We start from the raw sequence: 111,187 nt of genomic DNA on the forward strand, positions 1-111,187 counted from the left end.
TTTAGAATGTTCTCAGTCAGTTTGGGGACAGGAAGGGGATATATTAAAACCCAGATCCTTAGAAGCCTGTGTTAGAAAATGCCTCCAGGAATCATAGCACTGACTTTGTTGCACAAGGACAGAAATGTAACAGCAAGAGCTCAAATGGTGGTGGGATTACACAAGCTCAGTTAAATACATACAGGAAAAGATACAAGTCAAGATACAAGCTGCTTGCAAGTCACACTGTTATGTTGTGATACGTCTTTGCTGTTACCAAGACCTTGGGAGCTTAACAATTCAGCTGTTCACTCAGCTGTGATCTATTTATGGCTTCATAATTCTCATGTGTTACCTTGGTCAAGAGTTATTTTCCACAAACACATGTGCTGGGGCATCATTTTTTTGTCCTCCTCTGACTGACACTATCAACCCTGCCTAAGCTTTGCGTTGAATTTCCTGGAATTGATTTTTTTTTTCCTCCTTAACTGTCCAGGGACACAGATGCACAGAGGTCGATTTGGAGTGAATTACCTTGTGAGACAATTAACAAGATTTGCAGTTGCTGTTGAACAAAACGAGCATCTACATCTTGTACTGGTTTTATGATACATCATTAGAAGGGTGAGGAACCCTAGGCTGGAGCTAGAAGCACAAATTCCATACCCCAATTATTTAATAGATGGAAATAGGGACACTTTTGCGTACTTAAAAATATTCGCACACCAATTACTATGTGAGCATTGCCTCCTTGCCCTCCACCCACTGTGCACTAATAAAGCCTCTTTTTGAATTTCTGCCCAATGGCAGGCCAATCCTATGCTTCCCAGTTCCCAGGGCTGCAGCAAAACTGACATGGCTATGGCTGTATCCAGCTGGGCTAGGAAGCAGTGCTGGGGCTACTCAGGGTAAGGAACCTTGAGCTTCCTTACACCATGTAAGCCTCAGGCAGCCCAGATGGGTCTCCTCAGATCTGCACCTGCTATTGAGCATGCGCAGATTCGAGGAGTCCTTTGTCAAGTCTCCCAGGTCAGGAGGGGGGTTAGGATATGGCAGCAGGGCCTGCCAGAATCTCCACCCCCACCCGCCACGCCCCCCTCCCCACCACACCTTCCACCTGCCCTCCCCCCACCCAGGAACGTCTCCCTCCTGCCCAGGCTTACCTCTCTGCCGCCTAGTGCTCACCCGGAGCTCTGGGCGGCAGTCCGCCATTCTCCACCTGGTGCTGGCTCAGTACAGGGTCACACTTAGCCTGCTCCAGCACCGGACTGGTGTAGACTGTTGCAGGTGTGCCTTACGGCACTTTTGTGACAGTGCGCGCTGGCATGGGCCAGCACAGCCCACAATGGATCGAGCCCTAAGTCCTGCATTAATGTACTCTGGAATAACTTATCCTGCAGTTGCTTTTCAAGCAGGTGGCTGAATAAACTGTTCCTAATAGTTTCCTTTTCCAAAAAAAGAAAAATGCTTAAATGGCTACTTAGAATAGATCTGGATGAACTTATAAAACAGCTGTAACTCCACACATTACTACTGGAGAGGCAGTTATGGGGGCAAGGATGCAAAACTTGTGTATTCTACTGCACATGTGCACTCAGTAGTGCTTCTTTTTTAAACCAACACCCAAAAACGTCATCGAAAACCACAATAAGGACTGGGATTTACCAGAGGCAGGGCAATAGCAAAGTAATACGTAGGCAAATAAGGGCCCAATACTATCCAATTTTCTAGTGCTGGTGCCTTTGTGCCAGTGGGGTGTGCACTGCATCTTGTGGTGGAGGGGCAGTCACTGGGGCCTTACCATGGGTCTACATTGTGGCTACACCGGAGCTGGAAAGTTGGATAGGATCGGGCCCTAAGTTAACTAAAAAATAAAATGTATAAACCAGTGTTTCTCACACTGTGGGTTGGGACCCACTAGGTAGGTCATGAGCTAATTCCTGATGGGTCCCCATTCATTTCAATACAGTGATGCCTCACAAGACGAATGCCTCGCACAATGAAAAACTCGCAAGACGAAAGCGTTTTGTGATTTTTTTTGGTTACTCGCAAGATGAATTTTTCTATGGCCGTGCTTCGCAAGATGAATTTTTTTCCTTTTTTTTTTGGTTTGTTTTAAATCACACTTCGCAAGACGAAAATTTCGCAAAACGAAATGACTCACGGAACGAATTAATTTAGTCTTGCAAGGCACCGCTATATTTTATTTTGAATATATTAGACTGGATGGAATGTGACTAGGGAAATGTTACACATCTGTACTGTTAACAGGCTACTATGTATATGCTTTTAACAATGATAGTAAATAGAACTTATTCCTGGGCATGGGTAGGATTATAGCCTAGGATTTTAAAAAAATTTCCTGCTTGATGATGTCACTTTTGGTCATAACATCACATCCAGTGGGTCCTGACAGATTCTCATTCTAAAAAGTGGGTCCTGGTGCTAAAAGTTTGAGAACCACTGGTCTCAACAGCTCACTTTAGCAAGTTCTACAATAAATATGTTCAGATCTTTTTTGTGACTTCTGTGTTACCATCACTTCTGCTGTTGTTTCTACGTGAGTACTTTTCTTATGTAGAAACATGTTTTTCTCACATTTAAAAAAAATCTTTTAATAGAGCATTCACGTGAACATCACTGTCGAATTTTAGTGATCTGCCTGTCCTCCAGTGTTCTTGCAGGTCTGTTTTGTTACAATTTTTTTTGGCAAAAAACCAATTGTGGCACCAGACTCTCTAATGTGGACTGGCAAAGCACTAATAAACTGTTCCTTAGTTTGAAAAGCTTCCTGTTTGTAAGTTCTAGTCATTTTACTGTTGCATAGGTCAGTGCAGCAGGAGGACTTGCTGATCTTGCTTTTAGGTAAACATTATAAAAAGGATCTTGGCTATGGGGAAGGGCAGGGATGGGAACTTGAGTCCGGTGGCTCAAGTCCGAGTTACAAAAATATGTGTTTCTTGCTAACTTGTGTACACTTGAGTCACCTGTGTTGATGACTCCAGCACTGACTCAAGTCTGAGGCCACTGACTTGGCACTCAGTCCCCATGCACACAGACTTGAGTCTGTCTGTGCCTGGGTGTGCTTGCTTACTTTTTTGCAGCGTGAAAGATCACATGGGGCCATCATTCAGACCAGGTGAGCAAAATGGAAGTTCCAGTCAGGAGGCAGGAAAGGGTTAATGTTTTGCTTTCATAAGCAAAAGGGGGGAGACAGGAGCAGGCTTTCTTGTCCATCCCTGAAGGAACCAATGATCACTGAATGAGGGATGGGCAATTTGATTTTTTTCTTTGGATGAGGTAGGGCAGAAGGAGGAACCCAAGGGTGTCCTTGCTTTAGAATTGGCTGCTTGATGATGTCACTTTTGGTCATAACATCACATCCAGTGGGTCCTGACAGATTCTCATTCTAAAAAGTGGGTCCTGGTACTAAAAGTTTGAGAATGGAGGGGGAGAAAGAAGGCGGGAAAGCAGCAGAAGCTCTGGAGGGCCTCATAATGCCTTCGAAAGGCATGAAAAGCTCAGCTATCCATGCCTCCAGAGGGCAGGGGGTGTCCCCCGTATCCATGGATTCAGGTATCTGCAGCAGTTCCAGAACAGAACCCCTGTGGATACAGGGGCACACCTGTATTCTCAGACTGCAGGTGCAGTTCATGGGTTGAGAGTGCTTGTGCACCTCACATGATGGTGGCACTTCTTTAAGGAATATGGTGTGGAGGCTGTGCCTCACCTGCCTCCTCATCCACTGCATGTCCCTGGTGTGAAACTGGCAGGCAGATAAGTAATACGAGTATTTAAAGTAATAAATGAGAGAAGGTGGGAAGGAGGGAGGGAGGGAGCTATTGAGAGAGAGATGAATGCTAGCTGGAGGAAATCTTTGAAATGCCACCAGTGTCAATCTTGACTAAAGTTTCTTTTTCTTTTACTCAATTGCAAACTTTGCTATTTGTGGTTGGTTGAAGAAGAGCCTTATAACTTCACTTTGATGTCACATTCCTGGCTCAGTTTTTTGTCAGCTATGCAAGCAAAGAATGTATATCTTAGGAATGCAGACTGGCTGGAAAACATTTGCAAAAGCCCAAGTATTCTCACCACATGGCAAATCGGAACCCACTAATAATAATTAGTCAACAGTTGTGGAATGTTTTACACCAGGACAGTGTCAAATGTGAAACAGTGAAAATGTCCATACTATACCACAAATGTAAACCATTTTCAAAACAGCTGGCATTGCTGTTTCCCTTAAACTCTGTGAAATGTAGTTTTTCGTGGTTTGGGGGTTATTTGTTGTTTGAAACTCCGAGTCTGAGCCCCTTCCTGGAACAACAGTTCCCGGGTCACTTTGGCTAGACACGATGACGGTTTAACAAGCTTGAAACTGGTTTCAGTGTGTAATGTGGATATACCTGAGACAATGGAATGCGTGTTGAGTAATATGCATTTGTTGTGTTTTTAACTGTTTAGTTGGATTCTATTTGAGTTATTCATATTTGGGAGAGGATCATGCAAAACTGTCTTGGCAGCAAACAAAATTCAAGCCCAATAAACCCCGCCCCCATCATTATGGGCTGCCTTTTGTTCTTTATCATCTTACTCAATATTTAACATTGTAGAGATATTTTTGAGTTTTTAACATGTTTTGGTATAACCCTGTACCAAGTATACTGCACAAATTGAACTTTTAGTAGAAATAAATACCTAAACTGCAGACGACAGGTAGAGGGTTAGCCGAAAACCTCCTGGTGCCAGAGGTTGCATACAGAACACTGCCATTTGCGCCCCCCACAAGTGATATGCCAGCCTCTGCTCCTCTCTCTCTATCCAAGTCACTTCCATCCCACCTCAGAATGCCTGTTTGCCTTGACCCTGTGAGTCTTCTTTGCATCAGGGATTAAGCCACATGGTGAGTCCATCCATGTCACTCAGTAAAGCAATGGGGACCTCCTACATTCCATTCCTTGCAGTGACAGTCAATACTTGGCAGCTCTTATTCTTTCCCTCAGTAGAATGAAAAGATTGGCTTTTCCTCACTTCCCTGATATGAGTGTGGGGTTCATTCATTAATAGGCACAAATTATTTGTAGCTGCAGCAACTGTTACCCTGCACATGCCTGATCTCATCTGATCTCAGAAGCTAAGCAGGGCCAGGCCTGGTTAGTACTTGGATGGGAGACTACCTGAGAATACCGGGTGCTGTAGGCTTATACCATAGTCTTTCGAGACTGAAGGTTGCCAACCATTTGTAGCTGCAATATATTACATCAAAAGCACATGTCCTAATGTTGTTAAGCACAGTCTGTGAATAGTGTATCTGCAAGGAGGCGTTCACAACATAGTTAGCTCTGAAGTCTACACTCAAAGATGTTAGAATAATTTTCACTATCAGAGCATCGTAAGGATGTCCTGCAGTTAGCACAATTTCATGGGGGCTGGTGGAATTTGATTGTCTGATTGAGTAAGATGAAGGAAAATCCAGACAAGGCTTAGCTCCCTAAATATTGACTTAATAGGAAGGCTAGAGAGATTGGATCTCTTTAAAAACAAACAAACTTGCACCTCCCTTGCAAGAGGGAGGGGAGGAAGGGGCACCTTTTCTAATGAGCACAAAGGCACTGTATGGGCTAGTGACAGCCTTGCCTCCCTCTCCTTTAAACCATACAACAACCCTATGAGGGTAGATTAGGTTGAGCGAGTTGATGACCCAGGATCACCCAATGAGCATGATGGTTGAGCAGGAATTTGAACTCATAACTTTCTGGGCCAAGGCCAACATACTAGCCTTGTAACAACACCACACCAGTTCTTGCTAATGTTTGGGCACAATCCTAACCAACTTTTCAGCACTGAGGTAAGGACAATGGAACTCTGAGGTAAGGGAACAAACATTGCGTTACCTTGAGGAAGCCTCCGAGGCTGCCTCCCAACTGCAAGATGCAGCACCTGCCCCCACTGGCACAGTTATGCCAGTGCTGGAAAGTTGGTTAGGATTGCACCCTTTGTGCCTTAGCCTATAGACTAGAGAGATGAGATGATGGATCCCAGCCATTTATCTATGGTGACACCCCATCCAGCGCCAGCTGTAACTCCTTTCCTTGGAAAGGAAAGAGGAAGTCCTTTCTGTGGGAGCACAACCACTATTTTTCTTGGCATGGTCTACTAGATAGGTCAAGCCATTTCTTCACCTGCAGATAACTCAATGTGTCTCATCGTGTGTGCCCCCCCCCATCTTAATCCATCCTTAGGGCTGTGGTGCTTCAACATGCAACTGTACACTGTACATTTTGATGTTGTGCAGGTTTGCCTACATACCTTGAGGCTGGTGTCATGATGATTGCATAACTCTGCAAGCACCTGGATGTGAAGGTGATGGTAAACTCATCCTACTGCCAAGCTGTTTTGAGGAGCTGGGTGTTGGTTGTTGGCAGAGATTCATTGTAAATGAATGTCAGCAGGTGATATAGTTATCTAAGAATGTGGCTACGCTGATACAATAGTGGCAGCTTACTTCTGAGTAACTTCTGAGTGTCTCCACATATGCAAATGTCACCATTGCCACATACAAGAGGAGAAGATGGGGAAGAGAGCAATGCATTTCCTGTGTCTTCTTATGTCATTTTTGCCAGTGTAGCTAAAGTACGGATCCAGGAAACTCAGGTTCAACTTTCTATTGGAAGATGAAGCTTGCTGACTGACCTCAGGCAAACCACTATCTCAAAGCCTAAACAGTATCACACTGTTGGGGAGCTGGACACTGATGTTATTGTCTAACATACCCAAACATGAGATGACAATCAGTGACATTTTTACTCCACCAGTTATCTATCTGGATTTTACATGAGTAATAGACAGATTAATCTATTATGAAATTTAAATCTGCTCACAAGTGGCAAAATCTCAGTGCTGTGTGTTGATCTGTTCAACCACGTCCATCGTGAGATTAAATATTAACTTTTTTAAAAGGAAGTTGTTATATTCAACTCACTAACATATCTGAGCCCAATCCTGTGCCTGTCTACTCAGAAGTATTATAGTCAATGGGGCTTACTCTAAGTTAAGTATGGATGGAATTGCAGCCTCTGTTGCTTCAGAAGCTGCTGCAAGACAGGTTAGTTCAAAATAACGGAGTCTGCATGAAGCTGCCTTGTAAAACATTGGCCTGTACAATGTTCTAAAAGCACTGTCTACAGCAGGGATTTTCAGCCAACTCCGCTGGCAGAGGAAGAGGGACAGACAATTTGTTACTACAGGCAGTAGCCCTAAAAACAGAGCCACAGAACCTGGAAGAGTCTCCCGGATGCCAGAAGTGACATCACAAAGATGCAAAGACCATAGAAGTCAGTGTGCCATGAGAAGAAAAATGTTGAATATCACTGATCTACAGGCTGGTAGTGACTCCTAAAGATCTCAGGGAGGGGGTGTTTCTCATTACATACTAACTGGTCATTTTAAGTTGAGATTCCACTGTTTGAAGGTGGAACATTGGACATTTAGAGCATGTGTTCTATCATAGCTATGTAACTTTACTAACAGCAGGCAAAGAGCTTTCAGGAGAGCAGAGGCATAACTAGGGGGCAGGGGGATATGAACTAATGTACAAACTAAGGCTTCTGTAATCAGAATTGTCACTGAGAGAGAAATTCCTTTGTGGATTCTCAGGCCACATTCAAGAAGTCTAAAAACATCAGGAAACTTTTTAAAACTTCTTGAATGTGGTCTGAGAACCCACAAAGGAATTTATCTTTTAGTGACTCCTACTAGCGTCAGTTCTGTGGCGTCATAATTACTACATAGAATTGCTATGGAATGGCAGACCACTTAATCTATGTCTTCCATATTTCTGTCCCAACTCCTCCAGTTCAAGGTGACTGACAACAGTTTAAGAGAAAATAAATACACCACAAAAACAATATATAGGTGGGGCCTCTTTAGCCATGGGTTCAGCACCTGTGGATTTGACACAGCGCAGGTGCAAGACCCACACCGGAGAACCTGACCTGACCTCCCAGATGTGACTGGAAGCGCCTTCTGATCACATTCAGAGGTCCTCTTCACCTGCAGATTCCATTATGGGTTTTGGTACTTGCAGGTGGTCCAGGAATGGATCTCCCACGGATAACAAGGACCAACCTTTACTGAGTTAAATATAGATAAATATAAAACACATGAAAATTACTCTACATGTCCTGTTGTAGTCTGTTGGGAAGGGGCTATAGCTCAATGGCAGAATACCTGCCTTGCATGCAGAAAGTCCCCAGTGTCTCCAGGTGGGGCTGGAAAATTCGTGCCTGAAACCCTGAGGAGCTGCTGCCAGCCAGCGATTACAATACTGAGCTAGGTGGACTAGTTGTCTGACACAGTATATGGCAGCTTCCTATGTAGCCCTAGGAACTGCAAGTCAGGCCAAACAAGAAAAATCTGGGCAACACAGATGTGGAGAGATGTAGCTCACACAAGTCAACAGATGTTATCTGGAAAACAGGGATAGGCAAGTCAGGCATGGCTTGATTTGAGTCAAGTCATGAGTCTCCGATCCCTGTGACTTGACTTGAAAACGAGTCATAACGAGGGCACTTTCCAAGTCTCCCGGAGCGTTTTCGTGACTTGAAAAGACTCAAGTCGTTCCCTTTAAAAAGCCAGCCATGGAAAAAAAACCAGGCTGCTGCTGTGTGAGTCTGAGGTCTCTTTAAACACTCCCCTGACGTACCCGTCCCATCTGTAAACGAGGCGAGAGGGGGTGGGACAGACTGCAAGAGAGCAGGGACAGAAGTGGCAAAAGGGAAGAAGGTCATGTGCAGCAGCTGCAAGGCTTACCAGAACAACCCAATCCTTTGCAGCTCTACCTAGAAGTAGTCCCATTTTCACCGATTGTTCAGTGAGGCTTCCTCCCCCCAGTAACAATGGAGCCATGAGGAGCCAAGCATTGGAAAGTGTTCTTGCTATGAACTGCCTGCTCCCTGGCTTCTCTGCCTCCTCCCCGTCCGAGGACATTAAGGAGACACCACAGGCCAAAACAAGGCGGATAGGATTTGGCACATATACCTGCTGCCAAGATCCACATCCTGAGACCCAGTCCTTGCCTCCTGCCCTCCCCTGATTCTCCCAGAAACTCCCTCTGCCCTTCCCATCCACAAAAGGCCCCCCACAGCAGATTTGAGCTTAACTGTGAATTAAGAGCCCAATCCTGTGGTCCACGGCATGACTCTGTGCCACGGAACACAGTCACAAACGTGCCATAAGGCACGTTTGCAGGGCTCACCACTGGGCTCCCGCTGGTGCTGGCTGGTGCTAGCCGGTGCTGGGCTAGCGCCGGGCAGTGGCCCAGGTTCTGCGGCTTGGTGGTCTCCTGGACCACCGGGCTGCAGAATGGGACAGGGGTGTGGGGGAGGCGTTCCGGGGAGGAGGGAGGCCGGTGGAGGCAGGCGGGAGGCGTGCCAGGGGGGAGGGAGAGAGGCGGATCCGTGGAGCTGAGCTCCACAGGATCCAGGGCGCTCGTGGAGTAGCCCCATTGCGGGGCTGTTTACATTACTTGGGGGAAGGGGACGAACGTCCCCTTCTCCTGAGGAGCCTCCTGCAGTAGCACAGGAGGCGCAGGATTCGGTGGCAGCCCTTTTCTTTTCTTTTCTTTTCTTTTTTTTGGAATACTTTATTTATAGCGGCAGCCCTTTTCGATGCTGCCAACCCTGGGCGCTCCAGACAGCTCAAGATTGGGCTGCCCGGCAGTTGTTCTCAAACTGTGGATCTGGGACACACACACACCCCCAGTGGTTTGTGACCCAATTTTTGGTGGTTTGTGAAACTGACAGGGCAGATTATTCTATGAGCATCAAGACTTAAAGAAGCTGCTGGTGGGGGTGGGAGGTGGGGAAATCATTGCTACCCAACCATTATAGCCACACTCCTTGGCATCAGGCAGCAGCCTCTAGGGCCTTTAAAAGGTTTGAGAACCACTGAGTTAAGGAATGCTGAGAACTCCCACTGAAATAAAAAGCTTAAGACTTTGACTGGATCATGTGCCCCAAATGCACAATCACAAAATACTGGGTGGTGTTTTCCATCTGTCCTGGAGTGCAGACAGGCTGTTCATTTTCAGCAGTGCCAAATTTTCCTCACTGGAAAACGTCAACCAGTTTGTCAGTGAAAAGAATCAGCTTTGCTTACCTTGAAGCTCAGGCAGCGAACAGCCTTCTTCCGAAAATGTAGTTGGTAGCAATTATTCAAATGCATCCAGGAAATGAAGGCCCGTGACAAGGAGGCAAAACCTTGGAATGGGGGGGGGGAAGTATAGCAAAGACACAGGAGGATTAATCAGAACCTTGCTTAGTAACCCATAAAGGTCCAACGTGCTTCTTTGCCTGGCTTGCATCATCAACAGAAATCTGCAGGTGAAGCATGTCACAAAGCCTGCACAGCAAAAGGCCAGTTTACACTTCCGTTCACTAAGTGAGGAGCAGAGGCTGGTAAAATGGGGGGGGGTCCCTAATGCTCTGATTAGAGAGGATTATCTTCCTTGAGCTATGAAAAGTTAATCCTCTCCTTATTTTTATAAGAGTAATTATAAACCTGCATGATTACAAAATGTACTTAATGACTAAAGGAGCCCGGAAAAGATGTTTCGTGTGTGGATGAAGGTGACACAAAAGGAGTCATAACTCCTGTAGCTTTAATAGTTAACAGTCAGCCTTGTGGACCTGGTACAAATTTAGAACACCCCCACCCCCCAAAAAAGACCATGACTCTCTGCTTTGAAAAACTGCAAGATTGATTGGCATCCTCTGGCTTCTTTCTGTTTCCTTTCAGCTGCTTATATTTTGGGCTACCTAGTATATATGTGCAGTCAGACATGGCAGTATGGCTTGTATTTATATTAGTTATAAATAAATGACAAATATTCATTGAATAGCACTTTCTGTCCCTGGAATCTAGTGATAGTTCATCTGTGCACAATGGAGACCAAAGGCCAACTCATGTACTCACACCATATTCTGGGGCCTATAAATCCTGTCAGCACCCCTGGCTCTCTCTGTCCCCCGAGGTCACAACACCTCTTATTATTTAGATGCTTGTCCCCTCCTGCCTGCACACAGGAAATATCAACAGGAACTAAGAAACTCTGGGATTTGTAGGTCTTGAAAAGGCATGTCACACATAGGTTGGCACACTTTTCTCTCTTCTCCAAGACCTAGAATTCCCTAAACAAGCTCTCTCTTTGGACTGGTTTGGATGATACTTTAAGTCCAGGGCTGGTCCCGTACAAGATCAGATTGTGCACTCATGTTGTGTGCACATCCGGTCCCTTCTCCTCACTTCCTGGTAATTTCTGTCAGCATGTGAAGGAAGTTAATCCAAACCTAGTTAGGTTTAGATGCCCTTGTAGAGGGTAGGGAAACTGACAAAAAAAGGGGAAGGGTCAGAGCAGGTGTGCACTGTGAGCTTGAACATCCACAATCACATGGGACCAACTCCAGACCAGTGGCGGGCCTAGGGGGGGCAGGGGCGCAAATGCCCCGAGTGTAGTGTCTGTGCGGCATTGCAGACCAGTCAGAAAGCCTTTGAGGCTTCTGACACGGTCTTAAACAGTACTTCTGGAAAACCACACTAGACCGTGTGGGAAGGTTCACAAGGCTTTCCAACCGGTCTGCAACATTGTGCAAGGCTTCATTATGCTGTGTAAGTATGGGGGGGGGGGGCATGGTGCGGGGGGCAGTGTAGACCTTTGCCCTGGAACGCTTAGAGGGGCAGGTCTGTTACTATTCCAGAATTAAAGTATGGTATTGTCCAAAATGGCTCTTACTCTGTTCTAGAGGAGGGTCATGGCCAGCTGCTCACCCAGACTGTTGCTTATTCTGTTCTAGCACTGCTTCTGACTGGTTTCAACAAATCTCACAGTATCTTACAAGATACGAACACCATGTATAGATACAGGGAAACAAAGCTGGCAGGAACATCAAGTACAACCTACAACTGAAACTTTTCCTCCTGCCAATAGGCTTACAGTCCACACTGCTGTCCACCTGCGGTCTCGAAGGCCTGGTAAACGGTCTCTTGGCTCGTACTTGGACCCTGTCTGCACCTGACAAAACTAAACAATTCTGTGCTCACAAAATACAGTAATCATGTATGTCAATAACAGAAATTGTAATTTGGATAGAAATGCACAAATAAACACGGTAACTGAGAATGCTTTATTTAGAATCAGATATTTGATCATTTGCAGAATCTGGAATATTTTGCAAGCTGAAGAATGGTGGCAGGAAGTAAGATAGGGATTGGGTGAGCAGTATGAGTGTCTGGGTAAAGGAAGCTACGTTGGATGAATAGGCAATCAAGCAAACTACAGACGCTACATCTCTGCCTCCAGCTTTTCTAATGTCTTTCTGCACTCCCAGAGGCTAGAAACTAGCTCTTTTCTGTTCCTCTTTAATGAAAACCGAGATTCCATGCCTGCGCATTCAGAAGACCAGTTAAACAGCCTTTTTCTCATCAAGAAAGATCAGCCTCTTGTAAATAAAAAGTAATGATAAGGTGCTGCCTTTGTTTGGCAACAATAGTGGCCCTATGTGACCTTTAGGGCCATTTTGAAAGACAAGCCATTCAAGATCCAAACATGATAGACACAAACTTGGATAGCTGTCTTGCTCACTGGGTGCAACTGTTTTGCTGAATACGCAATGAATGAAAATGGAAGCATCCAGTTTATGGGGGAAAGGGAAAATGAAGAACTCACCTGAGTTCCCTGTTTAAACTAAAAAGGGCTAAAGGAAAAGAACTGGTCTCCTTCCATCAGGACCATGATCCCAATTTAGTGGGGGGGGGGGATGGGGATAGGGATGACAATCATATTTTTTTTAATCTATTACAGATCTCTATGAACTTGTCTAGTTAGGCCTGTCTCAAAATACTGTGTAACAACGGTGACCTTGATCTTTGCCTCTTGTTATCTCCCCTTTGCGGTTACCAGTTACAGATAGCTCCATGAGGAGGCAGGTGGATTCAAACTTCACGGAGGGGTTTGTCACATGACAGCCAAGTTGTCTGCAGCTTGCATCACACTGATTGCAAGAGAGTTTTTTTTTTACTCTCCTAAGAGTAGTCATCAAAGGGGAAGAAAGCTATCATGTGATGAGATCATTACCTTGGGGATAGGCTGTTGGGAAGGTTGTCTGAAATTGAACACTAGGAGGGAATAACCCAGGTGACTCAACAGAGGGTGACCGATAGCATCAGGCTTTAGGTTATCTAGTGACAGCTGAAATGAAATTAATCAACACTGGAGGAGCTTAGCTGAAAGTTGCTTCTGGTGCTATTTTCCCACTGACATAGATTTTAACACCTCTTCAGACATTTCTGATTTTGTTCCTCTGCATTTTCACCTGTTTCTACTTTTTTTGTCTATTTATATGAACATTTCTACCTCACTTTCTCGTCCCAATATGAGATGTTCAAATGGACCGACAAGCATAAATGTTAAAAATAGTAATCACAGGAAGACTTGTTTTCTTATTCTGAGATCCTACATCAGGGAGAAGCTTTTGGTGAGAGTCTAGTTAGCAACTTTTAACTAAAACTAAAAGGGGAAATCAAGTAATTTATCTATTAATTAGCCACATGACAAAGGGGGTAACAAGCAACATAATGACTAGAACCCTTCACAGTGTTCTGTTGGAATGGGAGTGCCCACACATAGAATGCCACAAGTGTGCCAGGGAGCCCCCTCCAGCCACAGACCATAGCCCCACCCTCCACTCTCTCTGTGGAGAGCTTACATCTGTGTAGACAAATCCTATCTGTGGGAGAGTGGGGGCAGGACTACAGAACAGAAGCAGGCTTGCTGATGCACTCATGCGACTTCCTTCCATGTGCTTCCTCTCCATGGAAAGAGAACTTACTGCAGGGTGTAGTTGGTCAACAGATGTGGGCAACAGTCCACAAAAATGAGTTGAAGAGAATGATATGTGCCATCTTCCTCATTATCTGATTGGTTTCCCCAACTTGTCACTCAATAAATGCAGACCCTGGAGATTCCTGTTCCAGGATCTCTTGACAGTTAGGCTCAGGCTCCAGATGAGGTCTGGGTCAAAAACCAACCCTTCTGATCTGGCTGGTCCTTGTTCACCAGGATCAGAACTACTGTTCAGAGCAGGGTCAGCCCATCCCTGAGGTCAACTGAAGCAATTGCCTCCACCAGGAGTTTGGTGGGAGTGACCATCTCTGTTCTCCTACTTGCCTCCAGTGCTCCACCTTCTACTCCCTGGATTAGAAAAGAAAGAGGAGGGCAGAAAGGAGGAGGGGAGGAGCTTGCTGAGCTAGGACAATGGTGTGTGGGAGAAGCAGATATGGGCACATCTGGATAAGGAGGAGTTGGATTTGGCATGTCAGCCCAGGCATCGAGGCTGGCCCTGAGAGTAGTCAGGATGGTTTCACATGACAATCAGAAAATGAGGATAAGGCCAAACCAAAATTCATAAGGTTATGGGCTGGACACATACACAAACACACAAACACACCATAGTCGAAAGTGGTCTGAGTGAGGTTTCAATTCCTATGGTGTATTCACTGCCATCTGTGATCAGGCAGGTCTTTGAAACAATACAGAGATCAAAAAACCTTTTCACCAGTACAAAGGTGGGCAGAGTGTGCGTGCCATAAACAACTCTCTTTCAAACTACCCCTGCCTCTTGGAAGAAACTATCCTCTGTCTGCAGCCTACACTATGCCTAAGACATTGTAAAAGGCCACACAGGACTGAATCCAAGGCATTGACAAAAATGATCATGGTCATCAGTCCCCAGACTACTCCTGTCATTCTTCACTACTGGGTGCTAGTTGCACTAGTCGACCCCACTTTAAGAAGGAGTCATAAAATTCAAAGATTTACATTTATAACCTTTAGCACTTGGCTTCTGAGACTTTGTTTTGAGTCACACATAACACCTTGTACAGCAGGGGCCAGCTGTTGCAACTCCGCAAGTCAGCAGATCCATCAGCGCCCCGGGAGAAAGGGTGACAGCATGACTGGATTGTGGCAGTCAGACTTCTGTGGGAGTGTTGATCTCCCCACGCTCTTATATAAAGCAAATCAAGGCCACCCTCTTCTCCTCTCCTCATACAGAGCAAAAAGAAGACCTGCATGTTCAAATCACGTATATCTTTAACAAGGGAAACACGATGGTAACAAGCAATGCAACAAGGCATGAAGACAAATATAAAAAGAGCTCACGCTGTATCCCTTAGTTGTGGGGCAAGCAATCCTGGTTTCACAACTAAAATGATGGGTGTGCACACCAATAATCAAATCCTGGCTCAGCTGTCAGCCTTGCATTTCCTTCATGTTTCAGGTGGACTTGCTGTCCTTGGCCAAATTGGGCCACATTCAAATTATTGCACTCCTCCATTTCTCCACTCCTCAAGTTCCTGCACTCCTCCTGCACTCCTCCATTTCTTTGTTGCCCTATTATTGCCCTATTATTAACTGTAGTTATTTTGAAAGGAAACTGAAAGAAACGCTTGTTCTAAAGCAGGGACGTGTGGTGGGTGGGGAGGCAGGTGAGCCAGAGCCTCCCCACTGGAGTCCTTCAAAAAGTGCAGCTGCTGCCATGTGAGGTGCTCAAGCACACTCAACGCATGCGCAAAAGCGCATGGGTTGAGTGTACTTGAGTACCTCACACAGTGGCGGCAGTGGAGAGTGGAACTTTTCCAATGGAGAGTGGAACAGTGGAGAGTGGAGTGCGGCCACATTATTCTGGAGAGTGGAACTTTTCTTGGGGACAACACAGAAGGGCAGCCAGTGATCACTGTGCAAGCTGGCTTCTGCTTCAAACTTGCACAATGTCTTTGGGTTTTCCCCACTGCTTGACCCTGGAGAAGAAAGTTACCTTTGGCCTGGATGCAGCGAGGGTGCCTCTAGAGAAACACCACTGCTCTGAAAATTCAACATATGTTTTCCCCTAGCAATTATTTCCTGCCTTTTCTACTTACTGGCTCTAGAGTCTTATACAGACTGAATTTCAAAATGTAGACACCAGGTTTCTCACTGGTCCCTCATCTGAATAGCATTTGAGTTTAACGTATTATTTTATACACATCACTTGTAGCAAAAGCCTCAAATCTATTTTTCTGATGGAAAACCTTCAGGAGGGGGCAACTTACAGCGGAGAAGCTGCAAGGCGGTGGGCTGGAGTTTCTTTAACCATTTCTCCTGCCCCACTGCTTCTCAGTAACTTTTCCCCTGCTATATTCTAAATGCCTATTGGGATTTTGTTAAAGATACATGCATGTAATTTGTGATTCTGCTCTGTGTTAAGTAAGAGTTAGCTCCAGTAGTGCCCTGCTATGCACATACCTGGGCACAAAAAAATAAAAATAAAGTATGAGTTGATGAACCTCTGAATCAGAACAGGAATGAGCCAAAAGAGTCAACAACCTCTGGCAAGATCAGGGCTCTTGATTCATCCCAGGATGAATTACAACAGGGTTGTCATCCCTGATGGATAGAGTTTAAGATTCCATAGAGAACTACAGCAGCCTATGATTTACCCAGGACCACCAGCAACAGGATATGACTACGGCCTGCTCTACAGATTCATTAGAAGTAGGTGGTGGAGTCCTGTGGGGGTCAAATGAACTGCCCACCAGCAGAGACTGCTGGTGGGGGAGAATTTTGCTCAGAGTCCTCCCCAGATAAGAGATTCTGCAGGGCTGGAAGAACACCTAGAGGGCAATTGAAACATCTCTATGCAAATTTATACTGTGATAACACACACTTCTGGAAAACAACATCTGATTGGGAGTTGTGTAAGGCAGTTGCTCATGAAATGCCTGAAGGTGAACTTCACCTTGATCAGAAATCTGGATGGGCTGGTCCAAGACTCAGCACTCCAGGACAACCCACTCAGGGACTACAAAACCTCTTAGGGTCAGCAGCAAGGGACTCTCACCCCAACCATTCTTGATTTTTGTGGCAAGTCCTTTCTCATGGTGTGAGTGTGTTTTGCTTTGCTCCAATTGCTGCTGCTGCTGCTGCCTGGCCAGCTGAGCAAGAAGACCCCAGTGCTGCCAGGGCAAAAGTTTCCATTTCCAGGGATTGTGCAACAAGGGAGCCAGGCTGATCAGCAGCAACAACAACAAGCCTCCCTCCCTCCCTGGCTCAAGAAGACACCCAAGAGCTGCAATAAACAAAGCCACGTGTCCCCTCCCTGATCGGAGGGAGGAGCCACCGCTGGCTCTTCCGGCAACAAAGAGCAGCAGCAGCCCGCAGATAAATACAGCCACAGCCAGTGCCAGGGCAGAGAAACTGACCGGGAGGGAGGGAGAGCTTGCCAAGGCGATCAGCGGGGAGCCTTCGGTTCTGGGCGCAGGGACAAGGGATCTTCCTGGAGAGCACCCAGCCCTTGGCTTTGGAGACTGCAAAGGCTGCACCCCTCGACTGGCAAGGATGCCTTTCCTAGGGCAGGACTGGCGATCCCCGGGGCAGAACTGGGTGAAGACGGCGGACGGCTGGACCAGGTTTCTGGGCGAGAAGGACAAGGACGGCAGCCTCGGGGGCGATCGGAGGAGGTGAGGATGCTCCAGTGGTGCGCTGCGCCTGGCCACGATTGCGCTCGTCTAGGGAGCCTGGGGCGGGGGCGGGGGCGATCGCAGAAGGGGTGCCCCCCCGCCCTGTCTACATACTTACAGTCCTTGCCCATGATGCTGCTGCTGCTGCTGATGATGATGATGAGGGCTGAGGTTGCTTCCCAAGCTCCCACCTGTTTGTGCGCCTTTGTTTATGCGCCCGGGGTTGTAGAGTCACTGGGATGAGACCTGGAGAAGGAAAGCCTCTCACCTGGAGGAGAAGGGAGTCGAGAGGGAGGGAGCAGTGATTTCCCCCCTCCCTGCCATGCAACAATAGGTGTGTTGCTTGCTCCAGGTGTGACCCCCCCCTCCCCGGCTCATTTCCACTTCCAAGTTCTGTTTTTGACTCCAGATGATGGGAACCTCTTTCTCTAGCTATGGTGGAGAGAAAAAAAAAATCTCTCTGGTAGTTGAACCAGAGCAGCAGTTCTGTTTATTTAAGTGTGCTGTAGGCAGAGATGGCGATGATGTTTTTACAGCACTTCAGTGTGCACGGCATAGGCAGGCTTCTCTGTGATGATCAAGCAGCTGTAGTAGGGATGGTCACAATTCCCAGGCTTAAGAGCTGCCTCCTAAAACCTTCAGATGTCTGAAGAGAGAGACCAGGGAATACCACCCCTGCTGCCACTCTTCCCTATACAGCTATACCCGCTTTGAAGTTTGCCCCTCCCTTTTCCCTGGGGCTGCCACCCAGACCAAACTTTACCAGGCAAACTTGAACGTTGTCCTTTTGGGACAGTGGCCAGAACTGATACTCAGACCAGGGGAAAAAAATCCCCTCCTGACTCATATGTGCTGTTAGTGCTCATGCATGCGCAAGCACAGTGCATGCCTAGGCACGAAGAAGCCACACGGGCAACTTTGTAGCTAGAGGGGGTGCAAAGCACTAAGTTTTGCAGGCATCTGGATGTGCTGTGCAAGAGGCCCCTCGCCCTGCCCTTTGGAGCCAGGTGTACCACCTCTGTTTTGCTCCCACTGCCTGGAATGACTCTGAAAGGAAGGGGGAGTGGCCACTTGCACAGCGCATTCAGGAACCTGCAGAATTAGTGCTCTGCACCAGCTCTAGCTATGCCACTGCCCGTGGGGCTGGCACAGCATTTGTACCAAAGCTCACTTGTGGGTACTATAAAAACAGTGATGTATGAATGCAAGTGCTTGCACACTGTGCTGCTGTGTTGAGCTCTGCCCCTTCAGAAGAGGATGGTGGAGGCATTATGGCCGCTATCATTTTGTGGGGTAAATTTGGTAAGACCCTGAGTGTCTCCCAGCTTCTGTGTAGGCAAAGCAGCTGGCTTGGAGTCCAAACTTCTCCCCAGTCAAGTGGCTGCCTGCAGGCCTGCTCTAGGCCATCTAGGTAGTTCAGGGGCATTTGTGGGGCGACTACCAACACAGGCAGGCCTGGACACAGAACACCAGGTTCTACAGGCCCCTCTTCATATACTACAGAGCATATGCCCTTGGTTCCCTTTTTTCTTTTAGGCTTATTTTCCTGTGGAAAATTCTGCACGTGCTCAGAGGCCAGAATTGGGGGGACAGAAAAAATTGCCTTATCCTGTTGCCACCACCCATTTCTCATTCTCTCACACCCACTCAATTTCTTCTTCTCCCAAAACCAAACTTCTCCAAACCAAAACAAATTTGGTTTGACTACTATTCTTTTCTTCCTTCAGAAAAAACATGCATATGATTGCGCTGTTACTTGGAAGTGAGTTCACTAGCGTAGTGAGCTGCTGCTCACTTGGGCTGCCACCGCCATCTCCTTCTCCTCTTCCTGAGTTCCCTTGATGACGGCACATAGCTGGGAAAGATGTTCCAGACTTTAATGAGCCAGAACTTGGGCAACCTCAGTTCAGAGAATGGAACATCCCTGTTGCATTTTAACTCATCCTTTAAAGCTCTGAAGAGTTAGTGTGTGGGCTGAGGTCAAGTGTGTGGGAGTTTTTGTGTGGGATGAGGTCAGGAAAGTAACACCAAAAAAAGAATTGTTTTATTTTCTTAAAACCAAATTAGCAATGGGGGATTAATTTGGTGAGGCATGTGCAGTAAAAGCTAAGCAGTGTGAATTTTGCCTAGGAGAAAAATATTTTCCTCGGTGTCTGGCTAAAAGTTGCAGTAAACTGGGAGATAGTTTAAAATGGATGGTTTTTGTATGAGAGCCAGCCCTTCTACTTTTTGGATTCTTGAAGCTTCTTGGTTTTTCTCACTAAGTAAGCAAGAAAATGAGGAGAAACAGAACCTGGTCCACGGCCTTGTTAAGGCAAAATATTTGGATTTAATCTGCTGTGCGTCTCATTGTGGGACTCAAGATTGCAGTACGAGGCACCCTGACTTCAGAATAAACATGCATATGATTGTGCTGTTACTTGGAAGTGAGGTCTGTTGAAATTAGTGGGTCTTAATTCTGAATAAGTATGTTTAAAATCAGCCTGTTAATGTTCTTAAAAGGAAATACTTCATCTGTAATGGGGTGGCAGATTGAAACTTCTATGTTATTATTTTTTGAAGGTTTAGATTCTGCATCTCCTTCTGTTTATGCTTTCTAGGAGAAGACTAGTTTAAATAATCTAAGGGTTAGTCTTGCATAATAGTTGGTTTTTTGGTAAAGTATACACTTGGTGGCAACAGGAACACAATGTCCCCATTAATGAAGACAAGCATTTTTAGCATTAATGAATGCTAAAAAATCTTCTTTGCGCAATCCACTGACTGTTCAATTACAAGTGATTGATATTGACAGTTCAAGTCATTTCAGAGTGTCTAATAGTTAAGAGATGTGAAAGGAAACAAAATGGGCTGTCTATTTTTAAACACTGAGAGCTCTGCTGGTTTAGTATGTTTAGCTAACAATGAAAGCCCTGGATATGGCAGGCCGTTCTGTTGGATGCCAAAGAAAATAAACCAGAATGTTAGGCTGTTGCGCTGAAATCTGGTTTTGCTTATTAAAGGCTTCCATGCAAAAGAACAGAAGATTATTAAGCAGTGGCCAGTCCCCAGTATGCTGTCCCCAGCAGGGACTGGTACTAAATATTGCAGATCATCTTAACATTAGCTGGTTTTTGAATCTACGTTGAGAGGCAACCTGGAACAAGTGAGGCAGCCTAGAACAAGTGAAATGATATCTTTGGCTGGGCAAACGAGTTGTTTCATAGTCTTTTAGGCTGCGTTTATCAGTGCAAAAAAGAAAGTGAAATGAAATAAATTATCCTGGGTCTACACTGTAGGCAACCTAGCCCAAAAACTTTTGGTGTGAGCTATTTCTTTGTCACTCACTCAGAATCTCCCACACCAAAAACATGCAGTTGGTCAAAGCATGCCATAACAGCCTTTCAGTCCTATGTGATACTGTTGCCATTCCTGTTTCAACCAGTGGCGGAGCTAGAGGGGGTGCAAAGCGCTAGGTTTTGCAGGGAGCCTGGCCACAGCATCCGCCTCCATTTTACCCCGCCTGCCCAGAATGGCTCCAAAGGGGGGGGGCTGCTTGCACACCACGGTGAGAGCTCCCTGCAAAACTTAGTGCTTTGCACCCCCTCGAGCCACTGGTTTCAACAATGGTAGACCATATACTTGCAATAGTTGGACAGGCTGTTAGCACTAATTTATTTATTTTTAAAATCTGCCTGTACACTCCAGTGCAGGAAAGCGGGTGCACAGCTGCACCAGTGTTAAGAGAGCTGAAGAATAAATGAACAAAATGGTAGGGCTTTGCATGCAAACATATACATAACTTGAGGTAGCCTCTTCCCAAAGGTTTTCATTTGCGGCTTAAACTTGCCACTGACGTCCTAGGATGGTATTCCTAACAAGTTCCAGAGCACATGGACAAGGAAGCACTGTTGAATCATCTGATCCAGTGACATTTCTATGGCCTAGTAACTTAGCCCTGTAAACAAAGATACAGTTTCTATTGAGGAGATGAAGCAATCTGACTTTGGCTTGGGGTAAACACAGGGCAATGAGAGGGGATGGGTGGCGATGCCTCCTTAGATAACACAGAACAGTTTTAAAGATCCTTTGTGCTTTGAGTATTATGGTGGTTGTTCCACTCAGCAGTTCTCTAATGCTGCAAATCTTACAAGCCAGATGAAACTTGTGGATGTGTCAGAACATGGCTAGACATTCCAAAAATATCTGCATCTCTCCAGGGACTCGGGGAGGGTGGCCTTTCCCAGCCACCTAAGATACTCCAACTGGAGATACCAGGGGTTGAACCAGTGACCTTGAATGTGCAAAACGTGCATTTGCACAGAGCTGTGGCCTTTTGTATTACCAGTTTGGGGGGGCAGGGGAAGGGAATTTGAGAGTTATGATACCTGGTTCCATTTTCCTGAATGAAAACAATCCTTCCTATGTTGCTTGTTGCACTTAAAAACAAGATTCCGGGTACTGGACCATTCACCTCTGTTGTGCTGCACAGATTAGAGGTGATTATTGAATGGCCACCTGCCAGGTTATTTCTTTCTTTCTGTTTTTGATAGTCAAGAATAATAGATTAAATAAAACCATGACCTGGCCAGGAGATTCAGTGATAGAGTCAGCTGTCTAAAGATGACTCTGAGCAAACAGGATCTTATTACAAATGAAAGAGGGAATGTGATATCTTTCTGTAGCAAAGGGTTTTATGGTGCTTTTCTGTTCTTTCTTTTAAAGAAGCTTTTAAAATAGCTTGACCCAAGCATTACACTGGGAATGACAAAGCAGAGCACAGAGTCAATAAGAGCCACTGCACATGTCGCAATAAAATTATATGCTATAATTTGAGTGCAGTGCAGTGTAATGAGTTTGACACAATTCTACAGCTCCTTCTCAAATGTCCTTTCTACTTCTATGTGTGCATTTTGGAGGTTACTGTTACTGAAACCCTCAGAAGCAACACTGCAGTCCAGGCTGTGGTAGGTGTTAACACTCTCACAGCTGAGTGCAACCTCTGTATCGGGAACAGGAGTGCAAAGCCAATAGACAGTTCCATATAATTGAAAAGTAGTACAAACATAGTGGGCAGGGCCACCCCATCCAGGAGGCTGACTTGAGGGCCCAATCCTGACCTGGGCCAGTGCTAGCGCTGACCTGCAGTGCTGGCACTGGGTGTCAAAAATGTACCGTAAGGCACATCCATGACAAGTGCACCAAGTCCTTGTCGGCATTGGCCCAGTGCCAGTTGGCACTGAGCCCAGTACTGCCTGGATGCTGCCCGGAGCTGGGTAAGAGCTCCAGGCAATGTTGAGGATCTTGGGGGGGGGAGTGCTACATGTCAATGAGACCTCTTAGAAAGATGCTTTTGTTACCCTGCACGTGTCCGATCTCATCTGATCTTGGAAGCTAAGCAGGGTCAGGCCTGGTTAGTACTTGGATGGGAGACCACTTGGGAATACCAGGTGCTGTAGTCTTTCGAGACTGAAGGTTGCCAACCATTTTTGGATCGAGGGCTTGGAGCTGTTCTGCACGTGCAGATAATGGCATGGTACAGAATTCTTGAGCCCATACCTATTGAATAGAAGATGGAGAGTACACAAATACGTACTTCCCAGAGGGGTGAAAAATTCCCTGCATTTAGAATGTTAGCATACCAGGGAAAAGGTTTTGTGGGACCATTTTTCCTTACTTTTTGTGCAAGCAGGGAGATCATTTCCCTAGTGGCGATATTTAGTCATGTGATTATTGTGTTTTTCCCTTCCCTGCCCAATCCAGACAGTCTGAAATGATATGGTCCCTGCTGGAACTTTATACTGCTGCTCTTATTGACATGTGTGGAATAGCTCTTTGTTCCATATTGTTCTCCACAGCCACCCTTGTAAACTGAGCTGTTCCAGCTCTGCTCCTAGCATTGTATTATTTATAGGCTTTCCAAAGTGTGAATAGCAATTTACAGATGCATGAAACCTGAGTGTGCTACTGCCTGAAGATGTCTGTGGTCATAACCCAGACATGACATAAGCAGGAAGCTATGATGACCTCAGGTGAGCAGGAGGAGGTTAAAGGAAGGGCAAAGGGCTGTGCAAAAGTGATTGTGCAAATGCTCTTTAATTATGGCTGCGGCTGCATTAATGGGCACCAGGTTTGCTTACTCATCTCCTTTTTGTCTGGAGAATCTAGAAAACATGACAGTGAAACTTGAACCAATAATTCTCCCTTTGAAGGCAAGAGAAAATAATAATTCTAAATTATTCTGGAGCAAAAATTAATATTATACAGATTGCAGAAGAAATTAATATTTCTTTCCCCCCTTCTCTCACCCCCCCCCACTTTCTTTTTCTGGTGTCATCCCCAGTTACTGCAGAAAAGAGGACTACAATAAGGAGAACCTTTTCAACAGCCTGAACTGTGACATAGCTGCAAAGAAGAGAAAGAAAGACCAGATGAATAGCAAGACAAGGATTCAGTGTAAGGCATTGGCCGGGGAGGGTTCTCAAGATTGAAACAACAATAAACAACTGTGTTTGGAAAGGGGGAAGACCCCACACTTCTCACACAAGGCAATGATCCCTGTAGCTCATCCAGAAATCTCTGGAGAGACTTTGCACCCTGGTTTTGACCTTAGTCAGAGAACTTGGATCCATTTCATTGTGAAGACTTGTGCCTGGATTATTAATCTTTGCTCCATGCCTTTGTGCTTGTTTTGTTCACATCTTTGTCATTTGTGCTTGGCAGAGGAGAGTAATTTTTTCCAATGGTACAGTCACATGAGAGGATTCCAACTTCTTTTATTCCCCCTTGCATGTACATATCCCTACATGCTAGAACTTGGAATTGGCTCTCTTGCCTGTGGTTGTTTCTTTAAGCGTGTCTGCCAAAAGCTCAAGATTGCTGATGTCTAAAAGCAGATAGAAAAATAAAGCAGTTAAAAAAAAAAACCCTTAATGGTTTGTCCATGGCCTCCAAATGTCAGCCTAGACAGGAAAGTGGATGGTAGGAGAAAAGAGGGAACAGACTGAAAATGCAGGAAAAGTAGTAAATGCTCTAATCAAGGTTTAATTGTACCAAGGCTCAAAAGAGAGTGCATGGGAAGTGTTTTGATCACTCATAGTGCTTATTAGGATTATTACTGTAACATGAGCAGTAATAAAAATATAATCCATTAAGCCAGAGGTGGGTCATTGTTAAATTCTCACAGGTCCGATTGCTTCGCTCTGATCCAAAACTATTTTGTGCAATTAAAATCCATTCAGTATCATTATAGTTAAGATGTAGCAATTAGTGATGATTAAACCTATCTGAAATAACACATTCAGAAATAAGATCTAAAATTATCTTTAAAAAAGGCTTTGACTCCAATTAAAATCAAGCAGGAGACTCCAGTCAAGTGGAGAAATGCCTTGGTCCATCATGCTAGTTCAAATTTACAGAATTCAAATCCTCTACACAAGAGGCTCAAATTAATTTTTTTTTCAAAGCTAAACGATGACAAAATTAGCTAGGAATACCATATATCTGATTCACGCTGTTCAAATTTTCTTGAGCATTGTGGCATTGAAGGGTTGTTGGTAGTTTGAATCTGCCTCAAATAATTTAACCAAAATTAATTAAATCAATGAACAGAAAACCCAGCTATTTCCTATCTCTGGTAATATCTGACATGCCTTAGCTGTCGGTGATCAGAGGAAGAAAAGGCAATGAAAAATTAACTCATTTTAATTGAGTTAATCAAGCTGTATCCTGTGGGGCCAGGGAAGCTGCTGGAGATCTCCTCAAGGTAAGGAAACATTGGTTCCTTTACCCTATGTAGAGCCCCAGCAGCTCCGATGGGTCTACTCTGATCCGTGCCAGCTCTTTAGCTGGTATAGCTTCTGCTGCCATCCCTGCCCCCCTCCTGGGCCCAATCTACTCTGCAGCCATCCCTCTGCCCAGATCTTCCCCTCCCCGCCCTCCGCCCCCACTCTAAGAAGCCTCCCCACCAAGTAGCGAGGATACTTACTGCTAGGCGCTCATCTTCTGTGTCATGCCTGCATGGAGGCCCAGTGATGACTGGTGCTGGCATCTCCATTGGTGCCACGCACTTCCCGCTGGTGGTGAAGTGCACTTTCATGACAGCTGTTGCTGGGGCAGTGCATAGCCAGCACTGCCCCAGCATAGGATTGGGCTGTAATGCAGCTGCCCCTCTGGCAACTACAGGTTGAGACTAATTATTCCCGTGAGTTCTGTTCCAAGCACTCACATGGATGGTAAAAAATGCACTAGAGCAAATCAATTTAAAAAACAAAGTTTCTTTGCTCCAGTGATTTAAAAACAGCCTTGCTGACCTTTTGACTCTTAAGAGTCATTAAGAAGACAATCCATCAACCAGTCCTTCTCCAAGAGCTTAGAAAGCTTCACTCAGTCCCTCTCTTCACCAATGCAAAGTGATCACCTTTCTTTCACATGCTCAGTGGGAAGGGAGGGGTCCACTGGAGAAAGAAGGATTGGTGGATTGTCAGCCAGCTGCCCCCCCCTCTCAGGAGGCTATTGTTAAAGGACTGTTCAGTTTTTTAAACTGATTTTAAAGGGGTGCATTTTCCCCTTCTGCAGGGATCAGCACATTCCTTCTCATTTGCAGGGGCCATTTGTGTTGAGTCAAATCTATGTATAAAAAATCCGTGTATAAATAGTTTTTAAGAATTTAGAAACAATGAAAATCCATTTCATATTGGCTTCGGCTTTCATTAACTTTGATGAAATACAGGATGCTGCAGAATGGAGTGAGATTAACAACTGCATGTTTTTAAAAGGAGATCTTGTTTGTTTTTAACAGATTTTCACCAAGAAAAGTGGATTTATGTGCATAAAGGAAGCACAAAAGAAGTGAGTATCAAACAGTGCTGCTTTGCCTAAAAAAGTACACTCTGCTTCTGCTTGCTGCTACCAGCATGGTTTATAATTGGCAACAGTTTGGTGATGGCTAAAGACTAGTGCGGCAGTACCCAAACTTTCTCGGAGTTCGGGAGCCGCAGTAAGTCCTTGTGGGGAGTGGGAATGTAGCGATGCAATCCCCAGGATTGCGACATTGCCAGGGGCTTTGATTTATTTTCAGGAAGGAGCAGCAGCCTCCTGGGGATGTGGGGAGCCCTGTGGAAGTCTCTGCTTCCACAGGAATGGCAAAAGGGAATGGCAGAATAACTATCGTGACCCACTTCCAGTTTGCAATTGGGAAACTGGAAGTGGGTCACCTTCCCAGCCCTCAGAAGGGGAAGGCTTCCTGGGAAAGCCTCGCTGGCCTTCAGAAGGCCTTCTAAGTTTTCCTCGTGAAATAGGAAGTGATTTTTTGGGCGGCCCTTCAAGGCCTTTACAAGGCCTTTGGAAGCTAGGGAGGCAGCAAACTGCTTCCCCTGCCCTCAGAACACCTCTGGGGGTAAGGCCCTGGGTGGCACGAGGGGGGGTCACCGTGGGGAGTGGATGGTGACGCAGTGTCACCCCCCCCAGCCTGGCACCCAGAGCGTTTGTCCCCCTTGCCTTCCCCTCAGGTACACCACTGTTTGACAGTTGCTCTGCATTCCCCATAACATAGTGTTCTGGTTTGCTCAGATCGTGAGCCATACATACATACAGGATGGCCATACAGCAGAGACTGAAAGTTTTCTAGCAACTCCTTATTCCACTTTCTGGCTTGGTTGGGCGAGTGGAATCCTGGAGATAAACATCATTTCCTTTCATATGCAGCTCTGAAGATGTTCCTCACCCCATACAGGAAGGCAGAGGCCTCTCCTGCTGTTATTACCCATCAGTTGGATTTCAGTAGCATACTTTCTCTGGAGTTAGGATACAGTCATTGTGACTTTGCTATTGATAGATGAATGAATACAAATAGATCACATCTTGTTTCTTTCCCCTGTTCTCAGCGTCATGGATACTGTACCCTTGGAGAAGCTTTTAACAGGCTTGATTTCTCAAGTGCTATTCTGGACTCCAGGCGATTCAACTATGTTGTGCGGGTAAGTATAAGGGACAGCCATGCTCCACTGATGCATTAAAACCAGATGCAGTTCTTGGGAGAGGAAAGTAAAGCTGAACATGCAAATGTTTCTACCCAGTCTATTCCTTCAACCATTTATTCCAAAGTAGCTTCACTGACTTCTGTGAACGCACCTGGCAGAATGACAATCAGGTGATCACAGCTTTAACAAAATAGCAGGTCTTCTGATGCATGGAAGTAGATGTATGGATGTCAGTGAAAAAGCATTATTGTCAGGATCCCATGGTTCATTGCAAGTGCCAGTAGCTCTAATTAATTTTACTTGCTTGTGAGCAACAGCCCAATCCTATTCTTCACCCCTCCCCCACTGATGCAGCAGAGCCGAAATGGCTACCACTGCATCTTGCGGGGGGGGGGGCAGTTGTAGAGGTCTTGGGTAAGGGAATAATTGTTCCCTTACCCTGGGGTAAACCACTGTGGTGCGGGGGGGGGGGGGGGGAGTCAACTTGGACCTGTACTAGCAAAATTGTTGATGCAAGTCCATGTGGATCCATGCCACAGGATCAAGTCTGGGATGAGGGATGTGGCAACCATTGCTGCCACCAAATCCACCCGCTTCCTGGATCTGATTTGACCATCCACCTCCCCCATTGCTATCTAGTTCCACTGAAGTAGCCTCAAATCTGAAGGAAACAGGGTGTTCCTGAAATCTCTGCAGATGGACCCTGCATTCAGACACCCCACATCTTATGCAGAATAGACTTCCATGAATTCAAGACTTCCCCCCCTCCAAAAAAAAAGACAGAGAAAAGCAACAGGTGAGCAGGTGACTCCACCCACTGTTCCACCTACTCTTGTTTATGCCCTGGAGTGAGCCTGAAGTGGGAGAATGAATGTCTTGGTCCCTGCATGTCTCTCATAATGCGCTTTTAGTTCTTAAAGAGATGGAATGTATTTATTGACTTTAAGGGAGTTTTGATGATATATAATTTTGGCTTTCCACCCTGACTTTGGCACATAACCCTCATGTAAGATGCAGGGCAACTGTACTTCCAAACATTTATCCAGAACCATTAAGAACTAGAGACCTTTTTAAAAAAAACAGGTTGATAACTGTGATGAAATTTGAGGGTGTCTTGCAATGTTGCCCCAGTATGTTACGTGGCTAGGCCTGAATCTCTAGTTCCTTATGAGAAACGGTGACAGCCCCAGTGACTCTTGGGTGTGAACTGCCCTTATTAGAAGGTTTTGAGTGAGATTATGTTTTCCATTGCCATACTGTTAGAAGAACTGGTGAAATTACTATAGTTCATTGAACTGGGGAAGGGGTAGGAGGGGGCTTTTGGTAATCATTGATAGTGTCCTCTAATGTTGTTGTTTATGAATGTCTGTGCATATGGTTTCTTGGGAGGGAAATGCAAGATAGGCCTTCTCCTCAAGTCAAAAAGAAGGGGAAGGTAAAGAGTTGGACACAAGGGTGCTATGTATTCTCAGTGTCTTGATGTGTCCTTTTTCCACATTGTCAAGGCTGTGTAAATGTTTTCAACCTTGTCAAGGCTTTATGTGTAAGTGAACATCACGAAGTCATTCTGAGCTGAGAGCCGTACAGTATCGCAGGGAGGAAATTTGGTTTTTCCCCCAGCCTGAGTCACTTCCTGGAAACTTGCCATATGTCTTGCGCTGTCAGTTTGGTTTCTAAATTCTCAATTAGAACGTTCTTGTCTCTGAAATTGGTTGGAGAGGCTACAGCTATCTTTTACTGGTTTATTATTGCTTTTTCAGTTGACAGACAGAGCATGGGACTTGGGAAACCTGCTTCTCATGCTGTGGGTTTCCAAATCCAGAGTAGTTCACTACAGCTTTTTATGTGAAGGGAAGACATGTAGAAGAGGGAAGGCTATAAATGCCATTTGCCTTCTCTTTTCTCGCTGACTTATTTTTTTTAAAGTTTGTTTTTATATTTCATTTTTAATTTTACTGATTTTTGTAAACTGCCTTGAGCACTTGCATAAATGGAAAGGTGGGGTATGAGTTATCCTATAAATAAGTATGGAGAGCAGGATCCTTAATGGCAACCGTGAATAAAAGAAAATAGGGGCTCAACCAGCCTGAAACCCCCACTAGGAAGGCAGCTTTGCTTCCAGTTCAACAAGAACAAACTTTGGTTCTGACGGAGGTCCAACGTTTTATTAGACAAATGTTCCCAATGCCTTTCGATCACATGATCTTTCTGGGGGAAGCACACATGCTTCCCTGAGACAGCCTCACCACAGTGCTGTGAGGCTGAGAGCAAGTGTCTTGCCCCAGAGCACCATCCTATGCTTGTCTACCCAGAAATGTCCCATTGTGTTCAGTGGGGCTTGATCCTATTAAGATGTGTATAAGATTGTAGCCCCAGTGAGCTTCATGGCTGAGTGGAAATTTGAACCTGGGACTCCCCAATTATAGATTGTACACACCAACCACTATGCCTATGCCTCATTGGTTATCGTATATGCAAGTGGGCACAAATCACAGAATGACACTTCCTTTTGTGCTTATGTTTGTTTTTTCAAAAACACAATATGCACAGACCTGTTCCAAGCTTGAGAGTTTTACCTGGAAACCAATAAGCAAGAGCCATTGTTAACTGAAGTGGTATAGCTTGGGCGTGTACCACTGCAGGGGTGTGTGGGGTCTTCATTTTGAATGGTCCCACACATAAAAGCATCTTGCACATGTAAATGAGTACAGAAATCCCTGATGTGCTAGCTTACCACATACAGGGAGCATTTTATGCAAGGGAGCTTTTTTTAAAAAAAAAACAAATCTTAGCCTGCAGTCTGAAATGTTACAGACTAACACATCTTCATAACATGTGGAACAAGTCTTTAGACCATTTTCAAACTCTTTCTCTCCCTACCCTGCTAACATTTAAGTGGGCAGAAGTTGCAGCTTTTAAGAACTAATAACCGTGGTTTTCTCCAACCAGTTCTCTGTGCTCTGGAGCCTCCGAAAATGGAGTCAGTTATAAGTCCTAAACTCTCTAATTCAAACTGGCTGGTGGTTTGGCAAAGGGAGGGGAACTCTTCCATCTAACCACTGTAGCTCAAATAAGAACCTGATGTTTTAAATAAATTGATCATATCAGCCAAGTCTCTAGTGAATCGTAGCTTGTCTCATAAAATACCACATGTACACTTGAGTAAGATTTTTTTCCTGGAAGACTTCCAACTATACATGGAATTATCTTGTTGGAGTCAGTCACTCCTGACACAACAGGAGGAGAACCTGAGAGACAAACGAGGATTTGTTAGTGGCCAAAACCATGTTGGCTTATGCCACGTCCACGAAACTACTGTGCTGGCTTCAGCAATTGTGTAAGAGCTACAGCAAAGTTCTGGCACTTCACAAATACTGTACTTTAGTGCCATTTGGAGAAGGGCTGTATGTCGCCAGTGAAAGAATGATGGGAATTAACAGGAATCTCAATCTCCATGGCTTTGATTATGGTGGCAGAATCCACTAGCATTCCTTTCCCAGTGAAGGCAGGGAGCTGGCCAGCAGCGTCAGCGGGATTCATGCAACAAGGGGAAGCTGACCTGTGGACACCTCTTGCTAGGAGCTGATGTGGTTGCACCAGCAACTTCCAGGCATGAACTTATCACTGCCCTATTTTCCTGGTATACCAAAGGTCAAGATTTCTCCTTCCAAGTAGGGTCCTGAAATAGGATGCCCTGATGCTACCAGGAGTATTCTGTGCCATCTGTCCAAGATTTGGGTCTATCTATCCAAGAATGGGTTCATTCTTGAGATTGCAGGGTGATTGTGGGTGATCCAGAGTTGGGGAGTGAGTCTGATCGGGGCACGTTGCCCCTCCCTCATTATGTTAGTAGCCTGGGTTTCAGGGTGCCCTGTCTCCCCCCCCAAATCTGGTTCATGCAGAACCCATAGCAGGGTTCCCTCTCATGAGGAGGTCTCATCTGATTCCGGTTCTGGGAGCCAGAAGATCCTGACAGTAGTTTGGGCAGAATTCTGAGAAATTTGGTTTTGAGTTATATAAAAACAAATCTAGACGTCATGTTTTGGGAACAGAGAGAAATACCTTGAAAACCAAATGGTTTCTTCTAAAGGCTTATGGCCAGTTCCATAACACCATAAGCAGAATCACATGGACATATTGCCTTGAAAGTGGTTAGCCAAGTAACTTTTCTGGAGCCAAATCCAATAATAGAACAGGTGGCTGATCAGGGCAGGGGACAAAGAAGAGTGCAAGATTATAGCCGTGCTTTCAGAGCTGCCTGAACCTTCTGCCTCTTTTCTTGGCTGCTGTGGGAAAGAGATGGCTGGCAGTCCCCATGTCCATGCTTTATGGGGTGTGAGAGAAGGGGTCAATGGGGAGAGGGGAAAAGAGAACAGTAGTGAACAAACACTTCTGGGTGGTATCAAGATGCTTGATTACTCTGAAACCTTATGACTTGATGCCATTGCACTTCAATTGTTGTTAAACTGTAGTCAGTATTATGTTTAGAGCCTTGAATTTGGGTTCAAATTCTTATTCAGCTCTAAAGCTCATTGAATGATTTTGGGCCAGTACCCCTTATTTCTCTCTCAACCTAACATATCCCAACTGGTTGCAAGAATGACATGCACTTGCCCTGAGCTTCTTGGGGGAAGGGTGGGATACAACAAGAAGACATGCATACTCTGTCTGTCTCATTCACGACCTTAAGGGCTAGAAGTAGAGTAGTTTCAAATGCTGAGTAAACAATGTGTTGCAGTCCTTGCAGATTGTACCACTTGGGGTAAACACAGGTGGGATTGCATGTTGAATGTATGAAACTGCCTTGTGCCAAGTCAGACCATCCGCCAATCTAGCTATACTGTGAGGCAGTAGCTCTCCAAACTTCCAGACAAGTATCTTTTGCAGACCTACCTGGAGATGCCAGGAAAGATGCTCCAGCATTTATGGTCCTGTCCATCATTCCACTATCACTGTTCATGTGTATCTAGCTCATCAAGAAAACTAAACTTAGGCATCCAGGCTAAACTAGATGCCTAAATCCTATCTGAAAAATCCTATATACACATATGTGTGTGCACATATGCTTATGTGGAGTTCTATGTGTTTTTAAGTCCCAAAATGGTGAGTCATAAAAGTAAAGCCGATTACTTTATGTTGGGCCACTTTTTGAGTGCAGGCCAAAACAGATCCTGTCCTTCCCTCTCCTTGCTCAGTTGTTCACATTGCAGGCAGCCTTGCTCACTTGCTGAAGTGTTCTATATCAGCAGATGACAGTGACACATTCCTACTTCTGCAAGAATCTGTCATGTGATGCCCTCTTGGCAATGTTTTGCAAGTGATGACTCGCTCCCACCACAAACACATGAGGCAGAATGTTGTTTATTGACATGGGGGAGAATCCAAAGGAAACTGAGTCCAGAGGAATTGCATTGTGGGGCATATGACTTGACCAGCTGGACTGGTCAGTCATTTTAATCCAAAATCCACTCCCTCAACCTATCTCGATTTCAGCAATGTAACCTGGGGAAGCAAATGGTTCTAAGATAACCTGTGTTAATCATTTCCATAGTTTGCAGTGAAATGAAATTTGACTAGAAGCCCTTGAAATTACCCTTGAATACCCATTTTTTTTTCATGGGTAACCTTCAGCCAGTCATTCTTTTACTACGTAACTTGTCTCACAAGGTTATTGTGAGGAGGACATGGAATAATATCCATTTATACTGCCCCATTCTTCTTGGAGTAAAGGTGGGATACAATTGGAATAAGCAAATACTTTTTTTTTCCCCTCCACAAACTTAAAGGCTAGAAGCTTAATTAAAGAAATATGCTTAGAGCAGTTTCAAATGTTGAGCAGGCCAAGTGGCACAGGCCTTGCAGACCCTACCACTTGCATGTGGGATTGTATGTTTGAAGGCATCCGTGCATCATAATTTCCCTGAGCATATTTTGGCAGCACATCAAACAAAAGACTGTTTGGAGAAAACACACACACACACACACCTGTGCATGCATTCTCCAGTATGGTGAATCAGAAATAAAGCTGATTAGCTGGTGTTAGTTGGCTTAGCAAATTAGCATTGAGTCTTGTTCCATCTCCCTTCATTTATATCAGTCATGTGGTGGGCAAGGTATTAATAGAAAGCCCATGCAGAAGAGCCATCTGTTGACGTTCAGAGTTGGCCAGAAAGATAAGCCAAAGAGTCGTTCAGTCACCCTCGGCCACTTGACTGCCTGGAGCTGACAGTCACATGGTGGTGACAGCCTGAATAAAATTGGGCAAGTGGTTGAAACCATATATCTTTCCAGCTTCCTCCTTGCTCAGCGTGCTTAAAGTTTATGAAATGATGCTGATAACTGCAGATAAATGCCTGTCATTATTCTAACTGGGCAAAGCGGTTCAATTCATGACTTGAACAAAAGATGTTGTCATTTTAACATATTGAGTTCTGACTTCAGCATTGTTGCTAGATTGCGGGGGGGGGGGCATAGTGCCCCAACCCACCAGCACATGGCACTTTGGGCACTACTGATGGCACTGAGGGTTCAGGGTCAGCCCAGCCAGGTGGGCTATCTGAGAGGCATGGGCCCTTGGCCAGCACCCAGCCTGGCTGGCCCCTGAAGCCAGCCCTCTCTGACTTCATGAGAACTGTGATTAGTCCAAAAATGAAAGTGGGAAGTGTTCAGTCTCCTCACACGTGCAGTGGAAGAGAAGAGGAAAGGAATGCACATGCAGGCTTGTTCTCAAAATGACATAGTTTGTGGCTGCATCTGAACCTGAGCCATGAAAGTCAGTAACACACACATATGCACCATGATGGTATGTCATTACCAGTCTGCCAGGGGGCTTGTGACTTCACTTCACTTGCTCCAGCAAAGCAGCTTAGATGACCATAATCTATTTTTCTCTGTTGTGGGGTTTAATGACTTGGCTTTGTAATTAAACCAACTAGGGAAGGCAAGAGATTGCTATCACTTAAGCTCCTGCATCTGTCTTTCCTTTCTTCCTGCCCTTTTTTTTTTTTTTTAAAGAAGTTCAGCAACAAACAAGCATCTGAACTGTGTTTCTGTGGGTCATGTGACTCAAAAGCCAAGATTAGCAAAGTGTCTTTGTACTCTTAAGGCTGAACATCTTATTTTTATCCACAGCTGTTGGAGCTGATAGCAAAGTCCCAGCTAACGTCGCTGAGTGGAATTGCTCAGAAAAACTACATGAACATCTTGGAAAAAGTGGTGCAGAAAGGTAAAAATAATAATAATAATAAAAGTGTAAGACCAGGTTACCAATCCCACAAGAAATAGCTGAATCTTATGCATGTTTACTCAGAAGCAAGTCCTGTTGAAATTAAGGGAACACAATAATCACAACTAACTTCAGCCCCATTTATTAAATGTGACAAGAGTTGTTTACTTTCTTGGATCAGGGCCCATCCCTGAACCTAAAGCCTCCCCAACAAGTGTCTGTCTAAACTTTGACCTTAAAAACTTTAACAGAGATTATCTAGTTTACCAGATGGAGAGTCAGTGTGGTATAGTGGTTAGAGTGACCCACGAGGACTGGGGAGACCTGGGTTCAAACCCCAATGAAGCTCACTAGGTGACTTTGGGCCAGTCTGTTCCTTTCTCTTTAGGCCTGACTTATCTCAGAGTTGTTGTGAAGATAAAACTGGGATGAAACCATGTACAGTGCCTGACTGTACAATCTTAGGCATATCTACACATCCCATTGTATTCCCAGGAAATAAGTTTGCAGCCCTAAGCTCCTTGAAGGAAGAGTAGAAATGTAATGCATATATACTGGTGATGATCATTTGGACAAAGAAACAACTTTATAGTTGCTGCTCGTAGAATTTGGATTTTTTGCCCCTAATTTTACTTTCCGATTTCTCTTATTCAAAAAAGTCTTGGAGGATCAACAGAGCATCCGGCTAATAAGGGAATTGCTGCAAACTCTTTATACATCCCTGTGTACCCTGGTCCAGAGTGTTGGCAAGTCTGTTCTGGTTGGAAATATCAACATGTGGGTCCACAGAATGGAGACAATTCTCCACTGGCAGCAGCAGCTGAACAACATTCAAATCACCAGGGTAAGAAGTGTGCCCTTGCCATTGTATCCAATTAACTTTAACAAGACTATGCTGGGACAAAACGGTTGCAGACTGTACTTGCTGTTAGTGACTTTTATGGGGGAAGGCTTCATTTGGCATCATACATAGCCACCCCTTTTAGGATTGTCAAACCCACTTCAGAAAATGGCAGTGTATTTTTAATCGCCTTTCCTTCTGACCCTCGGTATCGCCTGATTTCTTGAACAGTTACATGTAAATGACATTTGCTCCCATACTTATTCTTCCAGATGGTAAATTGGAGAGAACTAATACTCCAATCACGTTTCCCAACTATATTATCTCAGTTGCATTTATTGTATAGCATTGTGGGATATCAACTAGGAATTCAATTTTGAACATAAGTGTCTTATGTGGAGAACTCACACGATTTTAGCACCTGATTTAAAAGAGCAGTTGTAAGCACCTGTCAATAATAAATGGAAGGGTACAAGAAGCCTGGGTGCTGCTTGGCCTTGAAGTAAACAGGATGTCTGAGCGCACCCTCGACTGTCACCATTAAACAAGGATTCTTGCCGGAGCTTGGCTAAAGCCGTAGATGAGGAGGGGGGAGAGGAGGAGAGAAACAAATTCTGTTGCAGGCTGTTGGCCATTTGCAGTAAACAGACTGGAGAGCTTCAGCCATATAGGCGAATCATGCCTGGGAGCAGCCAAGAAATGTACGACTAGAACAGACAAGTTTGAAAAAATATTTACCGAGTAATGTACTTCAGTGACTCTTTCTGTAAAAATTCAAAAATCCTGTCAGGGAAATCAAAACTAACGCTTTCTTCCAATCCATCTGGGCTTATTTCTCCTAAAAAAGCAATGTTTGAAAAGCCCTGGAAAGAACTAAAGTTTGATACCAGAGAGAGCAGGCTTTGGACCCATTTTGAGCAAAGCTCTGGAATCACATTCCACCAAGTAAAATTAAACCCCTTTTTAAAAATATTAAGCATATGATTAAAGATTTGACCCGTCAGGTGTGCTAAGGGCTGTGGGGTGTTAGTAGGGTCACAACAGACCTAGAGTGATCAGTTGCATATGTACGGTATGGGTTTCGACACTGACTTCTCTCAAGCATTCTCAGTCTCAACTACCTCATAAGATTGCTGTGGGGATAAAATAAGGATAAAGCATAACTGATTTATTTAAACTCAAAATTATTTCTGTCCTGCATTCCAAACAGCTAGACTGAGTTTAGATCTGGGAAGCAGTTTAAAGGCATAACCCACTTGTGCAAGCCCCATTAAAATGTATTGGTCTATTTGCAGGCTGCATTTCTGCTTAAAAGTAGCCATGTACATTGCTTGTTCACAGCTTTCCTTCACTTCAGGGAGGTTTGCACCAGAGGAAATTCCCGGTGGACTGTGTCCTAAATAAATATATAGCCTCCATGCTGTGTCAGCTATGTGCACAACAGGCCTTGCAAATAAGTCCGTAAAACTTCCTAGCCCACAAAAATTTTTACTCTTGTCTGTGCAATCCTGTGTTAGTCTTTTGCAGTGTGTAGGTGACCTAAAATGAGAACATGTACATATGCACGGAACCAACTCTCTTCCCATCTTTCCTTGTCTGGTCACTGGGAAACAATTGTTATAGGCGACCAGATGAGTGGATATGCAAACTCTTGCATTAGTACAGTGCTTCTTTAAAACCCTATGTGGTTTGGGACCTTAAATACAGTCTTCTCCTCCACATGTCATCACTGACAGAAATTCAGGGCCCAGTCCTATCCAGCTTTCCAGTGCCAGTGAAGCTGCAAAGCAGCCTTGAGAAAAGGGAAACTAACATTCCCTTATCTGGAGGAGGCCTCCATGATTGCAACCTCCCTGAAGGATGCAGCACATGCCCCATTGGCATGGCTGTACTGGTACTGGAAAATTGGATTGAATTTTTCCCTCAATTGGCATGCAGGCTGGACCCAACCTTCTCTGTGATAGCTTCCCATATGTGGAATTCCCTACTTCAGAAAGGTATAAGATGCCCTTAATATTTAAGAAGGCCTTAAGATGCTCTTGTTTTGCCAGGCCTTGGCAGTGGAGGGTGGGATGATGTCGTCAAATGGTTATGTTAATTAGCATTTAAGCTGTTAGTTGCCTTGGGAATCTTAAGTGAAAGTTAGGAGTAAATGGAAAAATAAAATAACTTCTATTCTCAGATGGAACAGAGGCTTATATCTCAATCTTTCCCAAGGACTTCTGGAAAAATTCTTTGATGGGTTATAATCTGAGCCAAGACTTTAGTGCCAGGTTCAACCATGGCACTTGTGAATGGGTGATGAAAATGAGATTCCTCTGAACATGCATCATGTGCTTTTCTGTAGTGGCTGACTTAACTGCAGCCTCCTCATACACATGTATGTAGTGGCTGGGCACAGTGTTCAGAACAGAGGCAACAGCTGCAGGCAGGTTCAAGCTCCAGCAGCTTTTACATGAGAACTTAGTCTGTTCCTTGAGGGAGGAAATGCCACCAGCTGGCCAATGTCCTTTACACATTGGATAGAATCACTTTGTTTTGCATCATTGTCATGCCTCATTGTTTGCTCTCTTTTTATTTATTTATTTCCAGCCTGCCTTTAAAGGGCTCACCTTCACAGACCTACCCTTATGCTTACAATTAAACATCATGCAACGACTAACGGATGGGAGAGACCTTGTGAGCATTGGGCAAGTAGCACCCAGTCTTCAGGTGCTGAGTGAGGACCGACTGCTGTGGAAGAAACTTTGCCACTACCACTTCACCGACAGACAGGTAACAGCAGAAGTGAAATGGTGAAACTGTTAACCAAGGAGGTCAAAGAGTTACTGAAAGGGAGGCCCGGTTCTTGCTTACTTTCACCACAGACCAGCTTTGGGCTCTGAAGATACTCCACAAATGCTCTGAACGCATGGGCACCAGTTATCTGGCAAGCTCACAAGAATAAGCTTGTGACGTCTTTATGCCCTGTGGCAGGGATCTAAGTACATGCAGTTCAGCAGTGGAACAGATTGCTGAGGGAAGTGGTGGATTTTTCCTCACTGGAGATCTTCAAGCAGAGGCTCTTAAGGCTCCTGCTGGAGATGCGCTAGGACAGTTGTTTCCAAACTTTTTAGCATCAAGACCCACTTTTAAAATGACACTCTGTTGGGACCCACCTCAGTTTACAAGACTTAAAAAAAAAAAGGAGATCTAGAAAGAAATAATATTTTTATTGACCAGTAATAATAACCAGAAAAAAGATGCTCAAAAATTTTATCTCCCCTATATTTACACAAGCTTCTAAACTTCAGGAGCTGAGTTCCTTGCAAACTGGGAGCACTCAGTTATTTGCAAGGCGTTTAGCAGCTATCTGATTTTTGAATAGCTTCAGGGCTTGAGGCACTTCGTTATCTGATCTTTCCGTAACCTGTTTTTTCATTGGAGGCTCTGCTCAGGGCTTTGCGACCCACCAAAAATCGGTTCACGACTCACCAGTGGGTCTCAACCCACAGTCTGAAAACCACTGCTCTAGGAGGATTTCCTGATACAGGCAGGGGATTGGACTAGATGACCTTGGAGGTCCCTTCCAACTCTTATTGTTCTACGCCAGGGGTCTCTAAACCCTGGCCCGGGGGCCAGATGCGACCTGCAGCGAGCCTCTATCCGGCCTGTGGCCAGTCAATTGTCCCCTGAAAGAGGACTGAACATGACCAGAGCTGTGCTCTGATTGCATCTGGAGGGTGTTCTGAGGGCCAGAGAGGCTGAGTGAATGAGTACACTCATTCATTTATTCATTCATCTAAGTTCCATCTTTAATTTATTTATTTAAATGTTATATTTAAATTTTTTCCCGGCCCTCAGCACTGCGCCAGATATTTCATGTGGCCCTCTGGCCAAAATGTTTGGCGACCGCTGTTCTACGCCACCATTCAGTATTAAAAGTATCTTGCCCCTTTAGTAGCCAGATGTACTGCAAAAAAAATACTAAGCTCCTCCCCCAAATGCTCAGCACGGAAAGCTTCATCTCAGTTTGTTTTTTCCACATTTTTATATCCTCCTTTGGATCTCAGTTTATGGGGTGTACAATCCAGTTTGTCATGTTTAACAGGCAGTGGTTCCAGTTTATTTGTCTAAAAGTTGCTCCATGTTCCAAGTATCTAAAGATGGTCCACATTACTGTCTACTATTTGTGTCACATTTTCTTTTCTTTTAATCTGACCCAATTTGGGCATGTATTTTCTCAGAGAGGTTTCACTGTAGTGTGGATTATACTAGCCATGCCTTGGAGTATGTTCTAGGTCTTCAGTTATGACATCTTCATATTTCAGATTCGCAAACGGCTCATCTTGTCTGATAAAGGCCATTTGGATTGGAAGAAGATGTATTTCAAGCTTGTGAAATGCTATCCAAGAAAGGAGCAGTATGGAGATACTTTGCAGCTCTGCAGACACTGTCATATCCTGTCCTGGAAGGTAGGTGATTGGTCCTGATTTGAATGATGTCTATCCTAATGGCTGAAGGTTGAAACTTGAGACAGAAGACATGTCACTTGAGGCTAGAGGTATGCTACTACCTCTCATATGATTGAGCTTTGTGCCAAAGCACCAGTTACATTTTATATAATGGTTTGCATTCTCTGAGCAGAATGTGGAGAGAAGAGAAAAATAAGCAAAATTCAGGTCCCAACTCTTTCATATTATTACATAATGATGACAGGGTGGGGTGGACACTAAATGAGACAGGAAGGAGCCAAATAGCAGTTGGTCCCAGCAAAATCTACAAAGCAGGCCTTGCTTTCTCACATCTCCTTGTGAGACAATCAGGTTGAACAGCGACCAGTGGATGTAGTTCTCATTGGGGAAGACCCAAAGTGTCAGTTGGTCCTTGCTGTGACAATGGAGAGGAACTCTGCTGATTCATACCTCCCTTAGAGCAAGTCATAAAACATCCCTTAATACTGTAGTAGAATTTCTGAAAGGTGGGATTGTATTGTTTGGAGATATGGCTAGAGTAATAACCTCAAAGCTGGTTAGATCAATGCATGATGGTGTGGTGTAGCACACAGAGGACTGATGTTTGACCAGAGAGACTTGGATGTTAGTCCCTCTGCAGCCATTCAAGTTACTGCTTGACTTCTGCAGTCCATTACCTCTCAATCTGATATAATTCCCAAGCAGCTGTTGTAAGAATGACTGGGGTGGGGGGCATAATCCTCATGTCTGCAGCTGTGAACTTCTTAGAAAATGGGTGGGATAGGAAAGCAATGGCAAAGATTACCAAAAAAAAAGCTAGCACTAGTCAGTGACAAAGCTAGAGGGTGTGCAAAGCACTAAGTTTTGCAGGGAGCCTCACTGCAACATGCAAGCAGCCCCTTCCCTTCAAAGCCATTCAGGGTCGTGAGAGCAAAATGGAGGCATTGCCTCCATTTTGCTCTCGTGGCCCTGAATGGCTCCGAAGGGGAAGGGCTACTTGCATGCCACAGTGAGGCTCCCTGCTAAGTGCTTTGCTACAGTGAGGCTCCCTGCTAAGTGCCTGCTAAGGCTCCCTGCTAAGTGTTCCCTCTAGCTATGCCACTGGCTCTAGTCATTTCCCAAAGGACTTTGGAAGGGGAACAGAATCCCTATGCCTTGAGGTCATTTGCACATGTAGCAATTATCTTTTTCAGTAGTCACACTTCCCTGATACTTTCCTGGTCATTAAATAGAAGTGTGAAGTCTGCTTCTTTTTCTCTGAATGATGTCCCCATACAGATTAGGGGACTGAGTTTCTATAGGTGTCAAATCACACATCACATTTTTAGGTGTATATACAAAATGGCTGAAAAGTTGTGCATGAAACAAATACAGAATTGCAAATGGGTATCAGACACACTAATTAGGGAGCTGGAATCAGTGGTGTAGCTAGAGGGGGTGCAAAGTACTAAGTTTTGCAAGCAGCCTCTCCGCCTCCCCTTCAGAGCCATCCACCTCTGTTTTGCTCCCCTGATCCGGAATGACTTTGAAGGGGAAGGGAGGGGCCACTCGCACGGAACATTCAGGTGCCTGCAAAACATAGTGCTTTGCACCCCCTCCAGCTACGCCACTGACTGGAATTGAGAGTGTACACCTCATAAGTGTACACCTTATAAGTGTACACCTGGTAGTGTATACCCAGGTTTGTTGCTGTGTAATGTCTGAAATGACCCATTTGTGTCAAGGTCAGTGTGACAAGTGTCTACGTACATTCCCCAAACAGCTCAGATTTATAACAAGTCTTAGGCATTATCTAATGCAGTGGTTCTCCAACTTTTAGCATCAGGACCCACTTTTTAGAATGAGAATCTTTCAGGACCCACAGGAAGTGATGTCATGACCAGAAGTGACATCAAACAGTAAAATTTTTAACAATCCTAGGCTGCAATCCTACCCACACTTACTTAGGAATAAGTCCCATTTATGATCATTGTTAAAAGCATATACATAGTAAACTGCTAAAAGTACAGCCTAGTGGTCCTGACCCACAGTTTGAGAAACACTGATCTAATGTATGTGAACCAAGAGCCAACATTAAAATGCTGATAACATGAGCAAATTGCTTTTTTCTTTCAACAATGCAAAAGATTTAACTTTTATCTCTATTCTTGAGACATTTGTCCATTTGGCAGAACTAAACTGTCTGAACATAAGAATATAAGAACAGCCCCACTGGATCAGGCCATAGGCCCAAGTAGTCCAGCTTCCTGTATCTCACAGCGGCCCACCAAATGTCCCAGGGAGCACACCAGATAACAAGAGACCTGCATCCTGGTGCGCTCCCTTGCATCTGGCATTCTGACATAGCCCATTTCTAAAATCAGGAGGTTGCACATAATGGATTTTTCCTCCAGAAACTTGTCCAATCCCCTTTTAAAGGCATCCAGGCCAGATGCCGTCACCACATCCTGTGGCAAGAAGTTCCACACACCAACCACATGCTGAATAAAGAAATATTTTCTTTTGTTTGTCCTATCTCTCCCAACACTCAATTTTAGTGGATGCCCCCTGGTTCTGGTGTTATGTGAGAGTGTAAAGAGCATCTCTCTATCCACTCTGTCCATCCCCTGCATAATTTTGTATGTCTCAATCATGTCCCCCCTCAGGCACCTCTTTTCTAGGCTGAAGAGGCCCAAACGCCTTAGCCTTTCGTCATAAGGAAGGTGCCCCAGCCCCGTAATCATCTTAGTCGCTCACTTTTGCACCTTTTCCGTTTCCACTATATCCTTTTTGAGGTGTGGTGACCAGAACTGGACACAATACTGCAGGTGTGTCCTTACCATCGATTTGTACAACGGCATTATAATTTAGCCGTTTTGTTCTCAATACCTTTTCTAATGATCCCAAGCATAGAATTGGCCTTCTTCACTGCAGCCGCACTTTGGGTCAACATTTCCATCGACTTGTCCACCACTACCCCAAGATCTCTCTCCTGATCTGTCACAGATAGCTCAGAACCCATCAGCCTATATGTGAAGTTTTGATTTTTTGCCCCAGTGTGCATGACTTTACACTTACTTACATTGAAACGCATCTGAAAATATGCTACCAATCATGCAACCTTTGTAAATCCAAATGTATTTTCTTTTTAGGGCACTGATCATCCCTGTACAGCCAACAACCCAGAAAGCTGCTCCACTTCTCTTTCACCCCAGGACTTCATCAACTTGTTCCGATTTTGAACTTCAGAGTAATTTCACTGTATATTTCAGTACTCTGATGGGACGCTTTATACCGCTGAGGAGACTTGCTCAACCTGTATATAGTGTGTAAATATTACTGTGTGGAGCTGCTGAGACAAGAGGACACCAGGATTTTAGGAGGCAAAGGGTGTCATTCAGTGGCATTGAACTCTACAAGACTAATGGCCGTCTAATCGGACTGATGTTATGTGTAAAGGCAGCACACTGTAAATACAACATTTTTTAAGAATTGAAGTGCAAGCTACGGGGGAGGGGGGAGCGAGCCCTAGTTCCGCTTAGGAAATTTGCTCTTAGAAATTTGCTTAGGAATTTGCTCTTTGTCCATTTAAAATGTCTCTTGGGCTTCAAAGCATGGAGAATTAAACCATATGATTAGGCTAAAGCTGTTGAACTACTTCCCAGTCTGGGTTTTGTTTACAGTAGATATTTATACCTAAGACATTTTTAGAAATTCTTCTTATGAGGATAAGTCCCTTTTTCCTGTTAAAAACAGAAACACACAACATGTACACACCACACCATCTTCTACCTCTGAAAAGCTTTCCAACCAACCCAGTATGCAATGTGAAGTGTTTGTACTTTATATTCAAAGATTTAAAGGGGAAATGTTGTTCATGCTTGATTTCTATATTAGTTGGCTTGCTTCTTGTGGTATTTGAATATCTGGGCTCTAGAAAAGGTAGAAATGATCTAGCACAATTCTTGGCCTTTGGTTGATGGGGTCAATGAAAGATCAAATTTTGATCTAAAAGAAAAGCTGCCAGTGGTGTAGCTAGAGGGGGTGCCTCCATTTTGCTGTAGCGTCCTACAGTGGCTCCAAAGGGGAGGGGAAGAGGCCGCTCACACGGCGTGTTGAGGTGCCTGCAAAACTTAGTGCTTTGCACCCCCTCTAGCTATGCCACTGAAACTGATGATAAAGCTCAGTCCTTTTTGCATGTTGCTCACTGTCCCCGTTCTCAGATGTAGTAGTAGCAGGTTAATTATAGGAAAATATAAATGTGCTGTAGTTCATGTGGCAAAAGCCATATCACGACTTCGTAAAAAGATGTATGCCTTCTGTTCTAAGGTTAGCTCTTATGCACTCGGACACAGCACATACAATGAGTTATGTAAGAGCCCACCTCTCCTTCCCCCATTAATCCCCAGATCAAGTTTTAAAAATATTTGTCTTTTAAAAAAAAAATAGAGAATGACAAACATAGAAGAAAATAGAGAATGACAAACATATAAAGACATAAAAGTTGGTTTTCCATGCTCCCAACATGAGCAGCATCAGTGTTTATAACTCTAGAATTTGGCTGCTATGCGTATGGAAGAAATTCCTGTTTGCCCTTACTCTTGTTCTGCTAACTGTTTATATAAAGCTCAGGTGCCTTGCAAAGGCCAAATTTAGAAAGTGGTCTGGCAGGAAGGATGATTTATTATTGCAGTACAAAACATTTTCTTCATGGGTTAGCTTTAATTTTCAGATATTTGGATTTGTTGAAAGCAAAGTTAATTTGCATCGTCTTGGAGTGTGTGATGTATCTATCAAAGACTCTGTTCAGGCAACCTCATAGGAAGCTGCTTTGTACTGAATCAGACCAATGGCCCATCTAAGACTAGTTCCATATTGTCCACCTAACCTGGCAGCAGCTTTCCAGGTTTTCAATAGGTTTTTTTTTTTTAATCTTCTGCCCTACCTGTGTCAAGGAATGACAGCCCAGGATCGTCGGTGGCCCCTGATTAAATGCAACAATTTTGCCTTTACCACCCTCTTAAATGTTAACAGCAGATACTATTGCAGAGAAATGTATTTGACAAGTACCTTTTGTTTTGGTGCATTCACAGGATGCTTTCTTTAGGAACTGCATGTGCCCACTGAGATTTGATTCCTCCTCCCCTCACATAAGCCTCACAGTTCCATAAACCGGTGTGGTCCCTCACATGACTTTCCAGTAAATGGGGACTAAAGACAAGACAAAATTGATTAAAACCCACTTCTGCCCAGCTAACAAGTGTACACATTTGATCCCTGTTGCATATATGCAACATTGGGCAGAAATGGCTTAAATTATCCAAAGAACAAAAAGGCCAGGTAGTCCTATGTCTCATTATATCTTATATTGCTTTTGGTGCTAATTTGCCTAAATGGAAGAAATATCCCACATAGGCATGGCCTGTATAACACAAGTGAACATATGCAGCTGACTTCCACTAGTCTGAGCATTGGTCCATCTTGCTTATTATTGTCTGTGTTGACTAATGGTGGTTCTCAAGGGTTTCAGACGGAAACCAGATCTGTCCTGATCCTATCTGGAGATGCCAGCGACTGACAGCCCAATCCTAAGCATGTCTACTCAGAAGTAAGTCCCATTAGAGTCAATGGAGCTTACTCCCAGGAAAGTGTGGATAGGATTGGGCTGTGAATTTGCACAGGGACTTTCTGCACATAAAGCAGGTGTTCTACCACTTACACAGAGCCCGTCCCCAAAATGAAAGTTGTGCTGCAGCCAGGTGGATTGTGAAGGTTTGAGTAAGGTTGGTGTATGGCCAAGTGAGAAATAGGATTTTTAGAAAGTGGACAGAAGAGATAGTATTTCACTGTGATAACCTGGTGGAAGTCTTGTTACGGTGAATTAAAGTTGTTTTCAATGCAGTGAAACAAGTCTGTTCCCTGGGTTTGTCCACACAGGAATTGTATAGAAAATCCATAGAGTTGTTTTACCCCTAGGATCGCTCATAGTGTGCTTTTGATCAACGCTTGAAAAGATTATGGAGAGAAAGAAAGAAAGAAGAATGTTTTGTTTCTGAAGGCAACAAGGCAGGGCTTTGACATAACTGCAATTCAGACCTATGGCCAAATTCTACCGGGCATTTATGACAGTGGAACATGCATTCTGCCATCGTAAATGACTCTGGGGTGCCATAAAAGGTGTGTTGCAGTCGTGCAGATCCACCAGTACAAACTGCCAGCGGCTCCATGTGCCTGTCACAGACTGATCTAGCCCATGTCGAAGCGGGTAAGGTGCCAGCGAGGGTAAGTCATGGGAGGTTCAGGGTGGGAAGAGTGCAGCAAGTTCAGAGGCAGGAGTGGATTTCAGTGGTGGCATATACAGTAACCAATACCCCTTTCCCAGCCTGGACCCACCGTCTGCCTCTCCTGACTCATGCCAGCAAAATAGCTGGCATAGGTCCAAGGACACCCCTGATGGCCAGGCAGCTTACAGAGAGGTAAGTAAAACTATTTTTACTTACCTCTCCCAAGCTGTCTGGTGGCCCTCCCCCCATCTTTGCATACAGTCGGCATGGCTGCATGGGGGACAGGATTGGGCTCATAGACTGGTTTTAGCCTTCTTTCTAGGAAACGGGGAATTGTCGTAAAGGGGAGGTGTTCAGGATCCTTAACACAACTCTCCCCATCCTTACCAAACTACAATTTCCAGTATTACTTGAAGGAAGCTGCAACAGTTACACTGCTATACCTGTAGTGCAGATTCGAGGTACTTTAGGAACTGCCCAGAAATAGAAGACAGTATTGTTTGGGAAGTTATAAGAAGAGTCTGGACATAAGGGAAGATATTTTTGGATGGTTGGGTTTTGTGTGTGCAACAGTGAGAGTCTGTGTGAAGCCATTTTTGTTCACTCTAAGAAGCTAATTTCAAAAACTAGTCACACTACCCTTGTGTAGTCACACTACTCTTTGTTACTCTTGTGGCCCTGTTAAACATTTCTTGTATTCAAACCAGCTCTTGGAAACAAATTCCTAGTGAGTACCGCTGGTTTACTCTGCCATATTACTTTATAATGTTTTCATTTTATACAATGTGTGAGCTTATGACTATAGAAATGCTTTCACTGTTCCAGCCGTCGTTTCAATGCAAAAAATAAAGTTTTGTCGGCACTTTGTACATAGAAAGATTATGAACTTTCTTTAAGCTTTGGAATCTGGATCTTGTTCACTAATAGTCCAGCTTGCAACACGCTTCTACCTGAGTACAAGGTCCAACAGTTGTAATACATTTTCTATCACATATCTGCATCTAATATGTGGTTAAAATCTTCCTTGCTTGGAGAGATAATGAAGACAACTATGTTAGCCAGGGTGAAAGAGCTCCCTTTGGGGTAGTTTGGCTATCTGCAGTGGCGTAGCTAGAGGGGGTGCAAAGCACTAAGTTTTGCAGTGAGCCTCACTGGTGCATGCAAGGGGTCCCTACCCCTCCCTTTCGGAGCCATTCCAGGCAATGGGAGCAAAACATAGGCATACACCTGGCTCTGACTGGGAGGGAGAGAGTCTGTTTGCATGCCGCAGGGAAGCTCATTGCAAAACGTAGTGCTTTACATCCCTAGAGCTACACCACTGACTATCTGTAGGACTCCTTGCCTGCCTAAAATGGAATTGGTTGCTAAGGAAAGTGTTTTGGGGATTGCAGCCTGTCTGTTCTTGTATTTACATAACTGTGGGTGCAATTCTAACCAACTTTAGCACTGAGGTATGGGCAATGCAACTCCAAGGTAAGGGAACAAACATTGCCTTACCTTGAGGAGGCCTCCGTGACTGCCCCCCAACTGCAGGATGTAGCACATGCCCCATTGGCACAGCTATGTCAGAGCTGGAAAGTTGGTTCAGATTTGGGTCTGTAATGCCTTTAGCACAATGAACTCTCTTCTTGAATGTACCTAGATAGTTAACTAAGGTTTTCTACATGCCAAATTCTTGACCCCAGATAGACCAGAAACCTTCCAAGCGCACCAGTGTCTCTAATAAATCTGTCAGGATGTTCTTGGGCTTGAAATCATCCATTCACTATATAGGGGAGGGCTATGCAGAGCAAGTCTCTGAAGAACCTGTTTCATGGCTCATTTTTTAAGAGTCCAGCACGTTGCCAAAAGAAAGACGAGAAATGTATTTAATTAAATCTACTCCTCGTGCTAGCTGATTTGTTGGCAAAAACAATGGTGTGCTTAAATGTGATGCCTTTATGACTTCTCGTGTCATTCGCTGTTGGCAGAGAAGTTTGGCTCTTTTTGAGACTTAACATTCTGGAATGTTGCCGCTGACATATGCAGTGCAAAGGTACTGACAGGCTCGTTTTTATTCTTTGACCCCTTTTACGTGTACAATTGTAAAGCCCCTTTCTAATAAGAAGTAACAAGAAGAACTTGCTTGACTCTGATTCTGCAGTACAAGTCCTTTGTACTCTGTAATTAGGACCTAACTTGACTTCCAACAAGCTTAGCAAAATTCTCCTGTTCCTGGATTTTCTCCACTTCCATAGCTTCATACGCTAGGGGTATTCAGTATTCCTCAGAGGCGCATCTCTGCAAGCCATAAAATAATGTGGTATGAGGAAAGGCTATTGGGGTAATTCACCTTTAGATGATGGCAGAGAAACCCAAATACTTCTCCTGGGTGTGGAGGATGCAGCAAGTAAAATGGCAGCTTTGGTGACTACTTCCCAAATTTCTCTCTGGGGACCCATCAACAATGTTTCTGTTAGGCATACCTGTTAGCTTCCCCTCTCTAACCTGGAAGTCCCATAATGTTTTGCCTGCAGTGTCATTTCCATTCATTTTTATCACTGCTCAACTCCTGGGTCCAGATGCCAGGTTTGCAGAGCTGCAACGTCTGTCAAGCAAGAATGACAGAGGCCCTCTCAGTACCTTGCCTTAAAGGAATGAAAATCACTCCGTTCAAAATTGTGATGTATGCGTTGTCCAGGAACTGTGGTGGAAGGGAGAGGCATCCGTTTTGCCCTAGAGCTAGCTCTGTCCTTTTCCTCTCATGTTCCCTCTGACAGAAAAAATGTCATGTTTTGTTCTACATGATGCTAGCAGACCAGCTCCAGAATGAATATTTCATTTCTGTTCTTCCCTCAAAGTCACAAACGCTTCTTCTTTAAAAAAGCAGTAATAATATATACCTGCCCTTTATATGTATAAAGAGAAAGCTTATTTGTCTGAGAGATTTTTTTTAAGTTGACATAGTTCAGTGGGATTGTTCTAAGGTGATAAGCATACCTTGGTATGTATTAACACCTCTTATGTGTAATATGTAATACTGTGTGATGAAAAATCCTTCCATATATTTTTTGTACATTCTTTTTTCTGCATGTTTAACCCTCTGACATTTACAGCTGTTTGGTACAAGAGGCGATATAATTTTATTTTGTAAACTGTTTTTGACACTGAATTACAAATAAAATGTTCAGAAACTATTCGGTACTGCTACTTCCATTGCTTCAGTTGGCTCCAGCGTTCCTGGCTTAACACTGTCCCTTAAAGGTTGTCCCTCCATCCTGCTGTCCCAGATTCCGGGACAACACAGATTTTTTTCTGTCCAGTTCTGGCAAGGCTGAGTTGGGAGGATGAAGCTCTGGCAAGTACTCTGGGCAGACAGAGAAGATAGAGTCCAGTTCCAGATCTGGAAACAAGGGTGTTCCGAAAGAGCCCTAGCTCATAAGAACATAAGGACAGCCCCATTGGATCAGGCCATAGGCCCATCTAGTCCAGCTTCCTGTATCTCACAGTGGCCCACCAAATGCCCCAGGGAGCACACCAGATAACAAGAGACCTGCAAGGCCTCCTGGGAATTGTAGTTAAGAACATAAGAACAGCCCCACTGGATCAGGCCATAGGCCCATCTAGTCCAGCTTCCTGTATCTCACAGCGGCCCACCAAATGCCCCAGGGAGCACACCAGATAACAAGAGACCTGCAAGGCCTCCTGGGAATTGTAGTTAAGAACATAAGAACAGCCCCACTGGATCAGGCCATAGGCCCATCTAGTCCAGCTTCCTGTATCTCACAGCGGCCCACCAAATGCCCCAGGGAGCACACCAGATAACAAGAGATCTGCAAGGCCTCCTGGGAATTGTAGTTAAGAACATAAGAACAGCCCCACTGGATCAGGCCATAGGCCCATCTAGTCCAGCTTCCTGTATCTCACAGCGGCCCACCAAATGCCCCAGGGAGCACACCAGAGACCTGCAAGGCCTCCTGGGAATTGTAGTTAAGAACATAAGAACAGCCCCACTGGATCAGGCCATAGGCCCATCTAGTCCAGCTTCCTGTATCTCACAGCGGCCCACCAAATGCCCCAGGGAGCATACCAGATAACAAGAGACCTGCATCCTGGTGCCCTCCCAGCTCCCTCCAAGGCTCCATCAGTTGAGAAGTGGAGAGCCTTAAAGAGACAACCTTTGGTCCTGGAGCCAATCACCCCACTGACTCTCTGTCAGTTCCTGCCTGATATGCTGCCTGCATTTGGTGTGGGCACCAGGGAGTGCAAGGCCCCTGGCATGAAAGCTCTACTGGAAGAATCTGACTCTGGTGACACTGTTTCTGAGGGGTCACAGCAGAGCCAGCCCAAAATCTCCTGATGCTCAAGTTGTCATGCCAAATGCTGCCCCCTTACCCAATTATGTACCAGCTTCTACACCCCCCGCCCCACTCACCAATGTCCTAGCTCAGAACTCTCCTCCCCTCCCTCTCCGTCCCATTCTTCCTTTTCCAAACCAGGGAGTGGAAGGAGAAGGAGTAGTAGCAGAGCAGATAGGTGTACAGAGATGGGTGCACCCCACCAATCAGCTACCTGAGGCAACCGCTTCACTTGGCACCATGGATGGGCCAGCCCTGGGTTACAGCCCTTAAGCTCCAAAGGTCCTAGCTGCCACCTGCTCCCTTACTCTGTTTGGCTCTTCCTCTGAGCTAGAGCCAAATCCTATGCATGTCTACTCAGAAGTAAATCCCATTGTGTTTAGTGGGGTTTACTCTCAGGAAAGTGTGTATAGGATTACAGCCTCAGAGTCCCTGAAGTCACACAAGGTGAGAGTTATAGCATATTACATTAAACACATGGCAGGGCCCAGCTTGTGTATGTTTTTCCAATTTAACTATCCAGAAAGCGAAGCAAGGATGGGGAGGGGGGTGATCTAACCCATTGCTCTCTTATGATCTTGGTTCAGGTCAGAGTGTCCCACCGCTTCTACTTGCCCAAACAGGGAAATTCCCCTTGGTACAAATTGTTACTTTCTTCCCAAGGCAAATAGCTGCAGGGTGTGATAAGTTAGTTTCACTCCACATGTATTTTTTCTATGTGTTTAATGAGATGTGCAGCTTGGGCCCGAGTCATTGTTCTATACCCCCTCTCTCATCTTTATCCACTTTTCAGGTGTGCCATTTCTATAGAAAGAGAACTTTAAAAATTAAAAAAATAAAAACAGTCAAATGAGTGCAAAGTATCAGCAATCCAAATCATCATTATCCATTTTAAATCAAATCAAAGCCAGGGCTTCACATGTCATGTTTTCTTTTGACATTGTGCTATTTCAGTAATTAGGAAATTGACACTGCTGAAGCCAGGAATTTCTCAATTAATTATTTTTTTTCCATGGGTGAAAAAAAATGCAATGTGTTCATTTACATGGTATTCCAGGATTTAGATAGCCAACGTTCTTGAAGTGGTAGCTGAATCTGTTTCCAATACTTTGTTGTCAAGATCTGTGCAATTGTCAACAGGTTTGCCACCAAGACTCTATATACAACACAAAGGGACCAGTCACTTATATCTATTTCTACCCTCATTCCTTAGCAATAATTCTCTCCTCAAGGGAATATGGGATGTGTAGATCCATGCGGGAAACCACCCCTATGAAAATTCTCAGTACTCCACATACTGTGAGTCTGTGAGACTCACAAAGAGAGTCTGGTCCAACAAGAAGCTGACGGAACTGTGAGTCTCACAAAGAGAGTCTGGTCCAACAAGAAGCTGATGGAAGATCCAGGTCTACAGAGCTTGCGTCCTGAGTACACTTCTGTACTGCAGCGAGTCATGGACTCTTCACTCACAACAGGAAACTGAACGCTTTCCACATGCACTGCCTCCAACGCATTCTCGGCATCACCTGGCAAGACAAAGTTCCAAACAACACAGTCCTGGAACATGCTGGAATCCCTAGCATGTACGCACTGCTGAAACAGAGACGCCTGCGTTGGCTCGGTCATGTCGTGAGAATGGATGATGGCCGGATCCCAAAGGATCTCCTCTATGGAGAACTCGTGCAAGGAAAGCGCCCTACAGGTAGACCACAGTTGCGATACGGCCTAAGGAGTGGACCTCAACAGGTGGGAAACTCTGGCCTCTGAGCGGCCCGCTTGGAGGCAGGCTGTGCAGCATGGCCTTTCCCAGTTAGAAGAGACACTTGGCCAACAGTCTGAGGCAAAGAGGCAAAGAAGGAAAGCCCATAGCCAGGGAGACAGACCAGGGACAGACTGCACTTGCTCCCAGTGTGGAAGGGATTGTCACTCCCGAATTGGCCTTTTCAACCACACTAGACGCTGTTCCAGAACCACCTTTCAGAGCGCGATACCATAGTCTTTCGAGACTGAAGGTTGCCAACATTCATTCCACATACTAAAATCCTCATGATTCTTTCAGGGACACCATGACTGCTAAAGTGGTATAAAACTGATGTTTGTAGTGTAGGTGTGATGTGTGAAGATTATATGTCTGACCATGCAACATAGAATGGTAACACATATCCCAGTCCTACTCAGCGTGCCTTTCTGCTTTCCTGATTTGAAGCACACCTTCACATGCAATTCAAATAATATAGGTAGATTACCTTTATCTGACCATCCAAAATCTGTCCCAAAATCTGGATATTTTTGTCCAAGACTTGTTTTCTGTAGTGTGAACACTAAAAGGTCTTGTGCTTATTCCCACACACAGTGCAGACACAGACTGCAAGTTCTATTCTCTGCCCTGTGGTGTGTCCTCATACAGACTGTTGAAAAATGTCAAAGAGGCCAGCAGACACCAAATGGGTAGCAGTGAAAAGAGCACCAGTGAGGGAGCACTTCAGCTTAACCATCCTTTGCCATGTGATTACACGATTACAGGCCAGGAAGAGAATACGTGTGGGCATGTTGCTTATTGCTGGGGGGCAGACATATTGTCCAAACTGACCCCTGATCATTCCATGATCCTGAGTGCTCTGCTGTTGGGTCTTTGGGTCCTCACTTTAAATTAGATACATTTTGCTGCCTGTTGCCTCAAGCCAATTTTCTTGCAAATTAAATGGTTCTTCCGCCCAAACAGGCAGCTGAATGGGGATGAATGACAACCTACAATCTTTCTTTCACCGCAAACCTCATATTTATAATCTCTCTATTTTTAACCCAGTGGTGGAATTCAGGGTTAATACTAGTTTAGAGAAGAGTCTAGACAGTTGTGACAGGGGAGGGGGGGAGAGAGAGAGAGAGCAGGAAATGTCCTACTTGGTAGAACAAGCACAGGTGGTACTCTTCTCTTCTAGGCAACCACTTGGGAAAAGCACGGTTGACTTCAGATATTGGCAGCACACCAAAAGAATGTATCCAGAACCTTTGTACTAAAGAGAAGTCTTTTGAGCAAGGGGCATTACTCTAGAGTTGTTGCCAAAACGTGGTGTTTCCACAAAGCACAGCGGGATTTCTCATGCTCTCTCACATGCAGAAAAAAACACATACACTTCTCTTTTTTTGTTTTGCCCACAAGTTAAATTCCCTTACTTTGGACCCAGTGGGAAAGTTCTATTTTTATTATTTTCTGGTAACTGAAGCATCCAAAGATAATTTTCATGTAGCCAAAATGAGTCTGTGGGCCCAATCCGACCCAATTTTCCAGATCTGTGCCATTGGAGTGTGTGCTGCATCCTGTGGTGGTGGGGGCAGTCATGGAGGCCTCAATAAGGTAAGGGAATGTTTGTTCCCTTACTTCAGGTTTGCAGTGAGGTTGCATCGATGCTGGAAAGTTGGATAGGATTGGGCCCCCAAACAGCCCAATGTTAGTGACTGATCTGGGATAGGTCTGTTCCAAAAATAAATGAAAGATCAAGATTGATTGGTGGCATTATTCATTAGCCGTAATGGTGCTCCCTATAGCTGGCTGTTAACCTAAATTTGCATACAGTTTTCTTTGTTGACTGAGTACATTTCTCTCATTACCCTATTGAATATCATTATATGTGAATTTCAAGTGTATTTCCTTGTGGGGTTACCAATTGCCAACACTCTGCTTAAACTAGCCACCTATTACACGTTTTTATTATAATCAGGGCAACCGCTTTGTCCCCGTGGCAACAAGGATATTTAACGTTATGTTCGTCTCTCAACTATTGTTTGGTGTTCCTATTTGGATTGGAGCTGTCAATCATTCATTGGAGAGAATACAAGCTAAATTTTTCAGGAAAATACTGGGTCTTCCCAACTGTGTGCCGTATGCTGCAATTTGTCTGGAAACTGGTCAAATGTTAATTGAAACAAGAGCGTGGCTTAGGACAGTTAAATATTGGCTCCAAATACATTATCATTTAGATCCATGGAGCCTTCTCCACCAATTGCTCCTAGAAACCAGTGCCTCAAAGTTGCTAACTATTGTGGAACAAAAGATTAGAGCCATGGGTCTAGATCTGGATTCCTTGTGCTTACCCCCCAAGCGGAAGCATGTTGGCAAATTAAGCAAAGATTTTTGGATGTAGAGCGTTAAAATCTATATTTTATGGCAAATAGGGTCATCTCCCCCTTAAACCTGATGGTGGTTGTAAAACACAGGAAGATGGCTGCATTCTTATTTCTAACTAGCCCCGAGGAATGTCGTGTTTTCTCAGTTGCTAGATGGGCAGCGCAATCTTAACCTGTGCTGGAACAGGGAGGCCAGCAGGCATGCCCCGTATTCAACAAGAGTTTTGGACTGCAAGCGACTCAGCCCAGGGCAAGGAAAAACGCTTCCCCTTACCCCGGGGAGAGCCGCTGCAGCCCCAATGGGTCTACTCAGATCTGCGCCATCTCAAGAGATGTCCACCTTTGGGCCAAGCAACACATTATGATTACTTCACCATTATGCAGGCAGGCTTAACAATTGTTTTAAAAGCAGCAGCACTGGACCTCAACCTCTGTAAATTGGGCTTGCAATGAGGGATTGGTTGGGATGCAACCCTAGCACCTTGCCATAGACCCATCCAGACTGGAGGGCCCTGAAACTGCTATTTGGGGGCGGGGGGCGGAGAGGAAAGCTTCCATTGGAATTCATACCCTCCTTCAACTCTCTGAGAAGTTGGTTATCCCTCTGGCCCAGTGGTTTCCAAACTTTTTAACACCAGGACCCACTTTTCAAAACGACACCCTATAGGGAAATGACACTCACTCACCTAGGTTTACGAGACTTTTAAAAAAGGAGATCTAGAAAGAAATCATTTATTTATTTACAAGCAATAATTCCAAAAAAGATGCTCCCTATTTTTGCACATGCTTGCAAACCATAGGAGCTCAGTTTGCAAGGAGCTGAGCTCTTTGCAGGGCAATCAGCAGCTATGTGATTTTTGAATAGGCTGCTATGAGACCCACCAAAAGTCAGTTTGCAACCTCCTGGTAGGTCCCAACCCACAGTTTGAGAACCACTGCTCTAGCCCTTAACATGAACAAGCAGTAGGTTCTGCCCCCCATCCCAGTTCAAAAGCTAATAGCTCTCTCTGCTGGTCAAAATTAAAACTGCATTCTAGGAGACAAAACTCTTATTCACTCTCATGCAAAACAAACAAGGTATATTGCAACTTTAAATTAAAATATTCTAATATTCATGAATCATCCAGTTCATGATGTAGTTTTGATATGACTTTCAATACTCCATGAATTGCTTCTATTCTGGTCTTGCTCAACAGGAACGGAAATGTCCACAGCCAATAAATGTGTTACAGCGACCTTGCTATCAATCTGTCTGAGAACATTTGACTATTAATGAAAATGCCATTTGGCCTTTGCACTGACTGTTGCCTGTTTTTAGATGCTACAGTGACAGCCAATTTACCCATTCCAATAAAGGCAGGCTGATCATCTGGGTTATCCCAGTCTACCCCACAGAGCCAAACACCTGTTTAGAACTCAATTGGAATCATATTCAGTATTATGATTTTATCAAGTATATTTTTAGTATCAAATCAAGATACCTCTCCTTTCTTTCCAGACTATAAAAAGACAAGTTTTCTAAAAGGCCAGCCCAAGACAGCCTGGCCAAATGCTTTCCACCCCTGCCCTCTTACCTGGTGATGTACCATCCTCTGTTCCTCCTACTTCCTGGACTAGAAAAGGAATAAGGGATAGAGCGGAAGAGGAAGTGTGAAGGAGAGTAGAGTGATGGATTACAATGTCTGATGCTCTAGCCCAGGGATGTCAAACTTGTTTCATACAGCAGACATTCATGATAACTGCTGAGGGCCAGAAGTGATGTCATTAAGTAGGTCATGACCAGAAATAAGTGAGAAAAAAGTACTTTGGAACTCAATAGCAGCAAATGACAAGATATGGGAGAACCCAATTATCATGCAGGTTGTCCTTTTAGCAATGTCACCTTAGCACAGCTCAGCAGCTTAGAGTGGCTGAGGGAGGTGCTGGGAAAGCCTGAAGGCCAGGTAAGAAGCCTTAATGGGCTGCATCCGGCCTTATGTTTGACACCTCTGCTCTAGCCACCACTCTCCTCTCTTCCACATTTCCTCTTCCATCCTGTCTCCTTCTTCCTTTTCCAGTCCAGGACGTGGGAGGAGAGAGATGACTGGGTGATGGAGGTAATCACAGCCTATTCACTACCTGAGGTGACTGCCTCAGCTGGCACTGGACTTTGACATAGTTAGGAAAACAGGGAAGGGGAGAGAGCAAGGCCAGGGACAGAAAAAGGCAAATGAAGATCATATAGAAGCAGGAAATAGAACTGGACATGGATCTCAAAACTGGTTCATGGAGTTATTTTTTGAGAACTGTAACAGAACCTGACCCAGATATTTCTTGGTTACTTTGAACCTGACCCAAACCCTTAAACACAAAATGTGGTAAACCATTTAAAATGAGCAGTTTGATAATTGGCACTCAGCTTTCAGTGGTATGAGTCATGTACAAGCCTGTTGTGTACAATTTGTTTGTAAAAACCTTCAAGAACTCCCCCAACCCCCCCCACACGTTTTATAAATGCATCCCCCCCCCCGTTATTAAACAGATATTGTATTCATTTTACAGAGTTCCATTGCAAACAGATTGGCAGATTTTGAACCTACAAAAGGAAGTACTGTACTTCTTCACAAAGCACATCATTTATCTATGGAATTTGCTAGCACAAGGTGCGGTGATGGCCATTAACCTGGATGGATTTCAAAGGGGATTGGACAAATTGATGGAAGGCGGGTCTATCAATGGCTACTCACCAGGACAGTTATATGTACTACTTCCAGGTTAAACTGCAGTATACCTCTGAATACCAGTTACAGGGGAGCCATGGCAGAGGCAGCTAGTGGGCCACTCTGTGAAACAGGATGCTGGACTAAAAGGTGTTTGGTCTGATCCAGCAAAGCTTTTCTTATGCAAGAGCATTTGGTACAATGATGGAGGCCTTTGCTGAGACTGGGCTTCTGATACACCTCAGACACCTTAGACATTTGGTCTGATCCTCATGACAACTTTTTAACAACTTGCAACATTTTTTTAAAAAAAGTTTTATTTAGCTCAGTACATCTTTCTGTTTTGCAATACACATCAAATTATAAGACACGCATTGCAAAGAAACATGTGATGAATATAATGGCAAGTGTTTTCAAACTGACACCTCAGCCTTAATTACTTCACTGTCCTTCATTGTAAGATGAAATCAGCTCTGATTGCCAAACCTCTGCACAAATTCAGGCAGCGAGAGCACAAACCCCCATCCTACATCCGGATTCATACTGATGAAGTCATCCAAGTTCATCTTGGAGTCTAAATAAAGGGAAAACAAAAGAAAAGCATTGATGTTCTTTAAAACATGGATCCGAAATAGTCTCAAGATCTTTAGAGATCAAGTTGTCTGCAAATAGCTTCTGCCCTGTTCTTCTACAAGGGGAACTATAAGGGAGAGGTGGGAGAGGCACTGCTGGGCTATGGAAAAGTGGAGATGAGTTAAGAGCGGAATGAACTCAAGATGACTGAACCTGCCCTCTCCACATGCATAAGCCCCAATGCACAGGCAGTAGCACAGAGAGAGTAAAGACTGTAGGTGAAGAAGTGCATTTACAGCAGCAGTGATGGGTTTACAATTGTATTTGTATCCTTCCTTTCATCCAAGAAGCTCAGAATGGCACACATACTTCTCTCCCAGCCTATAAGTGAGTCTCCCCTCTCCTCATTTTATCATAACAACCTGGTGTAGGGGGTTAGGTTGGGAGAGCAATTGGGCCAATGCCATGCAGACAGCTTCAGGGCTGAGGGGGCATTTGGAACTAGCTCTCCCTATTCTTAGTCCAACTGTACACCACACTGAACAGAACACTCTGCAGTGTAAGTTGGAATTGCATTGGGTGTGGTACATCTGGATGCACACCACAATGCAAACCTCATCTGCAGCCTCACTGGCCAAGAAATTTCTGATCCCACAACAAAATACACCTGTGGGCAATGTACCCTGAAATTTCTGCAGGGATTTCACAGAGCTCTAACAGAGCTGCACAGGGCATTCTGGAGTACTTGGCAATGACATTGCCAAGATATGGAGTGCCATGGTAGGCGCTGGGCTCTAATTTGAGCTGTGCAGTCACACAGTTGCACTGCTCACAGCAGTGGTTCCCATCCTTTAGGAGCCCGTGGACCACTGAGGCAAAAACTGGAAATGTCATGGATCACATGCAACTCCCCCACCTACCTGTATACACAAAAAACCATGAAATTTGGTATTCCATGGGGGAGTGCTTGGCAAGTGAGTGCTCCCTCATGGACTACCAGAGAGGGTGGAGAATGGACCACCCACAACAGACACTTCAGTGCTCAGTGCAGCTGCAGATGTCCATTCTCCACTCTCTGGTGGTACATGGTGAGCACATACTCGGCAAGATACTGAAAGTGATAGGTGATCTTTTTTTTCCCTAAATTCTCATGGACTGCTTCTCAGTCTCACAGACCATCTGTGGACCACAGACCACAAGCTGGGAACCACTGGCTTAGAGGGAACACTGTATGTAGGCATTCTTTCCTGGGTCAGGGTGACAAACACTAGAACAAGTCATCTGATCTGTGGATCTAACCTAATAGATTTCCAAGTCCTCTAAGAAAAGACCACACTGACTATATTTGTATAAGTTGTTTCTACATTCCACAGCACATATTGATAAACTTTAAACAACAAAAACCCTGCACATTATTTCTCCACAGGGCTGACCCATCTGGCATGAAGCTGACTAAAGTGGTCATCTCAGGAAGAGGTGGAGGGCACACACCAACTCTTTCATTGCCTCCCACACTCTGGTTCATCACTCCCCTGTCCTCACTTCCACTCCATCCCCACTTCCTGTTCCAGTCTTGGCAGTGGGAGGAGCAGAGGCTGGCATATTGCCAGGTATGGGGGGCAGCATTTGGCAGATTGCCTCAAGCACCAGGAGCTCTTGGTCTGGCCCTGCTTCTCTAGCCTAATATAGTTTTTAACACAATACAAAACAAACAAATGTTGGGCAGCTGAACCTCTTAGGTCAATGTCAAACAGCAGTGGTATAATTGGACTGAGCTTGGATGAGATAGGAAAGCAAGCATTTACCTGCAGTTTCAATGCATGGGTACAGGGGAGGAGGCTTCAACCAGTTTCCACTGGCATCTTTCATATGGGACCGGTCAGAAGCAAATGTCTTCAGGTACGCATCCCCTCGAACCACTCTGACTTTTCTAAATAAGCCAAGTCAAACACTTATGTGATGGGAGCTACACAGTCCACAGACAGCAACAGTGGCCTGATTCTGCCCCTGGTATTTTCCACGACAGCTAAACCAAACGTTAACTGCAAGCATCAAACTTCACATGTATAGCTGCAAGCATCAAACTTCACAAGCGTAATTAATCTGAATGGTAACAATCCACTTTAAACAGGAAAACTGTACAAATGACACTGGTGTGACAGTTTAAAGGCCCAATCCTCTCTGCTGGTAGCGCCAGGATACCACAAGGTATGCCGACACCATGAAGGCTCTGCTGTCCCAGCAGGTCCTTCACTGGCTGGGGGTGGATTGGGGTGGGTTACTTCAGAGCAGGTGATCACCATGTTCTGAACCCCTGTCCCAGGCCCGACACACCCCCAGCAAGCTCCTCAGAGTTTAGCCAGCAACAGAGCTGGAGTAAGTTTGAGGGGTCCCATAGGGGACCATGTGGTTTTTATTTGCATTCACAGGACAAGTAAATAAAAAACAAATAGAGAAAAACAAAACAATGTATTTTATTTAAACTATCACTAAATGCTAATTGTATTGGAATTGCGGAAGATCTGGCGAGGAGGTAGATGTGGTGTCAGCAGTGGCCCCTTTAAGGGTAAGGCCTGGGCATCCAGCAGAGTGTGCTGCACAGCTGCAGCCACTTGAAGGCAATAGGTTCCTCAGGGATATAAGGAGCACTTGCGGCAGAAAGGGTTGTAGAAAGAGTGCAGGTTGGAGAGGAGACTGGCTGGGCTTATTGACTTTGGAATCTGACCGTGGACTGTGATTTGGCTTATTGACTTTGGACTTTGCCCTGGATATTCTGACTGACTTTGTGACTAACGGACTGACTAATGGACTGCTGGAACAGACTGCTGGAGACACTGGAGTTTGGTGTGTGGCTGCTGTGCCCAAGACCTGCTGAGGACCAAGGGTCTGCTGTAGTGGTGGGAGGCTGCTGGCAGGAGAGAGGACCTCTGCAGGTTGAACAAGCGAGCTATCCTGGAGGTGGGGTCCAGCAGGACTGCAGGGCAGAACCAGGGTCATTTGTTGGGGGAAAGAAGGGGAGCTAATTTGCTTAAAGTGGGCATAATTCTCCAGGCAGAGCTTGGCCTTGGAATCTGGCAAAACACTAATGTGAATTACAATCCAAATCTTGGCTCTTATTTAAGTCATGCAGGCAACATTTGAGGTTTAGAACCTCACCTTCGAAATTCTGGATTAAGATTGTTGTCCGATTTGAAGGTTTCTTCAACAAAGGTATCAAAAGGGCATGGGAAAGGAAGCACAGTGTCAAGATCATAAATGAAGTTCTGGTCCCCACTTGACACATGGAGTAAAATGACATGGTAATCCTATAACAAAAAGATAATGATTCCTATAAGTATCTGGAGGAATTATGAAAGCGAGACAAAGTGTCAATCTATGTGTAAAGCACAACACAAAAGCACAATTTTGCTTCTATACAGTCCTAAATTACTATGGTTGTAAGAAAGGAAGTCCATGGTTCATATTTTAACTGAGTCACAAACTCTTCAGTGCTTAAAATATCTAAGAAAGCTGATGTCAAAGCTTGGCACTGTCTGGAAACACAGCCTGCAAATCTGTAAACCGCCTCCCTCAAACTGCAGCTGTGGGGAGACTATCAGCCCAATCCTAAACCCCTTCCCTGCTGGCATAACTAGCATTGCACCAGTGGAGGCTGCTTTGTGGCTCTCACAAAGCAACCTCTGCTGAAGTGCGCTGCAGGCCCACTGGTGGGAGGCTAGAGCGACCTCCCATCTGATCTGAAATTCCTCTTTTTCTTATTCCTTCATGGAATAATGTGGACTTGTGCCAGCAATTGAGCTGGTACAGGTCCAAGTTGCCCCACAGCGGCTGCTGGGGCTTACTCTGGGACAAGGAACAAATGCATCCTTACCCTAAGAAGATATCCAACAGCCAAAAATCCCTTGTAGGATGCAGCAGAAACTACGCCAGCACCACTGCATCGCTGCACAGGGACTTAGGTAGGATTGAGCTGCCTGGCTGCAATCCTATGTGAACGTAACTAAAAATAAATCCCACTGGAACTTCCTTCTAGTAAAATACATATAGGGTTGCACTGCCAGATTCTCACCAGTTGAAGAAACCTTGCCATGCCATCTTCCACATGTTCACTTGAAAATAGGTCCCACTGTCTTCAGTGGGGCTTATGCCCAGGAAAGCATTCATAGGACTGCAGCCTAACAACTATGCATGCTCACTTGGAAGTAACGCAAAGTGTGTGGAAAGGGCTACACTTAGCAATTTGGTTAAGCCTTTGGCGATTAGCTGTATGAATTTTAATTGATTACGTTTGTATACGAGTAAAACCAGCAGATGAGAAGAAAAAGTATACCTATTTTTAGATTATCCTCACTACATCACATACCTGCATTACCTTGGAAGAGGCATTCCCTCCTGCTTGAGCCAGAAGAGGGAATGCCATGTCAAAAAGGGTGCATTGCCATCAGTTGTTTTTAGAAGCCCTTGTATTAAATACATGGTTGAAAAATGTTGCCTGACTAATCACAGCACCTTTTAAACCCATCAGAAGTTTTATTTTCTTAATCTTTCATAATTAATATTTGTACAGCACTTTCTGAATGCACAAAAAGTTTCACATGTGTTATCCCGATGTAGCCCTTACAATAACTCTGTAGGAAATATGCACCCATATTGCAGCCTCTGAGGCCGAGAGGGATGGCTTGCCTAAGGCCACCGAGTGAGTTCACAGCAGAGGCAAGATTCAGACTGGGAAAGTTTGTGATTTGTAGCTCAGTCTCTTCACCAGCACGCTATACCAGCATTAACAAAGCAATCCAACAAATTAATTGATCAAGTATTGCAGTCCTAGCAGGGGCTCACGGTAGTGACGGAAATGGACTCTGCCTCTGCTTTGAGATACTTTATTTTTACTTCACAAGTCCATGTTGTGTCCATGTTGTAACCTGGCAGTATTAAGGCTTGAAAGTTTCTCTCTACCTCAGCCCCCAGCCCATTCCCATCTGCAACATAATTCTGGTCTATTTTACAAGGGTGACAGAAGGTTGAATCCACACTCACATGAGCAGAAGGAAGCTTGCAAAAGAGGATTTTTTCAAACCCCCCCCCTTTCCCCATTACAGTCCCCTGTTCCCCCTTCAAAGGCCATTCCTCTGGGTCATTGCTGCTGAGAAACTGGAAGAATGTTTACAGGAGGAGGCAACAATCCAGAGACAAGCACCTTGTGTGAGCAGTGGTAATAGTAAAAGAAAACAGAGAGGAAGATATGAATTTCCTTACCCAAATCACAGGTTGATCTCCACATCCTGCCTGCTGCTTCCAAAGTGGAACCTGAGGGTTACAATCAACAGGCAACTACAGTTAAATCAGATAAATCAATGGGACTTGCATGTTTATATTTTTAGGCTGCTTTTCCACCCTAAAGTCTCTGAAGCTACAACATTCAAAACATTGCAATAAATCAGTATTTTTTTAAAAAGAACTCATCAAAACAAGAAAAAAACAAGCAAAAATGAACAGTAAAAAACAGTCAGTAGCACTATGAAGAGTTCAGCGTGATGAATACCCAATAGCTTTTTATTATTTATTTATTTTGAGCACTTTCCAGAGCCTCCAGGAGGCTTATAGTACACAATAAAATTACAACATATACGAAATATAAATTTGAACTATACAATTTCAAAGAAGAAATTTAAAATCTGAAACAAAAACCAGAACAGGCAAATTACAGCGGCACTTCAATAAAAACCCAGATAGTGACAGGTGAAAACACACATCCATCTAAAAAAATACCGAAACAACAAGAGCATATGAGTACACAATAAAAGCAGATGAAGCTTCTCCAGGCATGGGGATAAAATTATGGGAAAAGAGGCCCACCAAACTATTGTTAAAGGGCCAATTAGAAAAGCAACTCTTATCCTGAAGTACAGTATATTAGGACATTAAACTGCATAAATCATTTATGAAAAACAAAACAATTATCAATGCTTATTATTATTATTATTATTATTATTAATTGGTAATAATTAAGAACACTTTACGTCACATGCATGCCAGGATCCATGCATGCCTTTTGATCCTCACACCACAAAATCTCTGATGTGCATTTCAGGCTCCTACATCACAACTCACCATCCTTCTATCATTGGAAATGAAAACAGCATAAAATTCTTCTAAAGGGTGTTGATTCTGGTTTTGGATGTATTCACAAAGCTTCCATACATTTTCCTCACTGTAAAACAACAACCCACAGAATATCAGTTACACATTCTTTACCCATAAGAATATTTGAAGATTGAATATATACATGGCCCAATCCTATTCAATTTTCCAGTGCTGTTGCAGCTATGCCATCAGGGCATGTGCAGCATCCTATAGTGGGGGTCTGTCACAGAGTCTCCTCAAGGTAACATTTGTTCCCTTACCTCGGACTGCATTGCAGTTGCATTGGTGCTGGAAAGTTGGATAGAATTGGACCCTAAGTAATATTAAGTTGTAGGGCTTTTTTAAAGCTTCTCTCCCATTCTCACTTTGGTTCAGTTTCTTTTTCAAGTGCTTTGTGTACGTTTATTAAGGGCGCTAGGACAAAACACTATAAATGCCTGCCTCATAACAGACCATTGGCTACTACCATATCCACCAGCACTCAGAATTTGGTTGTTGCAAAGCCAGGAGGGCCCATTGATATGTGCTGGCCAATAGCCAGTACTTGACCCAGCCAACCCCTAAAGCCATCCCTGTATCTAGCTCAATTCAGTACAATGATTGGCAGAGACTCTCCACAAACTCCAAACAGAAACCTGCTGACTGAGATCACTGTAACTGGGTACTAAACATGGCCTCTCTTGGGTACTCTTAAAACCTCTCAGGGCCTGAACCTGGCATCCGATACTGGAAGGAGGGGTTGGCATTATGATTTAGAGAGAACTGATGCTCTGGGAATTTCTATTAAGGCTCTTGAAACAGGATGACCAGATACAATAGAGGCCTATACCGTGAACCATTGTATAGAAGAGGAAATTTTGGCAGGTGTAGCTTAACATGGAAGGGTTTAAAAAGCTGCATCTACCAAAACTCCCTCTTCTATACAATGGTTAAAGGTACAGATACTGTTCCCCTTCGTATCTGTTAACCCTATGTTTCATCTATCTATGCATACCAACTAAAGTGGACTCTATGGAAGTTTATGCCTCAATAAAGTTGCTAATTTAAGGCACCCCAATGCTTTAAAAAAAATTACTGTGCACTCACACAACAGCACCTCTGAAAGTAGATTGCATCTGATCATATACAGAATGCTCAGGTGAGAAGCAGATAACTCCTGTTCCTGTACATAAAATCAGAAGCCCTGCGCATTCAGGTTTGACAACATTGCATGAGTAGTGTGACCAGATCCAAGTGGGACATAATGCCTCTACCTTTAACCCTTGTATAGTAGAGGGAATATATCCTCTTCCATGTTGAGTTGCACCTGCCCCAACTCCCTCTTTCATACAAGTACAGGCACTCTATCCCACTGTGGATCTGGCTACCCTAAGTATTATTACATTCTCCCTGCCTCTGTTTCAGGTTTCAAAATTTGGCTATTCAGAAATAAGAAGCCCTTTTCTACAGTGGAATCCGGGGGTTTGCTTGCTTGCAGGTGATCCAAATGGGAAGAGGGTGCCTCTACCTTTAACCCTTTTATGGAAGAGGGAATGTGGGCAGGTGTAGCTCAACATGGAAGGGTTGAAAAAGCTGCACCTGCCCACATTCCCTTTTCCATACAAAGGCTAAAGGCAGAGGCATTCTGTCCCCTTTTGGATTTGGTCACCCTATACCTGCAAGCAAGCAAAAATCCTGCAAGCAAAATCCTTGATTCTTCTGTAGAAAAGGACTTCTTCTGAATACCCAGGGTAAACTCCGCAACCTCTTTGAGGAAACAGAGGCAGTACTGCAGAACTAAGAGGACAGATAAAGGGAGACTGTAATAATACTTAAGGTGGTCAGATCCAAATGGGGAGAGGGTGCCTCCACCTTTAACCCTTGCATGGAAAAGGTAGCTCCAAGGTTGAAAAAGCTGCACTTGCCCCTTTTCCCCTTTTCCATACAAGACTTAAAGGCAGCAGCATTCTGTCCCCCTTTGAGTTTGGTCACCCTGTGCCTGCAAGCACGCAAAATCCTTGATTCCTCTGTAGAAAAGGACTTCTTCTGAATACCCACCACCTCTTTGGGGAAACAGAGGCAGTGCTGCAGAGCTAAAATGCAGGGAGACTGTAATATTATATAAAATGGCCAGATCCAAAGGGGGACTGAGTGCCTCCGCCTTTAACCCTTGCACGGAAGAGGGCAGGGACAGCTCCAGGGTTGAACAAGCCGGGGAAAGGTGCAGGCGCTCAGCCCCTCTGGACCTGGCCACCCTCTGGTGGAATGGCTCCTGTTCTGGAACAGGCAGTGCCCATTGTGATGCCCTGGAACGGAAGGGCTGTGGAGCTGGCAGGGCAGCGACAGCCCAGCAGCCCTTCTGCCCAGCCAGGGCTGGCTGCGGTGCCCTCCTACCAGTAGCAGCTGGTGTAGGCGCAGGCGAGCCGGGCAGGGACTACGGGGGCTGCAGCAGGCGCGGGCTGCTCCATGCGGACCCTCGCTCGGCTGCCGTTGGGGCCGGCGTGAGGGGCTCATCTCCCAAGCAAAGGCGGCAGGAGGCTTCCAGGGGAGACCAGGAAGCGGGCACATGGGGGGGTGAGTCACAGGGAACTCCTTCCCCGGGAAACACTGCTGATGCCCAGCAGCCTCTGCAGGGAGTTGCAGGCTGCAGCCCTTCTGCTTTGCCACTTACCCTCGCAGGCAATCCTATTCATGCTTGCAGGGGCTGCAGTGGGGAGTAAGTCCCACTGCACTCGGTGCAGCTTACTTCTGAGTATGCATGCATAGGAAAGCCTTTCTTTACCCAGCATGTGGTTAGTCTGTGGAACTCCTTGCCACAGTATGTAGTGATGGCATCTGGCCTAGATGCCTTGAAAACTGGAATAGGCAAATTTGTAGAGGAAAAGTCCATCACTGGTTACATGCCATGATGGACATGTGCAGTCTGCCGGTTTTAGAGGTAGGCTACCTCAGAATACCAGATGCACGGGAGGGCAACAAGATGTAGGATTCCTTTTGTCTTGTGTGCTCCCTGAAGCATCTGGTGGGGCCACTGTGAGATACAGGAAGCTGGACCAAATGGACCTTTGGCCTGATGCAGCCAATGTTAGGCTCTTCCTATGTTCTTATAGGACTGTGCTCTCACTCCCCCTGCCTTGCAGCACCAACTCTAAGAATGCAGGTCTCCTCAGAACAAATTCCACCATTCAGAGGAGCTGACTCCCAACTAAGGACCCAATCCTATCCAGTTTTCCTGTGCTGGTGCAGCTGTACCAATGGGGCAGCAGTCACAGAGGCCTCCTTAAGGTATGGGAACATTTGTTCCCTTACCTTGGGGCTGCATTGCGGCTGCACCAGTACTGGAAAATTGGATAGGATTGAGCCCTGAGGGCTCAGTCCTATCCACCTTTTCAGCACTGATGCAGCCATGCCAACAGGTATGTGCTGCATCCTATGGTGCAGGTGCAGTCACAGAAGCCTCCTCCAGGTAATGGAACATTTGTTCTCATACCTCAGAGTTGCATTGTGGCTGCATCAGTGCTGGAAAGCTGAAGAGGATTGGGCCCTAAGTGCAGTCCTATCAATGCAATCATAAAAAATATACTTGCAGAATACCATTGGGTGGGAGCCATGCAAGCCTTGTTCTGCCACAAAACCAACCAAGTGTCTTGGGCTGCAATCCTGTATACACCTAATTGGGAATAAGCCCCACTGAACACAGTGGGACTTAACTTCTGAATAAACATAAGCAGGACTGCACTGCTATGATACAGTAACTAACAAATGCATGGTTAAATCCAAGTTTCATTGGATCAGAAATCCTTTTCGTCAGTTGCAGTGACCAAAGTCATGCCCTGTGTGGAAAACAGGAGAGGGGAGTTTATTTATTTTAAGAGCTTGAGATGAAAAGATCAAGCAGTCTACTGACCTAGAAAAGTACAGTGGTGGGTGTGTACTTTGCAAATCAAAAAATGAATCCAATTCCATTAGTGTAGGCAGGGCATGGCCACATGTTTCAATGGCCAATCTCTGTCATCTGTTTTAGTACATACCCAAAGAAGGGCTATTATCTTCTGCAGTGAGTTAGCAAGTCAGGCTGCAATCCCAAACTCACTTATGGGGAGTAAAATCCCATTGATTTTAGTGGAATTTACTTGTGAGTAATCGTGATTAGGATTAGTCTGTAAAGCCCAGTGAATGTGGCAGGACTTGCTTGTGAATTAACTTGGGTGTAATCAGCCAGGTGGTGAAATAAAGGCAGAAATCCAACTGGTGAAGCTTTCCAGTCTAGAAATAAATGATGGGGCAGACCAGAAAAACAAAAAGTCCAATTCCAAATGTATACTCAGAAGGAAGCCCCACTTACTTTTAGGGGGTTTTGCTGATCCTCGGAAGGATGTATATACCAACTGAAGCTGAAAAGGATTTTACAGTGCAAGCTATGCATGTTTACTTGGAAGTAAGTCTTATTATGTTCAGTGAGACTTACTCCCAAGGAAGTGTGCATTGGATTGCAGAGTTAGTTTACACAGGAATGCACTACTAAAAGCATTGAGTTAAACACTCAAAAACCAAGTCATTGATCAAATCCCAGCTCTCAAACACATTATTTCTGACTGTTGTGTCTAAGATTGAAAAATTTTTATTCAGCTCCTGTAGCATGGCATGCAGCAATTACATAGGTGAAGTGAAAGTCCCACCCCTTTCCTTAAGGAAGGAAGGTTTGCCACAGCTGAAATGAGACATTTACTGCTTGTTCTGAAGTTCTGCTGGTACTAGTTGTCTCCTCATTGGTGAGAATGAGTTTCTACCTTTGTACCTGCTTTTGGGGAGATAGTAGCAACAAAAATAGAGATGTAGGCTAGCTAGTCTAGGTGTCAGCTCCATTCCCTCCTTGGAGTCTGATCCCATGCATGTTTGACTTGAAGGTAAGTTCCCCTTTATTCAATGGAGCTTACTTGCCCATAAGTGTGCATATGGGGATTTTGCTATTGCATAGCTACACAAATTGACTGTTCATTGGAAGGACAGATGATGAAGCTGAAGCTTAAATACTTTGGTCATCTCATGACAAGGGAGGACTCTTTAGAAAAGACCTGATGCTGGGAAAAATTTAAAGGAAAAGGGGAAGGGGACAGCAGAGAATGAGATGGTTAGATAGTGTCATGGAGGCAATGAACATGAATTTGGACACACTCCAGAAATTAGTAGTAGACAGGAGGGCCTGGCGTGCTGTGGTCCATGGGGTCACGAAGAGTCAGACACGACTTCATGACTGAACAACAACAAACAGCTACACAAAATAGCATTACCCGTCTTGTACAGGCCCAAAGCAGTGCCAGTTGTGTTTTCCATCCAAGGACCAAGTTGCCTTGGGACTTACCCTGATAAGAATATACAGTAATGTATTTTGTTAGTAAGAGGGCTCAGCAGTTTTTGTCAATAGGTACTCTTTAGGTCAAGATCATATGAGTTGCCTTTGAAGCTTTGGTGGATATCACAGTGCTTTTCCAGACTTGTTGCTCGCTTCAAGGAAATGCTGCTGCTATTAGTGTGTATTTTTCATGCTCTTGCTAACACAATATGGTGTTGCTGGGAAAATGATTCCCCAGTGAAGGGGAGCATGGAGAAAGTCTCCAGATGGGGTGCGGGATGTCATTGAGTTCTCAAACTTTCATCCTGATTCTATATGGGGTTCTTTAGTCCTCTGTCTGTGTGTATGAAGTGTGCTAAGAGAATTTCATCTGGAGTCACAGTTGGTAAACTTGAAACTGTGTCCCACTCCAGAAAATAATTTTCCTTCTTGTGAGAACTCATTGATGCTCTTGATCTAATTTTCTGCTCTTCCTCACTAACTAGGTTGGGGAGTGACTCACACCTGTCCTTTCAGGCATTTTCAAAATCCCAAATGACCATGGGGCCCAGTTTGTTCTTGGCTTCCCTTTGTACTTTCTTCCCTTTGTACTTAGTAAACAGGAATAACTTTCTTTCCTTTGTGCTTAGAATATTTATGGTGCTTTTATCCTACATCTCCCCCAAGGAGCTGAAAAGGCAGCATATAAGGTTCCTCCTTTTCACAAGCAATTGGCCCAGTGCCCTTCATTGAACTTCATAACTGATCAATAGAGGTGGGTGAAAATGGCTTCATTTTTTTGCAGATCTTGGTGTTTTCTAAAGTTAGAAGTAAAAAAGTGATGTTATGTGTTTTTATTCCAAGGGTGCATTTTTATAAATTAGAATTATGAATTATAATCACTTTAAAAGTGTACTAGGTTGGTGATATAGGAGGTATAGTGTCAGCAGATGCAGCCATTTTCAACCACTGTGCCGTGGTACACTGGTGTACTGTGAATGGTCTGCAAGTGTGCCATGAGAGTTTTGGGGGAAGGTTATTTATTAGTAGGACCTTTGGGGGATGTGAGCCCCCCACCAACAGCATGGTGTGCCTTGTCAAGTGTAAAAAAACTGATGGTGTACCTTGACAATTTTAGTATCTTGTCAGTGTGCTGTGAGATGAAAAAGGTTGAAAATCACTGAGTTGGAGAATATGCGGAGGTGCTGGAGAATGGTTTTATTTTTTCCACAGATTTCAGGGTGTATTTTTATACCAAAATGAGAAGTGCAAAAAGCGGTGTTATGTGTTTTTATTTTGTTATCACTGAAAAATCCCCACCTCTACTGAGAAGTGATTGCTTTGTGCATCTGGCTAAGTGGGGTCTGGTTTAGGGAAACTTTAAAAAGTTACTTTAAAAATACCACATTGAACATCTGAGAGGGGATTTACAGCACAAGCCTATGCATGTCCACTCAGAAGTAAGTCGCATTGTGTTCAATGGGGCTTACTCCCAGGAAAGTGTGTATAGGATTGCAGCCTTACTTCAAGTTTTCTTGCTGCAGGTTGCCTTTCAGTAATGAGTGAAAATCACATTGGTATTTCTAAACTTTGTGTAGAAAATTTCATTTGTGCATTAAAGGAATAAAATTGCTGCAAAATCTCCTAACTCAACAAACATGTCCCTAGTTACTACTTCCTGCCACAGGAAATAGTGATGGCATCTTGCCTAGATGTCTTTATAGGGAATTGGACAAATTTCTGGAGGAAAAGTTCATTGTGGGTTACAAGTCATGGTAGGTATGTGCACGTTCCTGGTTTTAGAGGCAGGCTGCCTCTGATTGCCAGATGCAGGGGAGGGCACCAGGACGCAGGTTGTGTCTGTTGCCTTGTGGGCTCCCTCAAGCATTTAGTGGGCCACTGTGAGATACAGGAAGCTGGACTAGATGGGCCTTTGCCCTGATCCAGTGGGGCTCTTATGTTCTTATAGTTCAGTAGTTCCCAAACAGTGGGTCGCAACCTGATTTTTGGTGGGTCGCCAACGGTTGGTGCAAAGCTCAGATAACTAATTGCCTCCAGCTCTGAAGTTACTAAAAAATCAGATACTGTAGCTGCTAGTTACTTTGCAATTAGTTCAGCTCCTGCAGTTTGCAAGGATGTGTAAATATAGAGGGATAAAATGGATCTTTCTTTCTGATTATTATTGCTTATAAATAAATGGTTTATTTCTATCCTTTTTTTAAAAGCCTGGTAAACCCAGGTGGGTCCTGTGGTTTAAAAAAAGTGGGTCCTGGTGCTTGAAAGTTTGGCTAATGTCACTAATGTCTATGTGTGCCTTTGGACAGCTCCAATCATAGGCTGCGCCATTCACTGCCTCCCGAGTGTGCGCAACTGCGCTTGCGCGCGCCACTTTCAAAGCTTCCTTTTTGAAAGGCTGTTTGGCGGCGGCGGCAGCAGCAACCGAACCGCCACATCGCGCGCGCGCGCCCCGCCTCCTCCTCCTCAGCCAATCAGAGCGTGGCAAAACAAGCAGCACTCAAACATCGCGCGCGCCAAAACAGTCGAGTTATGCGAAGGTGGCGCAGCCGCACGTGTTCCTGCGCGAGCCGGAACTCTTTGCGGAAGAGAAAAGTAGTCCCGAGTTTGGAAGGAAAGAACGGGCGGGAAAGCAGTTCTTGCTTGTGATGCTTGCGGAAGCGAGTGTTGGACTCGGCCGGGGCCTCTGCGCTGCCCCTCTGCGGGGGCGGGGAAGAAGAGCTGAGGCGCGGAGGGATCCGGAGACCGTTGGTGATGCGCCCGCTCGTGCTGTGGCGCCAGAATTCGGAGGCGCCTGAGGAGGAAAGGCTGCGTTGCTGCGGCTGTGGGCGGCCATGGTGATGCTCCGGAGCGGCTGGGCCGGCTCGAGCCGCCCCGATCTCCACCACGACGGTGGCGGCGGTGCCGCCGCGGCCCCCGGACACTGCAGGCGCCGCGGTCGGGACGCGCCCCCGGCGTCCCTCTACGACGCGATGGAGTCCAGCTCCGAGTTCCTGTCCCTCGAACTCCCCGCGCCCCCCTCCACGGCGCGGGCCAGGCGGGGCACGGGCAGTCGGCCGGCGGCCTCAGGGCACGGAGCCCCCAGAGACAACGCGATGGCCGCGGTGGTGAGTGGCGAGCGAGGACGGGGAGCTGTGCAGTAAGCGCCCCTCCCAGGCATGTCTACTCAGAGTAGGTTCCGCTGTAGGCAGTGGGGCTTACTCCCGGGTAAGTGTGGACAGGGTTGCAGCGCTAGGCGCCATCCTATGCTTGTCTACTCAGAAGGCCATCCCATTGCAGTCAAAGGGGCTTACTCCCTGGTAAGTATGGGCAGGATTGCAGCCCTAGACGCCATCCTGTGCATGTCTACTTGGAAGTCAGTCCCATGATAGTCAGTGGGGTTTACTCCCGGGTAAGTGTGGACAGGGTTGCAGCGCTAGGCGCCATCCTATGCATGTCTACTCAGTCAGTCCCATTATAGTCAATGGGGCTTACTCCCTGGTAAATATGGACATGATTGCAGTCTGAAGCTACTTAGAGCCCAATCCTATGTGTGTCTACTCAGAAGTAAGTTCCATTAGGGTCAGTGGGACTTATCTCCAGGTAAGTGTTGATAGGATTGCAGTCTTGAAGCTCAATCCTATGCGTGTCTACTCAGAAGTAAGTCCCATTACAGTCAATGGGGCTTCCTCCCTGGAAAGTATGGATAGGATTGTAGTCAGTAGCATGAGGAAGTGCTTCTTGGGAAAGCAGGAGGAAACTTGGGAAGGCGAACAGGCTGATATTTTTAGCCCTACTGACTACTAGACAAAGCTCTGGAACAGCAATTTTCAACCTTTTTCATCTCAGGGCACACTGAGAAGGCACTAAAATTATCAAGGCGAATCATCAGGTTTTGATAAACAAGGCACACTATGCTGCCAGTGCGGGCTCACATCCCCCATTGGCTCTACTAATAAATGACCGCTCCCCAAATTCCTGTGGCATACCTGTGGACCATTTGCAGCACACCAGTGCCAGGGCACACTGTTTGAAAATGGCTGCTGTGGAAGCTGCCAAGACAAACCATACCATGTAAAGCACTAAGGTAAATTCACAAAAGAGTTGTGAAACTGAAAAACCAAAAGTGTTTGTTCAGGCTCTACATTATGCTCTCTTTTTGTGCCTGGTTTGGGGGTGAGTGATGTGTGCTGTCCATCCACCACCTGAGATGGATAGAGGGATGTCCTTTTCCCTCTAACATAACACCAGAACCAGGGGACATCCTCTAAAATTGAGTGTTGGGAGAGTTAGAATGGACAAATGAAAATATTTCTTTACCCAGCATGAGGTTAATCTGTGGAACTCCTTGCCACAGGATGTGGTGATGGCATGTGGCTGGGATGCCTTTAAAGAGTATCAGACAGTTATGGATGAAAAGTCCATCACAGGTTACAAGCCATGATGTGTATGTGCAAGCTTCTGATTTTAGAAGTAGGCTACCTCCACAGACGAGGTGCAAAGGATGGCACCAGGATGCAGGTCTCCTGTTGTCTTGTGTGTTCTCTGAGGCATCTGGTGGGCCACTATGAGATACAGGAAACCTGGACTAGGTGGGCTTTTGTCCTGATCTGTTAGGGTTCTTCTTATGTCCAAAATGTTGTCCACAAATAAGTGACACTTCCACTTCTTGGTCTGGGGGAAAGCACTGGTGTCACAGAACTGAGTCTTTTATATTCTGGTTTGAGAAGCATTGTGGTTAATTTGGGTAGGGGTAATACTATAGGAGTTACAGTGCAATTCTGTACTTGCTTAATTGGGAGTCATTGTATTCCACTGAGCCTACTCCCAAGTAAGGGTGTGTGGAATTGCAGTCCCCACCTCCTTTGGCTGAAAGCCCTGGAGTTCTATTTAGGATTCATGCAGAAGTTCCTAGGTTCTGTCCCCAGCACAGCAAGGTTGCAAAATGCCTTTCTGAAACCCTGTGAACAGTACTTGACTAGATGAACTTGTGGTCAGATTTGGCTTAGGGTAACTTAATATATTCTAGGTCAGTGGATCTCAAAGTATTTAGCCTTGGGACCCACCTTAAAAAAAAACAACTTTCACTTTACCAGTTGCTCAAGTCTCTGTGGCTATAATGGTAAATGGGCAGCATTGCTCCCCTCCTATAGCAGGTTGTTTAACTCAGTTTTGCCCTACCCACATGTGTACACATTTGATCCCTGTTGCTTATATGCAACATTGAGCAGAAATGGCTTAACCCTTACTGCACATTGCCTAATCTGTTGTCAGTTTTGCAACCCACCAAAAATTGGGTCATGATCCACTGGTGGGCCATGGACACACAAGAACTGCTGTTCTAGGCCAGGGATCTCTAAACTTTTTTGACGGAGGGCCACATCAAATATCTGGCAGTGTTGAGGGCCGGGGGGAAAAAATAAATATAAAATTTGGATGGAACTTAGCTGAATGAATAAATGAGTGGGTTCAGATGTCTAGGACATCTCCAAGAATGAACACAGCTCAAGAAATAAAGCATACACACTTAAATGGACCCCCATTCCCCCACTCCACAAGCACAACTTTGGTTGTGGTTGGTCAACTGGGCCAGAAGCTCTCAGGGGATCAGAGGCTGGCCAGGGGCTGCGTTTGGTCCTCCGGCTGGGGTTTGGAGACCCCTGTTCTAGGCTTTTGTGTATTTTGGTAGTATTTGCTTTCTTTACATAGTAATCATATAGTCTTTTACAACTTATAAATAAGTGTGTGAAATAGAGGTGAGCGTTGGAGCCAGTGTGATTTTATTGTGTTGGACCTAGGACTTGGGAGCTTTAGGTTGCAATCTTTATCAATCCCAGAACTAAGACTTGGTGCCTTAGGGCTAGTCACCAACTCAATGTAGCAAGATGGACAGGGGCAATCATATATGCTTCTTAGTTTACTGGAGGAGCAATAGTATGATAAAAATGTAATAAACACTATAGCAAGTGGGCCCAAGAAAACAAGTTAGGCGGTCCCTGTTGGGCAGTACAGGTTGAGACTAATTATTCCCGAAGGTTCCATTCCAAGCATTCTAGTGGATAACAAAAAACCGCACCATAGCAAATCAATTTGAGAAACAAAGTTTCTTTGCTACAATGATTTAAAAATAGCCTTGCTGACCTTCTTGATGTAAAATAAGAGTTATTAAGACAATCCATCAGCCCTTCACTCAGCTCCTCCCTTCACCAATGCAAAGCTATCACCTTTCAGGTGCTGGGGGAAGGGAGGGGTCAGCAGGAGAGAGAAGGATTGATGGATTGTCAGCCTGCTGCCCCCCCCCTCTCTCTCACAGTAAGGAGGCTATTGTTAAAAGACTGTTCAGTTTTTTAAACTGTTTTTAAAGGGATGCATTTTTCCCCTTCTGCAGGGATCAGCACATTCCTTCTCATTTGCAGGGGCCATTTGTGTTGAGTCAAATCCTTGTATAAATAGGCTGGACTGTACTCTCAGTTTAAGTTTATCCATTTATTCCCGGTTTCAGTTTTTCATTCCAGCTCTCCCTCTGCCTTTCACATTCATTAAGAAATATCAGTCAGGAGAAACAAACTAAGTTGTTGGATGATCAAGTTTGTACATAAAAAAGTGACACATGGCATCAAAATAGTTGACCTCTGTGCTTTGCATGATCTGTGCTGCTAGTAGACTAGTAGTTGAAAAATCTTCTATAATGGTTTTAATGTTTCTGTCATTGTGGAATTCATTTTTCAAATCCTTGTATAAATAGGCTGGACTGTACTCTCAGTTTAAGTTTATCCATTTATTCCCGGTTTCAGTTTTTCATTCCAGCTCTCCCTCTGCCTTTCACATTCATTAAGAAATATCAGTCAGGAGAAACAAACTAAGTTGTTGGATGATCAAGTTTGTACATAAAAAAGTGACACATGGCATCAAAATAGTTGACCTCTGTGCTTTGCATGATCTGTGCTGCTAGTAGACTAGTAGTTGAAAAATCTTCTATAATGGCTTTAATGTTTCTGTCATTGTGGAATTCATTTTTTATTTGTAAGCATTTTTAAAATGTAGAGTGAAATCCAGAACTTTTGAAAGCCAACATGACATAACATGATCTTAGAACAAGAATTAATGGTTCAATGTACACAAACTGTTTCATGCAAAAAATTCTTTAAAATATTTTGTAAAGCTTTCTTCAGATATGTGTATAAGGTGTATATGAGACCTTTATATATAAATGAATTTTAGACTTGGATCACATCCCCAAGATATCTCGTTTTTATGCAAATACAGTGATGCCTTGCAAGATGAAATTAATTCGTTCCGCGAGTCGTTTCATATTGCGAAAATTTCATCTTGCAAAGCACGATTTAAAACAAACCAAAACAAAAAATAATGCAAAAAAATTTGGCTTGCAAAGCACGGCCATAGAAAAATTCGTCTTGTGAGTCACCAAAAAAATCGCAAAACGCTTTCTTCTTGCGAGGTTTTCATTGCGCGAGGCATTCATCTTGCGAGGCATCACTGTATTCCAAAATCTGGAACACTTCTAGTTCTAAGCATTCCAGATAAGGGATACTCAACCTGTATATCTTTAAACTAGCTAGTTGCTTCCTGGATCTAATGGGTACGACTGAAGCAGGACAAGGTTTCCACAGATATTTTGTAACGATTACTGCCAGTTACTGCCAAGCAAATGAAAGTTTTCTATATTTAAAATAGTGGTGGCACAGAGCAATGTCCTTGTAGATCATAGTTCTGTAGGTGGCCTGCAAATCTGCTTTATCTTGTTCTTGGAAGTATTACTAGACTTTAATCAAAGTGTAGTATCACGTTTGTACCGCAGTTTCATTCATAAGCATTTGTTTTCAAGGATTCTAAATCCTTTGTGAGAAAGTTGAATCCATGGCTCAGCAAAACATTTTTGCTTTATTGCGATAGTTAAATTGTTGAATCCAGAGTTTGTGGGATAGTGATAGTCATAAGCAAGTATTATAAGCAAGTCTTGGGTATAGCTCCCAATTAATATAATATGCATATGTTCAGAATTTTTTTTTCTTTGTATTTTCACTTCAGGAATTTTCTTCAGACAAGGAAGGTGAACATTTCACAAGGCATTCTTTAAGATCTATGAGGAAAAATAATCAACGTTATTCAGATTCTAGTTTTGACAAGGGCATGCCAAAGCTGAGTGAAAATGGTGTTAACAGGCAACATTTTACAAGGTAATTGGTTTTCCTACTTCTTGCAAATAATTTGGAAAAATCATTTAGAGCCCAATTCTAAACCAGCCCAGCATCGGCACTGAACCCTACTCTGAGGGTGCCGTAAAACATGTTTATGGCACCCTCAGGGTAGAGAGCATAGGTGCCAGGCCCAGTGCCAGTAGGATGACGTGCTGCCATGGGGGGGGGGAGTGTGACCCCTGAGTGGTGGTACAGCTGGAAGGCCCAACACAGAGTTTCTCAAGTCTACACTGGCAACATAGGTGCAAGACTTGAAGCCCCATTGTAGGGCTTGGGGCTTCCCCTGAGGAGACCTCCAGCTGCCTCCAGATACCACTAGATACAGTGGTAACTGCTTTGGCACTGCTGCTCCAGTGGACACCAGGAAGGTCAGGATTGGACTGTTGATGTGTTGTCTTTGGTACCCAATGTATATAATAAGACCTGTGTACTAGACGTCAATGATTTTCTCATGTCCATGTTGTACTGTATCCTATGGCATGTTGAATGAGTATTAAGAGTACATAATTTGACACTGGATGTAGAGAAACCCAGATCTGTGAACTGAATGGATGTGGACCCAGATATGCAATGCATACTGTACCTTGAATGAATTTGTCACCAGATCTTTGCATTGTAGTTTGGATAGCAGCAGGAAAAAACCATCTCCTCTAAGGTGGATTTAGATTCCACAGTTCTCCTTAGCTAAATCTGTTCATGGAGGTATTACAAGGGGTCTATATGCCAGAGCTCAACAAAGCCTAGGGGTTAGGTCCCCACAGTGACTAGACAGTTGATTGTGGTACCTGAGAATTTACTGTGCCTGACTCTTGGACAGCTGTTGCAAATTGAAGCAGCAGTCTTGTTTCTACACACTATTGCTGAGTTTAGTGGCCACCTGTACATGTTCACTGCTTCTTCAGACAATGTTCCTTGTGTCACATGGTGGCTGAAGCAACAGCTGCATGTTGAGGATGATTCTTGAAGCCACAGCTGCAACCTGCCAGTATAATGGGTGTGCCTCTACTTGAGTCTCTCGCCTCATACTTAAGCCTTTGGAGGGAGTTAGATTGAGGGAGAGATTCATTTTATGGACATCTGTTCTTGCATGTCCCTCATTGTTTCTCTCTGATTATATTTGTGTGTCTTTTTAAATGTATCTTTCCCTCAATCTATCATTCCCACAACTATCCTAGACTTATTCCTCCCCCTGTTTTTCTTCCTTGACCACATCCCCAATGTTGGTCCGCTCAGTGTTTTGTGTCTCTAACTGCTCATGCAGTCTGTCCTTCTCTCTGGTGATTTTTTGCTCCACTTAGCTCTCACTGAGCATTTCTCTTCCCTGTTTCACTTCCCCTCTACCCCTATCTGTCCACCCCGGTAGAAGTTCCTTGAACCCTCTCTTTCCCAATTCTGTCGCCTCTTATCTACAGGCTACAGCACAATCCTGTGTATGTCTACTTGTAAGTGTCCCACTATGTTCAGTGCATTAACTCAGGTAAGTGTATAGGATTGCAGTCTCTCTCTTCAGCCAAGACATGTTGCCCACTGTGCATAGTATTTGGAATTAAACAAAGTTTCACTTACTGGTGGAATTGAGAAGCAGACAGAGGTACCTACCCTGTCCCCTTGTAAGTGTATTAAACCTCCAAAGAAAGCCTATAGTTGGCTTATTGGATGGATGACTGGGGTGAGGCATGTAGTAATGTTCTAATTTGGCTCCTTTTCTTCCACTCTAGAAGAGAGGTTGGGTGGATGTGTTGTTGCCAGCACTGCTTCACCAATCATGCCTGCATTCGCTGTACACGTGTGACCTACACGTGTCATGCACACATACACAAATACCTGAAATTGGGGAAATTAGCAAGCCAAAGGTCAAATCTAGCAGTGTGACAAGGTTTGGGATCTTTGACATGGATGAGCAGTGCAACCAATCTCAAAGTGCCTCAAAATTAGACTAACAGTAACCACGATAGAGCTTTTCAAAGAAAATAAAGAGTTTATTAAAGAAATAATCTTTTGGGGGGAGAGAGATCAAAAAGGGGGGAAATCAGATAACCCTGCCACACTATTGTTCAGTAGAAATACCTGTTATCTCATGTGGAAGGACTTCTTGGCCTAAAGTCTGGAAAGGAACTACCCAGTTGGGCAATTGTAATTCAATTTAACTTTCAGGCAGGACTTGTTCTTGCTAGCTATCCTTTGTCAGACCTCAAGCACCCAGATTTAATCAACCATAGAGGGGCCTTTCCTTGGAAGCCAGCAAAGTTCACCCCTTTTCACTTCAGGGAGGCCTGCCGGACTCTGAAACCAAGATGGACATGTGTTTGGGGAAAGAGGGTCTTTGTAACAGTATGCACCTACATGTGCTCTTCAAAAATCTCCTTGCTTGCTTTTCCACCCAATTTATCTCTGCTTTTGTGTTTCTTACCTCTTCAAAATCCTTATAGCCTACTTTTATCCCTTCGCTTTTCACTCTTCATTTGATTACTATCATTCAGTCTTTTCACTCTTTCTCTCCATTTTCATTCTCCTTCATATTTTCTAATATTGCCTAACTATTTCAAACATTTTCTCTTCTTTACTAAAACTGTTTTCTTTGCCCTAACTTTATACACCTTCACTTCTCTTTACCTTTCTGTGTTGGTCCTATATCTTTTTAGTTGTCTCAGGAATGGGACATGAGGTTGCAAGTTGCGTGCACATTGAGGCATGGGGAGGGAAAATGGCTCCTAAAGCAAAGCAAATTTGCCAAGCCCAGTTTGTAATAGAGCCCTTCACACCTTGAACTTCCTTAGCAAGCATTTCTTTTTCTTAGTTCTTTTCTATTACTTGTTGTGACCTTTGCAATATTATTAACAGTATTTATATACCGCTTTTCAATTAAAAGTTCACAAAGCGGTTTACAGAGAAAAATCAGAGAAAAAAATAATAAAGTTAATTTCAAATTAAGAAAAACAAGCTCTTTGAAAAGACTTGACAGTGGCACATCTTTTTCTGCCTTCTAAATCAGGGGAAAAAAGGATATACCTTAACCACTTTCTTTAAAATAGAGAAATGGAAGCTATTGCTGGTTTATTTTATTAAAAAAAAAATCTTAATTCATTGAGAAATTTCCTTCTTAAAGAATGTGTATTGTACCTGAAAATACAAGTAGGAGCAGACTGTGCCATTCAAATGGACTCTTTACAACATGAACGAAACTGATGTAGCTTGATTGAAGTGGACTAGTATATTTAACATTCCAATATTGTTTATGGATTGAATATGCTAGAGCTTGTAAAGGATAACCCTTATGATTATGTGGAAGCTTGATAGTGCTTGGAAAAATTTCAGGAACCTATTGGCAAGTAACTTAAAATTATTTATGGACTATATAAAACTAGTGTCTAAAAATCTGTTTCTTCCTCTGATCAGTGTATGATTTTTCTAAGTTATCCTTTTGTAAATGATGATTGAGCAGATACATTTTGAATTTTTTAAAATATTGGATCAGTGCTTCATAATGAAATCACAGTTCTAGTACTGATTCCAGAGAGAGAGATTATGAGAATAGGTACGTAGTTTGTACAGTTAACCAATGTTTTTACTTCTATGCAGGCAACTGGCTAGACTACAGGCTGATAATAAAAAGAATGAAAATTGTGAAGAAGGTAATCTACTAAAATATACATTTTGTGAGTTGTAGAGTTGTAAAGAACCTGATGGATCACTGTTTGTTCAACATTCTATATGGGGGAATAAAAATACATAAAATATTCCTGATGGCTGGCTGTGTGTTGAAGAGCAAGTTTTGTCCTTACCTTGATTACAAAAATTATCAACTTCTGTAAGTTTGTTTTTGGGTTGAGTGTTTTTTACCTTCTGCAAACATGTTCTTCATATATAAAATATTGCAATGAATCCCCAGCCCCTAAAAGCCAGCCTGGGATATTAAACATTTTAACAAATGTGTATGCTTCTGCATATAAGTTTCCAAGTATGGAGAAAGATATATTATTCTGGGGTGTCTGTATTTTACTTCCAAAAGAACAGGCACTCAACTACCTTGACGTTTTGCTTTTGCTGCTAATAACTATAATCTCATTTTAAAATTACAATAATGCATACATGACACCATAAGAAAATAGATGTTCACTTATATTTGTGAAATAATGCTGATCTTCAAATAATAATTCTTAAGAGCCCAATCAGTACAGGAGCAGCGGTGCCAAACGGCTCCCACTGTATCCTGTGCTGGAGTTGAGTGGGCTGAAGGTCTCAGAGTAAGGGGGACCATTACCCTGAGTAAAGCCTCAGCATCTCCCCACTGGCACTGCACACTTCCTGGGTGGCACGAACATATCTTAGGGCACTGTGGAACACCACCTGTGGGCAGCATTGGATTGGGCTGTCAGTATGGTCCTTATATAAACCAATTGACTAATGCAGATACTTTATAAAATTTAGGTACTGTAGTTCCTGTCACCAGGTCACTGAAAACGAGAATAAACGGAAAGCCTGTTGAACATGTCACAGAAGAAAATGGGGATGTTGAAGTCCGTCGCAGTTGCAGAATTAGGCGAAGTCGCTATACTACTATGAATCAGTCAGTTTTGTTTGACAAGCTTATTACAAAGTAGGTGTTTTCTGTATTATATCAAGGTTCCTGAAAAATGGAAAGTTTTTTTTAACGAATTGTAGCAGAGATATTGACAATCCCGGATGTGTTCCTATAGTTCTTATGTGTGAAGTTACACTTACTAATTTTAAGGAAGTGGGCTTCAAGAATTGTTAGAGGGCTGGGAACTGTGGACTAAAGGGGGCACAAGGTTGCACCAAAAGTTGAAAAGTGTGTGTGGATCAATCCTGTGATAACTGAGCTGCTAGTTCAAAGTTGCTTAGATTCCACAAATGATATCTGAAGATTTGATTTTCTACCAGCTGGGAGGACACTCCCATTTCTGCCTCTCCAAAAAATACAGCATATTAATTTAGCCATCTCTGTATGCCACAAAGTAGATGAGCGCAGTAGTCACAATTGGTTTTGTGCCACGACCTACCTCACTCATCCTCTGCGGTAGGTCGCGACACAGTGCTCCTTGTAATACCACAGTCCCTTACTGGAAGCCTCTGGAGACCTGTTCTGGGTTGTGCTGGGCCAGTAACCCACTCCATTAGCTTCCTCAGCCTTCAGAATGCCCTACGGAAGTGACCAGAAGCAACTTTCTTTCAAACCAGAAGTTATGTCCGCGAACTGCAAGTTGCTTCTGCGGGGCATTCTGGGGCCCACAGAAGTCAGTGGAGTGGGTTGCCGGCCTGGTGCAACCAGGAAGAGGCCTCCAGGGGCTTCCAATAAGGCATTGCAACCCTACATGGAACATAACATTGTGACCCACTGTACACGGGTTACCAACCCACTACACATCAGGTCATGACAGTTTGAGAACTGATAATGATTAGCACATATTTGATCATTCATACCAATGATATCTGAGCAAATCCTGGTCTTTGCCATTTATAGAAAGAGTTGTTTGTTTTATAAAACCTGAGTTGCATTCAGTCCAATCTGGTGCTCAGAACGATGTCCGCTGCAATACAACAGTCATGCTTAAATTTACAGTTGATTACAATGAACAGTAAAAATTGCTAAAGCTTAGAGGAGGGAATCTAGCTCAGTAGTAGAGAATTCCCTATCAAGTTCCAGGTTCAATGCCTGACAAAGCTGAGGTATGCTGGAAAGTCCCTTGCCTGAAATTCTGCAGAGTTGCTGTCAGTGTAGGCAATCCTGGCCTATATGGACCAATGGTCTAAGTCAGTAGTTCTCAAACTCCAAGGGAGTTTGAGCCCCATAGTAAGTCCCTGTGGGGGCGGAGAGAAGCAGTGTTCCTGGGGGTTGCATTGATGCCTCCTCCCTGCCCTCACCCCTTAAGGGGGCAGAGGCCAGGGCCTTCAGCCTGGGGTGTGGTGATGCCCCAGTTTGAAAAGCCCTGGTCTAAGTCAATATCATTTGTTCATATCTGGAAGATTGCTGATTTCCAGGAGTGGCTCTTTAAAAGGTGCAAGGGTCTGCAGGGGAAAAGGGAGGGCTAAAAATTTGTGGTTAATTTCCATGAGGGTCCCTCTGCAACCTAGGCTGTTTATCTAGTTGTTTGAGTGTTCTACTCCAGTAGTAATATGTTTAAATCTTAATGCTATGTTGTTCACTTGTAGCCCAGATCCTAATACCTCACACAGTTAGCAGATGTTTTCATGTAAGATGACTATCAGAATGAATAGTTTACAGGAAATAATGTGTGACCTGTCTTGAGCTCACGTGTGTGTGAACTTGCTTACATATTTCTTTCACTCTGGATTTGTGTTGAGAAGCCCCAGTTGATAATGGGTTCTGTTACACATACTCAGGGCAAAACAGATATGCATTTTATATGTTTTTAGGTTTTCATGGCCAGAAATAATCCAACAGTTTATTCAGGTGAGAAGACTATGGTTATGTCAAAGAATTAGAATCCATGTTGAAGTCCAACATTTTGTTCTGTTTTTTCAGAACTTCGTCAGGGAAAATGCGCAGCGTGTCCTGCCTAGGCATGTTTTCCCTGATGAAGTTCTGAAAAAACAGAGCGAAACTGACTTTTTAATGGATTCTAATTCTTTAACACAACCATGATCTTCTCACTTGAATAAATAAATATCAAATTGTTAGATATGCATTTATTTACCGATCATGAGCTACATACAAGTACAGGTACAACCAATTTATCCAATTGGTTATTGATTTTTGTATTCGAATTTGTCTCAAAAGGAATCAGGGGGGGGGATTCAAAGTCACACACACCTTTGCTTCCTTTGCCCTGTCTCGCTCCCTTTCAAGGCAGCCCAAAACACTGCAAAAAAGGCTCCACCTGGCATAGGCAGGGAAATAGCCCTGGAGCCATGGAAGAGGTTCCCCTTACTAAGGAACAGTAGGACTCCTGGAGCCCCTGAAGCAGCAAAGAGAGGAAAGGGGAGTGGAAAACCTCTGTATCCAGAACACGTGCAGCAAGGTGGTGGAGCGCTCTCTCGCGCGTGCGCGCGTGTGAGCAGGTGTGGTAGTAACAGAGAGGATTGCTTCAAAAAACCCAGGGAGTGTTTGCCCAATCCCCCCCTTCTGACTGAGATGGTGCAGGCTCTCTTTGCTCCAACCTACACAAACAAAACAGCCCAGCAAGCCAAAGCAGATTTAGGCTACAATCTGATCCACACTTTCCTGGGAGTAAGCCCCATTGACTAGAAGCATAGGCAAGCTATGAACTGTGCTCTCAGGCTACAATCCTCTCCACACTTTGATTAGAATGGGACTTACTTCTGAGTAGGCAGGCATAGGACTGGGATATCAGGCTCCAGTTCCCTCCACACTTTCCTGGGAGTAAACCCCATTGACTAGAATGGGGCTTACTTCTGAGTAGAAATGCATAGGACTGGATTGTTAAAAGCTCAGCATCCCACCTGTGAAAGAAGCAGAGACAGCTGGCTAGGGGAGGGCTGATTATGGAGCGGGGGAGGGGGAGGCGATTGAGAACAGCTGCCTTAGTTTCCTTCCATCCCAAGTGTCAGGCTGCAGTTTATTTGCATAACTATGCAATTTAGCACAGCATGTTTTTTTATAGAGGCAGGTCAGGGGACGGAACACACATGCATAAATAGGCATTGTTTAAAAGTTAACTTTTAGCTTCCAGTTATCTTAATAGAAGATTACAACAGATTGTTGTCTGTTTCAAATATTCTTCATGTTATGTGTCCTTGAACACTTTATCAGTACTGCAGAAGCTGTACTACAGAAAATGGATGATATGAAGAAGATGCGCAGACGACGGATGATGGATTTAGAAGACCTTGGGGTTTTCAATGATGGAGAAGAGGTGTGTTTTCAAACTGAAGAAAAAAATGGTATCTTGCTTTGTTAAACGTATAGTTGGCAGATTGGCTACCTTTTTACTCTCAACTTGACTAACTAAGGTGGATAATAAAAAGCTCAAATATTTATAGCGATACTTTTATTGGAGCCAAGCTTGAAGCTTCATTGTGTTCCTAAGAGTATGCTGGTGATGTGCTTGTTCATATGGTCAGTTAGATGGTAAGGCACAGTGTTGTTTTGTTTTGTGTTTTCCATTATTACTAGGAAAACCTTGATGTGTACTCACGAGGGAAACAAAAAAGAGGAATCCAAAGGACAGATGAAGAAACTACAGATAACCAAGACGGAAGTGCAGGTCATTGTCCTGCTTTGAATTTTTAGAATTGTGTTCTACTAAGTGACTTAATTATAATGTAGCATAATTTTGTTTCAATCTTGTGACTTGTCTCTATACTTTGATTTGTGTACAAATGAGGAACTTCATTGGAATCCTTTTAATAGTATAAGAAGTACATTCTCTGAATTTTTTGTTTATAGACATCTTGTTGTGAAAATCTAGAAAATGATACTTAGAGATAGGCGTTAATAGCCTCCAAGAATTTCACCATTATTTGCAATCGCTTAAAAAAAAAAGTCATAACTTTAATGGGTCTGCTGTTGCTCATCTAAGTCTAACAATGTCTCCTGAGACCTATGTTTTACATTCTTAGACTTACAACAAATTCTTTCTTTTAAACTTAAACATTATTCGTTCATTAGATTCTTCAGAAGAAGGTGAAGACCAAGAAGATGAAGATGGAGAAGATAATCAAAAGCGTTATGACCTTAGACAGCGAAAAACCATTGTACGCTATCAAGCCTCACCAGAAAGTAGGTTTGCCTCTATACCATCTTTCTCTGGTAACTTAATTAGTCTGCGGCAATCCTGATGTTACATTTAGAAAACCTTTATCTTATAAACCACCTCCTCTGTGTTTTGCAGTCATATTCTTTGCCATGCAATTATGCATTCTTTCACTAGGTGACTTTTCAGCTGGTACTGAATGAATTGTTTGTAATTAAATGAACTTGGTGTAGTGGTAACTTGTAGGCATACATAAGCTTTTTCTAGATTTTCAGTCTTTGTAGAGAATATGAAACTTGCCACAAGCTTTCTTTCATTTAACGTGTAGGCAAAAAGGATATGTTCTGAAAGAGTTTTTAAATCTTTTAATAGAGCCCAGGCACCAAAGGAAGCCCAAATTATTTTATCCTGAGGCAGCATCTCCAGTAAGACGGAGATTTCCCTTCAGCTCTGCAGGACCGAGGAGCCCATATTGTAAAAAGATGAACAGGTTTGTCACTACTTACGATAGTGCTCCAGTATTATCAGTGCTTACAGTGCCTTCTTTTCTCCTGAATTATTCATATGGTAGTTCTCTGTGATTGCAGGCCACCTGCTAAGTTGATCTACAGTATCTCTTTAGCTGTACTTATGGAGCTGATTTCTGTGTGGCCTGGAGTTCTGTCCATGCTGAGTGGTGAAGAAAATAGATGTAAACTTTCATGCATTGTCTTATGAAGCTGGGCTGCAACAAACTGTAGAACATAGTGAATTGCTTCCTTATAGGGATGGTGATTCTCTTAACCTGCAATTCTATACACTGGTGTTCTTTATCCTGTGGGTCATGATCCCAGTGGCGTTGCAAAGCGTCATTTTGGGGGTTCAGAGCCTGTGGAAGAGAGGGTTTAGATCCAATCCAATAATGGTACTTCCTTATCAAAACTAAGTTCTTGATATAGTCCTGCGTAGTCTCTTCTGTGGTGATTTTATAGATTCCTCATTGTGCTGTGTGAATTAATCTTGCATTTCAAGACTGCATTTCTTAATCAATTTTATACATTTATATGCCCGTTCTCCAAAAAGGGGTGCTCAAAGAAATACGTAAATACATATTTATGTACAGTATGTGAATACTTGTTTCTCTTTTTAAATGAAAAACAGACGAAAGCATGCAATTCATAACAGTGATTCTACATCATCATCTTCATCTGATGATGAGCAATGTTTTGAGAGGCGGAGGAAACGAAGTCGGAGCAAAGCATTAAGCAGGTATTTTTCTGAAGCTGTTTGTGCTTCACATAGCAATATATATAGCATACAGCAAAAGTCATTTTGCTATATTGTTGATGAGAAAAAAATTGATTCCTGTTTGGGGCTGGTGTCTGTGTGGCGTTTGCACGTTTTCCCCATGTCTGCATGGGTTTTCTCTGGCCCAGAAAGCTCACTTTTATTTCATTGTTTAACATTTGAAGTGTTTGAGGATCTTTATTTAGAAGTTTGATGTTTTTGTGACCAGAAACTTGCTTTAGGACTGTGTTTCCCAAAATCTGCCAGTGTGTTGCAGCCAATTTTTGGTGGGTTGCAAAACCGGCAAGCAGATAGCCATCAAGGAAAATGTATTGAACCCTATGGAAATTGAAATGGAGCAGCATGTGTGCACTTACTCATAAGTAGGCAAACGTGCCTTAGTTCACTTTGAAGGGCAAGCTGTGAGGAACGCAATGCCACCAGAATGGTTCCTGTCTGATAAAGGCAGGCGCCAACAAACTCTCTAGAATGAAATTGTCCGTCCCCCCATCTGACAAAGGAAACGTTTTGAGCCCTATAGAAACCAAAACTGAGCCACATGAGCATGTTTAATCCTGGGCCCACTTTTTAAAACAATACTCTATCAGGATCCACCTAGCTTTATGAGGCTTAAAGTTTCACTTTACCAGCCACTCAAGTGTCTATTTTTATCCTTTTTACTGTGGGGGGAGTGGAGACTGCCTTCAGGAGCATTTTTTGAGCTCCATGTTCATCTGATCAGAGCCATTTTGGTGGCCTCGTGTTTCCCTTTGCCTGTCCTTTGATAAGGGACATGATCATATACTTATGAGTAAACATGCATGTGTGGCTCACTTTCACTTTTCATAGGGCTCAATACATTTTTTTGTCAACTTGGGGGAACTTGCTTCTCAAGAGTGCTGAGGCCTGTGTTCATCAGATCAGGACTATTCAGGTGGCATTGTGTTCCCCTTAGTCTACCCTTTGATGTGGACCAAGGCACAGTCACCTACTCATGAATAAATTTGTGGCTGCTACTCTGTTTCAGTTTCTATAAGGCTCAATACATTTTCCTTGTCAGCTATCTGCTTGTTGGTTTCACAGCCTACTGGTAGGTTGTGTCCCACAGTCTGAGAACCAGTGGGTTAAATCTTATTGGGGTATATAAACCATATCCATGAATTAGCTAACTGATGTTAGTGAATGAGGATTCTATTGTATGCTTAAACAGCTGGGACAGAGCAGGCTTCTCACCTGAATGTGCATCTGTTGTTACTTATCCTTCTTAAAAAGGTGGCACATAACATAACATGGTTACAATATAACTTGTGTTATTTCTTTGAATGTCTCTTGCTTCTCAAATTAGGTGCCTTCCACTAAACTTTAAGAAAGATGAATTAAAAGGAATCCACAAGGATCGGATGAAAATTGGGGCAAGCTTGGCTGATGTTGATCCAATGCAAATTGATACATCAGTAAGTCTTTAATATGTCAAATTCTTACATAAATGTTTGATGTTACTGACCTTCTGCACAGCCCACAGGTGTACATGTTTGATCCCTGTTATGTATATGCAACATTAGGCAGAAATGGCTTTAAATAAACTCTTTCCTCAGAGTTTTGATTATTTTCTGAATGGGAGCTAGGTAACTGACTAACAGAATACAGTAAACAGTCTTGAGGGAATTATAATTTCATTCATTGATTTGCTGTTTTTTATTGTCGTCTGTGTCCTCCCTCTCCTTAGGTTCGATTTAATAGTGTGGGTGGACACTATAGCCATATTTCAGCTCTAAAGGAGATGGTGGTTTTTCCACTGCTTTATCCAGAAGTATTTGAGAGATTCAAAATTCAGCCTCCAAGGTATGTGAATAGCATTTACACCTGTGCCTATAGGATACCATTGAATTTTTTTGCTTCAAGCAATTCCTTAACTTAAAGACTTTACATTTCCATTCTTAATAGGGGCTGCCTCTTCTATGGTCCACCAGGTACTGGAAAAACTCTTGTTGCCAGGGCACTTGCAAATGAGTGTAGTCAAGGTGACAGAAGAATAGCATTTTTCATGAGAAAAGGTGCCGATTGCCTTAGTAAATGGGTGGGAGAATCTGAACGGCAACTTCGTCTATTGTTTGATCAGGTAATTTTTCTTTCTGTATTTCATGTTGTGGTCTGTGCTGCTACATCAACACTTACACTGCTCACCTTTCCTTATAGGCCTATCAGATGCGACCTTCAATTATATTCTTTGATGAGATTGATGGTCTTGCTCCTGTACGGTCCAGTAGACAAGATCAAATTCACAGGTATGAGTTTCACGTTTAAAAGGTGTTTGTCTTAAATTCGGCCTATTTAACTGCACCTAAATAGGCCCAAAATGTTTATTCCCCAGATACTAGTGGTAAAGATGTTGATATAGACCCATCTGGGAACCATTCTTTTGGGAGGAAAATGGTAAATAAGAATTTTTACTCATTGCGACAAGTACAGGCATGTATCACTTAGAAATGTTCCACTTAAGGACAGACTGTATTTACAATGGTAGTCTCTAAATTACCTACTGAATTACAAACTGAATGAATTACAATCCATTATGATCAACCCCATCTAGTGGTGGAGTGCAGTATAGCCTCCAGCGTTTATGTAATGTAAGGGAGTGAAATTGATTAGCTTGTACTAGGATAGGCTGAGTGTTTCCATGATGATGGAATGGCTTAATGAGAGGGATAGCTTACCCCCATTGTTAAGCAATGCACACCTGTTTCTAAATTATGTGTGTCTTGAAGTCACTGAACTTGTTATCTCTAAAATAGAAATAGTTGACACAGCACAGGGCATGTGTTCAAATACTACTTTTTCATAAATAAACTTAGTACAGTGGATTGTCTTGAAATAGGAAACCTGTGCAGGGGAAAAAATAAAAGTTCCTTGTGACATAAATTCATCATGAACCTGACTAGAAATGAACAAAACCCAAAACATAAGGTAGGATGCAGGTGTAAGCAAAATTTCCTTTTTGTACTGCAACATGAGTTAAGAAGTTTGGAGCATAAGTTTGAACTTTGGATCAGCTCCGAATACCTTATCCCGTTTGGTCATGTCAATTGTAAGCCCCAATTTGTTACCTCTGTAGCTTAGTGACGTGACTAACAGCCCAATCCAATGCTTCCCAGCACCCAGGGCTGCAGCGGTGCCAAAATGGCTACTGCTGCATCCCATGGGGCTGGGAAGCAGCGCTGAGGGTACTCGGGTTGAGGGAGCTTACATTCCCTTACTCTTTGTAACAGCCAGGTGGCCCCGATGGTTCTCCTTGGATCTGCTCCTGCTATTGAACGGTTGCAGATGTCAGGTCTCCCAGGCCAGGCAGGGGTTTAGGATATGGTAGCAGGGTCTGCTGCCATCTCTACCTCCTCCCACTCTGCTCCCTGCTCCTGCCATCCCTTTCCCCTGTCCTCTTCCTGCCCCAGAACACCCCCCCTGACTTAACTCTCCACTGTCTGTGCTCGCCCAGAGCTCCGGGTGGTAGCTGTTACTCCTCTGCAGCTCAGCACATGCTTGTACTGAGCCACCGCCGGCACCAGACTGGCACAGACTTTTTGCACAGTGCTTTACAGCACTTTTACAATAGTATGTACTGGTGCTGGACTGATGTGAGCCCAATTGGGTTGGGGTCTTAATTCCATACTACCTACATAGTAATGCTTACATCTGATAATCATGTGCATTTTACAAGCACTGCAGCACTGACACAACTATGTTCCATGTTTTGTGCATGTCCTCTCACAATGATTTGATTTAGACTGCTGCTAAACTTGACTTATGAATTAGGGCAGTTCTGAGTTTCTTGTGAATAAAACTATCTGAAAACTAAAATTGCAATTTTCTCTTAAAATGTATTCTCTTTACTACAGTTGAGCCTATTTATCCACAGATTTTTGATCCATTGATTTGGCTGAACACGGATCCTCTGGGCCCTGTTTGACCCAAGCTGTGCTGGAGTCACCTCCAGAAGCTCTTCTGAGGCTCCTGAAAGCGTTGGAAGGCGACTTCAGGTTTCACCTTCTGATACTTTCGGGGGGCCTTCCAACTCTTTTGGAGTGCCTTTTAGATGCCTGTGGAGATGGTGCGCAGCATCCTTGGGCCTCAGAACAGCTCCAGTCGCGTTTGGAGCTCAGTGAATCCTGATATCCATTTGAGTTGATGTCATTTGGAATTTGGTATCTGTGACGGGTCCAGGCACTGAACTGTTGTGGATAATGAGGATCCACCTATATTTGGAGCCATTTCAGGGGGCCATTGCAGAATTAGAGCTACCTTTCACTCACATAGTGAAATTTTTATCTTTTTGTTTAAAAGTTCCATTGTATCGACCCTGCTTGCACTGATGGATGGCTTGGATAACAGAGGTGAAATCGTAGTGATTGGAGCTACCAATAGATTGGATTCTATCGATCCTGCTTTACGAAGACCTGGACGTTTTGACAGAGAATTCCTTTTCGCCTTGCCAGATAAAGATGTAAGAGACTCCATTTTCTTTATAAATAATTGGCTGTATCCAGGGTTGATGGTTTGCAGTAGCTCAGTGGTTCCCCAACTTTTTTCGACTGGTAGTTTCCTTGACTTACAGGGCTACAACCCTATACATTGTATAAGACAGTAAGTTTTTTGCAAGGATTCACTGCTCCCTCAGTTGGTTTTTGCTGCTCTCCAGGAAGCCACGGACCACAATTTGGGAGCCACTGAATAGCCTGTAGAGCAGGGTCTCCAGACTCTTGTCCACAGAGCAAATCTGGTGCCCTGTTGAATCGAATTGTGTTCTATGCTGTTCCATGAGGGAGCCTCTTGCTCATGCCGCAGAGCACCCCCAACCTTTGAACTCACTTTGCACTTCTGCGGTCTTTGCTTCAGCTGTCTTTGCACCCAGATTTCTGGGCATGCATGGCAGACCAGTGTGTGAAGGCCAGGGGTGATCTGCGGTGCTAAAGAGAGGCCCCTGGGCAGAATGGTAAGTGCTGTCCATGTTGGGAACCACTGCTATTGAGCAATAAATCACCAATGAGTAGAACAGCTTCTTAAATTAAATTTCAGTAGTCTGTCTTTGAAACAAATGATGAACATGCTATATGTTCAGCTCTGCTAAAACAAGTTCTTATTTGTAATCAATGGTATTAGTTTATATTGTATAGAACATGAAGGCAGAGCATCCGATTCCTAACAGATTATTTTAATTTAAAGTCAGTATCCACTTGGAACTGTTCTAATGTGTTAATATGGGGATGAAGAGTTTGAGGACAGCCACTTGAATACTGAAAAGAATAATTTCACTATAACACACGCTTGAATAACACACTAGCATTTCTTGCTTTGAAACAACTTCTGAGTCTCATCTCAAATATGTTGTATTGAAATAGATTTCACTGTAATTAGTGGGATTTCCCATGATATGTTGTGTGCTGGGGTTTGAATACCCTGCAAAGTCCTTTAGAAAAGTAAAACTTGGCACTACTTTTGTAAACAAAAAGCATTTGCACAGAACACTTATCAGTAGCATAAATGTGAGAACTATGAATAAATAGTGTAACTGGAAATACTTTGAAAGCAAAATCTAACGGTGGGTTTAAATCCTGAAGGGGTTTAAACAAAGGAATGATTGTGTTTCTAGGCAAGAAGAGAGATTCTTAAGATTCACACACGAGAGTGGTCTCCTAAACCATCAGAGATGCTTCTTGAAGAGTTAGCTGAAAAATGTGTTGGTAAGAACATCTGAAAAGACTATTTTCAAAACTCTTAAACACTTATTGATCCAGTTTTTTAATATGAAAATCTAAAATTTTTGCCATTAATCAACACAGCTACTTGGCTAAATGCTATTAATACATGGAGTTTTATCTTGTACCTTTATTGCCATTCATCTTCTTACTCAAAAGCAGGGGTGTTCAAACCCCGGCCCGGGGGCCACTTGCGGCCCTCGAGGCCTCTCAATGCGGTCCTCAGGGAGCCCCCAGTCTCCAATGAGCCTCTGGCCCTCCGGAGATTTGTTGAAGCCCACATTGGCTCAACGCAACTTCTTTCAGCGTGAGGACGACTGTTTGACCTCTCGTGTGAGCTGTGGGATGAGAGCTCCCTCCACTGCTTGCTCTTTCACATCTGTGATGCAGCAGTGGCAGCAAAGGAAAGGCCACCTTGCTTTGTGCAAGGCCTTTTATAGGCATTGAGCTATTGCAAGGCCCTCATTCATTCATATAAGTTCATCTTTAATATATTCATTTGTGTAAACTTACGTAAATTTATTCAAATTTTAAATGTAAATTAATTCTTTTTTTCCCCGGCCCCTGACACAGTGTCAGAGAGCTGATGTGGCCCTCCTGCCAAAAACTTTGGGCACCCCTGCTCAAAAGGGTTGGACGAATTAGTCTAATCTAAAAACAAATTGGAATTGAATCTTCCTGAACTTCTTGAGTGAAAGAAGAACTCTAACTTCAGAGTAGCTGTCAAAATATTTCACTGGTGATTTTAGCATGAATTGTGGATGATGATAAAGTATACTTAAGGCCAGAACTTTCTAAACCCTTGCCTGGGGGCCGGATCTGGGGTTTGGGGAAAGCCCCCTGCATGTGAGCGGATCTTACTGTTCTGCCTCTGCGCCACATTCATGCCCAGTAGATCTGGGCACCATTACACCATGCAGTTGCATCTGCCTGGATGTCCTGTTGCACAGTCTTCTGGGACATTGGACAACAGATGCAGCTGCACAGAGCATTCTGGTGGGTAGATTCCGTGCTTCAAATTGGGGACAACGTTTAACTTTTGTATTGGGATTAGACTATGCAACCATATAATTCATATGGAAATGTTTTTCTTTGTAGGATATTGTGGTGCTGATATCAAATCCATTTGTGCTGAAGCAGCTTTGAGTGCTTTACGTCGCCGTTATCCTCAAATTTACACCAGCAGTGCCAAGCTGCAGTTGGATATTTCTTCTATTAACATAACTGCTAAGGATTTCATGGTAGCTATGCAGAAGACCATACCGGCTTCTCAGAGGGCAGTGACTTCACCAGGCCAAGCACTGTCCAGCATTTCAAAACCTCTGCTTGAAAATACTCTTCAGAGAATCTTGGAAGTCCTACAGAATGTGTTTCCACACACAGAACTTGCACAAAAAGGAGGGGAGAAGTCAGGTATTTGTATAAGGATTTCCAGTTGATTTGAGAAGAAACTAGGTTAATATTCACCTGATTAAAATAATGCTAGCACAAGTGCTAAGCTTAACAAAATATTCTGAAGAACATAGCACTTAAACAACTTTTCTCTCCTCTTTGAGGGTTATTTGTTCTTTTCTATAACTTTGCATCTCAGAAAAACTGCCTGTTCATAAGGTTAATAACTGGAGTTCAAGGTTGATTCTTTGAACTTCAGATCTCTTTTAAAGAAGTGACTAGACTTCATGCCACACATAGCTGTGATAGTTACATACCCAGACATTTGTAAGCTTACCTTTCCTGCTTGTCTAGAGGTGTTATGTTTGCTGTTGGGAACCAAAAGAGCATAGTCAGTCAAATCATATGTGAGGGTAATGTTCTGGGGCTGGAACATAAAGCCAAAATTGTGTACACTCAATGAACTAAAAAAGCCTGACATCTGAAAAATGTGTACTGTCTCTTTAAAAATCATGAGGTACAGTTGGAAGAAGCAGCTTCATTCTCTGGTCTCAGGTTTCCTCTAGGACAGGGGTCTCCAAACCCTGGCCCTAGGGGCCAGATGCAGCCCGAGGAGAGCCTCTTTCTGGCCTGCGGCCAGCCTCTGATTCACTGAGAGCCTGTGGCCCAGTTGACCAAACACAATTAGAGTTGTGCTTGTGGGTTGGGGGAATGAGGGTCCATTTAAGTATGTATGCTTTATGTTTTGGGTTGTGTTGGTGCTTGGAGAAATCCTGGACATTTGAGCCCATTCATTCGTTTTAAGTTCCATCTCCTAATGTATTTATTTTTCTAGCCCTTGACACTGTGCCAGACATTTGATGCAGACTTTTGGCCGAAAAGTTTAAAGACCCCTGCTCTAGGGCATGTATTTATTAAGGAAAATGGCAGGTAAAATAGCTTGCAGTACAGGTGTGCGCCAATTTGCATAACAAACATAACAAATGACCATGTGTGGTCACGGGGTCCTCAGGGGGTGCACACCCCAACCATCAGAAAGCAAGGGGAGCTCTGCTTCCCTCCCCACCAGAGGGTCGTCTGAGCCTCCCAGAGGCTGTACATGTCCACACACTGCAAGGCTCATTCTGAGGGAAATCGTGTCTCGTTTCTTCCATGAAACCAAAAGTTGTGCGAGAGACGCAATTTCCCTCAGTCTCAGCTTCACAGAGAAAGTGCATGGAGACGCACTGCCTCTGAGAAGCTCAGACAACTCTCTGGAGGGGAGCAGAGCATCCCCTTCCCTGTGGAAGGTCCGGATTGCATCAAGTCCCACTTGGTAACGGATCACGGTGCCAATTCCTGTCATTAAGTGGCGCACCACTGTATTTACACTGCTGGGTTTTTGTTTTTTGTTTGCCAACTGTGAAGGTGAATTCACACAAGTCTTATCTTTCGCAAGATGTGGACAGGCTGTACTTACAAACTTGCAGTTGTGTTTCTCATGCAGTTGTATTTGGTATAAACCAAAGTGTACTTGGACTCTGATTATACATGAGAGTATTAAACCTTGGATTTGGTAATTGATGCAAGCATGAGACCATCAGTAATTCTGAGCCATCAAGCGGCCAGGAGACATTGTGGCAGATGTTAAACCATCTGCTGCAGTACTATGAGGGAAAGACCACTTCAGACATGTTTCAACAGCCTTTGTGAGTGAGGTACTTCTATAGAGTCCCAAGATCACTACTTCAGGTTAATGAATCATGGGATCTGGTGATGAATCACTTCAGAATGGTTTGTGGTACTTAAAGTCTAATAGGTTCTCAAGCAATGAAATGAACCTACCCCAATAATGATTTTTATGTATGGGAAGGGAGAGGACTTCAACACATCCCAGGTTTGTAAGCATAAACAAGATTCAACAAGGATTTGTGTTTGGTGATTTCCAGGACTATGGTAGAAGTGTTTGGATATGGTATTTTTACCTTACTCAGAAGTAAGCCCATTGTGTTCAGTAAGACTTGGGCTGTAAACCTGTTTTGCTCATCAGAAACAACATCAGAAACAGTTCTAACTGAGGATATCTTATGTGTGTGGCAGCCTGCTTGAGCCCCTAACTGCTAATAATATTTGAGCAGGGAGGTTAGAGTCATGTGAGATACATTGGAACTTGAATAAACCTCTCCTGTCCATGCTTTATGGGAAGTTTTCAGGAGGGGGGAGCAAGGGGAAGAACACTACAACCCCACTTGTAGGAACTTCCCCCTCCCACCTACTATATATTAAAACTCTTGTTTGAAATGCTATATTTGTATCAAAGAAATAAGACACAATATCTCAAAGAAAATGGTTTGTTCTGGTTTTCTCCAGATTTCCTTTGTCATGTGTTAAACAATGACTTGCTGTATAGCGATGAAGAAGGATCATCAATATCTGAAACTGGACATTCTCTGAAAATGCACAATAAACAAAAAGAAGAAATGTTTAATTTTAACAGGTAAATGCAGTGCTAATAAATTGAGCTTTATAATTTAATTTTCATGCATGTAGTACTTGTAAAGTTTGATTCTGCTGTATGGGTTTACTTACCACTACTTCCTCCCTAAAATTTAGTACTTGATTTGAAAATAGGCCAACTTTCAGTAAGATTTCATTCTTTGACCTAGCTACATATTACATGCAAATATGTGTATATATAAATCCCTTATGGCTTGTGCTTCTTGGAGAAAGGTAACTTCCAATGCTGAGGGAGAGCTATGCAGAGGGAAAGCCTGCTAGAGGGCATGAAGCTGAAAAACAGCAAGCTGTAAAAGGGTTAAGCACACCTATCCTTCTCTAGCTGCTTTGTTGCTTTGCTGGAAATAACCTGTTCCTATAGCTGCCTTTCTGTAGAAGCATCTGCTGTTTGGGATAAAATGCACTTTGCGTTTACATCCCACTGCTGCATCTTAATGCATTTTTGCCTGGCCCACAGGTGTACACATTTGGTCCCTGTTACCTGTATGCAACGTTGGGCAGAAATGGCTTAAATAAGGAAGAAACTAAGGAATAGCTTAGTCTTTGCTTAAAACAGCCAAATCATTGAGAATTTGCTGGACCAATTTGGCCTGTGAAAACATGCATGTACTGTATACACAAGAAAGTCAAGCAGCAGCAATTGCTTCAAGTGCATTAATTCATAGGTGGGTTTGTTTGTAGGTTGATTTGTATAACGTTTGCATGCAGGTCTGGAGGAATTTATGTATTTAAAGAATTGTCTGTAGTTTATACTGTACTCATCTACAGTTTCTATAAATCCTTGTGAAGAGAAAGTGCACTGTGTGTGTGTGTGTGTGTGTGTGTGAGAGAGAGAGAGAGAGAGAGACAAATTGATAAATGTGTTTTGGTGCGGTGGCATAATGGCCATTGGGAGGGGTGGTGGTGGTTTGAATTGCTGAAATCTGCGTACTTGATTAGACATTATTGAAATACTAAAGTTTGGTTGAACAAATATTTTCTTTTTTTAGAAGTGCTTATCACCAGCCCACGTCTTATCGACCAAGACTCTTAATAGCAGGAGAACCAGGATTTGGACAGGCCTCTCATTTGGCACCAGCAGTCATACATGCTTTGGAAAAATTCACTGTGTATACTTTGGATCTTTCCATTCTCTTTGGAGTTATTGCCAAAACACCTGAAGAAATGTGTGCACAGGTATTTATGCTGGTAGAGTATTGCTTCTGAAGTGGGGCTGAAAGAATACTTGAGTGTGTGAAGTAAATATGCATACTTCAAATCAACTTCCATATTTTGTGCAGCCAAGGTATATTTTTCCAAGAGGAATAAAAATCTCTATTTGGCCATGGTGTGAACATGAGTTATAGTTATAATTAACTCCAGAGGTAAATGAAAATGTTTGAGTTACTTTTTCAATTCAGTCATGCAGCTACTTTTGAACTGTTTTCCAGTTTGTCTTTGATAGTAAGCTGGTGAATTGTTTGGATCAGGTGGTTATTGCACTTAATTCTGATCAATTGCTTCAAGAAGGTGAAACTATAGAAGATGAAAATCAGTTAGTTTTGATTCTCACTTTCAAAAAGATAAGCATTGTTAGTGCTGTGGTATTAGAAATACACAGTACCGTTGACATGCTGCATTATATCACAAATTAAAATCAGCTTTGATTTTTTTTTCTCAAACAGCCTACAAGAATATTAACTAGCAAGCCATTGGCCACCTCTGTCCTAAAATCGTGGCTCTCTTCGGGACCAAAATAATCCAACCCCTCATCTCACAAAGATATTTATTAATTGCAGGACCAGGTTAGAACAATTTCAGGCACATACTTATCAAGCTCACTACAGTTAGCAAGGGTCTGCTATTAAAGGAAATGTTTTTTGTGTCCCAGAAAAAAATAAGTTGAGAATAAAGAGAGTATCTTGAAACAAATCTCACATATTACTTGCATCTCTGAACTCTGTTTTGTTTTTTGTTTTGTTTGTTCTGTTGCTGTTTCAGATGTTGCCCTTTTAACCTTTGCAGATGGTAAAAAAATTTCAATTTCTCCCTGCACCCATATCTAAATTTTCTTCTTATTTTACTAGTTGATCTGTGAAGCCAAAAGAACTGCACCAAGTATACTGTATGTTCCAAATGTTCACATATGGTGGGAGACAGTTGGACGCACATTGCAAGCTACCTTTACTACATTGCTACAAAACATTCCATCTTTTGCTCCAGTTTTGCTACTTGCAACATCTGATGTGTATCATAAAGTTTTGCCCAATGAGGTACTTAGTGCATTCATAGAGTATCTTTTTAATCTTCAGTGCTTTATTTAATCTTCTGAAAATTGTGAGATTTTGCAAGAGACATTTTTATACTTTGTTTTCTATAAAATATAAATGAATGGCTTTTAAATGGCTTTTTTATTTCTACATATAAAAGTCAAAGATTGACAAAGGAACTGAATTGTAATACTTCTGAAATACTGAGACATTCTAAAACAATTTTATAATGTGAGAATTGTCAGTTGAAATTAGAATGACTCATATGAAGAGTTTTTTTCTGAAACTATTCCTTTTTTTGCCTACTAGTAAACATAAGTTAATAGGTGTGGAAAATTGATCTTGTCTGTAACATGTAATTCTTCTGTATTTGTTTACATATCATAAATAACCTCATGATGTACTTTTTCAATAGCCTTTTTTTTTTTTTTAGGTACAAGAACTGTTTGCCAAGGATTATGGAGAAGTTTTTAATGTTAACTTGCCTAGTGATGAAGAGAGAAGAAAATTCTTTGAGGATTTAGTTCTTCACCAGGCTGTTAAACCTCCTGCATCAAAAAAGAAGGCAGGTTAGGATATACAGCAAGTAAATGACACAAAGTTCTGTGAAAAGCCAGTCTGGTGTAGTGGTTAGAATGTTGGACCTGGGCAAATTGCGCTCAGATCCCCTCTCAGCCACTAATCTGAGTGACTTTAGGCCAGTTCCTGTCTCTCAGACAATCCTATGTCATGGGGTAGTGGAAGGATAAAACAGGGAAGAGGGAGAAACGTTTTGAGCCACGCTTGGATCCTAGAAGGAAGGGTGGATTAAAATGCAATAAGAATGTTATCCAGCTACAGTCAAAAGGACCTCTTAAATGTTTCCAAAACCACCTTTTTTGTTTGAAGTGTTGCAGGCTTTAGAAGTCTTACCAGTAGCAATGCCACCTGAACCACGGCAGCTGACAGAAGAGGAGATCAAACATCTTGAGGAACAAGAAGAAGACACATTACGTGAACTTAGGATTTTCTTAAGGAATGTAACCCACAGGCTTGCCATTGACAAACGTTTCAGAGTTTTTACCAAACCAGTTGATTTGCATGAGGTAAAAGGATTTATATCTCTTATGCTTATCAAGCTATATTGGATTAAAAACACCTCTGGCAACATTGCTTTGAGCACACAAGTTCTGTGTCCAAATTGACTAGTATTAACTACCTTTAATTTAATGTAGATATGACAAGTTTGAAAAATAATGAAATGGGTATGAAAAGCAGATTACGCAATCAAAATTGGGAACCAGTTATACTCCCTACTCCTTGAACATCAGTGAAGTTTGAGATTGCTAGCCCAAAAAATATGCTGGAAAAGATTTATCACAATGAGTATGCATAAGTAATTAAGGAATGCTTGCCCTGCCCTTGCTTTGTTTGCTGCATTCTGAACTTCTTTATTCTACCCATCTCCAGCCCTTGCCCCTTCATCTCCTCTCTCCCATGTTTGCCCTCATTGCTATTCAGTGCCCCAAGCACTTTAACTTGCAACAGGCAACTAGAGAAGTGGCGAACTACACAGCGCACAATGCAAAATGTATTAATTGAAAAATATTTTCCCTCTTTCATTTCTAACCATTATCTTCTTTGATGCAAAAGATGCCCTTCTAAAAATGTAATGTCATTAACATTAAGGAGGTGCCAACATCTTTGGATACAATTCAATTTAACTAAGAAACATCTCCAAGCTTGTGTGTTCTGTTTAAACTTGCAGGTACCTGACTATGTTGCAGTTATCAAGCAGCCAATGGATCTTTCAACTGTTATTTCAAAAATTGACCTTCACCAATATCTCTCTGCCAAAGACTATCTGAACGATATTGATTTGATCTGTAGTAATGCATTGGAGTATAATCCTGACAGAGATCCTGGAGGTAAGAACCCACTATACCACAGCATGTACCCAGTACTTTACAATATAGTGGGCCTACCTTATCCATGGACTCAGCACCTGTGGATGCTGAGGTTGTGCCTCAGAGGGCCTCCCAAACACAACTGGAAGTCACTTGACACATACCAGAAGTGACTTCCAATTTGGATCAGTAACTTCTGGTCGTGTCCTGGCAGCCTTCAGAGGAGGCTGGAAGGCCAGCACAGCCTTTGGAGGACCCAGCGTGGCCTTCAGGTTTTTGTGGCACTGGCCCCTCGTGGATTTCAACGTTCACAGATTTCAGTAATCGGGGTCATGGAACCAGTCCTCCAATCCACAGGCCCACTTTTATGTATCTCAATCAGAAGTGTTAAATGGCAGGTAATGTGTTAAAAGCTATCTTTTTGTACAGAATTCATTTTGTTATAATTCATTTTTATTGCGTTATGTCATACTACTATAAGAGGAAATTTAAATACTAGTTAACTGAAACTTGTTGAACTACTGGTTTGCTGCTGCAAGGCATTTTTTGTACTTTTTTTAGATCGTCTCATTAGGCACCGAGCCTGTTCTCTCAGAGATACAGCATATGCAATTATTAAGACAGATATGGATGAAGACTTTGAACAACTCTGTGAAGAAATTCAAGAATCTCGCAAAAGAAGAGGTTTGTGTTATCATACTCTACCATTTATGAAATGCCCACAACAAGCTTATTTATATAAAAATTATGACTGAGATCAAGTATGTACACAAAGGAGTTACCAGGTTGCTTTTCAGCTGGGGCCCCATGTGTACCATCAAATGCATCTTCACAAAGATCCCAACCTTCAGGAGCCATTTGGGATATATGCACACACATACATAGAAGGGAAGGGGATGAGTTGAAAAGTCTTGGCTCTTTGAATTCTTCTCATATTTATCAATGCAGTTTGGCGAAAAGATACTTGCATTTCTTTTAAAGGTTGCAGTTCCTCAAAATATGCTCCATCTTACTATTATGTAATGCCAAAGCAAAATACCACCTTGGCATGTAAAAAACTGGATTCTGAATGTGGTGAGAAAGTGAAAATGCCTCCAGTACCTCTGGATTCTAGCTCTCCTTCTCTCTCTAATGGTAAGTTTTTCTTGTATCAGGATTTTTCTTCGATCTTTGTGTTCATTTTATGCATTTACTGTTTTGTAAAGTAATTCTAAGCCATAAACACAGCTCTATATATCCTAAGTGAAAAGATAATGTAAGGTAGTATGCACGCGCACGCACAGTGTACACAAGTAGCAAATATCTATATGGTGATTCTTTTTCTTTATTTGTTCTGTACCCTGCCCATAGTATTTTCTTGAGGAAGCCTTAGCAGCATTGGTATCTGCTACCTTTGGAAATGCCACTTTGTGTCAAAAAGTTGAATTTACAAAAGAGTATGCTAGCTTAGAGCTCTCTAGACTCTGACCTGTGGACTGGATCTGATGCCCTGCCAATTCCCTCCCCCACATTAATTGTTCCATGGGGGGTCTCCTTTCCTCGCCGCTGATCTCCCACAAACTGCTTCAGCCCCCTGCTTCCAGATTGTCACCCCAGCAGCCACTGCAGCTGTATTTCTGGGCAGATGCAGCTGACTGGGGCACAGTTCAGAGGAGATTAACAGCGTGATAAGTAGGCTCAACAGCAGAGCAGTAAGCACCAGGCACTCCGGACACCTTTCCTTATACTTGGCGATCTCCAGTTTGGAGACTGCTGATCTAGCTAAAGCAGGCTGTCCTCTTTCTGCCTGTTAATCCAAAGTTTGCATGGTCTATTCAGTTAGTAAAATACCAGGAGGAGAAATTCACATGTATCCACTGTTAGTAGCTGTTTTATCCAAAGAACTCACTCTGGCATTATACTGAAATGCAGACTATATCTGCAGACACAAAAGAAGTTAGGTTCTCTTTTGCAGAACCACACAAACACTGAGGATATAGTTGTTTTACTAGCACTCCAGAAAAGACAATTACAGGCACCCTGCGTTATCTGTGGGAGTTCTGTTCTCTAAATCCCCCCAAGGATAAGGAAATTCATGAATGTTCAAATCTGAGGATTTTGGGGGGCCCTCAAAGTCTCTGGGCCTGTATAGCCCTTTTATGTGGGGGGGGGGGAGGGAACTCACTATTCACATTAACTTGCTGTTTTTTGAAAAATGTCTCCAACACTTTCCCCAACTTAAAATATTTTCTGTGAATTCTTCCTCATTTTGTTTGTTTTCTTCATAGTAGAGAAGTATAGGAAAAGATGGAAGTAATTTTATTAATGGCTTTTTAAATTATGTTAAAGTTTGCTATACTCCTTTCCATAGCTTTATCAAAGAGAAAACTTCGAAGAAAGAGCAGGTGGTGTCTGGGTAACCTAGCAAAGAGGAAGAAAATTTGTCATTTCAATAAAGAGAACAAAGCTCCAGGAGATGAGCAAGATGAAGTAGTGAGTGATGGAGAAGAGTGTCTTGAAAATCGTGACTCTAGCATGGAACACACTGAAGCTGAAATAACTCATACTTCACTAGAAGAAGCTGAAATTGTACTTCCAGAGCAGGAGGCAATTGGCTGTGAAAATAAATCTGATGCAGAAAATGAGGATGAGCAAGCTGTGGGTAACAGTGCTGAGTGTAGATCTGAGAAGGGCAACAAGAATACTAAATGTTCAGAAGAAAGCAGCAGATGTAATGGAGACATGGAACATCCATCAGATAAGGATACAAATAGTAAGTGGAAAGGCCATCTATTGATGTTCTGAAGGCTTGTGGCAAAAAAGCATTTGATTTCCTATACAGTTTTCTTCAACTATTTTAATATCTCCCTAAATTCTGAGAAAACAATGTTTTTGTTTTTCATTACTATTTTCAAAGATTCTCTCCATAACCCACCTCTTTCAGTGCTAGCTAGAAACTTGTGAATGTCCTTTTATAGATTATACCAGGTTCACTGGCTTTAGTGGCTGGGAATTACATGGAATTGGAGGATGAAAGCGCTGAACATGTTTATGCAACTGTATTCATGTTAAAAGTAAACACAGGGACTAGACTTTTTTAAAAAATATAGAGTTCACCTACTGTACAAGCACTGAACACACAAACTGCATTATGCTCAGTATGCAGAATGTATGTCCTGTATTTTGACTCTTTGTGATTTTTAAAAAATGAACTTGCAGTGAGTCTGGACTTGGGATTTAAACCTTAGATCTGTTCTGCTACCCAAAGATTAATCCAGTTTATCCTTGGGAGGAAATTGTAGTTTTTCCAGAACGCTGAACTGGAAAATTTTCTGGAAATCTTTATCCTAAGTGTTTCTCAAACTGTAAGTCAGGAGCCACTAGATGGGTTGTGAGCCAATTTCAGGTGGGTCCTATAGCACCTAGCTCAGTTGCCATTGAAAACATAGAGCTGAAAATACAGGGTACAGAACTGCTAGGCAGGGCAGGCTCCCAGTGGTAGAGACGCATGGAGCTTTGCCCTGAATAGGTGGGAAGCTGGGACACTGGGAAGGGAGAGGGGAGTGCTGTGTGGCTGGAGAAGTTTGAGCTAAGCAGAGGTTGGGGAAAGATGTCCTCAGCCTCTGCTGAGATCAGAGGCCCTTCTGGAGGTGATGGGAGCAGAGCTCCCCTCACCTCTGGAGGGGATTCACACAGGGGTGCCGGACCCAATCCGCAGGTAAATGAATCTGCAGATACAAGTTCCAAAGATATGGGGGACCCCCTGTACTCCTTTATCTTTGAGAATCCCACTTTCATCAGAGGAGACTCCTGGAGGGTAAGTCAAATCAACACTTCTCTCAGCAAACAGGTTATTTTCCTCCTGATGCAATTACTACTCATTTTTAGGAGGAAGTCATTACAACGCTTGGTCCCTGCCACTGTCACATTTGCATTGAATTCTGAGACCATTAACCCGCCAGTACTTTGATGCTTGGCATTTTGTCTTTTTGAATTGATAGGGAGCCTTAGCCACCAGTACTAGTACTGTGTTCTCTAGTTTTATCACCTTCATGTATGTTTTCCGACTCTAGACTTGTGCATGCTTCGCATGACTCGTGCTAGGCGATCACAGGTGGAACAGCAGCAACTCATCAGCATTGAAAAAGCAATGGAGATTCTTTCAGAGCAAACGCCTCAACTTATCGTGGATTATGAAAAGCTTAATGTATGTTGCTTTCTTTATACTGAAATAATAAGAAAATGAGATGAAATCAGGAAACTAACACTACCAGCTTTAGGATAGCTTTGACTACTGATATAATGATTGCATGTTAGTTGATTTGCATGTTTGTTGATTGGCAAGTAACACAGCTATATTTAGTAGGAAAAAATGTTTTAAAAGTACGTAACTTGCAGTATTCTTCTAGTAGAACTAGCTTGCTATAAGCTCAAAATTTCCTATCTCATCATAGCTAGAATATAAATACTTGGATTTTCTGAGTGGATAGTGTGCTAGTTTAATGCATGTGCACTCAAAAGAAAGGAATCCAATGTCAAGCCTCCAAATTAGAGTCAACTCAAGAGCTTAGAAGGCTGGAACAGGGTATAGAATAGACACATTAGGAAATAATTCTGGTGCATGCACATAGGCTGTTGTGGTCTCACTTGTGCTCTGTGTATTTTATGTTCTGCTACTAAGTACATATGGAGAAGGATTAAAAAAAGGATTTTTCCCCCCAGACATTACTGAAAATTGTTACTGAGAAAAGTAGGAACTATACTATATTTCAGTTGGAAAAACTGTATGCCTTGCTCAGCCAGTGTATATATCGACATCGCAAGGACTACGACAAAACTAAACTGACTCAGGTATGGTATTTTATCCACAGATGTTTTCTTTTGAATATTTAGACCTGTGCATCCCTGTGTACTACTGATATTTGATCAAGATTCTGAATTTGGATTTATTTTCTGCTGTTCTGGTAGCCTGTCTTATCCGAGTTGTCTTTTTAGAATGCAGACTGGTTAAACTGTACATACCACAAATAATGGCACATTTGAATCCACATGAACTCTTGTTGAGGACATTTCATTTATTTACAAATCTGTCTGCCTTCTCTGCAGATGTTTGACTGCCTGTATTACACTCCTGAGATTAACTACTAAATTTTCCTGGAGCTAGGAATGTGAACACAGTTCACCATCTAGAGATGGAGCAGTTCCTATATTGCCTCTTTGTACTTCAGCCTCCTGCACTAGAAGCACATCCTGTGTCTTCATGGTGTGGATTAGTCCATAGTAATTGTGTTGTTGCATAGATGTACTGTGGTTTCTATTATGAATTCTCATTGGCATTAAAATAGCACTGAGAACTGTATAGATGGAGAGGGGTGTGCTTTTTAAAATAAGCATCTTTTATTTCATTTTGTTCTTTGTATAGTGCTTCGTTCCTGCTTCAGTGTCCTAATTTCCATATGGACGTGAATTTCTACTGTAGAGAACTAAAATAGGCCATTATAACCTACAAGTTCAGACACACGCCATGTTTATCTTTTAAATGAAGAAAACGTCCTTCCTGCTCCCAGACCAAAAAACACAAAACCCTATTTAGTACTCAGTTGGCAGTTGCTGGAATTTATTGATGAGAGATCTTTCTGAAATCTTACTGATACCTTTCCGACTACCAAACATAGTTTTCTGAACCCGCAGCTATGTGTAGTTGCTAATTTGTTTTGCTGCTGCTGTGAGTAGCTCCTCCAAAATTGTATGTAGGAGCCATGACTAAGCCCTAATTAATGTATTTGGTTCACAACTGTTTTAATCATTCATAAAAATTGGGGAAAGTACTCAAATTGTTACAGATTAAATAATGACTTTAGGCAACTGGCAGTACTTTGATTCAATTGTTTTACATTAAGCAGGTCTGTTGACCTTACACAAAAGTGAGATTTCCAGTAATGTTGGTTTCCTACATCAAATGGAAATACAAAAGATGTGAGGCTATTCTTCAGTGCAAACAATCTTAACATTAAATTTTTGTTTCACAAAAATATGTACTACAATGGTATTTGATTCTTTTTCACTAATTTGTTTTCATTTGCAGGAAATGATGGAAGAAATTGAACTCTTCTAATGTGATGTGGCAACTCTTTTGAGACTGAATATTCTTGATTGGAGCACTGAAGTCACTGTTTGTAACTAATCTAGCAAATTGGAAGCTTTAAGAGGGCAAGTGGCCTTGCCAGTGTGTGTCCAGCAGTCTCAGTACAGTGTGATCTTTTTCTTTTTAAGGCTTTCTCTCTTAACTATCAGGTGCAAATGTTCTTTTATTTTTTTTAAAAAGTCCCTGGTTCTTGGGATTTTCATTGAAGTTTTCAAAATCATATTTGCACATTGCACCAATTCTTCCTCTGTAAATTGAAATGCATGTTAATTTATCTTTTTTCAATCAAATCATGTATATATGTTGAACCCTTGTATTCAATAAAACCAGAATCTTAGCATCTTGTATGGTTTTTACCAAGTGTCAGAACATACTAATATTCTAGTTTCCAACTGCATCTAGATTTTTTATCACTGAACTAATTCTTTTAGTGTTAATACAGCTCTTGGGAGTTTTCTAGTGCTCTGAATGTTATGAAATATGTAAATATGTTAATGAGCCAAATAAATTTCTGTACTCATTGCACATAGGCTGAGTGACATTTTTTGCTTCTGTCAGTTACATATTGCAGATTAATGATAAAGTCCTATCATACATGAAGTCCTACTGAGTTGAATAGTACTTGCTTTTGAATAGACATGTTTAGGATTGCGCTGCTACAAATACAGTTGCAAACCCAATCTTTATAAATTTAGTTGTCTGTAACTTACCTGTAGCTGTTTATAACACCTTGAAAAATTTATAGAAATGACTAGTGAAATCTTTACCTACATTTCTGCCAGTTATTTGCATAGACAACTGTTATTTTTCTATTGATGCAACTGGACTAACTAAAATGTAAATTAATTTTAATTCAGTACACAGTGGGTATTTAGATCAGTTACCAGTTTGGATTGCATTAGTCTTTCATACTGGTTACCTACCAGAAAGTATGTCCAGTTGATGCTCAGGTTGGAATATAAAGGGTCATGTTTCTCAGTCTTTCTTCGAACCGCAACTCTCTGGAAAAGTTCCTTCAATATCAAGAACGCTCTTGAGTAGTATTCTTGCGATAGGACTGCCTCCTGAAAGGGGAAGCTTGGTAATAGCTGTTATACATGTACTAGTAGCTTGCTCATATGCATAAATCTCTTGTTACCAGGGGAACTTTGAAATGCATGGAACATGTACACAGAGGGATGGCATAGGCATATGGACTTAGGTGCAGTGGGTTGTGATACTTCCAACAACATGTACACAGCGGGATGGCATTGGCATATGGACTTAGGTGCAGTGGGTTGTGATACTTCCAGAAAATTGGTATTGATAAGGATGAGACAGACAGACAGGATGTTCATGGGAAAGATGTGTTTAGGAAAATGAGGGAGGTAAACCAGGAGCTAAGGATCTGGGGTTTGTGTGGTATTAACGGGAGTAGTGAACTGGAAGGGGAAAGACTAAAAAAAAAATAGTTGCAGTTGTATCAGGAAATTAATATTGCAGATTAATGGTACAGTCCTACCTACACATGAAGTTCTACAGAATTGGCTTAAGCTGGAGTTCACCATAGTCCAGGGGTTCTCAAACTTCTCTCAGGAGTAAAACTCCTGAGGTAAGTTCTTGTGGAGGAGGAAAATGGAGCGGTGTAATCCCCAGGATTGTGCCACTGTTGGAAGAGCAGGAGCTGTCTTATTCACAGCATGCCTGTGTCTCAGCAGCAGGCTCCCATGGGCCCCCCAAGCCTCAGATAAAATAAAAATAACAATTGTGTCCCACTTATGGTTTTGTAATAGCAAACCAGAAGTGGGTTGCAATCATTTTTACTTTTTTGAGGCCTGGGGAGCCCTGAGGCTCCTTGCATTAGCAGCAGCCTGCTGCTGAGATGTGTAAATAAGCCCCTGCCCACCCCCCACCCATCCCTGACAGCTGCTCCATTTCCCCCCTCCCTGCCCCTTAAAGTGATAAGGGCAGAGGACCTCAGGCTGGGGCATTATAACACCCCAGTTTGAGAACCTCTGCCAACCTCTGCTGAAGTCCAGCAGCTTCAGGTATGGAGTGAGCCACTGGATAGGTCAAAATCCTCTTCACTTTCGGTAAGGCAGCTTGTCTCTCCCAACTTACATGTAAAAAATACACCAATTATTTGGAGAGGGATTGGTGGGGGCAGTGACCAATGCAGCTCCTGTCTAGGCAAGAAGTGTCAAGTGAGTTGCTGCTCAGCAGTTTTGTTATATCAGCTACCATATGTTCTGGAGCCAATCTGTGGATCGCCCCTTTAGCGCTTTAACAATAACTGCCTTGGGTCTCTTCAGGGAGAAAGGTGAGGTAGCGAGTGGCAACAGGATACAGGTAGTATCTTGACATGAGTGCTCCCTGAAGCATCTGGTGGACCACTCTGAGATACATGGGCAATATGCAAAAAAGATTTCCACATGGTAAATGTATTGTAATGCTCAATTTGCAAAGGTATTGTAATGCCCTTATAATTGCAAGGGTATTGTTGGCATCCTTCAGTCTCGGAAGACTATGGTGTCACGCTCTGAATGGTGGTTCTGGATCAGTGTCCTCCAGTGCGCGAAGCCTGGGTAAAGTAGGTATGGAGGATAGGCTGTTACCCATGCAGCAAATCCCCCCTCTCCACATCGCTGAAATGGTCCAATGGAAAGGCAGAGGCCATTATGGTTGGTTTCAGCGGCGTCGCAGGAGTTGCCAGAACGTGACTGTGTTCAGCCATGAACTGCCTCATGGACTCCGGCTCTGGATTTTGCCTCGAGGTTGACTCCTGAAGCCTTTTCCATAACTGGATGTAGCCACAAGGCAGTGGAGGTTTGGGATCAGAGTTTTCCTTCTCTCAGATGAGGTGCCTTCCCAGGCTGACGAGTCCCATCTACCCGGTGGCTGTTTAGTCGCCTCTTATGACAAGTACAGCCAAACTGAGGGCCTATTCTTATCCCCAGCCCCCAGGGTATTGTAATGTATTGTAAAGGAGATGGGTAAGGCAGAGGAGATGGTTAGATAGTGTCGTAGAGGCAATAAACATGAATTTGGACAAACTGGAAGTTCGTAGTGGTGGGCGGGGGTCTGGCATGTTGTGGTCCATGGGTCACAAAGTCAGACATGACTTAACAACTGAACAGCAACAATTGTAATGCCTTGCTTACCTTGTGGCAGAATGCTATAGTTCACCCACTCTTGGTGTATGGTACTTTATGTGCATGTTCATCAGGCAGTGATTACTGCATCAAATGTGCTTATGTGTGGGTATAGAGTAGATTCATAGTGCCTCAACCATGATGTGTCTCAGTGGAATAAGTTAATCTTGTACATATTACTCTCAGTGAAGTAGTAGAAATCTGGAATGTTCTGGCTGCAGGCACAAAGTCATTTTGTAAACCTCCCATTCAAAAAATGTTCTGCATGTAATAACTTTCAGATGGGTTGTGGCACCTGTAAAGACTAACCCAGCTGTTTTCAAATTGCTGTGGCACACTGGTGGGCTGCGAATGATCTGCAGGTGTGCCGCAGAAGTTTGGGGGAGGGACATGTATTAGTAGAGCCCTTTGGAGATGTGAATTCCCCACCAATAGCATGGTGTGTCTTGTCAATTGTCAAAAAATTGAGGGTGTGACATGAGAGGAAAAAGGTTGAAAACCACAGAACTAACCAGTTAGTTGTA

The 111,187-nt window shown here is 43.5% G+C and overlaps 3 protein-coding genes and 2 pseudogenes across 4 annotated transcripts; 4 read left to right on the forward strand and 1 right to left on the reverse strand.

Annotated features, from left to right (window-relative positions):
* Positions 1-5,061: 5,061 nt before the first annotated feature.
* LOC136650372 (5S ribosomal RNA) lies at positions 5,062-5,181 on the forward strand (annotated as a pseudogene).
* A 12,211-nt stretch (positions 5,182-17,392) lies between these two features.
* Positions 17,393-47,151, forward strand: FBXO32 (F-box protein 32). 2 transcript variants are annotated; one of them, XM_066623906.1, is made up of 9 exons: positions 17,393-17,532; positions 23,855-23,967; positions 26,312-26,361; positions 27,396-27,488; positions 34,623-34,716; positions 35,376-35,560; positions 38,150-38,332; positions 39,868-40,011; positions 43,143-47,151. In XM_066623906.1, the coding sequence occupies exons 1-9, from the start codon at positions 17,411-17,413 to the stop codon at positions 43,230-43,232; spliced, it is 1,074 nt and encodes a 357-aa protein (XP_066480003.1). In that variant the 5' UTR covers positions 17,393-17,410; the 3' UTR covers positions 43,233-47,151. The 2 variants fall into 2 exon arrangements, with proteins under 2 accessions (XP_066480003.1, XP_066480005.1); XM_066623908.1 differs by lacking the exon at positions 17,393-17,532 and adding an exon at positions 18,753-18,834.
* Positions 22,855-22,973, forward strand: LOC136650781 (5S ribosomal RNA; annotated as a pseudogene).
* A 10,585-nt stretch (positions 47,152-57,736) lies between the features above and the next one.
* On the reverse strand, positions 57,737-66,687 carry NTAQ1 (N-terminal glutamine amidase 1). The gene is made up of 6 exons (XM_066625966.1): positions 66,526-66,687; positions 64,120-64,219; positions 63,265-63,315; positions 61,165-61,313; positions 59,814-59,938; positions 57,737-58,009 (listed from the first exon to the last, which is right to left on the reverse strand). The coding sequence occupies exons 1-6, from the start codon at positions 66,597-66,599 to the stop codon at positions 57,903-57,905; spliced, it is 606 nt and encodes a 201-aa protein (XP_066482063.1). The 5' UTR covers positions 66,600-66,687; the 3' UTR covers positions 57,737-57,902.
* Positions 66,688-72,233: 5,546 nt separating this feature from the next.
* On the forward strand, positions 72,234-108,025 carry ATAD2 (ATPase family AAA domain containing 2). The gene is made up of 28 exons (XM_066624097.1): positions 72,234-72,585; positions 77,507-77,655; positions 81,256-81,308; positions 82,105-82,273; positions 85,430-85,532; positions 85,793-85,883; positions 86,288-86,398; positions 86,745-86,862; positions 87,513-87,620; positions 88,984-89,092; positions 89,365-89,480; positions 89,583-89,757; positions 89,835-89,923; positions 91,974-92,133; positions 93,280-93,370; positions 94,484-94,798; positions 97,127-97,253; positions 98,263-98,449; positions 99,340-99,525; positions 99,956-100,091; positions 100,411-100,607; positions 101,270-101,429; positions 101,970-102,092; positions 102,390-102,542; positions 103,759-104,160; positions 105,461-105,594; positions 106,110-106,238; positions 107,473-108,025. Exons 1-28 carry the CDS (start codon positions 72,313-72,315, stop codon positions 107,500-107,502), a joined length of 4,194 nt encoding a protein of 1,397 aa, XP_066480194.1. The 5' UTR covers positions 72,234-72,312; the 3' UTR covers positions 107,503-108,025.
* Positions 108,026-111,187: the final 3,162 nt, after the last annotated feature.

This window comes from Tiliqua scincoides, chromosome 4 (genome assembly GCF_035046505.1).
Source record: "Tiliqua scincoides isolate rTilSci1 chromosome 4, rTilSci1.hap2, whole genome shotgun sequence".
In the NCBI taxonomy this organism is placed as follows: Eukaryota; Metazoa; Chordata; class Lepidosauria; order Squamata; family Scincidae; genus Tiliqua; species Tiliqua scincoides.

Excerpts from the sequence above, each read along its gene's own strand:
- FBXO32 (XM_066623906.1), top strand. The coding sequence starts at position 17,411 with ATGCCTTTCCTAGGGCAGGACTGGCGATCCCCGGGGCAGAACTGGGTG. Across the intron at positions 27,489-34,622 it reads GATTCAACTATGTTGTGCGG|CTGTTGGAGCTGATAGCAAA; the intron begins GTAAGTATAAGG and ends TTTTATCCACAG. Across the intron at positions 34,717-35,375 it reads GGAAAAAGTGGTGCAGAAAG|TCTTGGAGGATCAACAGAGC; the intron begins GTAAAAATAATA and ends TATTCAAAAAAG.
- NTAQ1 (XM_066625966.1), bottom strand. The coding sequence starts at position 66,599 with ATGGAGCAGCCCGCGCCTGCTGCAGCCCCCGTAGTCCCTGCCCGGCTC. Across the intron at positions 64,220-66,525 it reads GCCTACACCAGCTGCTACTG|TGAGGAAAATGTATGGAAGC; the intron begins GTAGGAGGGCAC and ends GTTGTTTTACAG. Across the intron at positions 63,316-64,119 it reads TTTCCAATGATAGAAGGATG|GTTCCACTTTGGAAGCAGCA; the intron begins GTGAGTTGTGAT and ends TGTAACCCTCAG.
- ATAD2 (XM_066624097.1), top strand. The coding sequence starts at position 72,313 with ATGGTGATGCTCCGGAGCGGCTGGGCCGGCTCGAGCCGCCCCGATCTC. Across the intron at positions 98,450-99,339 it reads CTGAAGAAATGTGTGCACAG|TTGATCTGTGAAGCCAAAAG; the intron begins GTATTTATGCTG and ends TTATTTTACTAG. Across the intron at positions 105,595-106,109 it reads TGGATTATGAAAAGCTTAAT|ACATTACTGAAAATTGTTAC; the intron begins GTATGTTGCTTT and ends TTTTCCCCCCAG.